We start from the raw sequence: 144,179 nt of genomic DNA, 5'->3' as shown, positions 1-144,179 counted from the left end.
GGGGATGGGGGAAGGGGAGTCAGGGCGCCACAAACGAGACCCTCTACATTCATCTCGTGACGTCACGCACTTTGGTCGCAAGGTTCATTTTACTGCGAATAGTCGCAGAGTGAGCTTTTATGTTAATTTAGCTGTGTTAAAGCAATGAATTTACAAGTACAATTAAAAGCGTGAATATTTGAACCAAATCACATGAATATGGACGTATATTTTGCTATTATGCGTTATATTACAATGACCGTGCGGTGTGCATGCGGTTGTCCTCTTTCATGCTGCAAGTTGGTGATTTATCACCCCCTGCCAAACAGTGGCTCGCAGAGTGTTATGCTTATGTAGAAGAATTTGAACATGCAGTATTTTCTGTTGAATCGCCTGCATAATTAGATATGGTAACACGGTACCTTCTTAAGTTTTTATGTTTATACATTTTGTTTCACGTTTTTATGTATCCTATTACAAAAAAAACACCAAGGAGAAGTTCTTAATTATTATACACCAAAGAAACACGTGATGAATGTTTTTCATGACAAGTCCTAATTCGATTATTATAGTAAGTAATCTTTAAAGTTTCAACTCACCTTTTAAGTATCACGGGATTAACCTTCATCCGAATCTTACATCATTTTCCTAGCATGAACTGTGCTATCAGAACTGTAATACGTAACTTATCTTATGCTATCACCGCTTTCATTTACTGCATAATTTTTATACCTGGGTGGAGGTTGGTGCGACCAACCAACCAACCACCTCAACTATTGATAGTTAAGATGTTATGGCTAATATATTTGACCTGAATATTTTTCATTTCTATTCAGTATTTTCTGTCTTCTTTTTACCTTCCTGATTTAATTTGCTGTTCTGAGTATTGTTTTTTTATGTTCTTTTTTATTTCCAAGGGCTGTTTTTTTTATCTCCAATGGGTCAAGAATACAACGAGGGGGGGGGGGGGGTGATCGAATGAAAATCATTTCATCGCTAATAAGTATAATATTAAGTACACTTTCGCTTCATTTTTGACGCAATGGCCTCGGCAATGGTTGTTCTTCATGAATCGTTGCTGCGAATGTCTTTCAATGAATTTCACCGATATCCAGAATGTAATCGTCCGCTTTAAAACGTTTCCCTCCTTGCCAAATTTTCACTCTGGCGAAGTATACGAGTCAAAAATCGCAAGTTCATTACTGCACAGAGGGTGATCATACACGCCCCATTGAAATTGCTCAAAAAACAGTTGGCTTGCACCAGCGCTTTGACGGGCGTTGTCATGTATCAGAACACTTCCAGAATTCAGCACGTCTCTTATTTTATTTTGAATGGCTCCGCGCAATCGACCAAGCATTTGCAATTATCGTTAATCCCGGCAGAATGAAATCCAAAAGTAACACGTCTTTTTTGTTTCAAAACGGAGTAGCATAATATTTCGATTGTTTCAGGATCGCATGAATTTTCTTGGTTTGCTTGGTGACATTTTTATGCCTCAAAGGCTTTGGATGTAACTTTGTTTCAGGTGTCATATGTTATCCGTCTCAACCTTGGCCACATTGATTTTTAAGTATTTGTCTTTTATCAGTATAAAGGACAAGAAACTTCAATTCCCATTCATCAAATTTCGTTCTTGCCACTCCAAAGTTATCACTAAGGGAGAGAATCAATGGCTGTGATCTTGCTAATGAGGCTTACTACTCGTCTTAAACTGACTACTTGTGTTCGCAGATGACTGAGCTTGTGGTAAGGAGGGCGTGGAGTTGTCCGCTGCGTGCAATATCCTACCGGATTACTCATACGACCCATGCACTAGAACATTGGAACTGCACTCAGCGTCCAAAAGAACGGAAGGGCTGGCGGGCGCAGAGCCACCGATCGCTTTCTCTCTTCCCCAGATCCTGCATCCGAGTCATTGGTCGCCAAAGTGGACCTTTCAGCTATCTCCCCATGTCCATCCGAAAGATAATCTGTGGCCCAAGTCCAGGAGAGCGCGGCTTGCGATGGTATAGGGGGACAGAGATAAGTCGGCGTGTTCCTGGAATGAGCAGGTGATGGCCGTTGGGAAGGCGGACGGATGAGGAGAAATCTTTGTTTTCATCAAATTATAATTTCAGGTAGTCTTCCGTGATACCCATACTATCTGAGGTCTACTTAATCTTAAAATTTAGAGTAACTTCCTTTCACACGTTCGAATTGACATTTCATTGGTCATCATGTGATTCTAATATGACTTGAGGTCCATTGGTCCTCAATGTACATCAAGTCAAATTAGAATCACACGTAAGGTAGCCATCTGGCTCATGACAAAATTAATCCAACATTCACAATATCGCCGAAGTTAATATCTGCCACATGTTTCTGAAAGAAAATTTCTTCTCGACCTAGGCAAAATACGATAACACGTAATACTTGAAATTCCAATTTGAAATAGCATAATACCTACTTTATTGAATCATTCTAAATTTCATCTTTCCATTAGGTACCATTTATTTCTCTACTTTCTACCTTTCTTCAGCAGCATCTTGTCTCTCTTTTGAAATTATTAAATCTATTTTTTGAGAGCATATACAATTCAATCGCTTAATAAATGTTCATTTACTTCCTGAAAAATGCGCATGTGGCCATAAAACAATTGCTTTGGCAATGAGAACTTGTGGGAACTGTTCTCAGCCAATGAATTCAAATATATATTGTAAATTATCTCAATGACCTGAGCCTTGTTGGTTAGGCTATGACAAAATAGATTAGTTTTTTTCAAAAATAAAGAAGTTTTATAATGTAGTAAACTAATTCCGCTTTATGAAAATACAGCACCTCACAAGCAACATCACCATGAAATTGGCTGTACCAACAGTGCAAAGTACAACGAGAGCACATCGCAAGACAACACAGCGGATACTCCTCGTCATCTATTCACCAGCCCTGATGAGGACACGGTGGTCTCTTTGGTGGTTATATCGGCATCCCTAAAGTTTCGGACGAATACCACATCACAAGGCATCACGGAAGAAGATAGTTCCAGATGATTTTTATTTCACTATGTCTGCCATATTGTCACTTATAAATGTATTAAATAATAATAATTTATTGACAAGACTTGACGACGAATAGATACTATAGCAAGGATCTATTGTATTTATCTTTTGTAAGTTATTAAATGAGGATCATGGCTCAATTTTGGGGCAATGCCCAAGTTTGTTGTAAAATACTGTAATGTTATAATTTATGTTATGCCATAATTTGTACCATTAGCATTTTGTAACCACCCATCAAAATCACTTACTTGATTTTAGAAAATGGAATGTACAACGATAAAATAATAATAAATAAAGAAAAAACATCAGCGCCGATGGAGCAGCAGCAGCAGAGAGAATTAAGAGGTAAACACAAAGTTGTCCAATCACGTTAGCATTTATGGTAAGTATTCATTGTAGTGGCGGCTTGTCATATTATGCTATGATTATAATGATATGCTCCAAACGCCCTCCTGAAAATGCTCTGGCATGCAAGATGCAATCTTTGAAAAATCTACTCCTCCACTAGCATTTGTATATAGTCACACAGGGAGCAGTTAGTTATATTTGATGTAAATATTTAACTGTGGTTATCACAGCAACCAGACCCCAGAGGTGTCATAAGACGACCGTTTTCGCAGTAGAATCCTGGGGTTCAGGGATCGGAGAGTAAAGAAGGTATGAGTCTCAGCTGGTATCTTTTTGGTAGGTCTTTTTGTATGAGTCCCAGGAAAACAACTCACTTTTTCGAGGCTTTTAATAGAAGTATGGTCTTCGATCGTATCCAAAGAAAACGAAATAAACTTCAATGAAACGTGCACTCACCTCGGCTGAAAAACCATAGACCATTTAAAATCGGTGTCTTGAAGAAAAACATAAAAACGGTGAATGCTGAGCGTTATAACCCATACAGTTTCAATAATCTTACCGCGTCGCGGCTAATCCAACTCCCGACTCGCGGAGACGAACTCTGCCGCGCGATCGAAAAATCAATGTAATTTCCGGCGTCGCAAACTTATTTCAATGATAACTGCACAAACACCCCAAGAAATCTTCAAAAAATGTTCTCATATAAGTAACTCCGCGTGACTTTGCCGAAAACCCATTTGAAACTCTACCTCAACGTAAAACAGTATCCGCCATTTTGTAAAAACACAGTAAGAATTTATCGACGATATTCTTTAAGATAACGGAAATTTAAACAAAAAATACCATGCCAACAGGTTATGTGGTTTTTTATTCTGCAAGAATCATCCAATAACTTCACCTTCTACTTACTTTGGAAGATTTTCAGAGGAAATTGAAGACGGGCGTTTTTATGCGGGCGAAACGGGTGGGATCTTTCTCAAATGAAGTACATATCCTTAAATTTCAATCAATTCTGAGCATACCTGCGAAGTTTCAAGGTTATAACTCAAAAAAAGTCATTTTTTTAATTTTGTCCGGCTTTTTCCGATTTCCGCGCACCGTGCGTCGCCTCGATATTTTTTTCCGTCTGGCGCGGCCTCGAAACGGCGTCAATAAGCTTGGTGAATAGAGTATTTTCACGTTTTTGGGAATTGGTTTAAAAAATTCAACCTCAATTAGGCTAAATTCCGAGTCTGAGAAAAGTCCTTTTTTTCTCTTTCTAAAGAATCTTTAAGTGAGATATAAAAATATTAAAATTTGTAAAATTAATATTGCGGTGAATCACCAGGTAGCCATATTCTCAGAGCTGTGACGTCATTTTGTTTTATGTGTTTCCAGGCATACCTTGTTCGTTTGCAAGGCCTTCCGACGTCGTGAAAAGACTGGAGCTTTGTTCGCGTCGCTGCCACTTCTGCACTTTCCTGCACCTTTCTGCCACTTTTGCGTCGCGGAAGTTGCAAGTGACGAACGCTGTTCGCAACTCGGGTGCAGGTTCAAAAGGCGCAACTTTTATCTGCACCAGCTGCGGAGGTGGAGCAAAAGGTGCAACTTCAGGAATCATGGAAATAACAGACGAAAACCGGCGGAAAACAAATGGCTATTATAGAAAATTGGAAGCTATTTCACTTTGACGTTACTTTTTCGGAAATAAAACACCTGAAAATACATCTGACTGGGTAAAATACTACTAATAATAATTTTTTAAGTGGTTAAATAGTAAACAAATACGAACTTATAAAATATAGTCAAATGAAATGGATGTTTCTCATTAAACGTAGCAAATGTGCTTATTTATTTGAAAAATACTTTGGTTCTCACAAAATAACCCATCAATAAACATTATTTTAAAATATTTGTTCCCGTCGTCGACTATACTTTTACTTTAATTCCCGAGAGGAACTGATGCCAATCCATTAACAATTCGTATCGTTTGCATATTCTTTTCTCATGAATGAAACAGAATCGTAAGTGGATCCATGTAGTGTTGTCGAAATGACAGCTATACCAATTTTAGACAAGCACAATGAATTATTCTTTGATGAGGATGGAGTGGTATTTTTCGTTATGGTTGGCTATATTGTGATTTATTAAAAATTATTTTTTGCCACAACTGACAATTAAAATTATGACTTTGAATGGCATTATGTCTTTCACATCATCAACCTTTTCAATGAAATGCATTGATACCCCGTTAGTTCGATTAATGAATGTTAATTAATCTTTCTGCGGTATTGAACGAGCTTTTAATTATTTTCTAACATGATTTCTATGAAATAGACGGTCTTTTACGAGGATGAAAATACTATCTCAGATTCTAGATGGGGGCAAAGAGTTACTCTTGGGAATGCAGAGGCAAAACTTATGTTGTGTAACGACCCTGAGGCCATTGAACCAACGAACCACTTGGACCAATTTGTATGGAATTAGTCAGACACAAATATTCTTTCATTCATATGTTCAGTAGGTACGCAGTGTTATGTTGGCAGCCTGCGCGCTGTGAGTAGTGTTATGTTGGCAGCCTGCGCGCTGTGAGTCATGTGGGCAGCCTGCGCGCTGCCGAGTGTTACGTCCGGGCAGAGTGCTGTTCGGGCGGTTGACGAGTTGAGAGAGGTCGCAGTCTTTCGTTACTCATGTCTGTGAGACCCAAAGTGAAATAAAGTCTAAAAGCCAAAGAGTAAGATTGTTCTTCTTGTAGACAGCTTCCTTCGACATAATATCTGGCGACGAGGAAAACTGGCGAACGTGTGCTATCTTTCAACAGTAATATCCATGTTAAGAGAGCGTGATTGTAATTGAGGTTTTTTAGTCATGTCGAAACCTCCTATATTTGAACCCGGAATCGAGGACTTTGATTCCTTCGTGGAAAGACTTGAGTTATTCTTTCTCATAAATGGCACCGAAGACAGACTCAAGAAAGGTCATTTCTGTGTGAATCTGATTCCGGGCGTTTATGCGGAGTTAAAAATTTTATTAGCTCCAGTAGATTTCGCTAAGGCTACATATGATCAGTGTGTGCAGGCTTTGAGTACTAGGTATAAAAAGATAAGTAAGGTTATACCTGAGCGTTACAAGTTCAATTCTCGTAAGCAACAATCAGGGGAATCCTTACAAGACTACGTTTCTGAGATCAAGCGTTTATCAACGAAGTGCAACTATGGCTCGTTCCTGGATCAAGCATTGCGTGACAGGCTGGTGTCGGGTCTACGGAACACGTCTATGGTGAGTCGTCTATTATCAGAGAAGGACACAATGTCATTCGACGAGGCTTGCAGTATTATTTTCGAGATGGAAGCGGTAGAGCAGTCAACATTGGTGATGGCCGGTTCGAGTTCTGACTCTTTTATGGTTTCCTCCAAGTCTGAGGGTTCGCCTTCATTTGAACGTGTTGCCGCGAGGAAGAGTTTTCGTTCTCCCGTGAGGTCGACGTCATACCAGTCGAGGAGGGGGTCATCGCCGAGGCGAGGGTCTCCATTCCGGGGGCGTTCGCCATCACCTAGTCAACGCTCGGAAGGAGGTCAGAAGAAGAGGTGCCGGTATTGCTATTCCAGACATACTCCAGATAAGTGTCCAGCTAATAAGTGGTTGTGTTACAATTGTGAATGTCAAGGTCATACAGCTGAATTCTGTGGCAAGCAACAAGTGAATTTTGTTGTTACTGGAGTCAACGTATCTGTGAATGTGTTAAAGTCTCAGTCTGATTCATTATTTGTGAATATTGTTATTAACGGTAAATCTGTGCGGTTCCTTGTTGATACTGGGAGCTCTATTTCGATTTTGAGTAATGATGTTGCAAATGAATTGCAGTTATTGTCGAAAATTTTGCCCTACTATGGTACTATAAAAGGTGTTGGGAATCACTTATTAGATGTGATTGGAAAGTGTGAGGTTAGTATTTGTTACGGCAAGTTGAGTACAATATTTTCCGCTGTAATTATAAGAAATGTATCATGTCCTGCTATACTGGGTCGCGATTGGCTGTCAGTATTAGCACCAAATTGGGGTATTACGTTATTACCTCATTTGTATAATGAGGGTGAGGTTGGTCTAATAAGTAGACAGGAAACTTGTATGTCCGTTCGGTCTAGCATAGAAGAGTACGTTCAGTCCTTGTCAGTGAAATTTCCTAAAGTATTTTCTAAACAGAGTAATGATAAACCAATTGAAAATATTAAGGTTAATCTAAATTTGAAAGAAAATGTTCCTCCTGTTTTTCATAAAGCATATACGGTTCCTTATGCATTGAGAAATGAAGTAGGCCTTGAGTTAGATAGATTAGAGTCTAAAGGCATAATTACTAAGGTGAAAACGTCTGATTGGGCAAGCCCTTTGGTTCTTGTTCCTAAAGGTAATGGAAAGATAAGATTGTGTGCCGATTTCAAGGCAACTTTGAATAAGTTTTTGAAGGTGGATCAACACCCTATGCCTATACCTGAGGATATTTTTAATCAGTTTACTGGCTGTACGGTGTTTTGTAGGCTAGACTTAACTGAGGCTTACTTGCAATTAGAAGTGCATGAAGCTAGTAAGGATTTTCTAGTTGTTAACACAATACGAGGTTTGTACAGATTTAATCGTTTGTGTTTTGGACTGTCTCCTTCATGTGCAATTTTTCAGTCTGTTATTGACTCCATTTTAGTAGGAATTGATCATGTGGCACCATACTTAGATGATATTTTAATTGGTGGTAAAGATCTGGCTACTTGTAAGGAAGTTTTGAATAAGGTCATGATAAGATTAGAGGAATATAATGTCAAACTGAACGTACAGAAATCTGAATTTTTTGTCAACTCTCTATTGTTTTTGGGTTTTGAGCTGTCAGGTAAGGGTAAAGTTCCTTCTGCCACCAAGATTGAGAAAATTTTGTCAATGCCACCACCTGAGAATTTGACACAGTTAAAAGCCTTTGTTTCTATGTTCAATTGCTACAGAAATTTTGTTCACATGTGTCCTGACATTTTGGAACCATTCCATAAACTTATGAGGAAAGATGAACCATGGGTATGGTCTTCGGAGTGTATGATTGCCTTTTCCAAATGTAAAACAGCTTTATCTGAAGCTTCTATGCTTGTTCTGTATGATCCAAGCAAAGAGTTAATTTTGTCGGTGGATTCCAGCTCCTTTGGGGTTGGTGCCATCCTAAGTCAAATTGAAAATGGTGAGGAGCGGCCTATTGCTTTTGAATCAGCTACCTTAAATCAGTCCCAGAGGAACTATTCTCAGTTAGATAAGGAAGCATTGGCGATAATTTTTGGTGTAAAAAAATTTCATAAGTATTTGTGGGGGAGGAAATTTACAATTTTCAGTGATCACTTGCCACTGAAAACAATTTTTGGGGAACAAAAAAAAATTCCAGTTATGGCTTCTTCTCGATTAATAAGATGGGCTACCACTTTATCGGCTTATAACTACTCTCTGGTACATAAAAAAGGAACTTTGATTCCTCATGCAGATGTATTGTCGCGTTTACCATCTTAAGATAGCATAAATGATAAGGAAGTGTTGTTTACATACTTGTCCACTCCCATGTTAGATTTAGATGAAGTGAGTGAGCACACTCGCAATGATAAGTTGATGAGCAGAGTCTTGGAGTATGTTTTAAAAGGTTTTCCAAATTCTTGTGCAGATGAATTGAAGGTTTATGAACGAAATAAGTGCGCCTTATCTGTAAGTAACAATTGTTTATTTTTTGGTGACCGAATTATTGTGCCTAAGAGTTTAAGACAGAAAGTATTAGAGATAATGCATTTTAATCATGCGGGTGTTGTACGATCCAAATTATTGGCACGTTCATATGTGTGGTGGCCTGGATTAGATAATGATATTTATAACAAAATAGCAACCTGTGACATTTGTCAGTCAACAAGGAATAGAACAAATAACAAGTACCGTCAATCGTGGCCATTGGCTCATTTTCCTTGGGAAAGGGTTTATGTGGATCTATTTGATTTTTGTGGAAATAAATATTTGATAGTGTGTGATGCATATTCGAAATGGATCGAATGCTTTATTTTGAGGTATAGGTATGATTTCAATGCGGTATTGTCCAAGTTGGCTGAAGTTTTTTCAAGATTTTCCTTTCCAAAGACTATTGTATGTGATAATGGACCACCATTCAGTTCTCATTGCATGAAGAATTTTTGCTACAATAAGGGGATTAAACTGATTTTCACTCCTCCATATTCTCCTCGATCAAATGGGCTGGCTGAGCGTAGTGTCCAGACCTTCAAAAATTTGTTATCAAAATTTCATTTACAAAATAGACACAGAAACGAAAATGTTATCACTGAAGAACTGTTACTTGACTGTCTATTTGCTTATAGGTCTACACCGTCCTCGGTGACGGGAAAATCACCGATGTCGATGTTGTTAACATATGAGCCAAATGTTCCTTTGTCGGGTCTCAAAAAAAAAGTTACATTTAAGAGTGGTTTAATAGATGAAAAGATCACAGAACACAGGAAATCATTCAAAATATTTGAGGTAGGCCAAGTAGTATGGGTTAACCCTAATAAAAAGCAAGAATTTGGTGTCAAATTCGAATTGGGAAAGGTTATAGAGAAGGTTAGCAATTTTGTTTATATAGTAAAATTGTCCAATGATGTTGTGGTTAAAGTACATGTAAATCAGCTCAGAGAATTTTATGATAATGCCCAGCTACGCAATTCTCTGGCGGCTAAAGTTCGCAATTTGCAAACTAGTAGTGGTGAGAGTGAGCAATGTGAGGTGAATGATTATAAGGAGACACAAAACGAATTGCGGAGGTCTGGACGAGTCATAAGGAAACCGAATAGGTATTCCGACTCGAACTTTGCTTAAATTTGTATTAGCTTGAATCTGGGATATGCCCATTATTATTGTAGTAATGTCTTTTGTTAAGTATTCGGTGTTAAGTCATTTCTTATCTAGTCAGTCTGTTAAAATATAAACCAATCTTGTCATTTTGCTATTGTTTTATTATTTGTCAACTAAGAGGGGAGAGTAGTGTTATGTTGGCAGCCTGCGCGCTGTGAGTAGTGTTATAATAATAATAATAATAATAATAATAATATCGTTTATTTTCGTAGGCACTGGGGCCCATGAGAAAATATAAGTACATCTTTCTACATTTCACATTGAGATAGATAAATAAAAGAAAAAGTAAATAAATATATATACATATACAGTCAAATGTGAACAGTGCATATCGCCTAGTACATGAAAGAAACAATATAATATTTTCGACAAAAAAAATAATAATAAATAATCGCACTTCGATATAACACACTAATTACAAAATTTAAGGTGACAAACAAAAGAAATATGAACAAGAGATATGAACATAAGAAAGTGAATATAAACAAGAAATATGAACATAAGAAAGTGAATATAAACAAGAAATATGAGCACAAGAAAGTGAATATAAACAAGAAATATGAACATAAGAAAGTGAATATAAACAAGAAATATGAACATAAGAAAGTGAATAAAAACAAAAGAAATTTAACTTGGGGATAAGGAGGCATTCTTCAGAAACCCATATGTGCTGTGTTTGAACCTATTGATATTTGTACTGCTTCTTATTTGGGCTGGGAGAGAGTTCCATATTTGTGAGGCGGTTACTATGAATGATTTGTTCATATGAGGCGTGTGATGTTTTGGAATATGGAGGTCAATGTTATGATTTCGGGTAGGTATATCATGAACCTCAGATTTTCTAATGAATTTCTCATACAAGTATGGCGGGTAACCGGTCGTTAAGATACTAAAGGCTAGAGTTATTATGTGAAGGGTGCGACGCTCTTTATACTTAAGCCAGTTGAGGTGATTGTAATAGTTACTGATATGGTCCCATTTTTTTAAATCGTAAATAAATCTTACAGCTGAATTCATGGCCAATTGGAGTTTATTATTGTTTGCGTCGTCTTGGTTAGTGAATAAGGCTGTGCAATAATCCAAGTGAGGGAAGACTAGTGTTTTAACTAATGAAATTCGTATGTCGGGTGTAAGTATTTCTCTGGCTCTGACAAGTTGATGTAGTGATCCCAAAATTTTACGCCTCGCATAGTTTGTTTGAGGCTTCCAGCTAAGGGTTCGATCGAATATGACTCCAAGGTTTTTTACTGTTTCCTCATAGGGTATATTGTGGCTACCGAGTCTTATTTTAGGTAGATTTTCATGGTCTAATTGGGAAAAGAAATAATTGCTCCCTATAATTATTGCTGTTGTTTTCTTGTCATTGAGAATCAAATGATTAGCCTGCGCCCAACTGTTAATTCTCTCGATGTCCTCATTGATAAGTGCGATTGAATTAATAATATTGGACGGCGATGAATGACGATAAATTTGAAAATCGTCGGCGTAAAGGTGGTAGTCACAATGCATGAGGACATCAGGGAGGTCGTTTATAAAGAGAGAAAAAAGAAGTGGGCTTAGAACTGAGCCTTGTACCATCCCCACGGGATTAGGGATCCAGTTTGACTGTAGGTTACTACTGACCACCACTGCTTGAGTGCGACCGCTGAGGTAAGATCTAAACCAGTCAACAGCACTCTTTGAGAAATTTAGGGTACTCAGCTTGCGGAGGAGCAATTCATGGCAAACGGAGTCGAAAGCCTTGGTGAAATCGAATAATACTAAGATCGTCACCTGGCGTTTGTCCATTGCCTCACGAATGTCCTCGGTAATTTTTAAGAGTGCAGTTTGAGTGCTATGTCGACCACGGAAGCCAGACTGCAAGGGGTTTAGTAAGTTAGCAGTGGATGTATATGAGCTTAATTGCTGAAATACAATCCGCTCAAATATCTTGGCAAAAGCACATAAAATTCCTATCGGTCTGAAGTCATCAGGTGTAGAGGGCTGAGGGCATTTAGCAATTGGGTGTATAAGGGAGTGCTTCCAGGTCGCAGGATAGTGTGCCGTTTGAAGTGAGGCATCTATTATATTTAGGAGCGAGGGCAAAATGACAGGTAGAGCCTTCTTAATGCAAGAAATGGGAATTTTATCATGTCCTTTGGCATTGGAGGTGATTTTTTTGCACGCGCTAAAAACTGAGGACGATGAGACATGTGAGAAGAAGAACTGATTATGATTCGCTGGAGGTGGGATATGAGGTTCGAGGGAGATTTGCGGTTCACTTTTGACAAAGTGATTATTGAGAACATCTGGATGGATATTTAAGATATTGCTATTGGTTTTAGGAGGTAAAATTCCAAGATTACGAATGGATTTCCACATAGATTTAGGATCACCCTTTTTTCCTAGAGTGCGTTTGAAATAATTTTTTTTTGCATTGCGTATCATACTCTTCACTTGGTTACGTATGGTTTTGTATCTAGTGAGAGTAGCCGGAACTTTATATCGCCGGAACATTGCTCGAGTAATATTTCTTTCCTTTATCTTCAGTTTAATTTCTGGTGTGAGCCATGGTGTCGGGGGATGGGTGACACGTACACTTCGGATTGGAGCATGCGAGTCCAGTGTGTTGAGTAGGAGGGAGTTTAACTCGTTAACTTTGTCGTCCACAGAAATCAGTCTACTGATGGAAGACCAGTTAATCTGGCATAGATCGGTGATGAACTTTTCCTCGTCAAAATTTTTGAAGTCTCTGAAGGTTACAATTTTTGGCGTAAATGATGGAATTAACATTTTGTAGGTAACAAAGACTTGGTCGTGGCATGAGAGTGGCGGATCCGGTGTTTGACCAGAGGACGTAATTTTATTAAGGTCATCAACACAGATAATATCTAGGAGAGAGCTGCAGCTCTTCGTATGACAGGTTGGCATAGTTGGCACAATATTCAAACCACACACTTGTAATAGGTTAAGGAAGGCATCTTTATCAGCTGTTTCTTTTAAAAGATTGATGTTGAAGTCACCCATGACAACTCGATTTACATAACTAGGAACAGTATTAACAAGAAAACTTTCGAGTTCGGGCAACCCATTTGTCTTTGGTGGTCTGTATACAACAGTCGCTAATAATTTTGAATATGGACCGCTAATTTCAAGAGAGATATACTCCAGTTGATTATCGATTACATTAGCAGATCGACCCAACTCTTTGACTTTTAATGATGAGTGTAAATATATGCCGACCCCTCCTCCTCGTTTTCCTTCACGATCATTTCGGTATAGTACAAACCCAGGTAAGGAAACCATTACAGAGTCAATTGATTCGTTTAACCACGTTTCACTCACACCGATTACATGAAAAGTGTTTGTACAATAGTAATGTCTGAAATCATCGATGTGAGCAATCAATGACTGGGCGTTGACATGAGAAATTCTCATTTCCTCATGCGAGGTGGATGTTACTGGTAATTGTACTGGTACCCTTATTTGAGTATCTATAAAAAATGATCAAGATCTTCCTCTTTACAAATAACTTTTGCGGGGGATCCCGTCTCTTTCCTTGCCAGAATATTCCCACCCCTAACCCAGGAAAACTTGATTTTTCCAGCTTTCTTCAAATCTCTCGTCAACGCAAACAGCTTTTTGTTGACCATTGTGAGTGACTCATCTACTTATATTGGGCTGGAGGAGTCCATGCCAAGGTCTCGGGTATTGAGATCCCTGCGTGTTCGTCGCTTGTTTATTAACTCATCTCTAATAAGTTGTCTTGTGAAACGAACAACAATAGGAGGGATTCTGGTGAGACCTTCCGGATTGTGAGAGGGGCGCGGTCTGAAAACTTGGTCGATATCTTCAGGTTTCATTTTGACACCTAATACCGATCCTAGCTTTAGGATTGTACCGGTTAAACTGTCACCGGTGTTAACCGGGACGCCACGAATTTCAAGAACGTTTCTTTTACAGTCTTGTTCGTTTTTGTTAATTTTAACTTCAAGGTCACATATTTTCTTTTGAAGACGTCTATTCTCGGCTTCCACTGTTTCTAGTTTATTACACATCACTGATAGTTCCTTCTGAAGCGACTCTAGGCGCTTCGACTGGTCGCTTAAGGAGGCACTGTTAGCACTCACCAGATTAATTAATTCCTCTTGCTTGCCCTGCAGAGCGTTCATGCGATCGAGGACTTCTTGCAGCATCGTGCGCACAAGTTGACTATCGGAAGAGGTGCCCTCAGAAGACTCAGGTCTCGGTGCAGCTACTACAGGATGACCCGGCGTTTTGGCACGACACGCGTCGCAGAACCATTGTCGGCACTTCTCACTAAGTAACTTGAAGTCATCATCGGCTATTGAGAGACAAACCGGATGATAGAAGTCACCACATTTGCCGCAAGTGAGCGATTTTTGGTCTCGCTTAATGGGTTTCACGCAAGCACTACAGTTAGGCATTTCGCAAGAGCTTTCACGAGCAAGAGAGACAGACAGCGATCCGCACTGCTCGAAGGCTGGACTGTAAAAGCTGAAGGCTGTGAAGGCTGGGCTGGGCTGTTATGTTGGCAGCCTGCGCGCAGTGAGTCATGTGGGCAGCCTGCGCGCTGCCGAGTGTTACGTCCGGGCAGAGTGCTGTTCGGGCGGTTGACGAGTTGAGAGAGGTCGCAGTCTTTCGTTACTCATGTCTGTGAGACCCAAAGTGAAATAAAGTCTAAAAGCCAAAGAGTAAGATTGTTCTTCTTGTAGACAGCTTCCTTCGACATAATACGCAGGAAATGCCAAACGCAAAAATATTCGGACAATACCTTCCAAATGACCAAATTGTCTTTGGTCATTACACCTAGGAATTTTACGGACCTCTTCGTGTTCCCAAAAAATACGAACGAGATTAGCAAAATTGTTAGTTCCAATTGCAATAGTCACGAATCCTTTTAAATTCAGCAAAGCAAGATCAATTCCTCGATTACCTTGGTACGAGGGCGGTTTTAACAATGGATCCGTGTGAAAATATATCCGTGTGGATATATTTTCCATTAAATTAAGTGCATCTTCTCCAATCGCTATAGCGATAACAACTTTTCCAAGTTAGTTTGCATTGAATTCAACTAGGCTTGATAAAATGACAGCAACTGCTATTTTAGATGGGCGCGATGAGTTACTCATCGACGAGGATGGAATGATGTCTTTTATTATGGAAGGTACCTAACATATTGGAAATAATCTATCAGTGATTTTTCATTTCAATTACTACCTATGATTAATGAGTTATTAATTTCCACGTGGAACCTTATGCAATATTACACTGTCTTCTATATTATATTGCATTGCTATCACCGTAGGCTAATTTAGAGGAGGGGAATGAGGGTATCCAGTCTTGGTAATCCCTGTAGTAATCATGAATGTGCATTAATTTTTATTTTTTCGCTGTTAAGAGTGTAGGCCTTAATTATTTTCCACTATATACTTCCATTTAATAGATGGTTCCTCTGTGATCAAAATCATGGCTAACTCAATAGATAGTAGCAAGGAGTTTGCCATGTGTAATCTTGGAAATCAGGAGGTTAAACTTGTCCTTCCCCGAAAACCTGATGTCATCAACCAGGTTCAACCACTTACCAACCAGCCAGATCAGTTTGTGTGGGATGAGGCTGCCACAAAACTTTTCTTTGAATAATATTTCATAAATAAAAATAAATCTGGCAAATTTTTTATACAAAGAAAATTATTTGAGGCAATAGTCTCCGACATGAAATCACATGGATATAATGTCACTGCCCTCCAAGTAAACAATAAGTATAAGTCCCTAGAAAGGGCTTATAAAATGCATGTATCCACCAATAAAACAGGAAGAGGGCGAAGGGTCCTTCACTATGAAACGTAAGTAGTTTTTTCCACTCTGATCCTTAGATCCTTCAATTATTATCTATTGCAGCTTAAATAAATAAGGCTATGCAAATTTTTCCCACAGAGAAATCACACAAATGTTTGGAAGGAAACACAACATTAGTCCAAAGGTGTTGTCAGGTCGACATGGCCTAATTGCTAGCACCACAGTGTCTCCACCAAAGTCAGCATATTTGGTTTACATTTCAATGAATGGAAAGGTAAACGTTGAGGGAAATAATAACTGCTGAGCATATTTTTTATGTAGTGCTGTAATTGTGAATTCTGATAATGTGGATCCCAGCCCATCTACTTCAGAAGGGCACAGGGTGCAAGAATTAGTAACACCCAGTGGAACAGGTGCAGGGCGGCCAAAAGATGCACCCATAAAGAAACGAGATGGGAAGATGGCAATGGCTTTGAAAGCCCTCAAAGAGGAGGTAGCCAGGCAGGCTGAGGAGCAAAGGCAGAGAGACATGTTAATGCTCGCAGAAATAAGAAAGAGCAACGAGCTAAAAGAGAAAGCAAATGCACTAAGGGCAGAGAAGAATCAGCTGCTAACTAAGCAAGTCATTTTGCTACAGCAGCTACTCAATAAAGACAGTTAATGTTGGCGGTGAATTCTTCTCGGGTTTCCATCCGGGTGAGCTCCATCTCCATCGCTGCTGAACCTATGTACGTCGGCGGCCATATTGGCTGCCGGTGCATATAGGGAACGGGAGGCGCGCGCGTGAGCTAGTTCCGTCGAAACCGTTGGTGGAGTCGGAGGTGCCAGGAACCAGCAGCAGATCAGCTCACCCGGATGGAAACCCGAGAAGAATTCACCTCCATCATACGCCGGGTAAAAGTGAAATCTTACACAGTTAATGTTGTTTTTCTTTCTTTTATTGTATTTCTCTCTCTGTCATTTCATGATGAATATCACGACAGAGTCGAAACCTAGCTATAGGAGTGATTCCTGGCTTCCTTCGCCGGTATAAGGCTCAACCATGTGGAAGTAATACGTTAATACTCGAAAATTAAAAGGAGACTTCATTGATTTCCACTGATTTATTTCGCCTGTACGACATGTTTCATTATCAAGTACTTGATAATGACCTCTATGGTTCGAAACATGGCGTACAGGCGAACCCTGATAAAAATAAACTCCTCCATTGAGGAGAGGTCTACCCTCCATTGAGGGTAAGGGAAGGATAGGTGTATCCTACGTATAACCTTCAGCAAGGGTACACGAAGGGTATTTTAGAACATTGGTGGGTACGCCTTCTCCTTCCTGGAGTGTACGGGAAGGGTTTGGCCAGCCTCAATGAAGGGTACAGGAAGGGTAGGACTAATATAAAAACTAAAAATCCATTAATCAACATAAAAATTTTAAAAATCGCTAATCAACTAAATTAAACGAATGGGGATGAGTTGCAACTGTGATTTCTAAAGTTATAGGGCAGAAAAAAATTAGCCCTCACGTGGTCTTGAACCCAGGTCTAATATGTTAAAGGATTATGAACTAGTGATTTAACAACCTCGGCTAGTGAGTCGCTTAATAAACCAACACTGTTTCTCGTTCTTCGTCTCGTCGTTTCTTCTTTCTTCGTTTCAGAAAATAAGATCGGCATTCAAATAACGAACATCACTCTCGCGATGTCTCATTGTCAGCCATACAAATAGGTTGCATCCTAAAAATGTGAATGAAAGAACTTCTAAATGAGCTTTTTTCACTCAATTATAGAAACTATTGTGTACAGTGGCGTAGTCAGGAATTTCGTTTGGGGGGGGGGGTCCAAAACTAGGTGGGGAAAGTTTTGAAAAACAGGATAGTAAGTATTGGGTTTCAACTTATTCAAACACTCTTCACAATCGAAAGAACTTCAATAGTCAAAGAAATATTTTTAAATTCATTATTTTACAATATTTTGATTTCTTTTATGAAGGAAAATGATTGTGTTTTTGTATTTCGGGGGGGCGTTGGGTCCGAACCCCCCGGATCCCACCCCTGACTACGCCACTGAATATGTATATTATTGTTTTCCTTAAGGAAATTTTAAAGATTAGTTGTGTAGCCCGTCTATCTTTGCTTTCAAAGACTGCTTACGTTCTTGTACAGACCTCAATACTCTTTAGCAGGTGAAAGTAGCTGAGGAGACACTTTCAGGATAAGTTTTCCTCAGTTATAAATGCTAAGTCCCAAGGAAGGGCACACGAAGGATTTTTCTACCCTTCCCTTACCCTTAATGGTGGGTAGGGCGTGGGTTGTGCAAGGGTCATTACCCACCATGAAGGCTACTACCCTTCATTTACCCACCATGGTGGAGTTTATTTTTATCAGGGAAATAAATCAATGGAAATCAATGAAGTCTCCTTTTAATTTTCGAACGATTCCTACCCCTCCCCACCATCTATGGAGATGTAAAAAATTCTTCTGTTTACAAATATCCCCCTCTCATTGCCAACTGTCTGCAAATTTCGTCTCGAAGAATTTTCCCTCCCTCAGCATCAATTGGATCTCCATAATTATCCACAACTTCATCTGCATCTGGCCGGTTCGGAAGGGCTTCTGCATCCCTACCTGGATGATCCTCTAGCAGAGGTTCATCAAAACCATCCAAATCTTCAACATCTGCAATATTGTGCAAGATGCAACATAGCAGATAAATTAACACGATAATTGGCTTTTCTCTCTAAAGCATGATTGAAAACTATTCGCGAAAGATAATGCCGTATCGAGATAGTGAACATGCAATTTTTGGCGAACAATGTGAAAAACATTTGTTTAAACACCTCCTTGCAAGTAAACTGTGCTTTGATAACAGAAAGAGATAATCGCGGTAGTCAGAGGACAAACGTCGCCATTAGAAAAGAAATAGCAAACGTTGCTGCCACGGAGAAAAATGAAAGACACAAGAGTTACACGAGCAAAGGAATCCATTATTTCCATTTGTACGGACATTCAAAAAATGAACTTAACTAGAATTGGGCACAATGTTGTGGCTAAGAGGACGATGATTTAAGACGATGTGGTCAAATGAAGATAAAAAAGAGCGCTTATATGTCAGTGAAAAAGGGCCAATAACATTCACTAGGATATCAGCGGTCTTTTTAATCATAATCAGATCTGTAGCACTATCAATTTATATCCTCAGCGTAAATTCCTGTGCATTCGGCCTCAAGTGTAATAAAATGCATTGTAGATTCTGTGTATCCTGAAACCTTGGAGGTTTAAATACACACGATCGAATATATATATTCTCAAGTAAAAATTTTTCCCTTGAAACAGAACTGATTCTGGGTTGAAACTCCACTGAATGTGTGAAAACTGCCTAGAAACAACCGTGTAACTGCACTTCACTGCCTTCTCCTCAACAAGAAAAAGGGCACTCAACTGAAACTCTGATGCCATTCTTAAGAGAAAAGTTGGTTGTGTCTATAAAAATAGCATTAGATCAATAAAATAAACAAGAAGAGAAAAAATAACTTGACGACTGATTCACAGCTTCCGGCGAAGGCTAATATTAAATAACTGGAAAACATATTAGGAAAGATTATTAACAAGGCTTATTGGAAATTTACCGTTCATCAAAATATATTGGATTTCAGCACATTCTTTAAAAGTAGTAATATACGAAAATGCACACAGGAACTACCAAAAGACTTGCATCAAACTAACCTCAGGAAAAGAAGCAGAGATTAGTGAACCAGGTGAAGGCTACCCAGATAACATCGAGGCAAATAATACCGGAAGCTGTGATTTCATCTGAAAATGGATTTGGAAGTTGCTTTCTACTGGCGCCCAAAAAATCCCTATTTTTTTACTAAGCAACTTGAGGTGAACACAAAATCTGAAGCTTTGTACTGAAAAAGTAGGGAAACCATAGGAAATAACAATATTGCAATATAAAAATATCATTTTTTAAAAGAACGTTTTATTAAAAGAAAAAATAAAGGCCTATGATCACTATTTCAAATTTTCGAATATATTTGATGAGAAACTAACAATAAGTTTAAGGAGTACATTTCAGATATCATAAACGAACAACGTTGTGCGCATAAAAATATTCCCATTCGCTTTGAGGCAAGGATAATCTCTATAAACCACCTAGTTAAAAATATCTGTTAACCACCAATTATTACTTTTATAATCTTAAATGCGCGCCACTTTTTCCGTAAATTAAGGTTGCTTTAATTGATGCAAAGGCCCTAATTTATACACAGTGGTTTTCATATATAATAAAAATTTATCTCCAGGGCATCAACTTCAAAAGATAAAAATTTCTTTTCAATAAGTGCATTAGAAATGATTTTTAAAATTATTCAATGCTATCCAAAAGTTGATATTTACCTACCGAAGATTGTTTTCGAGCTGAAAAGAATATCCAGGTATAATATTTTTAAGGAATGTGATCAAATTCCCGTTGAATAGCATTAATTAAATTTAACTACAGTTAAAATTTGGATGTTGACCTCTTTATCTGCATTAGGAATAGGCTGCATCATAGTTTCTGACACAGAATATGCACTGCATTGCCGCGTGCTAGATGGCGCCGGAACGTGTGTGATTGCGTAACGTGATTGCGTGCCGGAACGGACGCATCCCTTGCGCGCTCCCCAGGGCCACCTGACTACCTGCTCTTGCTACCTGCGCTTGCTGCTGCTTGCTTGGGTCTTGCTGCTTGTGCAATATAGTGCAGTGACATATATTGTCGTAGCTTATTTGTTTATTAGCGTAGGATATTTAAATTAGTCTTAGTTTTAATATAGGGGTGCAATATTAATTGTTAGTTGGTGTGGGTTTTGTGTGTGGTGTGTGCGAGTGAGTGAATATCCTGATTTTGTTTGATCCCGGTTCCTGCGACGTGTGATTATCGAGTATCTGCTAGTAGTGATAAGTAGAAAACTTACGTATATCTCAAATTTTTCTCTTCCCTTTAGTATTATTTATTGCATAGTTATTTGCACGTTATCTTTATTTGTGTCACTGCGCCTTTACTAATCTGGTGTTACGGTCGTTAAGTAGAATATATATTTGGCTGCTTTAGATTTAATTTTTCTATCGGAATAGTGTCTTAATATTATTCAAGTAATTTTGTGATAGTTGCCCTCTTTCTTTTACATCAGGTGTGTAATCCTAACTCTTAATTCTTATTATAGGCTAACGATATATATACATATTGTTTTAATATATTTTTTCTGTTATAAAGCTCTTCATATATTATTTGTTTTTACCGTTGTTTTGAGGTCTATTTTGACTGTTAGGATTTTTATTGTAATTTTCGTAGCGCAGCACTCTCATTGTGATCTTTAAAACTCTCGTTCCGTTCTCCAGTAGTGGTCATTTTAGCACATATCTCCCCTTGAAACACAGGTAGTTTCTTCCGTCCCTCTTGTTGTTAGTCATTGACTCACCCCTTCACTCCTAGCCCTCTCAAAACAACACCTGCGTCCTTGAAGAGCTAGGCACCCCTCCCCCCTGCTATCAATCCCTTTTGCTAATCCGTTTCTTCCACTTTCGGTTAACTCGAGTGACTATTTAGAGGGTAGGAGGTTGACCTTTTTCTTCTTCAGTTATTTTCCATTGCATTTTCGAGTGCGGTTTTGATATTTTTGCCTTGTTAGCGTTTTTCATGTGTTAGGATATACTTTCACCAAACGCATTGCAACTGATCACACTTTTATCTCAAGGACTCATATACTCTTTTTTGCTTATTTATCCAAAGTCTATTTATACTTATTTATTTAAAGTCTATTTACGCGTATTTATATATTGTTGTTAGTACTTTTATTACTTATTTACCCTTATTTATACATTTTTGTTAGTCTATCACCCTTTTCATAGCTTTGCTCTTTCGTGGGGATCATATTGCGGGGAATTTATATTTTAGCTAGTTAGTTTCGTCTTTGCTCTCTTGTTGATTATTATCGTCAATCTATTTGTCCCACGTTAAGTTATATCTTAATTTCGTTAATTAGTCTTCTTTGGAACTATATAGTTTTCTAGTTTTAAACCCATTAATCGACTTAATCCATATCCAGGTAACTACATTCCCTTATTTACGTTTAAAAAGAGACAAGTTAGTAAGTTTATCGGTTTGTTTTACTCTCTCTCAAATATCTATTAAGCGTAAATATCTATTAAAAAAGAGACAAGCTAGTAAGTTTATCGGTTTGTTTTACTCTCTCAAATATCTATTAAGCGTATCTCCCGTCTGGTAAGCTTTACTGAAATCCAAAGTTGCGATAGTGATAGGATGCCTTCGAATAGGTCACCCGTTGCCGGAGTTGAAAACGCCGGTGAATGCGAGGCTCTCGGAGACCGCATTACCGCGTTGGAGACGATGGTGCGGGAACTTCGGGCCCAGTTTGAAAGGGTGGCTGATACCGCTGAGGGGAATGGTCCGAGGGGTGGTTCTTCGAAAGGTCGCCGTGCCACAGGGGCTGCACGGGTTCGCCCGATTGCAAATAGCGGCTGGTCGATCGAGAGCCTTCCTCGAGGTCCATCTCTCGATGACGGGGTCACGTCACCCCGTAAATCTGAGTTTTGGAGGGTCGTGTCTCGGAGGGACGGTGGTAGTGTCACTCTAAGACGGGGTTTGGGGGATGCTGAGGCAAATCCCGTCCCCGTCTCGAACAGGTACCAGTTGCTGTCGGATGGAAACTCCGAGGTGCCTGACGTGCCTACTCCTACCCCGAAACCGGCACCTAGGAAGGGGCGTCAGAGTGGGAAGGGGGGGATCATAGTGTTAGGGAGTAGCAATGTCCGTCGTGTGATGGTCCCGTTACGGGAGAGGGCAGACCGCGAGGGTGTAAGCGCCCGTGTAACGTCATGGTGCATCCTTGGTGGCGGTGTTCCTCAGGTGACGCAGGCGGTTGGTGCGGCGGTACGGGGCAAGAAGTGCTCCAGACTGCGGGTCGTGGCTCATGTCGGCGTCAATGATGCCACCTTCCGTGGATCTGAGGAAATTCTAGATTCCCTCCGGGATCTGAATTCCGAAGTGAAGCGGGTGGGTGGGACCATTGGAGTCGTCATTGAGCTTTCGATTTGTAGTCTTGTCCCGAGGATCGATCGTGGTTCTCTGGTTTGGAGCCGAGTGGAAGGCATAAACCAGAGGCTGCGTCGTTTCTGCACGGACATCGGAGCCTCCTTCGTGGACCTTAGGCCGGCAATCCGATCGTGTCGGATCCCTCTGAACCGTTCGGGAGTCCATTACACGGCCGAGTCGGCTAGTCGTGTTGCGAGTAGCATATTTGAGCACTGTAGGTCTTTTTTAGAGTAGAGAGTAGGGCAGAGTGTAGATATATTAGTGGGTTGAAAAATAAAGGGGTAAGTTCAAAACTTTTCACAGGCAAAGATTCTTCCAGAAATGAGAATAGAGAAGTAGAGAGAAAAATCAGCGTTTCAGGTATGACATTTAAGCACGAGAAGCGTCAGTCGAGCAACACGTTCAAAGGCAGTCAAGGCTCAAGTCATTTTGATAGTGTGTCAATAAGACATGCATTTCCATTTATCAGCGGTATAAAGCCTGTGAATAGTCTATTCGACAAAAGCAAATCAGAATTATTCCCGAATCGCAATATTACTACTTCCGAAGTTTTAATCGTGGCTGTGGTTAATTGCCGTAGTTTAAGAAATAAGATTCCCGAATTCCACCATTTAATTCATAGTACGAAGTGTAACGTCATTTTTGGAACAGAAAGTTGGCTAACAGATGATGATTCAGACAATGAGATCTTCCCAAAATCGTTCACTGTTTATCGGAAAGATAGAATTAATCGAGTTGGGGGCGGAGTTTTTATAGCTGTAAAGAATTCAATCGTCAGCCAAGCGATAACCGTAACTGAGACCAGCGTTGAATCTGTGTGGTGTTTAATTAAATGTCCAAAATTCAAAACTATGTTATTATGTTCGCATTACAGACCACCTAACTCAGATATAACGTCAATGTTGGATATTCAAAATCAAATAAACAGCGTAGCATCCAAGTATCCTGAAAGAAACTTGATTGTGGGTGGAGATTTCAACGTACCTTCTATAGATTGGGAGACTTATAGCTTCATTCCTGGTGGGAGGGATAAAGTGATCTGCGAGGCTTTATTACACACTTTCACATCTAATTCATTGTTTCAAATAGCATCCGCACCAAACAGAGGAGAAAATATTCTTGATTTATTAGCGACAAATATACCACATCAGGTAATAAACGTTGGCACTGTCGAAGGAATAAATGACCATAGGGTAGTAACTGCAAAGTTTTCTCTAAATACCGCTGTAAACTTTAAAAAAGAGCGTAAAGTTTTCATTTTTAAAAGAGCTAATTTTGATGGGTTTAAGAGTCATATGAAAAATGCTTTCCCCGAGTTTCAAGAATCAGTATTAAAGTTAAATGTAGAGAATACTTGGAAAGCTTTTCTTTCGCTCGTAACTTCGGGAATAAATAGCTACATCCCTAGTAAAATAGTAAAAGAAGGCAGCGAACCGAGATGGTACGACGCGGAAGTGAGAAAATCATTGAGGCGACAGAGAGCGTGTCATGCTAAAATGAAAAAAGTCAGCTCGGATTTATCCGCTAATGAACGCGAGCTAATAATTAAAAAATATAGGATGACTAAAGCCGCCACGAAGGAAGCGTTCAGGAATGCGTTCACGAATTTTAAAAGAAAAACACTAGTAGAGCAGTTACAGGATAACCCAAAAGCATTTTGGTCATATGTTAGGGAAGTTCAAGGTAAACGATCTACCGTATGTTCGCTGAGAAACGACAATGGAGATGTGTTGACAAGCAGTTACGATAAAGCCAATTTATTAAATTCCTACTTTAAGAGCGTGTTCACGGAGCCTTCCGAAAACTCACCCGAGACCGATGACAATCCCTGTATTCATAAGATGCCAGCTATTGACATTAGTACGCTCGGAATAGAAAATATATTGAAATCGCTTAGTCCAAATAAATCACCTGGTCCAGACGAAATCCCTTCTCGCATATTTAAAGAACTAGCCTCAGAACTTGCCCCCTACTTGCAGTTAATATTCAGTAAATCCATCAAGCAACACGAAGTACCTAATGACTGGAAAATCGCTAATGTAACGCCTACATTTAAAAGTGGAGACAAGGAACAGCCATCTAATTACAGGCCGATATCTTTAACGTCCATCTCATGCAAGGTCCTTGAAAAATCGTAGTCAGCTCGGTAATGAAACACCTAGACGCGCAAAACTTATTAATGGGAACTCAACATGGATTCAGGAAAAGCAGATCGTGCGAAACTCAGTTAGCGCTTTTCGCCCACGATATTTTAGTCTCCGGGGTAGACAACATTCCAGTAGACGCGATTTTTCTTGATTTCAAAAAGGCATTTGATAAAGTATCCCACGGAAAATTAATGATAAAACTGAAATCTTATGGTCTAGACGAAGATGTCATTTCCTGGATTAGAGAATTTTTGAGCGACCGCGTCCAAAGAGTAGTATTAGACGGTGCAGTCTCCAATGAGGTTAGAGTCACTTCCTTCTGGCGTTCCTCAGGGTAGTGTCATAGGCCCACTCCTATTCCTTCTTTATATAAACGACATTGGCAAAGTAGTGCAGAGTAAGTTACGATTATTTGCAGACGACGCTGTAGTTTACAGAGAAATCCGTTCCAGCAAAGATATAGATGAACTAACGAATGACCTTGCTGCTATCCAAGCTTGGTGCGATGCTTGGCAGTTAGAATTAAACTTGGAAAAATGCGTCGTAATGAATTTCTGGAAGAAGAATAACTCCCTACAGCGTAACTATATCATTCGGGGTACCCAGTTAAAGGCAGTTGAATCCGTGAAGTATCTAGGGGTTAGACTCAATAATGATCTATCGTGGAATAAACATATTCGAGAAATAACCGGTCAAGCTAATCGTAAAATGGGTTTTGTTAAAAGAATATTGGGAAAGTGCGACGACAAAGTGAGAGAAATTAGCTACTTTTCCCTCGTTAGACCACATTTGGAATACGCTGCTAGTGTTTGGGACCCTCATGAAATAGGCTTAATAACAGAGTTAGAACGCGTGCAAAGAAGAGCTGCCAGGTATGTGAAAGGTCGTTACGATAGTCTTGTTAGTGTAACTGACCTCTTAGATTAACTCGGATGGGAATCTCTGTCGGACCGTAGATTGAAAAATAGACTAAACCTTTTAGATAAATTCAAGAGCAGTGTCTTTTCTGACGAAGTTAACCATATCTTGCGGACGCCAACGTACTACGGAAGATCAGATCATATAAATAAAATAAGAGAGATAGATTGCAGAACAGACAGATTCCGAATGTCATTTTTTCCTCGACCAATAAGAGATTATAACGGCAGCAATAGACCTCGTAAATAGATTGCATGACTTGTACTGTAGCCTACTAACCTATGTAAAACTGAAAGCATGTTTCTGAATTTCTATTCTATATTCTACTTCTAACAGCATATAGTAGTATAGTTTGTTATTATACGGGACGTTTTTTGGACGGTGTGGTGTGCATGTGGGAGTCCAAATGCATGCTGCATGCTGGTGATTGATCACCCCCTGCCAAACACCCTAGAGGTGGCTCGCAGGGTATTATGTAGATGTAGATGTGTGATCCCCCACTCTCGAGGAAAGAGCTTCCCACCCCACAGCAGTCTCTCTCACTACTTCCCCTCCAACGTCTCTTGTGTCCCCTCCTTTCCCCTCTCTCTCCCATCGTCGGACCCCAGCGAGCCAACAGGTTTTTTTTCCTTCATCATCCGAAGCCCTGTGTTGTGTTGCGAGCGGTGTGTTCGAAACGGGGGGAGCACGAGTTTTCAAGTTTTCTGTTCTCATGCAAGGAAAGTGAAAGGAAATCTAAGAGGAAGAAGAATATGAAGACCAATTGAGGAGAAAAGAGGAAGCATATCTTTTGTGGGAAGGTAGAAAAGAAGTACTAGGAATAATCCTTTTTAAGTGTGCTACATTATTAACAGTTTTTATATCTTTAGACACATATTTTCATTCACGTAAAATCTGTAAAAACGTGATGCAGCTAATAAATACACTATCAAATTATTTTCACCATTTTTGTTACTCCAAACGTACAACAAAAGATGCTATTTACACAGTAGAAGCAGAAACTACTTTAAATTAAGTACTTCTCGATAATGTATTGGCTATGACTATAATATATTATTTTTTTGTAACCAAGCACTGAAAATAAGATGAATATAGAGAATATTCTGCACATTATCAGTTCAGTTCTAGGCTACAGCACTGTCTTTTAAGTTCTTGCCGACGCTAACCAAGAATAATTATATTTCACCAAGTAGGCAATATATTGTGTATACCTTCATTTCGTGTCTAAATATTTTCAAAAGTAACCGTTATGTCATCAAAACACGATATCAAAAGTATCACGTTGGTTTATTTGTCTCGCATTTCCGACGTATATGTTTCTCGATAACTTGCAACCGAGGGAGAAAACTTCGATAAGTTATTTTCTTATAAAATATATTCCTTTATTAAAATTACTATTATTAATTATTACGTGAGTCACCGAAAAAAAAAGAATTTGAACTTGAACCAACGTATCACTAAGCAGGGGTTGATGTTTGGTCGATGTAATACAGCGATGACGTCTAGATGACCGAATTTAATCGTTAACTATCTCCTATTTGCGTAAATGTGCTTGTGGTGTGCAAAAAATAGATACACGAGATCCAATTAACCCGCGAACCAGTTTTACAAGTATAAGACAAGAATAACACTTGCGTAGCAGGTGTGACGAGAAAATAACCAATACACAAGGATAAAACTCGAATGTGGGTTATTTATTTCGCTCGAGTGAAGTTATGAAAACTGTTAGCGTTATATCTCTCACCAACAACCTGTTTCACGCGCTGCTTACACTCTTCTGAGCGACTGATTCTCTCAATGAATGGTTCTCACTTCAGGTCGTAATGAACCGAAACTCTGATGATGAATGCAACTTTTCTCGGAAGTGGGCGGCAACTTCCGCGATTTTTCAACTCTACTTTTTGTGAGAATGACTGAACGAGGTAGTTAGTTTTTTTACCCATCCATCGACCGAATTATTAACTAAAATTACGTGTCAGAGTAAACGACCACATTGCGATATAAATATGCGATACTTCATGTAAAATACTAGGGCGCAGGATCAGGTAGACTCATTTCCTTTAACTGTTGTAATTCTTCGGCATAATATTACGTCTAGAAATTTATGGCAACTAAATGCAATTTCATTAAAAATTCTTCAGTTTATAATGATACTAATATCACTGCAGCGCGGTTGTAGTCATAGGGAAAAAACTAAAATTTCTCAAGAACATTACCTTATCAATATTCCGCTACCCCTCAGTACACTGTATAACCCTTCCGGGATGGCACCCTGCACTGAAGTTAGGTCTTTTACTTGGTATGTTTCCCATTTTTTTTAATTTCGAAGGGAATTTTTGTTCTTATACTCCACTATTATTAAACATGAATGAGAATACATATATATCATGACTGTTATTTGCCACGAGAAAAACATTTCGCTAAGCCGGGATTCAAAGCCAGATCCTCCCGATTGCCGGTCAGTTACATTACCAAATAATTTTTTTCCAGGCGAATCTTAGACACAAGGAAAAAGAGAATCTCATATTCAAGTAAAAAGGTTGCTTCGCTGTATAATTGGTAGCATATTTGACCGGCCATCGGGGATATCCGGGTTCGAATCCCAGGTTAGCCAAATGATTTTTTCATGTCGAATATCATACTTGGTGTATTTTACTATGCACTCGGGCACGTGACTGCGTACAAAGTTGCTTGTTGGATGCACTACTTTGTATGAGTGAGAGCACAAAACCTTTTGAATGTGACGCTGGAATATCCTCTATCATAAATAACTCTAACCACTGTACGGAAGATAATATTTAGTTGCCGTTCCAAGCTTAACAACTTTAATTGATAGAATGATTAATGGTTTTCAAACGCTCTACATTAAAACATATACTTACTTCAATTTACAAATAAAATCCGAAGTTTCAAACGAGATTGAGCGGAATTTTTCCATATTGAATGATTGACTTTTACGATACTTTGAATAGCACTTAAAAATTTTGTGATGCAAAGTTGACCAGCTCGCCCGTCCGAGGGGGAGTCGAATAAGGAGAGAACAATGCAAGTAATTGCCTTTCTTCATAGAAGCCGGCCGTACTTACCAGCCTCGTCGAGAGCGTGCGTATTTGGACTATTCCAAGAAACGTCAACCGAATGGCTGAGATGGGACTAATTCCACCTGAGAGCAAAAATCAACCTCCGAATCCTGACCACTCTCAACATCGCCCCTCCGCAGTGAAATTTGATACAGCGTCGGGTGTTTTTTTCGGTCGAGGCGAAGCTCGACCCCTTCTCCTTTTCCTTTTTTCCTTCCATCAGCGACTACTCCCCTCCGCCCAAGGAGGCTTCCCATTCCACTGGCAGTAGCGGCCGACTTCGCAACTAAAATCCGGCGACCGTTAAATTTGGATTTTTGAATTAGGATAGAACCCCCGTAATATCAATTCGTCCAATGGCCACCCGTCTAATAACATGGATATAAGGCACATCTCCTCTTACTATTGACAAGGATATTTGGGTTATAAATTTGGCAATACATTGCATTAATACAAATAACGAATTTAATAACGACAGTATTTTTTGCATATTATAATTCCAATCTTAATGCACATCACTGGAAGCTTCAAGAATATTTTCATTTTATTCGGATGGATTTTACACTGACATGCCAGTTGCAAAATATAGTCAATAATTAAATGCCATTTAATTTTACTGGATTTGTTCCTGTACTTTAATTTTCACAAACATTTAATGTATAATGTTTAATTTATACATTATTTGCAAATAAATTACCATATGTATATCATTTTATACAACTTTTTAGATAATATAGTAAGATGCATACAAAAGATGGTCCAGATGAATGACTGATCCCTGTTACACCCCCTCCCCATGATGAGGGAACAGCTTGGATTTGAGGGGGCACCACTACGCTACCATCTACATGCATAATCATTAAGAATAAAAAAACTACATATAACATTATTAGCAATTAAAACCAATCAAAACTACAACTACTATAAAATCATAAAATCACATTCATCCATTCACACAGCCTTGCCTACCTAAATACTTGACCATTGTGAAAATGAACTGTTAACGATCCGTTCAAGAAGCATTAAACGAAGCGTTCAGAACCTGTTCACTAAGTGTTCATAAACTGTTCGGGAACCATTCACGGACTGTATTTTGGCCCATTGAATCATGACGAACCGCTCCAATAAGCTGCTCAGCAGGCGTTTCCCAGCTGATCATGAGGTGTTCAGCTGTTCATAGAGCGTTCTGTAACTGTGCAGGAAGCGTTGCACAAAGTGTTCAGAACCTGTTCCTGAAGTGTTCATGAGCTATCATTGAGTATATACGCCTGAATCAATCTAATGCTGTTAAACGGAATCGTGGCCACGATATATGAAGACCTGCTTAATCTGAGTTATTTCTAATCGACGGTAAGATGCAATACAAAATCCCTACTCTCCTGCTCCAAAACTAAACTACGGCTGGAAAAAATACATGGCATTAATAAAATATGAACCGACCCTGTACAACAATATCGGCAAAAAAGAGCACGAAATAAAAAACAACTATCTTCGGCCTCGACATCCTCTATCTTCTAATCTTCTGATTTCCATTGTTCTTAGCCGTTGCTTTTCTTCTTTTCTTAAGTCTTCTGAGCTATGATCTCCCTTCAGGTGTCCACATCATGGACGCATTTCCTCTCCATGGGCTTGCCATAGCAAGCAATGTGCTGATGTCCACAAGCTTCACATATAAAAAAATAAATAAAATATACAATCCAACAAAGGGGCTACCGAAAGAGTTACCAGTCGGAAAAATACTGTGTAATGTCACCAACTATCAGTTTAGGGGTCATTCACCAACTATCCAGGTTCTTTAATTCCCATGGCAATTATACCGAGGCTCATGGCACTAGGTGTTAGGCCCTCGCGATCCATCAAGGATGGCAACGCGAGGGAGAAAGGATTTGGCGGAAAGCCAAAGGTCCGTGGTTCGATTCCCGGTCCAGGGGAATTTTTTTCTCATGGCAATTCTGGTATATTTCACCGCCGTTCACGCGGCAGGGTTAGAAATATAACAATTACCGCTTTGCGCAGGTTTGAGGCTCTCAACCGGTTGTGGCTTCTTGGAAGTCCTTTCTCCCTCGCGTTGCCATCCTTGATGGACCACGGGGGCCTAACACCTAGTGCCATGAGCCTCGGTATAATTGCCATGGGAATTAAAGAACCTGGATAGCGTAGTGGTCTGCGCAGTGGCCTGGAAAGCCAAAGGTCCGTGGTTCGAATCCAGGTCCAGGGGAATTATTTCTCATGGCAATTCTTGTATATTTCACCGCCGTTCACGCGGCAGGGTTAGAAATATTACTTAATTCGATAAATTAACATTTTTGTAAATTCCTGATTTTCCAATATTTTGTTTTCTTTTATGAAGGACAATAATGGTGTTTTTTATATTTTGGGGGGTCCGTCCCCCCCCCCCTTGGCTACGCCACTGTTTGGGGGCCCTCGGCCCATGGTGGGACTCTCCTTAGAGAATGATTCAGGAATCCTCTCCAGGATAATTTTAATTTAAAAAAGCCCGTAAATGGCTTTTAACGCTGTTATGGCTCTTTAAAATAAAGAAAAAACTAGACAAAACTTAACCCATTAATGCCCAGACGTATCTTTAGATACGTCACACTTTAAAAATTCCTAAATACTCTGTGGTTTGTTGTCAATGCGATTTCTTTACTTAATACGACAGAATAAAGTCTTCAAATGGTATACAAGTGATTTAGATTATTTAAGCCAATATTTGCAATTGCTATGCTTACTTACACATGGCTGGTCATGAACTACTAAGAAATCGCTACGCTATGGTCATGTGAAAATTAAATTTTCACATAAACCATTGAGTTATCTGAATCCAGTTTTTACCTGTTTTATTTTAAATGTATAAGGAATATTATCTTTCTAAAGAGATTCATTTTTCTTTCAAGCTCATCACAAAACTAACCAGTAAAGTTTTGAGGTATCTAAGTCTGGGCACTTATGGCACTAAAAATTCAAGTTTTGACTTATATGTATGTTTCATTCTATTTATTGATTAGATGAATAGGTAATAATTTTATAAACCTAATTATGTGATAGATCGAAGACAGTTTTATATTCCTGCCATTTCATGAAGTATAATATTGAACAATTAGGTAAATACAGCAAAACAGGAATTTTCTCAGAATTGTTATGCAACCTCATTTGAATTGTGATAAAGTACCTTCATTGGAAGCAGAAAATGAGTCAATATTGGATTTCTGGAAATGCAAATACTTGCAATATCAAGTTGCCTATCCTGGCACAGTAGCGGATACAGAAAAGAATTCAAGGGGAGCACAAAAGATATATTGAGCTATCTTTATTTGTATCGTAATGAAAAATAATCAAGTCACGTGCAAAGTTCAGGAAAGGTTTATTTAAAATGATTATAAACAAGGCAAAGGATTATAACAGGATTAAAAGGATTATTAACATTATAAAAGGATTATAACAATTTAAAATTATTATATATATTATATAATTATCATATATACAAGGCAAAGCCATCTTACGATATGAAAGAGTTACAATTGTAGTTCTGCCCTGTTAGGTAATACGGGCGGCCACGTAAGAGGGGGGTGCGCTCCCCCTTCGCCCCCCATATGTATATGCCACTGTCATGGCATTACTTGTATTCTGTATCGCCGACGGTGGAATGGATTGATTACTTTGTTTCTCGTTCAACTTTCCCCTGGCAATAATATCCAATTTGCAAGCCGGAAATCAGTGTACGAAATAAGCAACTTTGGTGAACATTGATAAAGAAACTTTGTACTACGCTCCATCACCAAAAACTCTGTACTTTGTATTCAAGTTTGAGTGTCCGAAAGATATACTACACATAAGGAGGAATCTGCGCTTTAAAGACTTTTCAACCGTCTCTTCTGTAAATACTTTTTTGTTACCTTTGTTGCACACCTCTTGCTATATAAGTCGAGAAAATAGCATAGGGGCTCCCATTTACCGCTGAGAAGAGAAGACGTACCTTAGTGATGGAGCAGAGGTGAAACAAATCTGAAATAGCTCTAACATCAGCGCTGTCAGCAGAAAAATTTCAAGACAAATTTTATGAACAATTGTTAAAAATGTTAGTACATTCTTCGTACCTACAAATCAAAGTGATTTATGAAGTGTTTGGAATATTGCTTCTCTCAGGTCACCGTCTACTTAGTTGATGGCTTTATCGGAGGTCATCTCCAGACTGCACCATCGAAATACTTTCTCAGTCAATGCGAAGGAACAGGTTTGAAGAAATGTTAAGGTTTCTGCATCTGGCAGATAATTATTATAATGGGAAGAATGATGGCAAGGATAGGCTATATAAAGTTCAACCTTAGTTTGAGGTTTTGAACTAGACTTTCAAAATTGTAAGCGCTGGAGAATACTGTTTGGTGGATGAATCAATCAACCTCTACTATGGTAGATATGGCTGCAAGCAATGTATTAGAGGGAAATGAGTAAGGTTATGGTTAAAATTATGGTGTATTTTCGAATCAAGTCAACCTTTATCATGCTGTAGCCAACCTTCATAGAACAGATATTGGTCAAGGAGATGTACTTTTAGGACTAGTGGATGAGTGAAAATTACCACCAGGTACAAACATATTTGCTGACAACTTATTCATATCAGAATTGATTACTATTAGCATACATAAAAAAATGAAAACTCCTGTTTGTTATGCTGTTTCCGAAATGCCAGTGGCGATCGCGGACTACAATTCTCACATGGGTGGAGTGGACATGTGTGATCAATTCCTGGCAAATTACCGGACAACAATCAGGAATAAAAATGGTGGTTCAAATATTTCAGATGAGACTTGGATGTATCAGTTGTACAGGGATGGTTATGGTATAAAAAACTCGGATACAGTATCACAGTGCTGTAAAATTTCGAAATGCAAATGTAAATTGTTCACATTATAATACTATAATAATACTCAAAATTATATTATTTGATGCATAATAATTCAAATTCAAGTAGGTATTAAAAACTACTGATGAAGGCATGGGTGATGAATTGTATAGCAAAAACGTACATAAATACAATTAAATGATAATTTGCATATTTGACCCCTTAAGTGCCCAGATGTATCTTAGGATACGTGTAGGGTAAGTGCTATGCAAATGTTAGAGATTTTTTAAAATATTTTTTCCCGCATCAGGTATGATGCCTAATCAAAATTTAAGCAAAAAAAGTAAAATTTTTTGAAAAAAATCTTCTGGGCATTAATGGGTGAATAAAAATACCAATTTAATGAAATAAAATACTATGAAAAGTGAGAATTTCACAGCTTATTAAATTTCAAAATGTATTATGGCTATGTTATCTATTTAGTGAAATTGTTCCTTAAAACTGCACTGAAATCAAAATAAAACCTCTAAAATAAGCTTTTCGAATGACTCTTCCAAAATAAGAATCAGGTTATCTTTCATCTTCTGCCACAGTGGCTTAGCTAGAATATGCTTTGGGGGGATGAAGGGAGGTTAGTGGGGGAGTTGTTTTGATTTTCTGTTGATTGAATAGTGAAGCCCCCCCTGGACTGGGGGTGTAGACTGGGGGTGTAGGAAAATTTTAGAAAAATAACATGCCTGAGAATTCATTTCACATCATTTTAGGACTAAAAATTAAACTTAAACCAGATGCAGTCTCAGGTTCCAGACTAGACTTCTAAATAATATTTTGATTCCTCAAAGGCTTTGGGGGGGATACATTCCCCCCTTCCCCCATAGTTATGCCAATGTTCTGACACATTTCCTTTACATACTTTTATATCATCTTCTTACAATTAGTATGTTGTAAAAAAAGCATCTAATGAAAACGTAGCATTTTATAATCGAGAAAAACGTATTTGGCTCAATTAATCTGTGCCTTCCTTATAAAAATACACTTTACGATTGACTCAAGCCTTGTGGGAGCCCCTTTAGCTCGTGGCCCTTGCCTATTGCCAACCTCTGGCAAGCCCCTGGATGACGCATTTAAAAAGTCAATCAACTAATATCGATGATCAAAATATTCCTACACTACATGAAAGGTGCAAATAAGACGTCGCCAGGCTAAATTATGAGTGAAGCTCTTATGCTACGCTACGCTGAAATTTTTGCAGACTTTGATTGTAGTTCAAGTTCCCAGTTGTTTTACAACTGAGAGGTTCTGCACTTTTGATGGTTTCAAATGATTAATTTTATCGGTCTGATCATGGCATAGTGTCGTAAGCTAGATTAAGTGGGGTGGGAATATGGGAAGGGATAACGGCAGTCTTGGGGACTTTGTGTTTAGCGGATGGTGATGGGGTATAGTCCCAAAGGGATGTTAGGAGTTCATTGTTCATAGCAGGGAATGAGGGATTTCTCGATTTGGGGAAGGTGTGATTTCAAAAGGCAAATGAGAGGAGTTAGTTTTAAGACTTTTCTAATGTTTTTGTTTGGCATAATCCAGGGTGCTCTGACAATTCTTCTATCTATGGTATTTTCTGTTTATTGAATAGTGAAGTTCTTTAATAAAAGGGCGCTCTCATACCTCTCTCTCTCTCTCTCCAAATGAAGCCATCAAGGAAAATTATTTAACAATGACCTAAGAAATTATTCCAAAGGTCAAAAATGAATTATCAATATACGCTAATGCACCATGAACTTTAATGGCAGTATGGCATAATCGATCATCTTATGTAATAAATGAACATGAAATCTTCAGTCGTCAAAACTTGACTAGAAGAGCATCAACTGGCCATTCAACTGGGTTACTCAACAAAGTTCACCGCAGCTGAACACGAAGCAACAGGACACGCAATCGATTTTGATAAATCTAGAATCGTCGCGAAGGCGGAATATTTCGAAACCTAGACTCAACCGTGAAGCCATCGAAAGATATAAAGACAAAATAATTTCACAGAGACAACGAATTAATAATCTGAAATACATGGAACCCAGTCATCCACTACATTTATCAAGCTTGCCACTCCAGTCCTTACAAGAACCTCTCACACTTAACCTCTTACATCTAGAAGTTATGTGTAAGTGGTAAGTAACTGCTTGGAAAAGTTGAGACCACCTACAGTATGGTGAGGAACCACTTCAATTAAAGGCAGGTAAGATGTGTTACCCAAAGGCTTAAAATGGAAGACCAATGATTGAAAACGAAGACCAAGTGAAGAGACGAAAAGAATATCTGGAATAGTTGTTCAAACGGAAAGAGCATAAGAATGATAACTATTCAAAAGGAAAATAAAGTTGATAAAGATGACTGGAGAGCCCCAATTTCAAGATCGGAATTTGATGCGGTAGTAGGTCGCTTGTGATTAGTTAAACATCTAGAATTGACGATATTCCAGCAGAGGTAATGGATAATGCAGGGAAAAACACGTTACACTGGCTGCATAAAACCACTAGTGGACAAGCAACAATGAACCTCGCTAGTCCCAATCTGGATGACTGGGGGTGGGTATTCGCTCCGTAATAGCTCGTGACGTCATCAACTTTTCTATCAAAGTGCCGACACCATCGATTTTTTGTCGGTTATAGCTCAAGAAGTGGGCACGTGATGGGGCGTAAACGGATAAATAGTGAGTTAATTCAATAAGATAGACGATAAAAGAAAGTCCAAAAAAATGCCCAATTTGTCTATATTATATATGTGCCAAAAATTAATACTATTCGCTCCAGCTGAGAAATAAGTCAAAGTAGTAAATGTGTACATAAGAGGCGAAGGGATAAAGTATTCAATAGGTGATATACCAATAAGTCAAGAAATTAACTATGTAAAATGACGAGGCATTATCATTACCTAATGCTCTCATGTAATTGTTTTTAACATGCTCGAATTAATTGTGAAGATATAAAACATCTTACTGCATCTGGTTTTTTGGGGTAGCTACCTTACCCTACGAAGAATATATAAATATAATCTGAAATTAACATAGTAACATACCATCATAGGTGGACCTAGAGGAGGGGCACGGGGGCTCGTGCCCCCCAGACCCTTAAAAAATATGCAATATTTTTAATACAGTCCCATAATCATTACCTTCGCTTTGTATTACGAAGTATCCTTGTGCCACCTAGAACAAAATCCTAGATGCAGTCATGCTTGTGACACCCCCCCCAAAAATAAATCCTGGATCCGCCCCTGTTTACCATTATATGTATAAATACTTCAGAAAATTCCTCTGTGAGGTGTAAAACACAAAAATGTCCCAGGGTGGGCACACACAGTAAAATACACACTTAACGATGAAAATAAATAAATTTTCAGGGGCACCTAGTACCACCTTCCTCAGAGGTAGGAATGATTGTCTTGTGCTCTGTGTGCCCACCCTGGAATATTATATGTATAAATATTCTTATATATATCTTATACCTTAAAGACCTCTTCCCTATTCTAAAAAACAATAAGTCGACAGCCAATCTTTTTGCCAAACCCATGCTACTGTCACATTCAGACGACCTGCAAACCTTTCAAATTTATTCCGCTCAACTAGCCCCTTACAGAAGTCACCCACTACTCCCATTAGCACACCTTCGCCCTGTGGTCGTCCTAGATGTAAGACCTGCCCAATTTTTACCCCTCCTTCTATCACCAGTCATGTCGTCTCCTACCTACCACCACCTCCTGTGGCCTCCTGTACTTCAAAAAATTTAGTTTACCTAATTCAATGCAAGCACTGTCCCTCCTTTTATATAGGCAAATCATCAACTCCCCTTAACCTTAGAATCAATAACCACAGAGCATCATGCACTTCCTCAGACTTTGCGTCCTTCCCGGTGGCGAAACATGCGGCCACTCATCAGCGTCAATTCAATGATTGCTACAATTTTTCATTTTTAGCCTCCCTTTCCCCCCACAGACCACCCACTCAAACTTAATTCTATTGAATTAAGTTACATTTGGCTATTCAAAGCATTTCTTCCTCCCGGCTTAAACACCCACCGTTAATCCCTTAATTGCCTCTACCCACTTCTTTTCCCCCACTCTTTGGACCCTACCTCCTCTCTATTTCCCCTTCCCTAAGCTATCCTTTACCCTCTACCTACAGTCTTTTACCTAACTCCGAGGAAGGTGGTAATGCCACCGAAAATTTAGTGAGTGTGAGTTCCTAATCTTTATCTTGTGTGTTCTGATACTGCCCATCCTAGGGTTTTTTATGTTATATGTATAAGATATGTATAAGAATGTTATATTATATGTGGTTATATATATATATCTTATATGTATAAATATTCGAGGCTGATATCCCAAAGACCCTTACCCTCCATCTTACTGTCTAACAGTGTTATATATTTAAAAAAAATCAATGCAAATTAGCTATGCAAATGAGGCTCTAATTTTCATGGTTGAACTGACCTGGCAGATTGCTGCTGAGTTCTCAGTCAGCCACATAGCCAGAAAGGTATGATGAGTTTGGGTGTTATGTGGCTTGCCTGCACTGATACTCTTTTGTCGTCGCTTTGGAGGTATCAGACAATGATACACTCGTTACAAACTTTTCACCTACTTAACGATGAAATTATCTTTCAGCATTATAACAATTCATTGATTACTGAAAGACATAACGAAATGTAACCACATAATTTGAAAATTGGAGTGCTGGAGGGCTTGTGGTCTTCCCTGTAGAATTGCATTGCGGGTAGTCACCTTCAGGGGAAAAATATGGGGGATGTTTACGCCCCCAATACACCCCTATGCTCATAAAAAATTAAAACGTACATTATTAAGAACAATTTATACTGATAAAGCATTACCAGAACCATTACACTTATTCACAAAATCAAATTCATCCATCGTTATCCAATCCATCATTAAAGCTATACCTAACTAAATACCTCAACATGAACGCCTGAAATAATCTAACACCATAATATGGACTCATTGTCACGATGTCCGAAGCCTGCCTAGTCTGAGTTATTTATAATCAACAGCATTATATAGTTAATATATAACCCATATTCTCCTGTTGTGAATTTTAACGGTAGCCGGAAAAATACATGTTCCTAATCTTTTTGTGTAACAATGTCACGTTATCATTACCCACCAAAAATGGAATAACAATGTTAACAAATTGCCTAATTGCATACAATTGAATGAATTAAAATATTGTTATGCACACAATATTTGCCCAATGTAGGTAATTGCACCTTGATGGATGCTTTCTGAATATGTTTACTTTATTTAGGTTTATTGTCAACTGACAAATGTGAAATTCCGTCAATATCTTAACTGCCTTCCATTTTACTGGATTTGCACCAGCACTTTAATTTTCACAAAAATTACATGTAAAATGTTTTATTTTGTGTCATCAATCACAAAGATATTAAGTCTCTAGTTGTCGGCGCAGTAACATTCAGGTGTCTTTTTCATGGACCTCCACAGTTGTCTCCAAAAGCAATCACTGTCGTTGTAATGTAACAAAAAAATTCTCATAATGCAATGAAGCGGTGACCTAAAAAGTTAACTCTCAGCTCAGAAATATCATTTCGAGGAATACTTCCGGGAAACTATTTAAGTGTCTCGAATTTTTAAAATTAAAAAAATGCAAGATTGCGTAATTCCATATTATTTGACATTTATGTGATCGGCGATATTTCAATGTATTTTCATTATTATTTAAAAATTTTAAAGATATGAATGGGCGATATTAAAAATTTTCCCGGAAATCATTACAGTGAGCTGAGTGTGTTATTTATATAACTTTTTTATGACTTACTTGGACTTCCTGGGTAATGCTAAAAATTGATAGCAAAAATATACCATTCAACATATATTTAATGTATGTACTATTTTATGAAATGGAAAACAATAATGAAATTATAAAAATCAATACGATTTAATTATTTAAAAAGATGAAAACAGAAGCTACAAATATGGCATCCATATTAAGGACGGTACACCTATCCAGGAGGATGTATTTTAATAATTTCTTGTAGGATCTAATTTAATAATTAAGTCTTAGCAAAAATATACCATTCGACATTTAATGTATGTACTATTTTATGAATGGAAAAACAATAATGAAATTATAAAAATCAATACGATGAAATTATTTAAAAAGACGAAAACAGAAGTTACAAATATGGAATCCATCCATGAAATATGGAGCCAGAGGTCTAAGTAATCACTTCAGAAAAAAAAGCAGATAAAAAATTAAAAATATAAACTGATTTTTCCGACACCATTGGCTTAATAAATATTTAATAGCAAGGAAAATCACGTCACAGGAAATGAAGTACCCAAAATCAAACAAAAAAGAGTATCAATCATTGTAATATTATTGTTGCGACTTTTTTTTTAAATGTGCCACTTACACTCATTAAATTCACGGAAAAATTCAGAAAGGTAGAAAAAAAAGACCGGAATCTCATTTACCTCAGGTAGGGTCTCCGAGTTTACTAGTGTAACTAAAATAAAAACCAGGAGTAAAAATTTAATTATGAATTTCTCACCAGTAAATGAGACACAAATATGTAATCTTACAATATTGATACTCTCAGCGGATGGATGGCAGGTTAGAAACTCTGACTGGGCACATAATAACAGCATCGAAGAAAAGCATACCAAAAAAGGGATTCAAAAAGCGCAGTACTTCAAATTTTTATTAATTCAAGCTAATTCTACATATACTTACAAAAAACAATATGCACAAGGGTAATAGAACAATTATTGCCAAATTTTAGCATGTAGAGACAGTTGAATCATTCATTTTACAAAAAATCCCCAATACCAACGAAAAAGGAGGAACAAAAATGTAATTTACCAAAAATATGCTTAAATGGGAATATAAGTTAATATTTAATTTTATAGAATATACCATTACACAACACAACATTATCAAGAGCAGTGACAATGAATAAACGCAGTAAATACATTTTAAATTACTTTAATTCCTTAAAAACACAGTAATATTTATACACCATATCATAGTAATGAGAAAATATTTAAAAAAAACAATACAAAAAATTGGTGAATAAAATCAGCTAAGATAATAAAAAATAGAATGAAAAATAAATCAGTAATGCCACCATGAAGCATATTTCAAACAAAAGAATACAAATAACAAAAAATGAAAACATTACAAACAGAACAAAATTATACGAGCCAAAAATTTGATAACACTCTATCACTTCAAACCTCCTAAGTACAAAGAACAAACATGGAATTTGAAACCGCCCTGGGATACCATACTGCTTTAGCCAGAGGAAAGTCCAACGCTATAATTCAAGCAGGAGATAACATAAATGATTCATTAAAAACAACAATTGATTGGTATAGACTTTCCTCTGTTTATCCCCCTCCCCACGTAGAGGGAGCAGTTTGGATTTTGAGGGGGAGGGAGGGTGGGGAGGGATTTTTAGTGAAAGGAAGGGACAGTTAGTGTCAGTATTGCTACTAACACTACCATTAGTACTACTACTACAAGCACACACTCATTCATTAAATCACATTCCATTCACTCATTCATAAACCCACATTCCATTCTCTCATTCAAAAAACCACATTCCATTCACTCATTCATAAACCCACATTCCATTCTCTCATTCAAAAAACCACATTCCATTCACTCATTCATCAAATCGCATTCATCCATTCACAGCCCTGCCTACCTAAATACTACTTTATACGCCTGAATTAATTAAACGCCTAAATACGGAATCGTGGCCACGGTATACGAAGACCTGCCTAATCTGAGTTATTTCTACTCGACGGTAGGATGCAATATAAAATCCCTACTCTCCTGCCGCAAATCCTAACTAAAGCTGGAAAAAATACATACATTAATAAAAAATATACAAACACCCTGTACAATAATTGCAACAAAAAATGCAAAAAACAACCATCTTCAGACTCGGTGTCTTCTTTCATCCTATCTTCATTCTTCCTTTCTTCACGATAAAATCCTCACTCCTCCAGTTGTCAGCGCAGGTGTCCATTTTAAGGACCTGAACAGTTGTCTCCAAAAGCAATCGCTGTCGTTGTCCACAAGCTTCACCTGTGGTAATATAACAAAAAACTCTCATAATCCAACAAAGGGAAGACCTAAAAAGTTAACATTCAGCTCAAAAATATCATTTCGAGGAAGACGTTTAGAAAATATCAACTTTTTAAGTGTCAAAAAAATGTTTAAATTAAAAAAATGCAAGAGTGGGTAGTTCCAAATTATTTGACACTTGTCTCATCGGCGATATTCCAATGTATTTTCATTATTATTTAAACATTTTAAAGGTGGGAATGGGCAATATTAAAAATTTTCCCGGAAATCATTACAGTGAGCTGAGTGTGTTATTTATATAACTTTTTTTACGACTTACTTGGACTTCATGGGTAATACTAAAAATTGATAGCAAAAATATACCATTCAACATATATTTTATGTATGTACTATTTTATGAAATGGAAAACAATAATGAAATTATAAAAATCAATACGATGAAGTTATGTAAAAAGACGAAAACAGAAGTTACAAATATGGAATCCATCCAAGAAATATGGAGCCAGAGGTCTAAGTACATAATCACTTCAGAAACAAAGCAACCGAAAAAAATTAAAAATATATACTGATTTTTCCGACACCATTGGCATAATAAATATTTAATGGGAAGGAAAAAAGCGTCAACGGAAATAATTACCCAAAATTAAACAAAAAAGAGTATCGATCATTGTGACATTATTGTTGCGCCGTTTTTTTAAATATGTCACTTATACTCGCATTATATAATTCACGGAAAAATTCAGAGAGGTAGAAAATATGACCGGAATCTCACGTTTCCCTCAGGTAGGGTCTCCGAGGAAGTTATTGCTTGAGCGCGCATGACGGATGCTAAGTTGACTACCGAATGCTAGGCCAATAGGGTGGTTTCCTATTATTTTTTTATTGCCTTAATCGAAAGATTATTACTCCTGGAGTACGTATTTCACGGTTTTAGATTTTTAAATGATAATATCTATTTTTCGCGATTAAATGAAAAGTGAAAATTTTCAAGCGCGCGAAAACGCGACGCGTTAGTAGGAATGATGGGAAATCTCTCCGTACGTCGTATTTCTGGTTCCCCTACCGCCCGGTAAGGTGACCTTGAGGCGAGGCTTAGCGCTGATACGTCGCAGGCTGCCAGCGGGTAGCCTAGTGCCCTGCCGCCTGGTAGCGCTTGGCTTAAATAAGGATTATTAATACCTTATGAAACGAGGAAAACTTTCCGACCTTAGCCAGTTTTAATAAGTGATTATTAAGACATGTTTCCCTGAGCTCTGCGCCTCATGCATGCTTTGGTAACCTCAGACGACGTATAACTCCTATCTTCTCCTATAGAAACTAGGCCCCTGTGACGTCACGTGGAGTGGCATCGCATGGGCGCCAATCTGGCCCTTTTCAAATGAGGATAAAAATGGACCATTGCCATTCGTCTACACCGGCATTTATAAAACGAAATAATTTGTATATTATGAATACACTAATGGTGGGTAACGAATCGCAATTATTGCCTTTTGTTTTCTTTGATGAAGGAAACTACCCTATTATGGAAACCTCGACCATCACATTACAATGAGAAAATTAAACAGCAAAGTGACAAACTTATGATAGGTTCACGAAAATCCCCATTACTGTCCTTCATTCGAATTATAAAATTTAATGGAAATGAGGTTTCAAATCAAATGTATTCGAAAGCAAACGCATATCATCGTCGTCAACCAATCAATGCCTTGAGATTCAGCGCGGGATCCGCGGGATGTAAGTTTTGTGAGTGTTACAAAAAAAGCGCGAGATCTTAATTTTGGGTGCGGTAATTAAATATTTTCGCGTTGGAAAAGTGAAAATATTAATTTATTTTTCACGCAAACATTACATTTATCATCGAGGTTCGTGAATGTAAAAATTATAGTGCACCTATGTGATCACTAAATAATGGTTCTGAACTGAACTCAAAACTTTGAGGAGGATGAATGAAATCTTACCGTCTGCCTGCGCCAACGAGCTGTATTCGTTCGATCTCTTTGCACGTGTTGTCCTCGAGGCCTCGAGTAGTCAAACTCACACAATACTATCCAACGAACTCTGCAATTGAAAAAAAACGAACACTCGTAAAGAGACAAAGCAAAGTCCTCGAAAATCGTCTTCATGGCCGAATCAATCAATAAATTTTCTTATGGTGCATGGACATTACAGAGTGAATGAGCTCGCCTTTTAATTAGACATAAAAAACGTCAAGGGAAAAATAAACTTGCCCATAATGCAGAGGAAATTAAAATAATATTCAATTAAATAATAATACTTGTTTTAATAAAATAATTCCAATCAAATGGAATTATATCTTTGTTTAATAGGGAAAATTAAGAATTGATTTTGAAGTGGGTAAACTTTCACAGGAAAAAAAATAGTTTAATATTTATGTTTCAGCATGAAAAATCATGATGGAGAATAAAATTTGTAATGATTAAACAGATAATTAGAAACTAATTAAATATAAAAGTTATTCAGACTGCTTCATAATGTGAAAATATTTTGTGGACAATGTTAAGGGAGGTGATATTTTGACTCAAAAACATTAGTAAAGTACGTTGATGCGTGATTGAGTCATCCAGAAAAATGTTGGCACAAAAAAAATATTTGCAATATTTTTTCACAATTCTTTTCAATTCAATTCAAAGTTAATATAGGTCAATGAAATATCACTTCCAGTTACTAAGTACCATGTACAATTTGCAAACTAAGAAGTCAATGACTAAATTCAGGAGGATATAAAGTTTATTTGTTAATTTTGATGGCATTAAGGGCAAATTAGAAGTTCAGTATAAGCATGAGCACAATTGAGTTCCGTTAATGAATGCAAAATTGAACATTCTCAAGAAGCTCGTTAACTTAAAAATTTATATGGGAAAAATGAACCAAATTTGAATGAATATAATGAGATCATACCGCTCCTTATCTGCTGCAACTCATGTAGAGCCGCAAGAAGCCGGCTCGGTAAGGTGCACAATCCCATCTTCTTCCAAGTGTCTTCTTTCTCCTTATCATCATGTCCAGCGATGGCTTGCGGACCTAGGGAAAGAGCGGGTTAGTGCACACACAAATAAATAGCCCTTCCGAGGATTGCATCACTCCAAAGCAGCACACAAGAACGTGACAATGGCATCCATAGGAAATCAGAAATTTCCTACTTAGCCACAGCCACATTCCTCCATGACGCAATAGAATACGTAATGCAAAACCACGGCCCAAAAACTAAAACTAACGCACGGAAAAAACGCCTAGCCTTACGCAAATTTATGTTTTTTGGCCGGAAGGGCCCAAAGCTAAGATGCCGCCTTCTTCTGGTCCCGCGATGACATCCTCTTCTGTCTTCTCTTCTTCCGATGAGTCTTCATTCTTCTCTTCACATCCAGCGATGGTTTGCGGACCTAGGGAGAGAGCGGGTTAGTGCATACACAAATAAATAACCCTTCCGAGGATTGCATCACTCCAAAGCATCACACAGGAATGAGACAATGGCATCGATAGGAAATCATAAATTTCCTACCTAGCCACAGCCACATTCCTGTATGACGCAATGGAATCCGTAATGCAAAACCACGGCACAAAAAAACTAAAACTAACGCACGGAAAAAACGCCTCGCCTTACGCAAATTTATGTTTCTTGGCCAGAAGGGCCCAAAACTATGCCGCAAATATCGCACACGTCTTATTACGATGCTTCTCTTCTTTCTTCTGTGTATACCTGCGCCTTCAATCTCCTCTTCTTCGTGCAGTCTTCACTCTTCCTTCCTTGAAGTCCAGCGACGGCTTGAATCTGTGAAGAGGTAAGATTAGAGCATGCACAAACAAATAAATAAATAACACTAACATGCAAGCCCTAACGCGACGCAACGGAAAAGAACTCGCAACACACGCAAATATAAATAATCACACGCAGAAAAATATCACACGAAATCACACGATAGATTAAAAAAACACACGCAATAGGATTCTTGCCGTTCTTCGAGCTCAATTTGATGTCTTCAATCTTCATGGCTGGAAGGGAAAGAGTTACAGACATGTTACAATTAAGTACAAAAAAACACTCAGTTTAGGCGAGGGATTATCAATGTCCACTCATTCCCGATACACACACATATCTTCACTCTTCATTCTTCGAGGGCCCCCGCCATGTCTTCTTTCTTCGGGGCCTCAGCTACGTCGTCTTTCTTCATTCTTCACTCCTGCAATAAATGGTGTTAGTACAAAGCCCACCCAAATACCTTAAAAATACTACAAACACAAAAATACCCACATGGATTTCCTGCCTAAGAATGCATTCTTTGTCTCCTAGGACCGGTCTCATTCGTAGTAAATAACTTTAAAGTGCACTTTCTAGTACCTTTGTTTCAGCACTGTTTTGAAACCTTTCTAAACTTGCTCCTCCGTGCCGTTACCTTTTGTGTACCATTTTTACCTAGAGCTCGTGCTTTGATAATCGAGGGTGAATTCACTTTCCACCAGGAGTCTCTCATAACTCCAGTTGTGTGGTTCAGGTCGGCCCTAATTTACTATTTCACGTTGAAGATAACCTGATGTAAACCTGATGAAAATATACGTTAATGCACAGCGTCCGAGGAAAACTGCTCTCTTCCCAGCTTTAAAGTCAAGTCGATGAATGGTGTTCTAATTCTTCAATATTCATCCTGAAAATGAAAAGGCAAAAATTTGGATTAAAATTCCAGTCAAATCTCATCGAATAACATAAAAGGATTGAGCATTTGATGTCCCGCGACGCCATCGTCTTCTTCTCTTCTTCATTCTTCCTGCTCCACCCTTCATTCTTCCCCTCACGTCCAGGGATGGCTTGCACCTATGGAGAGAGCAAAAAATTAAATTAAATTCGGGGGTCAGATTATTAAATATGGGTCACTCCACCTTAATTCAACTAGCGTTTGTCCCTGAGAGACTCAGATTTTGATAATTGCATGGGTCTACATCAACCTCAAACTAAATATCCTGAGATATTTTTTTAAATGTGGTTTTAATATGTTATCGAATTTTTTCCAAAAAATCCTTAAATCATATAAATCCCATAATTTAACTATCAAATAGTCTTAGAGCCGTTATTTATTGCTTATTCTAGAGCTTAGTCCTTTCGGAAGACACTCTTAGTAAGAAATGTATAAAGTGCCCTTCCCTTTTATTGTTATATTTAAATGTTTAAAACATTGTTAATCAACTTTTCTCGAATAATCCATCTCAGAATTGGCCCAAGCATTTATTCTTTAGAATGTAGGCTCATTCATTACCTTAGAATTACAAAAATTTTAAATAAATCAACTCCTGAATGATATATTTTTGAAAATATTTAAACGCTTACTTTTTTTCCCGTGCGGCTCTCCGATTATTTCTAATACCAGTCTATGGACGTTTACTCATAGACTGGTAGTCTATATCATAGTAGTATGACCTACAGCGTCAACTATAAACTATCAACCATGAATTCATCAAAACCTGAGACCCTACGGGACAAGCTTTTCGGAATTGAGTTGGAATGACTCAAACTATTATACCCGTTTGTCTTTAAAAACCGTGGAAATGGAAGCTAAAATAAATTCTGTTTATTTAAAAAGGACAACCGAAAAATTCTCGTAAAATTCACATATTTGCTCAATGACTTTTAAACAACAGGCTATTTTATAGGGAGCTTGCTAAAGTGATATTGAATAGGGTAGGTATATTAAAATCTCTCGTAAACAGATTAAATTATTGTACTTAAATGTGGAATTCCTTATATCCACATGATTTTAGCAGTGAAAAATGTGTATAAATATGTAAAATGACTCATAAATATATAACTTTAATTATTATTATGGCAACACTAGATAATTTATAGAAAAAGCAGTATGAAAGAAATACATAGCAAACAAACATTTTCGGACATATTACATCGTATCAACAATTTTTTTATACAGGGAGACAACAGAATTTAAATATATAAATAAAAAATTGGAGTTATTGACCACACGATGTTAGTATATTACAAGTTGAGCAAGATTCTTTAACTATATGGGATTTGTACTAAGTAATTGAAATTCAAAGTTGCTTTGTTCCACCGAGATCACAATTTAACTTTATCTAGTTTATTTTGGTAAAATTAGAACGGAAGCTCGTTTTTTATCAATAATAAGAGTAAATCTATGTATATAAAAGAAAGTCGAAAGTCGTGTTAGTTAGAACACTTATAACTCGAGAACGGCTGCACCGATTTTAGTGACATTAGGCTCTTTGGATTCGTCTCAGCCCCGGATAACATATAGGATATTAAAAAATAGGAAAAGTTCACAAAACAAATTCAACTTTATCTTAGAGATATGTTTTTAGGCTCGTGATGCAATAGCAATAATGAGGTCCCTCGTCGAGAGGAACCTAGAATATGACCAGGACGTATATGCGTGTTTCGTGTACGTGTACGCTGAAGAGATGGTAAGGGAAGCGTGGGATGAGTTAGAAGCTGGAATAAAAGTGGGAGGAATGATGTTCAAATCAGTGAGATTCGCGGAAGATCAGGCGCTGATTAGCCAGTCAGCGAGGGGGCTTCAGGCTCTAGTGGATGCGTTATACGAGCGTTGCGAGGAGTATGGGATGAGGATTAATCACAAGAAAACTAAGGTTATGCGGTTTTGTAAAGCATCACGAGCGAGGAATGTGAGACTCAAGATAAAGGTGGGTGGTGAAAAACTTGAGCAGGTGGAGCAATTCAACTATTTAGGCAGTACGTTAGAGGAAAACGGATACAGTAGTAAGGACATCAGGAAGAGAATTGCATTAGCGAAGGAGGCGTTCATGAACAGGAAGGAGCTTCTAAGAGGATCGTTATGTAAGAGTTTAAAGAAAAGGTTAGTGAAGAGTTTGATCTGGAGTGTAGCTCTCAAAGGTGTGGAAACGTGGACATTGAGGAAAGAAGACGAGAGAAGATTGGAGGCATTCGATATGTGGGTATGGAGAAGAATGGAGAGGGTGAAATGGACGGAGAGGAAAAGGAATGACGAAGTGCTGGATATGGTTGGCGAGGAGAGACAGCTTTTGGATGAGATACGGAGGAGACAGAAGGTATGGATGGAGTTAGTGCTTAGCGGTGAGGGGATGTTGAAAATGGTGTTAGAGGGTAGAATGTTAGGGAAACGAGGGAGGGGAAGGAAAAGAATAGGATTTTTAGATGGATTGAAAGAGAGTAGGCCTTAATGTGAGTTGAAGAAGGCAGTGCTGGAAGGAAAGGGAGGCTCCCAGATCACTTCTTGCGTACTCCATGGAAACCTACCTTAATCGGTGGAATACTATAATAATAATAATGTTTTTAGGAGTTGATTGTTAAGACGGTCAAAAAAAATAATATTTTTTTCGTTTTTACTAATGTATTTACTAATCTTTTTAATAATATTAAAAAAAAGTAAATGTTCAAACATGTTAAAAATATTAAAGTAATATTAAAATAGCATTAAAATAATTGAAATAGAGGTAAGCTCAGCTCGAATTGAGTTGTCAACAAACACAACTACCGTGTGTGTAAACAAATCTCCAGGCAATTGTTGATTATCAGTAATGTCCGTGTACTCTGCGTAAATTCAAATCTTTTAACTTTGTAATAAACGAAGACGAAGTCACCAACTATCTATCTGAATATTTAAAGTCCTTGGACGCACCTGGCTTACCACGGCACGATTTACAGCCAATGGTAGGCTCTGTGTTCATGATCTTTCGAAACCTAAACCAACCAAAAATATCCAACGGAAAGTGTTTGGTTATTTAAAAAGTTGATAATGAAAGTGATTCACGCCACTATACTCAAAGGAAAATTCAAAGATGAGGAAGTTCTCAATCCGAAGATTCCATGATCCCATGATTAACAAATCGCATGGTCTGTCTTTCAGTTTTTGTGATGTTTGTTCTCATGTGTCAGTGAAAACCCATGATTTTCTCATGGTCAATTAAACGTGGTATGTTAACGAGTCGGTAAACCATCCGCTGTATTTCTTCCTTCGCTTCAAGGGCCCAGCTAGGAAATAAGGATAGGCGCAGCTAATACTGGCGGGTCTGAAGGGTATAGAAAACTCGCCAAGGAAAGCGAGACGTGTGGGGGCCCTCCCCAGACATTTTTTAGGATAGAAGGTTCAAAATGGTAGGTCTTGCGGCTGCGTGAACAGTTAAATATTTTGTGACTCATCCGTCCCCATAATATTAATAACCAAATGTTTTATAAAAACATTCTTTTTTGGGGGTTAAAACCCCCCCAAAAGACCCCCTCGATGCGTCCCTGCTTCGCTTTGCTATTTTTATTTAGCTTCATTCGCTTTATCTTGCGCCTGATAACAAAGCTAAAACTGTTGTTTATCAGAAGGCGCTTGACGCAAGACATTAAACCCGAATGTGTAGGGCACACCGTGGTGCGTTTAAGCATGCAGCACGTTTACGCAGTGCATTTTTTCCAAACAGAGATACTATTACTGGCGCGCTTAAAGTCATTTGATACGAATGCTGCTTCATAGGGGCTTTTCTTACACTATTTTGAGCATCAGTCAAGCGTCGGTCTAGCGTTGCGTTAACCTGCCCCGTGAACGAGCCAAGTTTACACTAAGGACTTGGACCTAAAAACATTTTTTTACGGTTAATAACACATATAGCCAACAACTGAATGCGTATCATTTTTATTTCATCAATATTTTCTCATTTAATTTATAATAAATCAAATATGATTAAAACGATACAGCCGCTCTTTAATTATATATGGTGCAACTAAACTATAAGTTCATTGAATGTTTGTCGGTACGAAGATCGCCGGGTCAGCTACTATTTATGTAAAAATGTCTTTATCTCTTCGCATAAATCGTTGAAATTGATACTGGAAACAAAGGAGACAGTCAAGTGAACCTTATTTCTATATTTCACGGGTTATCTTAGTGGTAAAATGAAAACTCAATAACTTAAAACCATGACCCATAACCATGCGTTATTATCGCGACAGAACTAAATGCGTATTTTTAATGTAAAAAGGTTAATTTAACCTTCATTCGTTAGATTTATTTTTAAAAATGTTTAATCATTTTTATTGAAAAATTACGTGATACTTGCAAGGACCCACTGGTCCCCCACGTAAGATGGGGTGACGATCGGCTTGACCCCCTCGCCCCTCCTAAGCGCCACATCTAATTAACCCTTTCGCTACTAACAAAGTAAATATTAGCCCGGAAGGTTTTTGACACGGAAGACGAAAGCAGAGTTTTCGTCACATATTTTCCTACGCAAACGAACGAATGCCGCAAATATCCTTTTCGTTGTCCTTTTATGCCAGTCTAAGCTACGCGAACTCTTATCGGGACCCAACAAAGCGGGGACATAGGCCGTACCCTCGAAATCCGGGATCAGGTACCAGGACACATCGTCCGCGCTTCATCCGCGTCCGACCTCGTCGGCGACGTAAAGGCAAAGGAAGCAGCTTGCATTGAGTGCCAACCCAGTAAGTGATCACCGACACGGCCCCATCAATAAAATGGGACTGGTGGGTGTCTGCATATTATTGAAAACGATAATACTTGTTTACATTAATGAGACCCTTTTTGCTGGTAGAAAGGTGGGGTGGCGCAGAATGATAAGCACTGTAAGTTAGGGTGGGCCGAAAAAAGGTTTTTTTTCCTGATCACATTTGCCCTATGCGGGAAAGTTGCAAAATGATACAAGGATCTCGCACACAAAATTTTTTTCAAATCGGATAATATTAACCACTGCCGCCCGAGCTCTAAAGTTTAAAATTTTGCGAAAAATCAGGCTGATTTCAGAATCAAACTGCTATTAAGACGAATTTTATCAAAGTCACTTTCAACCTTGAGTTGTAAGTGACTTTGGTTCTTCCTTCAGCACGCTGAAGAGGGCTACTTTGTAGCCGAAATACGTATACGTGTGTTTTCCTCGTCCCCCTTGCCGAACTCCCCCGACGACGCTCTTTTGGAGCAAGCCTTTTCTCCCGGAACATTGAAGCCATCCACAGGTGAGTGACTGCTTATCGAGTGAATGTGTTTCCACGGATCACTGGCTGTCTTTAACAGGCCCATCCTGTGAAGATTCCCGGTTTTCTGTGGAGCAAGAATCCTTAGCGGAGGTCCCTACAGCCCCACAAAGGATCTTGTTGTGTATGTTTGAGTGAGTGATTGTGTGAGTGTGTGTGTTGTTTGGGCCTTCCGGTTGAGAGGCTGGTGTTTGGTCCCTGCGGGGAATTTCTCCCCCTTCCCGCACACCAACGCAGCAAAATTTTTCGACTTGCAAGGTGGACGAGCAGGGAGAATTATACGGCCATTTGAGAAATTCCTTTTCTTCTTTAATTACCTTGGGATATAAAAGACCGAGGCTATCCATTCCCAGTCCCATTGCGATATTATGTTCCCAAAAAAAAATAAAAAAATAAGAAAGCGATGAAAAGCATTTGGCAAGTTGAAATTAAATAAAACTTAAGTGTAATTTCAGGAGGCAGAGAAAAACAAAATAGCATCGGATGTGTACGAGAAATCAGATGAAGAGAGTCGCGAGATAATGATAAGTGGCCTAATGGAAGCAGCTGAAGAAGTTCTTGGGAGAAGGAAAATCATCAGAATGGATCACGCAAAAAGTCTTTAATCTCACTGAAGGCACCAATAAAGTAAGTAGAGTGCTTAAGCTGAGGAGTGCTAAACGAGAATAAGGAAAGATATTTGTCATGAATCCAGGGAGACCAGAGAAACTTGGTCGGGAATACAAAAACATCGTGCGCGTGGAAAAGTAGAGGCACGCAAGGGGAACCTCTTCAAACAATGAGCGTAAGATGAATACTGTAAGTGACAAAAACGGTGAACTTATGACCGATGATTAATAAAAGTGAAGAGATGGATTGACTATCTGTATGAGACGTGTATAGGACGATGACTAAGTACGAAATCAATTTAAATGGACATCGAATATTAAATATTAGAGTGTAGCAAAAAAAGAGCATTAAAATATGGAGACAAACATTGGACGAGGTCGACCAGTTTCTCACCAAATTCCTTTACCCTTCTTCTTCCATGAAGAATTTGACGCAGCAGTAGAGTGGATTGGAATTCCATGCTTAGAATTTTGAATGAAGTTAATTAAACAATGTTGAACAATGACATGTGAATGATCCACAATTCATTTTTTTTAAACAAGTCTGAGTGATATTTTATAGGGCTAACCTTTGAAGGATCAATATTTACGAGCAAAGTCAAGTGATCTGAGGTAGTGTTATTTCATATATAATTGTGATAGTTTACAACTAAAAAGGCACCGATTACATCAAAGATAGTACTGAGAGTTTACATGGATGAATATCCACGAGGAGAAATCATCACACGCTTATAATATTTGTAAAATAGAAAAACATACTAGTGAAGATGGGCAGAACAACGACCAATGCCATCTGAGAATCATACATCAAATACTAGGGTGTAGCAAACGACAGGAATATAAGAATAGTATAAAACTAGGGAAATAAACAATGGAAGAGGTCTGCCAGTTTAAATATTTCGGAAGAAGGATAACCCGGTGTAGAAACAAGAGAGATATAATCAATAGAATAGCCAAGGCGAAGAGAAGCTTTCAGAAAAAATATTGCATCAATTTGCTTATTAAAGAAGGAAATTTTATCATGAAGTTCGGAAACCTCCTATCAGAACCTACAATTCGAGTATACTTCTCTATGGCAATGAATCATGGGCAATGACAGTAATGCAAAAACTGATTGGTATTCGGCTATATGAAAATTAAATAGATCGATCGAGTGAGGACTACGGGATTCCTTAGAAGAGTGGGAGAGAATAGAAAGCCTAGTCAATACTTCAAGCAGAATACACACCATCGTAATCGAACATAACTTAAGAAACTGATCTTCATGGCCTGATGAATCCTCGACGGACGACTTAACAGTAGATTTTAAGAGCGGAAAAGTAAGATCCCTGATTTCGTATTTTAAAAACCAGAAATGAAGTAATTAAAGAGCATTTGAGATGTTCCATCGCTCTCACCGTGACATGATTAAATATTAAAATGTAACCTCTCAAAATTCACGTGGACTACGTAAAATTATAGCAACTTTCATTCATCCTAGTTGCCTTCACAGTCACGGAGGTTCATACCAGTTAACAGCTGAGGATTCCTAGCATAAAAAACTATTATAAAATAGTAAATGATGAAATATCGTCCCAAAAATTAACACAGAATAAGTTAATTTTTGCGCAACGCACAAGATTAAGTTCTTATATAGCTAATAATAGAGAAAAGAGAAGCAGAAGATCTGTGTTTGGGAATATTCAAAGACTTATCAACTGAAGTGATTGCTATTGACTCACCAAATTTCTTCTGTCTTCCTCTTCCTTGAAACCCCATTCAACCCCAACCGTTTCACGGCACTGATCCGGTAACCCAATATTATTCGAGGACCTGAAAAAAAAGTTCGCATTAATGGCTGGCAATATTCACGCTACAAAAGTTAACACTATACATGGAGCCTAACTTAAGGATTATGGTGAAATTATGTGTTTAACAAATTATCTTACTAACGACCAAAAGGTGAAATAAGTGGAAAAAAGAAAGGGCCAATTGAGGTGCTGTAAATCAAATTATGATCGCCAATGTTCTATTATTTTTCCTCTACATCAAAATCATATGAACAATAAATGCGGAGCGGTTTCGGAGTGGCAGATGCATGTCTTAACGAATTAAGTAGATTGCAATTTCCGAAGCTTAAATAGCAAGGACTTTTTAAAATGCCTCGTAGAAACTTTAATTATGCGGAATTACTCGCCATTCAGGCACCAATTAGGGAAAATTTTTAAATGATAAATTAGTGTTCCTGACTTGCAACTGAAGAAATCGCGGATAGGGGCTTCATTTTGAAATTACAGGTTCTTTCACAATCAGCAACGAAGCAACTTGGCTTGAATGAAATACACAGTTCCACGTCTACTTTTAATACTTAATTTTTAAAAGTCACAGCGATATAATTCATCAGTTTGACCTTCGTCAAAAAAGGAACTAATCTGGTTGAGTACGAGAAGTAAGCTACCGGATTGCCGTTAGGATCATAATTCCTACAATCACGTCGTTATCTTTGATCTTCTAATAAACACGATATAGGTAAAGATAAAACTACTCACAGGTTACTTACTCATTTCAAAAGTTGGCACTTCATAAAGGAATTTCATTTCAATAATTTACACTTATTACATTCGAAAAAAAATCAATTCAGTCAAGGGGCCAACGCGTTCAATGATCGAATATTAGCTCTGGAAACAAATAAAACACGGAATTTAGTCCATTGCCGACATACTTTTCACAAAATCTGTAAAGCATTCTTAGATCGCAAGAAAGATAGTAGAAACAGGACGGTATTAATCGATGAGGATACTTCCCTATCACTAGCGTTCTTTAAAAAAAAACTACTGTGAACTAATATTAACTTCGAGGCAATTTCACACGTGGTAATAAAAGTTGGAATGTGAAATGCGATTTGCGAAGTATCTTACAATTCAGATAATAAGTTTTAAGTGGATTGTATACAATATGAAAAGGATTCACCAAAGAAGCAGTTAAGGTACTCACCTCTTAACCCCAAGACAGCTTGCCGCGAACTGAAGTCCAGAAACGAAGGGAGGGGATGTTCCGAAACTTCGTCAGTCATGTGACGTGTGCCTGTGACGTCACGATAATTTCGAACCGATTTATTATTTAGGCATCGATAATTCTATTTAAAAACAGCTGGATATCGTAAAGGTCATTTGAAATTTTATCCAATAAAATACATCAATAACTACGGTCATTTTCTGTATTATAAATAATAAAATATATCCCAATGGAAAATCAATAATAGGATTAACCAATGAGATTCGTTCATTTGGTGCCGCTGTTATACAAAAATAGCGCGGAATTTCTTAAGTGGCCAACGGTCAAACCACACGTGATCAATGTTCTAGAATTTTCTAGTCATCTGCGAAGGTCATTGGGTACGTTTGCAAAACACGTCATCGCATTACGAAAAGCAGTACATCAACGGTCCGCATTCAACTGTGGTCCCCAAAGCAGCACCACCCCCTCCCACTACTTACGAAGAAAGCGCACCCCATACCCTCACCAACCGTCCTTTCGGCAAAGTCACACTTCTCATTGTTTTAAATTGTTAATTTTATTTCCTGGACTGTTTCATCCGGTTTTTCCGTCCGTTGAAGTCACCGCCTCATTATGCGGAAACGAGGATGGAGAGCGATTACTACAAGCTGCATATCAACGGAAATACTACGAGGAAATGTAGCGGTATTGACTGAGGTAAGTGAGCACAAGTAATGTTTATGTAATAGTGAACCGAGAAAGTAATTTAACTCATTATTACCCACAAGCATTAACATGTCACTAATTAAGATCATCTTCTTTCACTATGCTACAGATACTAACTTGCCTGCATTTTTGTAGAATTTTTCATTAATAATGGCTTAAGTAGCAATCACACCTTTCTTGGCCTCAAAATGGTGCCGCTAAGCCTAAATAATTATGTCATTATACTTTCATGTGCACGCCGATCAATTTAATAGCTCCTGATTGAAATATAATAATAGCAAAGTAGTGTTTATTTTTTCTGGCCATTCGCAGATTCGTTTCCCTGATAGCAAAGCTCAACTTAAGCCATGTCCGGGTGGAGTAACCTGATGACGTTTTCTTTATACAAAGAAATTGCTAAATGGTTCATTACGAACCAACTGAATACCTAAGTCACCAGCGGAAGTTATTACTTCAACGAGAGCATAAGGACCGACGCATAAAAATGATTTCTTTCCGTGAAGATAGACAGCATTCTTGGTCTTAATCGTCGAATCTTAATCAAGGTAAGTCATGCCGTTATGATATCATCATAAGAATTAATCAGTTTTGAACGACTCAAATTCATTATCTTTGATATGGCAAATTTTATTCTTCATTGAAGGCACAAAAACTGGCTTCTTGAGTAGGTTTAAACATATTTTAAATTAATACAAATTTTGCTTTAATTTTCCCCGAAATAAAACCATTGTGAATTAGAATTATTGCGGATTTTAGGCGCCACTTCTTTGCGCCACCAGGCATGCCTATTAGAAGTTCAGTATTTAGAGAGGTTGAGTGAAGGAGATTTCGCAACAGGTCCTCGAAGCCACAATGATTCGTCACTTACATCCTTTCAAGTTTCAAGAAGAAGCTGTACGGTAAAAATCAATGAATTTCAGCTTCAGCACAAGCCAAGCTCATTGGTATTAGCTTGGTCACCTTTGCTAGAGGGAAATTTCAATTGACAAATTGATACTAAATGAGTTTGTGGATTTATAATGAACGCGTTTCTGCATGAGAATATCTTTGAATGTGTAACTTATCAGTATTGTGTAATTTAATGATAATGGTCGAAGTCAACAAAAGCTAAAGAGATACGTATTGTCAGCCGTAACTTTTAAACACAAGGTAAGTCGACAAAATATACGGTCGATTTCCTTGAATATTCTTTCGCAACTCACGAGTTATGGCAGTACAACAAGAAGGGTATCGTGGTTTACTTCACCTCTCAATCTGTTTCGATTTCTCCGTAAACTATTCAAGTAAATTATTCACTAAATTAATTAATTATTAGTTGATCCGAGGGATCACTTACATTTGCACGTTCATGTGTTAACAGCGCAGTGGGAAGAGGAAAAGAAGCTTATCTACTTCTCCCAACCAAACACGTTTCCCACGTTTACACACTCTTCCTAAGAGGTGATTCAGTTGTTCTTTTCTATCGGACCCTGTTTAAACTGAACAAATACTATTTTTAGAACTTTGTCTACACGACACTGCTTGCACCTTCAGACACTTTACATATATTCAAAACTGTCAGGAATGGCGCATCAGTACAGTATCATTATAGGGTGCAATATTAAAGTATTAGAGCATTGCGAAGTTTTATACGAGCATTACGAATATTCATCCTAGACATCTTAAATCCACTTAGTCGAACCTGTGAAAATATGTGCCCAGGTCACGCGATAGCGAAAGGCAATACTAGGGCAATTATACCTACCTATTGAACCAATCTGAAAATCCTTTTTTATTAATCCTGCTATAATACAAAAACCGATAGCTCCAACATTCCAAGAGTATTTCTCATTCTCAAAGAGACACCACGAATTGGGCCAAGACTTTTCCTTCCCATAAGAAAAAAATGGAAATTAATCAATTTAAAAAATTACTTTCTGCAAAAACTGTTTAGCCTCCACGTTGAATAAAACTGCAAGAGGAGAAGACTCCCTACCTTTTACTTGTTACCGGGTCAATCGGCGACAGAGCTCAGTTTTACAACAGCGACTCTTCAAAACACTTATATTCACCTGCACTTCACAGTGAACACAACACTGACAATGAATTATTTGATGAACCCTAGACACTTTCACCTCACTCTTTAGCCGATGAGTAACACATTTTGGAAACTTCACACAATTCCAAGAGACATGCACACTGCTTCTATCGTGATGAAGAACCAATTATAATTATCCTTGCGTTGAGGCAAAGGCTTTAAGAGATCGTTGACAGCTTCATTATAGGATTGCAGTGTCATTCACTGGATTAATTGAATTGTTCACTCCACCTTTCGTAAACTGTAAAAAGAACAAGAAGCAGCTTTAAGCTGAAGCACTAAAAATTTGGAACTGATGAACGGAATAGTTCTTAATCATTATAATCGAAAGGAATATGTAGTCAAAACCAAGGATGTGGGTACGAAAACTCCAATAATTGTGACCAAATAATTTGCGAAAGAATTTTCCCTTCTTGATCAAAAATTATAAACAATTATGATTAAATTTATAGATTATCATGGATTAAAAGGTTATTTACGAGAATAGGACTCACCCTTACACTTAAGCGACGGAGGATACACCTTCTTACCCTAACCGAACTGCTGTGAGACTAAAACTTCACTAGGTATGTTAGAATGAGGAGGAAAGCCCACGCAAAGTGACGCACAGCTTATTACTACCAGTGCTGAGAGGTAATGGAGGGCGGGGAATCACTTAGGATGTCAGGGGAGGTTGCCGTGCACAGAGAGACCAAAGGTAGAGTCAAAATTGTCGGCCTGATTTCGAGTCCCAGTACATCGCGAAGGCCTTCGGGAGGGGTTTGGTTGGCGCGTTGTAGGGTGGAGAGCTGGTAGTTAAGGGGAGGTATTGAAGGAGAAGAAGAGGGGATGGGGAAAGGGGAGTCAGGGCGCCACAAAAGAGACCCTCTACATTCATCTCGTGACGTCACGTACTTTGGTCGCAAGGTTCGTTTTACTGCGAATACTCGCAGAGTGAGCTCTTATGTTAATTTAGCTGTGTTAAAGCAATGATTTTACAAGTACGAGTTAAAGCGTGAATATTTGAACCAAATCACATGAATATGGACGTATATTTTGCTATTATGCGTTATATTACAATGACCGTGCGGTGTGCATGCGGTTGTCCTCTTTCATGCTGCAAGTTGGTGATTTATCACCCCCTGCCAAACAGTGGCTCGCAGAGTGTTATGCTTATGTAGAAGAATTTGAACATGCAGTATTTTCTGTTGAATCGCCTGCATAATTAGATATGGTAACACGGTACCTTCTTAAGTTTTTATGTTTATACATTTTGTTTCACGTTTTTATGTATCCTATTACCAAACATAAACACCAAGGAGAAGTTCTTAATCATTATAGACCAAAGAAACATGTGATGAATGTTTTTCATGACAAGTCCTAATTCGATTATTATAGTAATCTTTAAATTTTCAACTCACCTTTTAAGTATCACGGGATTAACCTTCATCCGAATCTTACATCATTTTCCTAGCATGAACTGTGCTATCAGAACTGTAATACGTAACTTATCTTATGCTATCACCGCTTTCATTTATTGCATAATTTTTATACCTGGGTGGAGGTTGGTGCGACCAACCAACCAACCACCTCAACTATTGATAGTTAAGATGTTATGGCTAATATATTTGACCTGAATATTTTTCATTTCTATTCAGTATTTTCTGTCTTCTTTTTACCTTCCTGATTTAATTTTCTGTTCTGAGTATTGTTTTTTTATGTTCTTTTTTATTTCCAAGGGCTGTTTTTTTATCTCCAATGGGTCAAGAATACAACGAGGGGGGGGGGGTGATCGAATGAAAATCATTTCATCGCTAATAAGTATAATATTAAGTACACTTTCGCTTCATTTTTGACGCAATGGCCTCGGCAATGGTTGTTCTTCATGAATCGTTGCTGCGAATGTCTTTCAATGAATTTCACCGATATCCAGAATGTAATCGTCCGCTTTAAAACGTTTCCCTCCTTGCCAAATTTTCACTCTGGCGAAGTATACGAGTCAAAAATCGCAAGTTCATTACTGCACAGAGGGTGATCGTACACGCCCCATTGAAATTGCTCAAAAAACAGTTGGCTTGCACCAGCGCTTTGACGGGCGTTGTCATGTATCAGAACACTTCCAGAATTCAGCACGTCTCTTATTTTATTTTGAATGGCTCCGCGCAATCGACCAAGCATTTGCAATTATCGTTAATCCCGGCAGAATGAAATCCAAAAGTAACACGTCTTTTTTGTTCCAAAACAGAGTAGAATAATATTTCGATTGTTTCAGGATCGCATGAATTTTCTTGGTTTGCTTGGTGACTTTTTATGCCTCAAAGGCTTTGGATGTAACTTTGTTTCAGGTGTCATATGTTATCCGTCTCAACCTTGGCCAAAGTTGATTTTTAAGTATTTGTCTTTTATCAGTATAAAGGACAAGAAACTTCAATTCGCATTCATCAAATTTCGTTCTTCCACTCCACAGTTCTCACTAAGGGTGAGAATCAATGGCTGTGATCTTGCTAATGAGGCTTACTACTCGTCTTAAACTGACTACTTGTGTTCGCAGATGACTGAGCTTGTGGTAAGGAGGGCGTGGAGCTGTCCGCTGCGTGCAGTATCCTTCCGGATTACTCATACGACCCATGCACTAGAACATTGGAACTGCACTCAGCGTCCAAAAGAACGGAAGGGCTGGCGGGCGCAGAGCCACCGATCGCTTTCTCTCTTCCCCAGATCCTGCATCCGAGTCATTGGTCGCCAAAGTGGACCAGCTATCTCCCCATGTCCAACCGAAAGAACTTCTGTGGCCCAAGTCCAGGAGAGCGCGGCTTGCGATGGTATTGGGGGACAGAGATAAGTCGGCGTGTTCCTGGAATGAGCGGGTGATGGCCGTTGGGAAGGCGGACGGATGAGGAGAAATCTTTGTTTTCATCAAATTATAATTTCAGGTAGTCTTCCATGATACCCATACTATCTGAGGTCTACTTAATCTTAAAATTTAGAGTAACTTCCTTTCACACGTTTGAATTGACATTTCATTGGTCATCATGTCATTCTAATATGACTTGAGGTCCATTGGTCTTCAATGTACATCAAGTCAAATTAGAATCACACGTAAGGTAGCCATCTGGCTCATGACAAAATTAATCCAACATTCACAATATCGCCGAAGTTAATATCTGCCACATGTTTCTGAAAGAAAATTTCTTCTCGACCTAGGCAAAATACGATAACACGTATCTAATACTTGAAATTCCAATTCGAAATAGCATAAAACCTACTTTATTAAATCATTCTAAATTTCATCTTTCCATTAGGTACCATTTATTTCTCTACTTTCTACCTTTCTTCAGCAGCATCTTGTCTCTCTTCTGAAATTATTAAATCTATTTGTTGAGAGCATATACAATTCAATCGCTTAATAAATGTTCATTTACTTCCTGAAAAATGCGCATGTGGTCATAAAACAATTGCTTTGGCAATGAGAACTTGTGGGAACTGTTCTCAGCCATTGAAATCAAATATATATTGTAAATTATCTCAATTACCTGAGCCTTGTTGGTTAGGCTATGATAAAATAGATTAGTTTTTTTCAAAAATACAGAAGTTTTATAATGTAGTAAACTAATTCCGCTCTATGAAAATACAGCACCTCACAAGCAACATCACCATGAAATTGGCTGTACCAACAGTGCAAAGTACAACGAGAGCACATCGCCAGACAACACAGCGGATACTCTTCGTCAAGTATTCACCAGCCCTGATGAGGATACGGTGGTCTCTTTGGGGGTTATATCGGCATCCCTAAAGTTTCGGACGAATACCACATCACAAGGCATCACGGAAGAAGATAGTTCCAGATGATTTTTATTTCACTATGTCTGCCACATTGTCACTTATAAATGTATTGAATAATAATAATTTATTGACAAGACTTGACGACGAATAGATACTATAGCAAGGATCTATTGTATTTATCTTTTGTAAGTTATTAAATGAGGTTCATGGCTCAATTTTGGGGCAATGCCCAAGTTTGTTGTAAAATACTGTAATGTTATAATTTATGTTATGCCATAATTTGTACCATTAGCATTTTGTAACCACCCATCAAAATCACTTACTTGATTTTAGAAAATGAAATGTATAACAATAAAATAATATTAAATAAATATGAAACATCAGCCACGATGGAGCAGCAGAGAGAATTAAGAGGTAAACACAAAGTTGTCCAATCACGTTAGCATTTATGGTAAGTATTCATTGTAATGGCGGCTTGTCATATTATGCTATGATCATAATGATGTGTTCCAAACGCCCTCCTGAAAATGCTCTGGCATGCAAGATGCAATCTTTGAAAAATCTACTCCTCCACTGGCATTTGTATATAGTCACACAGGGAGCAGTTAGTTATAACTGATGTAAATATTTAACTGTGGTTATCACAGCAACCAGACCCCAGAGGTGTCATAAAACGACCGTTTTCGCAGTAGAATTCTGGGGTTCAGGGATCGGAGAGTAAATAAGGTATGAGTCTCAGCTGGTATCTTTTTGGTAGGTCTTTTTGTATGAGTCCCAGGAAAACAACTCACTTTTTCGAGGCTTAGAAGCATGGTCTTAGATCGTATCCAAAGAAAACGAAATAAACTTCAATGAAACGTGCACTCACCTCGGCTGAAAAACCATAGACCATTTAAAATCGGTGTCTTGAAGAAAAACATAAAAACGGTGAATGCTGAGCGTTATAACCCATACAGTTTCAATAATCTTACCGCGTCGCGGCTAATCCAACTCCCGACTCGCGGAGACGAACTCTGCCGCGCGATCGAAAAATCAATGTAATTTCCGGCGTCGCAAACTTATTTCAATGATAACTGCACAAACACCCCAAGAAATCTTCAAAAAATGTTCTCATATAAGTAACTCCGCGTGACTTTGCCGAAAACCCATTTGAAACTCTACCTCAACGTAAAACAGTATCCGCCATTTTGTAACAACACGGTAAGAATTTATCGATGATATTCTTTAAGATAACGGAAAATTAAAGAAAAAATACCATGCCAACAGGTTATGTGGTTTTTTATTCTGCAAGAATCCACCTATAACTTCACCTTCTACTTACTTTGGAAGATTTTCAGAGAAAATTGAAGTCGGGCGTTTTTATGCGGGCGAAACGGGTGGGATCTTTGTCAAATGAAGTACATATCCTTAAATTTCAATCACTTCTGAGCATACCTGCGAAGTTTCAAGTTTATAACTCAAAAAAAGTCATTTATTAATTTTTTCCGATTTCCGCGCACCGTGCGTCGCCTCGATATTTTTTTCCGTCTGGCGCGGCCTCGAAACGGCGTCAATAAGCTTCGTGAATAGAGTATTTTCACGTTTTTGGGAATTGGTTTTAAAAAAATTTAACCTCAATTAGGCTAAATTCCGAGTCTGAGAAAAGAGAGGTACTCTTTAAGTGAGATATAAAAATATTAAAATTTGCAAAATTAATATTGCGGTGAATCACGAGGTGGCCATATTCTCAGAGCTGTGACGTCATTTTTTTTTATGTTTCCAGGCATACCTTGTTCGTTTGCAAGGCCGTCCAACGTCGTGAAGTTGAGTTTTTGGCCGGCAGAGGCGCTCTTTTGAGAACATGAATAGGGAGCTTGCATAGGGCACTTGTATTTCAGATATAATCGCTACTCAGGCTAGTAATTTAATTTTCATATTTACTACTATTGAAATTTCATGTTAACTTTGAAATAAATATCCAAATGTAAGCGCGGTTACATTTAGATTATTATAAGCTGCGAGACGACGAGGGTCGCCTCGAACGGACGTTCCTGCTGTCATCGGGAGAGTCGCTTGAGAAATGATCTCTCTCGGTGGCCCCAGGGGCGTGGGGCTGGGCAGGGCTAGGAGAGGCAGTTGGGGTTGTGCAGCAAAACAGAGCTATCGCTGGCTTTGGACTGAATAAAGGAAGTTGCTTGTGTGGGAATTTGAACTTGTTCCCTGCTTTGTTTTCCCCGAACCCCTTTACCGTCGGCGAAGACGACTTACATTTGGTGTCCGAAGTGGGGGATCTTTGCTAAATATTAGGGGAAGCAACTGTATATCAAGTCAAAAATAACGGTGGAGAACAATCAAGAATGACGGGTCGGATCAGCTTATCGGGCCGCGAGATGAACCTCCAGCAGGCGGTGGATGAGCTATCCGCGCAACTGCGGATTCTCAAGGAAGAGAACGAAGGTTTTCGGGCCCGTGCTGATAACACGAAGGTGGAAGGACCAATAACGGGGAAGTCATTCTCAATGGTATCCTCCATTGAGTATTTCTCTGGCGCCGCGGGGGAGAACGTGGAGACGTTCTTCTCTCAAGTGGAGCAGGTGGCGAAACTTGGTGGTTGGAGCGACGACGACAAGCTAAGTGTGGTCACCCTACGCACCCGCGGAGGGGCACTAGAGCACCTGCGGGCGAAGGAGAGAGCAGGGGCTGTTAAAACATACGATGACGCTCGGAAGTCTCTGTTAGAAAAGTACCGAGGGGTGAAAAACCGACGGTTCTACAGAAAGATGCTTGCTGGCGTCCGCATGGCACCCAGGGAGCGGATCGAGGAATTTGCGGACCGCATTCGTGAATTGAACAGCCACACGTGGAAGGAGAAGGAAGATGCCGCAGCGGCCGCGATACGCCAGTCCGAAGCGGATGAAAGAGCTTTGGACGCGTTTTTAAACGGCCTGCCGTGCAGAGTGGGGGAACATACGCGTCTCGCGATGCCGGAAACCTTCGACGAAGCCGTTAATGTGGCCGTGCGTATACGCGAGGCAGAGAGGAGTGCTCATCCGGAGACGGAAGAGAGAAATGTTTTCACGATGCGTGAGGGAGTCTGTCATGCTTGTGGGCAACCCGGCCACTTTGCGAGAGAGTGTGCAAACAGGGGTGGAATGCGGTGCTTCAACTGCGGTGGACAAGGACATTGGGCGAGGAATTGCCGAGTGGGGGGCGAATGCGCGTCGGGGGGCGCGTTGAGCCGTCTTTAAACGTTTCCGGGGCCGATCAGGCCGCCCGCCAAGGCCCCCGGTAAAGACTTTGATTCCATGTGTGCACCGTGAAGGGGGAATGGAGGTCTTAGCGGTGATTGTCACGTGTGAATATAAGAGGCGGCGTATGTTAGTGGACACTGGGGCCCAGGTGAGTCTAGTGACTAAGGAGTGCTGTGGGGGGCAAGTTCTACGTAGGTCTCGTTTTAGGATAAAGGGTCTGACGAGTTGATGTATTTGGAATTACGGAGAGGTAGTGCTTCCGGTACGGTTCGGAAGCGATGTGCATAATCTTCGGGCCCAAGTAGTGGACACCTTGGGCGGGTATGAAGGCCTTATTGGTATTGACTTCCTTCGTGAAACGGGGGCCGTTATTGACGTGAAAAAGGGGGAACTCTCAATTGGGGGGTCAATAATTCCCTTGACCGAGAGAGGAAGAGCGAGATCCGGGGAATTCGCACCGCGGTCAGAGGAGGCATTTGGAGAGGGGCCGCGTTGTGCGGTGACGTCCGTGAGAGGATTTACGACGGGGGGCGTGGCTTCCACCGCCAGAGGGGGCGGGCCCGGAATTATGTCATGGGAACGACCGAGGGACGCGTCGACGGCCGGCCCGGAAGGGAAGCCAGAGGTCGGCGAGAGAAATTTCGACAGCCCTGGGGCGGGAAAACCAAGGAGGAGAGTAAGGCGGCAGCGCGGAAGGAAGCGGCGGAGGGCGGGCGGAATGGCTATCCTGCCGACGGACTCTTCGGTGGGACAGGCGGAGGGGTCGGAGGGGCTGAAGGGGCCTGATTTCGTGGGTCATGAGGGACCTTGGAGCCGCCGGCCACGTGTGGATGTGCCGGTTCGACTCCCAGCGGCGGAAGTAATCCCAGCCCGTTCATCGAAGCTCGTATCCCTCCCCTTACCCGGGCGGGAGTGGACGGAGGGAGAAGAGTGCGTGCTGGAGCCGGCTCTCGAGATGGAGGAGTGTTTAGTTGCCCGGTGTTTGTGTCGAGTGGACGGGGAGGGAAGCGCGAAGGTGCGCGTGAGTAATTATGCGGAGTGTTATGGGAGTTTATCTAGGCAAGGGCACAGTGGTGGCGACAGTGAGCGATGTAGATTTTGTTTCAAATGAAAGATTCTGCGGGGATGATATTGAGGGTGCATGCGATAGGAACGTGCGCTCTGTGGAGAGTACGAGTCTGAGCGAGCTTTCGGATAGTGACATTGAAGGGAAATTGACGCACCTGCATGGGGGGGGAAAAAGCTGTTATGCATCCCCTAATAGGAAGGTACAGGCATTTGTTTTCATTAACGGGAACACCCCCTGCGACCCACTTGGTAGAGCATCATATTCCTACAGGTGACGCCCGTCTTATTTATCGGAGACCCTATCGCACTCCGCATCATTTAAAGCCTTTAGTGGAGGATTTTGTGAAGGAACAGTTGGAAGGGGGAATAATATCGCCTAGTCACAGCCCTTGGGCCTCACCCGTTGTGATCGTGCCAAAGAAATCTGAGGACGGAAAGCCTAAGTACCGGTTCTGCATAGACTACCGTGCTTTAAATGCAATTACTAAACCGGATGTTACCCACTTCCAAACATTACGGAAACCTTGGACTATTTGGGGGGGTGTAGGTATTTCTCGACCCTCGATCTAACGGCGGGTTATCACCAAATTCCCATGGCCCCTGAGTCACGCGAGAAGACTGCCTTTATTGTAAATAGCGGATTATACGAATACCAACGTATGCCAATGGGACTGAGAAACGCGCCAAGTGTATTCCAACGAATGATGGACGGAGTCTTCAGGGGAATGACCCCCACAGAGTGCTTGGTGTATCTCGATGACGTTATTGTATTTGGCGGGTCGATTGAAGAGCATGCAGCGCGGTTGGGCCGAGTGTTTGAGAGGCTCGAGTCGGCCAGGTTGTCCTTGAAATTGACAAATTTTCACTTTGCCCTTTCTCAAGTAAGCTATCTAGCCCACATTATCAGCGGAAAGGGAATTCAACCGGATCCAAGTAAGATTTCGGCGGTAATGGACTTCCCCACTCCCAAGACGGTAAAGGAGACAATCGTTTTAAGGAATGACTAATTATTACCGTCGATTTATTAAAGATTATGCCATCCTCGCTCGCCCGCTTACAATGTTACTGAAAAAGGGAACTGCATTCGTTTGGGCTCCGGAGTGCGACGAAGCAGTGGAAGGGTTAAAACGGGCGTTGACGAGCAGCCCAGTGTTGGTATATCCAGATTTCTCCTTGCCTTTCATCATATCGACGGATGCAAGTAATTTCGCGATAGGTGCCGTCCTATCACAGGTGGTCAATAATGAGGAGCACCCGGTCGCATTCGCATCGAGGCAATTAAAGAAACCGGAAGTGAATTATACGACGACGGAGAAGGAACTTTTGGCCATTACGTGGGCGGTGGGACACTTCCGGTGTTACATCTACGGTCGGAAATTTACCATTTTGACAGACCACGCCGCGCTCACTTGGCTTTTTGGATTAAAGGACCCCAGTAGCAGGTTAACCCTTTCACTGCTGTTCAGTCTCCGGAAACCTCCTCACATGCGGCGAAAATGTTAAAATGCGTTTCCTGGGCCCATGGAGCAGGTACTTCCAGGATGGGTGTGGTACACCCTCCGAAGGGTCGCTAATCCCCGACCCTATCCTCGACGAACTCACCCTCGCAGGACCGTCTCATCGGCCCTACCAGCGGGGGCCAGAGGCGGATACAGATGGGGGGCGCAGGGGGCGCGCGCCCCCCCCCCTTGCGGGTCCGCCTGTATTGCCGAACATTGCAAAACCACAATTGTAACTTTTTTATATCATAAGATGGCATTGTCTTTTACATGTTTATAATCACTTTAAATAAATTTTCATATGCTTTGCCTGTGGCTTGATCATCTTTTATTACGATAAAAGTAAAGACAACTCAAGATATGTTGCGCCCCCCCCTTGAGTTTTTTCTGTATCCGCCACTGGCGGGGGCCCTACCTCCGGAAAAGTGACCGCTGTGACTGCAATTTGAAAATCAATCAATAAATCCAATCATCACAATATGATTGTTTTCATCGCACTCCTGCCAATCAAGCAATCAAGTACGTCTTTGAACCGTGTCTCTGCGATAAAAAATAACGATTTTGTTAACTTTGCAACAAAACGTGGCTGCGGAACACCGGAAAACGGCCATTATATCAAAGTTAGCTAAATCATTATTTTTCATCGCAGAAACACATTTCAAAGACGTACTTGATTGCTTGATTGGCAGGAGTGCGATAAAGACAATCATATTCTGATGATCGGATTATTGATTGATTTTCAAATTGCAGTCAGAGCGGTCACTTTTCGGGAATGAGGCCCCCCGCTGGTAGGGTCGAGGAGACGGTCCTGCTTGGGTGAGCTGGTCGAGGATTCCGCGTCCCGGATTAGCAACCTTTCTGAGTGCTTCGGCGAAAGTGCTGACCGCATGGCAGGGACGAAGAAAAAGTACGTCCACCGCAGTCTGCCGTGCGGACGTACTAGGTACGTCCACAGCAGTGAAAGGGTTAATGAGATGGACTTTGAAATTGAGCGAGTACGATTACGAAGTAATTCATAAACCTGGTAATACCCATGCAAATGCGGATGCCTTAAGCAGGAAGATTCGCCAAGTATCCGTGGAAGAGGTTCTAAATTTTTGGAAGGAGCAGGAAAAAGATCCCGAGTGTATTGAATGGAAAGGAAGTGAGGGATTCGTGGTCGATGGGGGTATAATAGGGAAGGAAACTGCAACGGGAAAAAGAGTAGTAGTGCCTCGCAGCTGCCGGGAGAAAGTGCTCCATCAGTGCCACGACCATATACTGTCAGGACATTTAGGTGTACATGCAACAGGAAGTAGGGTTAAAAGGGACTTTTGGTGGCCATCCTATTCGCGAGATGTCAAGAAGCATGTAAAGGGCTGCATTGCCTATAGTCAGAGGAGCCCTTATGGTAGGTGCAAGGCCCCATTGCAAGCACTACCGGCAGCGAATAGGCCTTTCGAGTTTATTGCAATAGACATTGTGGGTCCCCTTCCGAAGACAGAGGAGGGTTATAGGTATATCTTGTCGATACTTGATCATTTCTCGAGGTATTTAGTGATGGTATCATTAACAGATCAGAAATCTGAATCCGTTTCAGTGGCACTAGTGAAGCAGTGGATACTGAGGTTCGGAGTGCCGGAAACACTTCTTACTGATCAGGGAACTAATTTCATGTCAGAACTTTTTCGACAGGTCTGTAAGTTGTTACGAATAAATCAGTTGAGGACGTCACCCTTCCACCCAGAATGCAACGGGCGAGTGGAGAGAGTTCATAGAACTATTGCGCAGATCCTAAACAACGATTGGGGGAGCCATATTGACTTTGCTGTCACGGCCTACAACTGTAGTTATCATCGTAGCACAGGTTTCACCCCTCATGCATTGGTATTTGGACGTCAAATGGTATCGCCTTTCCAATGCATCGGAGTTGGCGTATTAGAGAAAGAGCACCCCGGGGTGTCTGGGTTAAGGGACAGATTAAAGGAAATGTGGGAAAGGTGTGCGAATAATGATCGCATAGCAGAAAGGAAACGGAGAGAGGCCGTGAAGGGGAAGGGTAAGCGTTGGCATTACAAGTAAGGAGATTACGTGTTTTTAAGTGATCCCTGTATGAAGGTAGGGCAAGTGAAGAAATTTCATAAACCGTGGAATGCTGGATGCTGGGGATGCGTGAATTAGCCTTGAGAATCTCATTTTTCGCAGTTATTTAAGTGGCCGAATAAGTTTTGTAAGTTCTCAATAGGTAAATAGTACTGTATCATGGTAATCAGAATTCATGATATAGTATTATTTACCTATTGAGAACTTACAATTCATAATGATTCATAACATTCTCGCTACGGTTGGTAGCTATCGATTGTGTTGCGTTCGATACATTTTTCGATCGTGCGAGTTACGATATATCTAATTTTCGACCCAATCGATTGAGATTAGCCTGAGTGCTGTGTTCCTGCGCGCTTCGTATCCTATCGTACGTGCTTCATAGCGGACATTCACATGCTTCGTACGCGCTTCGTCGACAGGCCGCGAATGGAAATTATCCATTGACGAAAAGCGACGGAGCGGCATAGTATCCCCGTAGTCAATGGGTACTATGTACATACGAATTAGATACGGAGGGTTCTGTGCCGTCTGGGGCCCCATCCCCCCTCCTAGTTTAGGAACAGCTGATCGCAGGCCAGGCAGGCCGAGGAAGGAGCGGGCAACGCCGCCCTCCCCGCCGCCAGAATACGCCGCTGTTACTTCTGAGGCCGAATGGGAGTGCGAGGGAGTGGGCGTGGCCGCCCCGGCCGTCGGGTCCGACGACGGGTGGGACACAGCTGAGGGGGAATTATCGTGCATCACGGAGCCTCCCTACATCCCTCCCCCCCAAGTGCATCCATTGCCGGCCGAACATTCTCCCTACTACCTCAGATCGTCGGAGCCGAGTGTTGACCCTCCTCCCTCCCCCCTTCCTGAGTCGGCGGGAGACCCCCCAGTGTTCCCTCCGCCCCCACAGCCTTCGCCGTGGGGGCGGGCGGAGGGGGGGGTCACAAAATAATTTTCTATTTTTTCACTGAACAAGTTTCTTGGGATCTCCAACGCTTTTTCCCTGCAGCTTCCGCGGCTCATGACTAGATTGACATAAAGTTGTATTCCACGTGATTCACCGGGAGATTTAGGGTGAAAGTTCACTAACAGCAATTGCGACTGAACAAAAAATCCCTCCCTAATTAACATTGCCCTTGAAATTCTCCTGCCGATTATAAAGAAAAAACATCTCTCTCAGTCGTCACTGAGGTCGAGTTGATAGATTGAGCCGGCTGTGATTACTTATGACCCCTTATGTGAAGTGATAAGGTAAAAATGTACTTTCATTTTCCTCATCAATGATTTAATTTGGCACCTGCCTATTGGTGGTGCATCTCAACTCGTTTTGGAAGAGCTAGCAAAAGTTGTAAAGTAGTCATCGTAGAGCGAATAAAACATCTTTGATGAGCTGAGAATGAATTTCTTAATGAGAAAAAAATATACATGCAAGTCTGATTCATCATTAACTTAGGACACGTAATTATGAACGAGTAAAGGCTACAGTAGATACATGAAAGTGTGACGGAGGGGCAAAAACTAAAATTGATATAAAGAACATACCAAGTTGAAAACATTTTATTTTTTTAAAGGATGTATTTTTCCAGCTTTAAAAACTGCAACTATGCAATATTAATAAAGTAATTTTTCCAAATATTGAAATCGTCTGTATTTACTTACATTTGCCATCAGCTTCCAAAGTAACGTGGCGATATGTATATTTGGTCCAACGTCAAAGAATTGAAATTCCCGGGTTAACTGCGTTTTTTTATCTTTTCGACAAAATTTATGCTTCTGCCATCTATGTGAACATTTTTTAAGTTGCAGCCGCAAGAGTGCTTTTCGGGTGTTCGGGTGAAGTGAAACTAATTTCCATCTATTGGTCAATTTAGAAACCAATGTATACGCGACCCGGCCACCTGGCCCGCGCGGATTTGACATACAATTTTCAAACATTTTACCAATGCTTTTCCGCTCTTTGAATTAAAATTTGTAATTATCGCACATCTTGCCCACACTAAATTTGTTAACGTTGGATGACCGAAAGTGAAATTTACCCCAAGTCAACTTTTGATTTACCGTTTTATAATATGTAATATATAAATTATGAATTCAAATGCATGAAAATTTTTGTTTCCTTTTTCCCTAAAAATTTCCAAAGCGATGAATCTAGGACAAATGGAAAAAAAATGTAGAAGAACTCATTAAATACGGCATAGGGATGTGCGTCGTCATTAAAATCCATTTTCCACTTGACCCACCTGGGCGATGATTTAAGTGAAGGGGATGGACAAAGAGTGTCATTCATTGCCTTTCCCAGAAATTGTTTATTAAGCTCTTTATAGCATGCCAACTTGATCTCTTAACAATACTTCAATACCCAAAGCATATTTCTTATACGTGCAATGGTTCCGAAAAATATCTAATCCTTATAATCTACAGTGTTAAATGGTGAAGTCGATCGATCTATTATCCCAGCAATATCCTCAGTAAGATATTTTAAGCCAATACTGACTATGTGCCGTGCTTTAAATGACGATTACCAAGAATCAATTTTCAAAAATCTTGAATAATCAACAGCAGCTTCCGAGCCTAAGGGCCCCGCGTTGCGTAGCTCAGATTGAAAAACCGGGTCCCAAACTTTGTTCCAAGATTTCTTCTTAGTATTCTTAATGAAGCTCTAATTTACACTGTGATGAAAATTTCCTGAGTTATATATTTTGTAAAGGAATGATAATGTCTACTTCATGTCAAATTTCTATTGAAAAATGGGTACAGCAACTTTCGTTGCAAAACCTGACAGATGTGAGCCAAAATTTTCCGCATTATGAGTAAAATAGTGAATCAAAAGAAGTGTGCACGATACTCAAGATAACTGTAACAGCAGACTCAGAAGTGGTAGCTCTGAGGCCCTAAGTACTCCAAAGGGCGACTACCTCTGCTAGGTGCATTATAATGACAGTGGAGTAATTTTAACTGATTTGAGACCGCATTTTTGGCTGGCAATCTATTATTTCCTTCTTCTCTGTCGCGTATATCCGGGGAAAAAGTTTGGGGAGGGCTGGTCTCCTCCATGACATAACGTCACTCAGTGATTCAACCCGAAGATTGGTTTGGTTGGGTGAGGTAAAGATCACCCTGAACCAGGCTAGTGAAGCTCACACATTCAGGTGAGGGTCAGCTCCTTTCCTTGGGCTTTCGAGAATTTTTATTTTGGGTGTGCAATGGCTCAGGATTTGAACCTGATACTCTATGATCAACAGTCAAGTGCTCTATCCACTAGGCTACCACACTCCATGAATTGAGGTAAATATGGAAAAAAATTTATATTCAAATTTTAACACATTGCATACCAGGGTATTTAAATTCCTAGGAACGCCGATTCTGGGTGGAGGTGTTGAGAGTGGAAATATGCCTTTGGTTTAAACATGGTTAAAAAGCTAATTTTTAGAATATAACTTTACCCAATCAAACGTTAAGATGCATCAATTCATTATGAACAGCGAACAACAACTGAAAAGGTACTAACAAATACGTATTGTACACTTTAAAATTGTTTAGGTTGACGCGCCTAAAATGACGAGAATCTTCGTCATCCATCTGGAATGTTTGGGAAAAAAAATGACGAGAATTCTCGCCATCTGTACGCAACGTGTTAATAGGTGGTTCACATCACAGAATGTTGCAGAAGTACCCTTGTGCATGAATCATCAAACATATTCCAAAATAGTTCTTAATATTTTCTATTTTTTATGAGGTAAGTAAGTACCAATTACAAAATAACTTTGATGATTTGTGTGCAAAATCACTGCCACGACATTCTGCGATGCAACCATCCATATTTAATGCCATGAAATTACCCATACAGAATCGTTGGTGACCTCGAAATGAAGTCAAACACTCAAAAACAATTCTGCTAAGGGATGAGTAACAAACAAAACATATTTAAATATTCACACAGCCGCAAACCCCCCTATTTTGAACCATTTATCTTTAAAAATGACTGGGGGAGGGCTCCACACCTCTCGCTTATCTTAGCTAGTTTTCTATACCCTACAGACCCGAACTAATAGCTGTGCCTAATACCCCCCTATCCTTAATTCCTAGCTGCGCCCTTGAAGCGAAGGAAGAAATACAGTGGATGGTTAACCGACTCGTAAACATGCAACGTTTAATTGACAATGAGAAAATCATGGGTTTTCATTAGCACATGAGCACAAACATCACAAAAACTGAAAGACTGACAATGCGATTTGTTAATCGTTATTACTGATGCAACATGATTTGAAAATTGAATACGTTTAAGCTCAAAAGGGCATATAAGTTTGGAGCATGGAATCTTCGGAATGAGAACTTCCTCATCTTTGAATTTTTCTTTGAGTAAAGTCTGCGTAAATCACATTCACTATCTTTTTAAATCACCAAACGCGTTCCGTTGGATAGTTTTGGTTGGTTTAGGTTTCAAAAGATCATGAACACAGAGCCTACATTTATCTGTGAATCGTGCCTCGGTAAGCCAGGCACGTCAAAGGACTTAAAATATTCAGGTAGATAGTTGGTGATATCGTCTTCGTTTGTTACACAGTTAAAAGATTTGAATTCATTCTAGGCCGTCAAAATTGCTCGCTCAATCAACCATTTTTGATTTTTGTGGTGATCAATCATATTGTGGAACACTTTGTTGATGAGCTCACCTTCCGATGAAACTGATTTGCAAATAGTCCGAGGAAGTGAAATCTAACTGCTCGATTACTCCAAAGGAACACGGACATTACCGTTTGTCAACAATTGCTTGGAGATTTGTTTACAAACACAGTAGTGAAGAGTCAACTCGAGCTGGGCTTCCAATTAGCTAGAATTAAATTTAAAAAATACTATTTCAATATTTTGAATATATTTTGTAACTAAAATATTATACTGTTTCGAAGTTCTGTTATTAAATTGGTAAAAACAAATCATATTATTTAATTTGTAGTTTTGACTGACTTATCAATTGTAGGTGCATTACTAACTCCTAAAAACATATCACTAAGAGAGAGTTGAATTTTTTTTGTGAAATTATCCTTTTTTTTAATGTCCTATATCGGGGCTGAGATGAATCCAAAGAACCTAATTTCATTAAAATCATAGCCTTTCTCGAGTTATAAGTGTTCTAACTAACATGATTTTCGACTTTCTTTTATATATATAGATTATGTGAGTTTCAGTGCTAGTGCATATCACGGCAATATTATACATACATATCACTGGGTTTTCTCTGAGAGAAAGCAGCATAACATACAAGGAGCTGGAGGATAGGCTATAAGACACAGTGAGGAACATAATGGATGGAAAAGTCACCCTACCAAAAGGTAAGTACTTGGGACACATAAAGAAGAATATAGGAACATCAGGGGAACAGAGGGCTCCAGTACATACAGGATTGAAGAATTGCGCACCCTGCATGAAAGGCTGTGTAGCAGAGCAAGGAAGTTATAGACTGAGAACAGACTCTTTCAATTGACTCATACACACCAACCAAAACAAAAATTACAGATTTAGTACAAATATTAACATGATTTATTACCGTGTGCAGCATGTACACACTTATAGATCACAGAAGAAACAAATTTTACAACAATAACTTGCATCACAAAACAATGAAATACTGAAAAATGATCCCAAATATGCCATTTGGTGTTGTTTCTCATTCTTCCAGAAAGTGATGCTGGCTGGCTGGCGAGGTGTCACCCGACTGACCTTTGATTTGCTCACCAATGGCATGCGCAACTGTCTCATTCCCAACAGAGAACGCGTAGTTGAGGAGCGATGTCTTCACCGCCAGCACAATATGATGTAAGCATCATGATTAAGGAAAGTGCAATAAAAATTGTGATGAGTGGTTTCCAAATCATGCACTGTCCAAAGTTGAAAATTACAGCTAACTTCTTAGGGAGGACAATTTTCAACATCCCATCACCAAGAGCCTAACAGACAATCTGATTTTTCAATATTTGGCATTGATTCCGTTACTTGGAATAGCAATCGGCTCTGATAAGTGGTTCCTTAGGATAGAATGAACCATGCCATAATGAAAAGTACCTTTCCACTTAACTCTCGCATTTACCAAGGCCCAAATTTTCCCTTAGCACTGCATTCATGGGCTCAAAGCCACATTGCATATTGTAGAGCACACTGCACATGCTATATTGAGAGATGGCCATATTGTCTGAAAGTAGCCGCATTAATCTTCCTTGCATTGCAAGGTCTGGGTAATCCCGAGGAGAAATTGGCAGGTGCTATCTACTTAACTAAAACAATACTAACATTGCACAAAAATTGCAGCTAAATATAAGAAAATACACCTTTAAATCAAAGTGTGGTTAAAAATGACCCAAATCCAAAATCTAAAAAAAAAACCTTAACTCTAAACAAGGTAGAAAAAAATTAAGGTAGAAAAAGGTAGAAAAATATTAAGGCCCATAATTAATATAAATAACGGAGGCATTTCTTACTCCAATGATAATTACTTAGAAAAATACAAGGGAAACTTGAAAATGGTAGTTTACAAGTGACTGACACTATAAGTGTTAAAGAAGTTCACAAAACTGCCTCCGACACCGAATGAAGACGAACAAAGGTACATGGCAGAATCACTAAAACAAATAGGTGCTTATTGTAATCCACTTTGAAGAGATTGAAAAGTTTGTAAGTTAATTTATCTTGAATTATCTTTCTAAAAAAATAGATTGCTTAAAATATTTGCTGGATGGACAGAAACAGAAAAAGACACACATGAGAGAATTGATGGGAATGCATATGTGATGTGCAGGCAAATATGGGAATAGTTCACACTCAGCAGTGACAAAGGATATTTGGAAGAACGACACCAAACTCGCTGCATGCCTCAACTAGAAGAAAGGCACGGATGATGAGGCCCATGGACAGGAGCATCTCGGTGACACGGTCAAAGTGACCGAGGGACACATGCACCAAAACTGCGTCAGCCTACGACATGAGAAAATACATGGGATTGAAGAGAATAGTACATAACTAGGCACAGAACACTGCAATGATGAAAAATCAATGTGCAGGCACCAGTGACTTTGCAGCACACAGTCATTGCAGTGTTATGTGGTTCCTTCGCATTCATTTCTTCAACCTCAGCTACTTGCACAAAAATAATTATTGCAACATCCACATCACAAACCCAATAATGGCTGTGTGGCAAAAGAAATATTTCTAGTTTATATCATCACAGTTTTTAAATGGAAAACTATGATTTTCTTCACTTATTACGTAGAGTAGGGATTATTCTCATTAAAATTCAATGTTCATATAAGTAAATTAGTTGAACAACTAACTTTCTAGTTTCTTTAGTATCTCTGATTCATAATGTAAGAATAATGCTTGTCCACCTCTTAATGTAAATTTATATTCTACACATGCCTTAAGTGATTATATTGAGAACACTTTGTCATGACTGAGGATACTTTGACAATAGATGGCATCAATAAACTGCACTCATTACAGATGGAAAATGTAAATAACGCTGAACATGAGTAGCCCAGACCATCAAATTTTCACGCCGTGAATACACTGCAATGTTACTTTTGATGTGTTGAAGGAAGTGAAAGAGAGTGACCTACTTTATAGACTTGAGAAATACGTGGAAACCCTAGCTTGAACAATCATATTTAAAAAATATAATACAATAGATTTTTTCCATACAGAGGTACTGTAACCTAGATTTGTGCATCCGGTATCACCAGAGCCTTTTGTGATTGTAAAGCAAGTGACAATCAAAACATACAGTAGAAGATCAATAACTAAGAAATCTACGCAATGGAAGGTTTTCCATGTTTTTCCAAACTTTTATTTTTTAAAGTAGCATCACTGAAAATCACTAACAAGGGGAAACCACGAAACTTGCTCCACCTTTTTCAATGCCGTATTTTTTATGGCCTTAGGAATGGTGAACACATCCCTGAACTAGTAGTGGTTCCGTTGAATGGGCCTTCGTTTGGCTGTAATTAATTAATTTTCATGCTGTACCTCTCACAAGCCGCATATACTTTCATGATATCGCGCCACTCAACAGGCGGGTTAGGTGGGGTAGTGGTTAGCGTCAATGGCTACCAACCAGGGGACCAGGGTTCGGGGCTTCTTGATGGCTGTATAATTTGTTATCATCATTGTTATCATACGGCGTCAGCTTTTTCATTAATTTGAATTGCCACAAGCATAGACATGAGACAATTTTTTTATCATCATAATGGCGTTTAGGTATTTAAGCAGTGTCATATCCAACGCGGAGAAGTGAAGGCTCCACTTTCTAATCTCCTCAAAAACATACCGAAAGATTAGCGGGGGGATAAAACAGTGGCTTTTTTTCCGAAGAAATGACATTTGTTGGTGGGCATCTTGTTATTATATTGGAAGGGCTACGGAAGATTTTGGGAAGCAGCGAGCACATGACACATTTGGTGTAATTCTTGCTTTTAACCCTCTAGCGGGCACGACTGTTATTTCTACACAACCGGGCGAATGGCGTACTTTGTCCATGTTATGTGCATATATGATTACACTCGATTTTTTTTAAAATTAATCTTTCTTTCTAGAAATTAGTAAAATCCTGTACATTCATAGGTGATACAGATATAAAGGTACACAGGTGGTACACGGCCAGTCGCGTGGCGTAATTTATTCGCCACGTGTGACGGGTTCCTCTTGCTGATCTAAAAAAATTAACTACAATACCTCGAACTTTGAAAACTCGCAATATAGACAGTCAAAGTACATTGTAGGAATAAACAAGACCATTCTAGCCCAGAATGTATGTACGATGTTGAAATCCTTGGTTTTCGAAGATTGACGTATTTTATATGCCAGCACGACCGGTCCAGGGTCATCAACTTTTATTTCATCCTATTTATTAATGGAAATTATATTTCGGAATGGTTCTTTTAGCACATAGGTACTTTGTAAATAAACTCCCTTTAGAGTAAAGTGAATTCGAGAAATATGGCATTTTATAATCGTTTTGTGTTCTTATTAATTATGTCTGTATGCATGTTGTTGATCGCCGCGAGCCTTTAATGGCATGTGCTCTCGCAAGAGTGGTTTTCATTTTTAATGTGGAAGTTGATCAGTATAAGCAATGAAAAAATTAACATTTTGGCGCACACCAACCCTTGATAGTGTAGTCGTCGTATCTCCGTGTTTGAAATGACACTGCTTAAATACCTGAACGCCATTATGATGATAAAAAAATTGTCTCATGTCGTTGCTTGTCGCAATTAAAATAAACAAAAAAGTTGACGCCGTATGATCACAATGAAGACAACAAAATATACAGCCATCACGAAGCCCCGAACCCTGGTCCCCTGGGTGGTGGCCTTAAATGCTACCACCACCCCACCAGACCTGCCTGCTGTGTGGTGCGATATCATGGAACTATAGGTGGCTTGTGAAAAGTACCGCATGAAAATTAATTAATTACAGCCAAACTAAGGCCCATTCAATGGAACCACTACTAGTTCAGGGATGTGTTCACCATTCCGAAGACCATAAAAAATACGGCATTGAAAAAGGCGGAGCAAGTTTCGTGGTCTCCCCTAGTAAGTGGTTGAATTGCATCTCAGAGTCTGGCTGTAGTCACAATAATCCCATGAGAGCTAGTCAACTAATTTACAGTTTTCTTCCATGAAAAACTTCATTACCTAACTTGGGATGCTTAGATGTGGTGATTTTGCGGATGACCCCTTCCTTCACCCTTGTACTGCCACCGGGCTGATACATCGGCCCTCACTGGTGGAGCGAAAACTGCCAGGGGCCAATTTATAAGCCCAAATTAAATTATTTCACTTTTTTTCGTGATTGTGGCCTTTTCAACGGCTGTAATTTATGTAAACCCCCATAATCCATCTATGGTTATAAGATGCAATTATATCTTAAGAATTGGAAAAAAATCTAGACGTATTAAATAAAATTAAGTAGCTGAAAATTTTTTTAAATCCGAAATGTTGCTAATTCCAGAAAATAGCCTTGGCAGTCTTCGTACATCCCACCTGAAATGGACTGGCAGTAGAAGGGTTAAGCGAAAAAGCCTGCAGCCTGAAGGATCTCCCTCTGTATGAGTCATGCAGAGTAGTCGAAGATTTTTTATGAAGTTAATGCCAAGTAATTTTTCCAAAATACTTGTGTTCTCCACACTAACAAGATCAGCTGTGGCTAATAATATTATGTATGAGATAAAATTCACAATCGATTACTATTTATGGAAACATTTTCAAATTGAGATTGCCTCTGATCGAAGAATTTGATAATTACTGATTAGTTTACGCTAGTAGTTGTGAAAGTGACATGGAATTTGTGACAAGTGCATGTTGAAAGATATACAGTGGAACTTGTTTAATACGTTTCTGAAGGGACCACAAAAAATGAACGTACTAACCAGGAAAACGTGCTAACGAAGAAAGGAAAAAATAGCAGTCGGGGTAATTGCAATCTGTGGAAAAGTCGTCATAATTACAATTACTATCGGTAGTTCTTGTAGGATCGCCTTCCTGAACTCTTTTAACCTTTAAAATAAAGAAAATGGGCGCTATATTGAAAAACAATACCATGTGAATAAAAATCACAATGTTTCATAGATTTCCCGAAGACAATTACATTTACATGAAAACGGCGTCTTTCTCCCGTGATTTATCCTATATGTATTTATAGAAAGAGGACAAGTAAAGCTAAGTCATTTCTATTTTGTCACAGCATACTCGGAGAATATAACAACAACCCTGAGTATGTCAACGGGTTGTATTTAAACATCATAAAAATTGGACAAAATTATCTTAACCTTAAATTACGGCTACAGCCGTACACATTCACTTCTGGAATATAGCCATATCGATTGTTATATCGATCGATATATCGAATAATAACACACAAGTTTAATAGATTACGACGTAATTACAAGAAGATTTTATATTATACATTTGAAATTTGGTTAATGTCGTCTGCTTTCGTGCCGAGATCAAGTATTTTTAAGCTAAGCTTCGCATGGAGATCCAGAGCATCGTCTGCTCCCGCAGCAGTAGTCAAATATGCACCTACTCCGTAGCATTGACGTCGTGCAGTACTGCTTTAGATAAAGTGGGAATTGGATAAGACTCATTTCTTCATCATGATAACTCGTGCAATAGCAACAATTGCCCACTCGTGAAATTTGTGCGCAGTGGGCACTCCAGAGGCAACAGAAGGTGAGGAGCTCGGGGTGGGTAAAATTGGGGCTTCTCATTGGCTGCAGTTTTGCATAGTCAGACATTCCTGATAAATGGCCATATTTTATTATTCATCACGTCATAAGAATTAAGAAATGCATTTGAATAAATCACGATCGAAGAAAGATATGTGGAATGAATGCAAGAATGTTAATGGCTAGTAATAATAAATTAAATCATGAATTCGGAGCTTTGAGACCCTTAAGAAGATACTGGAGAACGAATTGCGGGTTGCGTCACGGCTAGCAATTGAGCGTACTAACCAGGAAAGCACAATTTTTTCAAATGTACCAACCAAATACTTTTGCCTGTATTTTGTTCCGATAGTACCGGGACCGAGAGAAATCGTCGTACTAAGGAGGAACGTACTAACCAAGTTCCACTGTATATTGGAGCGAAATATTGATGTTAAAGACAGATTTTAAAAATTTTGGGCCATTTTCCTTCCATTTACCGGTGTTCTTCTCAAGATTACTGCCTGGACTTATCTACCCTCCTGATTTACGGAAAAAGAAATGATTTGAATATATTTTAATCATGTCTTTAATCATAAATTTTATGAATTTGATTAGGTTTTTATCATCACCTATAAATTTATTCCTCTTTTTGGTGACCTAGTACTTATTAAAAGTCATCAGTAAGATGCAATAAAATATTTTAGCTCTCGGCAATGATTTTGTTTCTCTTTCATAAAAGTTGAATACCTCCCTCAACTTATATTTTCCATCAATTTACTCTTTTTTCCTTCAAGCCTGCGAAAGTGTAAAAGAGATGTTTCACTGTACAGGGGACATGAGTAATAAGATGTAGTAAGTACCTCAACATTCATGGAAAGCTAATGAATTTTGATATTTTTATCAGCTAAATAGACAGTTGGTTCTAAGGAAATTGCGAGCGTTCCTGCAGATCATATAAAAATGGATGGGTGGCGAGGCATCCAAGAGAAATGGGGCAGAGGCTAAGCTGGGAGGGCGTGACGCAGCAAACACCAGCACTTGTTGCACCTTGTGTCCAGAGGCCCACAAGTGGTCCGCCCACTTGCACAACACATCTCGTGCGTCAGGAACAGGTGTCAGGACGGCTCTCGCCAGCCACACGGCGTCCGCCCAGAGACCACAGGAGATGAGGTAGCGGCAAGCGTCCGTTCCCTTGCCAATCAGACACAGCAGCTGCACGCCTGCAAAGACGAGGGCAAAAATTTCTATGCATTCGGAAAAGAGGCACTCCATCTCTTTATCGGCACACTTTGATCAGAGCGAATGCAACCAATCAAAGGGCATTGCGCTGGATGCAAAACAATGAATTCATACCAGAATTTCATTCAGAGAGCGGACAAGTTACTTGGATATCCAAAGGATACTTGAGTGACTCATAATGGACTGAATATAACCTCCAGTGCCAAAACACTGGTTCTAAATAAGTGAAGATACACAACCACAAAAAATTAGTATGATCATACGATAGAAAAATATCTGCCTCTTTAGATTCCAGACAGGGTTCCCACTCTAACTAAATTATAAAATTCACGGTTTTTTCCAGGTTTTCACGGTCTAAATTGCGTCAAATTCACGGTCTGTTGATAAGCCATTTTAGGAAGAAATATTGGTCACATAACAATCACTGGCCGCATGCTAACTAAAAATATAGCAAACGCGATAAATGCCGGGAATACAAACGCAGCAATGAAAATGCTATCTCTTATGACGTCGCCTATCGTTAGCAAAATTCAGGGCTGGCTAAAGGTTGTGAGCGGGAAAATGGAGGTTGACAGGGAAGTGAGGTGGTGTCTGATTTCTCGCCAGGGTTAATGATCACTTTGGTTAAAAGTCGTCCAATCACAGCCTTAAGGTCTGTTTGTCGTCATGTGTTGTGCTTCGAATATAAGTGTGCAGATAAATGCATGGACAGTATCTGCGAGTGACTGACCTATTTTTCTTTTGATCCGTCAATCGTAGATCTAAAATCAAGTTTGAGAGGTTTTTAATGTTTCACGACGAATTTCACGGCTATTTCCAGGTTTTCTCATGGTAGACCGAATTCACGGTTTTAAGGTTTTCACGGCTGAGTGGGCCCTGCCAGAAGAAGTTCACTAAATGGTAAACATTGACTGTTACTAATTTTTAATTTACCCAGTAAGGACCCCAATAGCAACAGTAATCACCACTAAATGTTCCAATTGCTTATTGATCACAATGAATTGTTGGGGCCAATTCCATGCACGTCATCAAGGAACATTAATTTAGTTAATGAAAAAAAGAGAGGGAAAGACTGATTGATTAACACACCAATAGAAAAATAACACAAATTTCCTATCTAAGCTCCTCCTTTGCTTTACCAAAAATTCAAATGTCTCAGGCAATGCCAGGTTTTTCCGGTTTTCCCAGATGATTGCCACCTAGACTGATGAAATGATCATTCAACAATGGGCTTGCAATAGATGGCCATTAATCCCTCTCTATCACTACAAGGAATATGGTATGAAGTTTTATCACAAAGAATGCAAAGTTTTGTGGAATTGTAGAACTTCTGTTGTGTTATGTAAGTTGAATGTTTCCGAGTAGACTTGAGAATTTGGAATTTTGGATAGGACGCAAGAAGAAAATAGACACAGCAATGAGGATGAGAATATGTCAGGCAAAGGAAGCATTTACAAGCAGGAAAATGATGACAAAAGGATTTTTTGGTGAAAGTATAAAGGAAGAAGAGTCGGGATGAAGCATGAACATGTTTGAAGCAGGCAGTAGGGAGGGAGAGAGAGGATGTGTAGGAAATAAGGGCGATTGGAAGCAGACAACTGAATAACTGAATGCACACCCACCTTCCCAAACATTTCCATTGGCGATGAGATTCGTGGCTACCAGCTTAATAGTGCTCTGAGCAGTCCCTGTTGACTGAATCGTTGCCACCAAGCAAGCCCTGTAAGCAGATGAATTGGAAAGGATGAGATGACACCATGGAGAGGAGAGAATACATACCAATATTCATATTTAAAATAACACTCCAAGAAATTGTATCTGAAGATCTCAAGATTCCTATTTCTTCCCATTTTGAAAGTTGCAGAAAAATAAGTTATGTACTTGGGAAAATTTTATGCTTGGGTTTCATTATCTTGAAGGATTGTGGGATGATAAAATGTTTAATTCTAATTGAAGTTCTGCCTGGTGGGGTCATTCTGAGTTGTATTCCCAATTGCTTGACATTCACATTGTGAGAGCATGAGAGAGCGACGCACTCACTTGATGGCATCCGAGTAGTAGCGCGGGTGGTCGAGATCCGTTTCGAGCAGCAGCTGCACGGCTCGGTCCCCCTCACCCAGCAGGATCAGCCGCTCCACCACTTTGCGCGTCTGTTCGTACCCTCCCCTCACGCCACACTGCCTCTTGCCCTCGTGCAATGCCACACGCTCCAGCTGCATGCGCTGCAACAACACATTTGTGACACTCAAGTTTCATGCTGTAGTTTGCTGATTTTCAGTGCTTGGCCAGTGGCGTTCGAATCGCATCAAATGTGGATTTGATGAGATTCGAACAAGAACACAATAGGGTGGTTTCCTATTATTTTTTTATTCCCTAAATCGAAAGATTATTACTCCTGGAGTACGTATTTCACGCTTTTAGATTTTTAAATGACGATATCTATTTTTCGCGATTAAATGAAAAGTGAAAATTTTCAAGCGCGCGAAAACGCGACGCGTAAGTATGAATGTCGGGAAGTCTCTCCGCGTGATGTATTTCTGGTTCCCCCTCCCGCCCTGCGAGGTGACCTTGAGGCGAGGCTTAGCGCTGATACGACGCAGGCTGCTAGCAGCTAGCCTAGTACCCTGCTGGCTGGTAGCGCTTGGCTTAAATAAGGATTATTAATAACTAATCAAGCGAGGAAAACTTTCCGACCTTAGCCAGTTTTAATAAGTGATTGTTAAGACATGTTTCCCTGAGCTCTGCGCCTCATGCATGCAATGGTAACCTCAGACGACGTATAACTCCTATCTTCTCGTATAGAAACTAGGTCCCTGTGACGTCACGTGGAGTGGCATCGCATGGGCGCCAATCTGGCCCTTTTCAAATGAGGATAAAAATGGACCATTGCCATTCGTCTAACCCGGTATTTCTAAAACAAAATAATTTGTATATTATGAATACACTAATGGTGGGTAACGAATCGCAATCAATGCCTTTTGTTTTCTTTGATGAAGGAAACCACCCTATTGGCTCTCAATAATATCTCAACCTAGCTGCAGTTGAAAAGTGAGTGAATCATGTTAATGCTACCAAATGTTCTTTCTGTAAATAAAATTTTGGAGTGCAATTTGAAATAACTTACTCTGTTAAAGAAATAATACAATTTTGAAGTCACTAATGTTTACAAAAGATAAACAAAGATATCAAACAGTCTATTTACTAAATTATTCAATTTATTAATTATAAAATAAGTACACAGTATCTTTTCAATGCGCTGTTCTACAATATTTCTCCTGAAAACATTGACTTCACTATTGCTTATGGGTTCCTGGGGTTTCTGGGCCTCAAGATTTCAAATTGTATGGTGACTTCTCACTGGTGTTTTGTAAAATTTTTCTCTTACCATCTACGCAATAGACACAAATACTAACACCAGTGGGCAACAGTGGAACTAGAAGTGATATAGCTCAGTTGAGTGAGACGTACATGGTAGAAAACTGAACACATTGCCATTTTGACTAGCTGACTTTTGAGTTTTCTCATATTTTTTAATAGTTCTGTGATCATTGACTTAGATTAATGAATTAGTATGATGCAGGTATGGTGGAGCACAGATTATGAGGGGCAGGATAATCATGACCATGTCATCATTGAAAAAACACTCAAAGCAACATTGCATTAACTTCTATGCGCCAAGTAAGGGAGCATCCTTAGCTGGCATTGCGTTAATGGACAAGTTCGTCAGTGTTGACAGTGAAGGTGACTGATAATCCATCTCAAGTGCACCCACTTCAAGCTCCCCACTTGGGAAAGTTGTCTCTTCAAGGAACCCAGGAATTTCAGGACTAATATAAAACAGCAGACTCATAAGGAAGTTTCTATTACTCTGAAAACATTAATCTAGGAATCCAAGAGATAAAAAAAACAAGCGGGACAAACAATGCATGTGTGTGGGCAATCAGCCATTAAGTGTTGTCATGGATGTAGGTTTCCATGCTCTCATTTCCTACTTGGAGATTTTCAATGATTTTCAGATGTGAATATGTATTAAAGATTTGATTCAAATTCCTGAAAGATTTTATTTAGGAGAAAATTGTGAATATTATCACTCTCTTAAAAATATTCAAAGATGCTAATGCCACTCACTTGGAAATTTTTTTCTATTACACTTCAATTCTAATTGAGAGAATCATTATGGAGTAGTAATAGGAATAATACTTAAAAAAATTCTGATTCCCAAAAATGCCTGCAACATAAACCATTTTTCAATGGATGGTACAGGCACCAAGATATTGCACCATATCTATGGGCCACAGTTTAAAGAAAAATATTTGATGATCAAATGCCACATTTTGATCATCGACATATCACTCAAAGTCCATCCCACCCATTACAAGAAGCTCAGCAGTAAATCATCAGAGGTAACACTGAAGGTATTGTTTTCTTCTTTCTTTCACTGAAATGATGATTTCTGAGCCGCGCTCAGTCCCACGATGCCCTACAAGGCTGAATGCTCCATCCAATGGCATCACAATTGTTGCTAGGATCACTCATTGATCTCTCAGAGAGAAACTCAAGAGAGAGGCATAAAAAGGGAGGACTGACCTGATAAGTTTGAGGATCGCAGAGCGAGTCAAAGCAGGAGTCAAGAGGCTCGATGGGCCACGATTGGCCATTCGCCTGCGATGCCGCTCGCAAGTAATAGAGGGCCACCGTCCAAAACGCAGCATCTCCAGTCTCTCCAAAGATGTGGGAGGCAACAAGGCTCCTCTCGGCCGTGCCAAACGTGCCGGCCAGAAGAGTGCGGCGAACACCCTCACTCAGCATGCTCAGCTGCTCTGCCACGGCTGCAACAATAGGGATGCACATTACGCAACTTGGCAGGATGACAGATGATTGTTCTCAGTAGAACACATGCTATGAGTTTGCGGAGGAGACTTCAACAGACTTTAAAGCAATTATATAACTTTTACTGTACTTGCCTCTCCAATAAATCACTTCCAATCCACACAGAATGTGAAAAAGTGAGAGATTTCTGCCAAAAGAAAGTCATTAGGGAAGAATGTGGAATAAGAGAGAGTAAGAAAATTGATGATTTTCACCCTGGACTTCTGCCAAAGACTATAAACCCAAATTTGGCAATGATAAAATCAAACACAAAGAATTGGACAATGGAAACATTTATGTATGATTCTAGATACCGTGTAAGCGTGTGTAAGAGGCGCACCCCTATTTTGAGGAAGGAAGCTATAAAGAAAAAAAATTTTACGGCATTTTTTTTATCCTATCGTGCGTTGTTGCAGACGCATGCCTGGAATTTCGACAGTTATCGAAATTTCCTCTTTCAGTACTATTTGAAAGAGGAAATTTTGATAACTGCGGCGGTAATAGCGGCAGAGGAAGTAGAAAGAGTTCCGATCCTCTCTTCGCATACGCCATCGCTCTAAGTTGCTTGTCCTACTCATGAACAATTTTGTTTAAAAGCTCTCGCAGGAGTATTGCAATAGAATTGCAGCCGTAGAAAATTTTAAGGCTAAACACGACAGGCACATAGCATGAACCTTCCCAAGAGATTGGACAGCAATCTCTGCACCTTAGGATAATAATCACGTCGTAAATTTAAGGCCCCTTGCACACACACCGATTTTGGACGGCCGGTAAAATATCGGCCGTCCACATTCCAATAGTGAACAATGGGAGAGCATTGGAGCTTGCACACATACCGAACACGAGCCGGCACCGGCTAAATGCCGGTTAGCTGCCGGCCAATGTCTCTGTGGATCGCCGGCGCCGGCTCAAAAACATATCAACTTATCGTTTGACCGGTAAAAATCCGGCGTGTGTGCAAGGGGCCTAACGGAACTACACTCGGCCCTCCATCAGCCAATGCCTCGGCCGTTTTTTTCCTTTCTGGGACTCCGCAGGAAAATAGGAAATTATCAAGTTACAGGGGACCAATGGAAACGTGTTTCATCCCTACCCCATCTCACCAACTGACCTTTTTCGGTCTACCAGGTTCAATTCTCAGAGTTTCTGGAGGTCAAATGCTAGGTGAGTCACCTTCTGAGCTCGAAGATATCTCGATATCTTTCAGCTATTGTATGACACGCACGAGGTTCTAAAAAGAATTAGACCTAACGCGACGTATATCTGACAGCATTTAAGTTTTTTGAGCTCTAATCGATTGACACAAAGATTTATAGCTAAAACAAGGCTACTAATATTCAACATAGTCCTAACAGCACAATTTCGGAAGAAACAAGCGTAGCATAAGCGCATTCAAACAAGACGAGACGGACTGGAAACTTCAGGCAACGCAAACTGCATATATCACATTGCTTTGCCTTCGCCTCTTCGCTTTAAAGGCAACGACGTCACATGCAGGATCGGACGTGTTCTTCCCGTGCTCCTTCGCTCATTGCCTCGTAGCTTGAAATACGGAGGGGAGGGAGTGCGCTCCTTCCCCTCGACCTCTCCTTCAGCACTAGTCCAACAATGAACACACTCGTTCGAATTTTTTAAACCGCAGGTTTTGACACCAATATAATTTTCAGTTGCAAAAATCCTCATATTAGCGTCTGAAGATGATTTTTGAAAAATCAGGTGCTCAACGTAATGGAAATTGCTCGGCAAGACAGATGTTGACTATTAACCAGATATGTCCTTCAAAACAACGCGTTTCTATACATTTGATAAGCGATTACACTATGCAGTATAAATGCCGCGGGATGCCGACTCGTGGCAGTAAATTTAGCGCGCACACCGGAGCGAGTCACCCCGCGCGATCTTTTCCATGTTCACCTCTGGGGTACCGACATGATGGCCCGATGCTTACAAGAAATTCAAACAGGAGCATTTTAAAAATACGTCACTAAGGGAGAAACTCCCCTGCCTGCCGCTTGATTTTGACCCAGGGTTTCAGATGACTGACTCTCGCTGAAAACCAAGGCCACTCAGTTCCCCACGGACTTGCGACCGGGTAGGGGAGGGGGGGAAGATAAGAAGTTTGTGTAAGAGGTGCACCCCCATTTTCGGCTGCAATGTCTGGGAAAAAAGGTGCGCCTCTTACACGCGCTTATACGGTATTATGAATAATAAGCAGCAAAGGTTTCCACGGTAATTTTCATTATAAGACCAGTACTCTGGGTACTCCAGTTGCATTTGTCTGTTACGAGTGACATTCGTAATAGACCAATGTGGAAAAGGAAACAAAAAAAAAAATGATAAGAAAAAATTAAGAAATCCAGACTGGAAATGAAAGTGCAAAATAGAAAAGAATGAAGTTTATAATGCATGTTACAGAAATAGATAAAATGCAAAGAGTAATGCATAATTAGAAACAACAATAATCCACCCTGCATCCCAATCACAATCTCGAAGAGAAAACAAATGAGCCCAGGGGCTAGCCAGCATGCGGTCACGACAAAGAGGCTCCGCCTATCCACCACTTCCACACTGGGCCCAAAGTGTAAACGGTGACTGATTTCCACAGAATGATGGATTTTGTTTCAGGGTAGGCTAATATTTTCCATTAATGTGAGCATTTTTATGGAATAGAGAGGAAAGTCAACGGGTTTTCAAGTAAGAGAATAAAATTGAGGAAGAAGTCAAGGGTATTAGAGTTTTTTGAGCGTCTGGCACCAAAGCCACAGCGGAATAAGTTTGCGTACCATGCAAATTATCTTCAGAGAATCCATCTTGCGTGCTGAATTCAAACGAATACTTGTCCCTCCAGCACTGATTTGACAGGACTAGCAACAGGTTCTGGGCAACTGGTGTCGGTAGTAAGGCAGGACAGAACACTGGATCTGAAAGATAACACCATTTTGCTTGATCAAAGGTATCAAATGAGAGACGAAGAAATTATGCTACAGGGTAAGCCAAGAAATCAGTTGCTGCACACGTCTTCTTCCTTCAGAGGAATGGACGCTCATGAGCCACCCAATGGTAAAGCCATCTGGCAGTCAATAAAAGAACTATTAACTGTCCCTGGCAACTCCAACTGAGGAGTTCTTTCATTGTATTTTATTACAAAAAAAATATGGCATTCACAGCCTTCTAACATGTTGCTTGATAATAATTGAGCATGTGCAAAAAACTTGAGACTGATAGCAGAAAGAATCAAAATGAACTAAAATGAGTGTTTTAACATCACAAAAGAGTAGGTCAAAAGTAATGCAGCAATGATATGCATACACTACCTCCACAGCAGTTCATTCTTTTCTTATGGGATTATAAGTTAATATTTATGGTACAAGAAAGGACTAAATATAAACTTATCACAAAAATTTAATCATGGATGAATCTCACATAATGAACAGGGTATTTTTTTTAAATATATCACTCATATAAGTAATACTCATGGCTGCACATGGATGAGAACAAAAATCTGTTAACTAGGATGACCATTCACAGTAGTTCAGGTGGGAAGTTACCAGGCATGTTAGCACTAAGGAAAAGTGAACAGCCAAGGAAGTCATAAGATTAGTCCCATTACACAAAAAAAATACCCGAGAATCAGGTAGCCTCAGCCAAGCTGCGAATGAATGATTGCCTTCGCTGTAAATGCCTTGGTGCAAGTTCAGTCCATGCACATAGCCAGGGGTGGGAGCTTTGGGGGCTTCAACCTCCCAGAAATTTTTTCCCCTGAGTTAACCCCTCGCGATACATTTTCTGAAGAGACCACTAGTCCAAGAACATCCATCCTCTGATACTTCATAGTTACTTTATACAGTGGAACCTCGTTAAAGCGAGTACGGGCTATAGCGACACTTTCGCTATTACGAGAGATAGCCGATGCACCGTCAATTGACCCTATAATAAGAGTGTTAAAAAATTCGTTTTTACGAGACCCTTTCGGCGTTGGCTCTCGCCATAGCGAGGGTTTCACCACCAGAAGACGACTCCTTAACCTCTGTAACTGCTAGCGATCTGTTAGAAATGAAGTTAATGGAGTGCTCAGTCTCAAATTTATGTGGTAAACTGTCGTTCGATAAATATAATGATTGACGAAACAATGCTTTGCATGATTTTTATTCAGTGCGGCGCTTATAAATTGTTTGAATAGTTAGTCGTTATTTGAGTAAGGAAATTTAGTGATGCAAAAAAACATCGCCTTTCGTCTGGATTTATGCTTACGTTTATCGGATAGATGTTTATCTGTCGCCGCACCACTCCTGTTCCTGTATATCTGTTCGCAACAGGTTTATTGGCTATTATTTGCTTCACCTCCGGTAAAGCGACAATTCGCTATAGCGAGTGTTTATTAGTGCACCGTGGGGTGTCGTTATATCGAGGTTGCACTGTATAATGTTTGACAACAGTGGCGCTGACTCCATGGGGCCTGAGGGGGCCCGAGCCCCCTCAAAAATTCGTTATGGGTATGAGGAAAAAATGTGCCAGGCTTGTCGATTTTCCCCGGAGTGTCCAGATATCGAGGTTTGAGTTATCAGGGTTGTAATGTTGATCATACGACTCTTCTAAAATGCTTAAAAAAGCTTGTAAAATTTCCCGGGGCAAGATCCTCAGTTTGGGCACCCCCAATGCTTTTTGTAAGTCATCATCCCTGTCTGACAATAATGCAAGATGAATTTGACTATCACCAATAAGCAAAGAAAAAATTATTCGACAAAATGAAATGCATGGTTTTCCTAAGCATGCAAATTGACAGCAATATGCGATCTTCATACCTGCCCAGCACCCCCATGAGGCAAATTTGAATTCACCAGCACACCTTTGAAAAGAGGCATTCACGCATTTTGATGATGCCACACGCAACGCACCTTGGAATGAGTAGTCGGTGATGGGGGAGGATGTGAGGAGCAGGCTTGAGTCGACGACACGCAAGCAGCCATCTTGCGTGGCAAGCACCGCCTTGTCCGAGGCACCCCACTCCACGTCCACAACACGCACCATGTCCCGGGGGCAGCGCAGCGAGGCTGTCCTCTCTCCTTGAGGCTTTGTTGAAGCGAGAGAAGAAGGTTGAACAAAACCACTCAATCAAACAGAATGGAAGACTCACTCCACATATGGTTGCGGGAGAAAGGATATACATATTGTCAATCAAGATCTCCAAACAATACTTTTATACAACTTCATTTTCTTTAAGCTTTAGATTTTATTAAATGATTACATACTAGTGAAAGAAAAAAAGTATTTGTAACTTAAATCCTGTCTTTAAAACAATACTTGACTCCCTCTCAACCAGTTGTATCCTAACTTTTACCATGACACAGTTTTCGTTTTATACTTTTGCTATCTTCTCAAATTTTGTTGGTGCATGGAATACAGACTAGTCAACATTTTCCCTTAATTTTCAAAATCATCCATTTTTGGCATGGTAGGATTCATTAGGACACCTGGTGATCTATATAACTCACCTTCTTCAGGTCATAGAGATCGACACCATCCGAGAAGAGCACCAAAAGTTTGAGATTCCCTTTGCCGGGTGCAAAACGGAGCCGCCTCACGCACCCTCGACCCGTTGAGATGTTTCGTGATGAGCGCCCCTTCAAGTCCCACACGTTGAGCGTGCCGTCAGCGTCACCCTGTACCACTGTGTCCGACTTGAATGCAATGCAAGTCACCATGCCAACGCCATGCTGTAACAGCAAAGAGATAAGATCACTTTGTACATAATGGCATATCAATGCTGCTCCACTGGCCATATTTTGACTTTTCCGGTGAGGCACCCTTAATTCAAAACTTGGACACCCTAAAAATTTAAAGATTATAGAGGAAATTTTACACAAGTAATAAGACATGTAAAAATGACTAGAGGTTACACGAAATTTGTATTAGGACCAAATTTACAAAGTTTGGAATTTAAATTTTAGATGATAATAATTTTTATCAATAAATAATAATATTTGTTACAAAATATTGATATATTATTACCAGATACTATGGTGTGCATGGGAGGTTTTAACCGGGGATAGGTAGATTTTGTTTTTTTTCAAAATTTTAATATCAGGCTCAAATTTCACCACGAATATCAGAATTGATTATAAAATGATTTAATGTCTCATTGTACATCATTAGTTTTGACTACAGTGCAACCTCGATATAACGACACCCCACAGTGCACTAATAAACACTCGCTATAGCGAATTGTCGCTTTACCGGAGGTGGAGCAAATAATAGCCAATATACCTGTTGCGAACAGATATACAGGAACAGGAGTTGTGCGGCGACAGATAAACATCTATCTGATAAACGTAAGCATGAATCCAGGCGAAAGGCGATGTTTTTTTGCATCACTAAATTTCCTTACTCAAATAACGACTAACTTTTAAAACAATTTATAAGCGCCGCACTGAATAAAAATCATGCGAAGCATAGTTTCGTCAATCATTATATTTATCGAACGACAGTTTACCACATAAATTTGAGACTGAGCACTCCATTAACTTCATTTCTAGCAGATCGCTAGCAATTACAGAGGTTAAGGAGTCTTGATGAAAGTCTTCCGGCGGTGAAACCCTCGCTATGTCGAGAGCCAACACCGAAAGGGTCTCGTAAAAACGAATTTTTTAACACGCTTATTATAGGGTCAATTGAAAGTGCATCGGCTATCTCTCGTAATAGCGGAGGTGTCGCTATAGCCCGTACTCGCTTTAACGAGGTTCCACTGTAATTGGTTGACGATGGATATAGTGCACCAATTTCCACCATAATATGTAAATTCATAATAAAAATAATTTAAATTTTGGAATGAAAAGTGGAAAATGAACACACTGGTGCACTTGCTGCTATCAACTGATGAGTTATTTTACGAGTGGTACCTTAAATATTTAGGGTAAAAAAAATGCTGATATCGTGAAATAATAGGGTGGTTTCCTATTATTTTTTTATTGCCTTAATCGAAAGATTATTACTCCTGGAGTACGTATTTCACGCTTTTAGATTTTTGAATGACAATATCTATTTTTCGCGATTAAATGAAAAGTGAAAATTTTCAAGCGCGCGAAAACGCGACGCGTAAGTATGAATGTCGGGAAGTCTCTCCGCGTGATGTATTTCTGGTTCCCCCTCCCGCCCGGTGAGGTGACCTTGAGGCGAGGCTTAGCGCTGATACGTCGCAGGCTGCCAGCGGGTAGCTGAGTACCTTGCTGAATGGTAGCGCTTGGCTTAAAAAAGGTTTATTTATACCTTATCAAACGAAGAAAACTTTCCGACCTTAGCCAGTTTTAGTAGGTGATTATTAAGACATGTTTCCCTGAGCTCTGTGCCTCATGCATGCATTGGTAACCTCAGACGATGTATAATTCCTATCCTCTCGTGTAGAAACTAGGTCCCTGTGACGTCACGTGGAGTGGAATCGCATGGGCGCCAATCTGGCCTTTTTCAAATGAGGATAAAATTTGACCCTTGCCATTCGTCTAAACCGGTATTTCAAAAACAAAATAATTTGTGTATTATGAATACACTAATGGTGGGTAACGAATCGCAATCAATGCCTTTCATTTTCTTTGATGAAGGAAACTACCCTATTGTTACTGAGTGCCGCAATTTGGAATACATACTCATGCATTTAATACATTCTTTATATTATTGTTCACTTCATGGTAGTACAGAACAAAACACAGCCACAGTATGTACATATGAATGTACTCATTCAACAGCAGTTAAGAGTTTATGGCAGAAGATTGATAAGTAACATGAGATAAAAATTGCAGCAGCTAAACTCTCTGCTTCAGTGACACTCTCGGAGGGGAACAATTGAAGTAGACAACAGTTGACAGATGATAAGACACACAAAAGTTGCAAAATGTATGAGAGATATTGTAGACATTTGAACCGAATTGGATATAAAGGTGTGAGGGGTTAGAGTATCATTGTGAACGATAAAATGAGTCAACACCACCAAACTGTATCCCCTGGATGAAACATTATCCTCAAGAACTTCCTCATTGACTTCAAATATGCAGAGCAATTTTGATATTAATCGTAGATCTTCTGGTGGAAATTTCAATATGTACTATGTTTCCAAAGATTCATCACAGAGGCCAAATATATTTCTACCCATCGTCAATCTCATTTAAATATTTCAACTCATGCTCTAATAGACCATATGAACCACGTATTTTATTACATTACTGATGAATACAATTTACAGCTAAACCTACATTTCACCAGCAAGTTATTACATATATTTCCATAAAAAAATAGTTACAACATTGACAACTGCTGAGAAGTGATGAAAGAGATGAGACATACCTCCGCTGGGATTTTTATGCCATCGCGCACCACACTGCCCTCGACTGAAAAGTGGTACAAGTGACTGTCAGCATCGCTGAAGACAAAGTGCTCCCTCGCCACCAGCAGATGGTGCTGCTGTGCAGTCACTGGCGGCTGCTGCAGAGCATTGCCTCCGTCAAGCGTCGAGGCGTCAGCCGCTGAGGGGAAGGGGGACGGTGCCACACCAGTGGGCGTGGGTATCGGCACGGGAGTGGTCGAACACAAAAGGTCTTGGTCTCCCTTGTCCTCACCGTGCGCAGCGACCCTCTTCTTCTTGAGTGACTTGAGGTTGTGAATTGGAGACCACTCCTGCACAAGGGAAACAAACATAAAAATAGTATTTCTCTACTCACTCCTGTGACGTGAAAATCAAAATCTACACTCTATGTATCCTGGAAGCCATGTCATTTTGTATATACATATTTTCTGTTTATGCATTTGTACAACATAGATGGTTACACAATGTGTTATGGCATTAATTATTGCAATTCATACTTTAAGACCTTCACTTTTACCTGCTGATATACATATCTTGTTTACCAGGCCTTAAGAGAAGTAAGATTCATTCAAATTTCATTTTCCAGAATTTCTCTAAATCCTAACTGACCAATGCAATGACTGCTGAACTCAGTAGAAATAATTTGGAAGCAATGAGTACACAATCCAATAGTGCTCAATTCGATGTCTTGGAGATAAATTTTTGCTTAGTATTGAGCAAGCCTTACACACATACATAAATACTAAAAATAATGCACTTACACCACAAAAGTGAAAAATATTTACTTTTTGCAAAATTATACAAATGCAATTCCACCATCTCAGAAATAATTGACAATTTTAGGAAATGAAAAGTAGATTGAATGAGTTATGTTGTCACTCATATGATGACTAAGGTTCCTCCAATGATGATAAGTAAATATGTAGATAATATGTTTAGATGTGGCATTTAACATAATTTCTTCGCTTATTGTGTCAAAAAAGACCCGCTAGGCATAAAGATAACTTAGTTGGTGATGCTGAAGTTGTCTTGTGTGTCAGCTAATGTACTTTTCATGTGGAGAGAACATTTTTTCCTGTGAGAGGACACGATTCAGAAGAGCCACCCTTCAATGCTATTGGTCAGCACACCAAAATTCTCACTCCTAAAGGCCGTTTTACATGGGGCACATACTTGCACAATGTGACATGTGTATGAAGGTGCAGTCAAAATTGCGTGTTGTAAAGTGGTGAATTGCTAGAACACATGCAAGAATGCATGGACATGAGATGGCAAAATAGCCACTGTTCTAATTTTGTTGATGCATTCATGCAATTCCACGCCATTTTAGAAATTAATGCAGTTCTAACCTGCGCAATTCCGTGCCCTGTGCAAAACAACCTTAAACGCAGTATGTAGAAAAAATGCGCCAGAAATTTTCATGGGATACTACGAGGGAAATTACCCATAAGACCTGAAAATATCTTCAATAAAGACAGCTTTCTTGTTCATCGGATCGGTTGAAAAATATTTCCCCTTGAGTTACAAATATTTTTACAGAAGTCATTTACTTGTCACTTCATGGAGGAAAAATCTTCAAGATATGCAATATAGGCTTTGAAGGCTCCAGTTCACCAGCCACAAAACATGAAGTAGGGAAATAAGTTTATAAATATCACCCATTTCTCAAACATACCAGTGCAGTGACAAGTGGAAATTTCCTGGGCATGGTGCGCAGAATGCAGAGTGAGCGCAAATCCCACAGCTCAAAGGGACCATCACGCAATATGAGCACGAAGTACTGCCTGGAAGAGAGAGAGGGCAACGATTCAGCCACAGTTCATTTCCATTCTGATCCAACGCAACAGACCTCCATTACAATCCTCTTGAGAGTTATTTTCATTGGTCAATCAGCATGGGCTCATGAAAACGTGGAAGGGGATTAGCAGCAAACAAAAGAAGAACAACAACAAGTGGCAGGCACTTACTTGAGGGGTGATATGCGCAGCATGTCAATAGGAGGCTCCTCCCCCCGCTCCCCCCTCACTGCCAACGACGTGCCCGACAGCATCTCCGTCAGCAACAGCTCGTTCCTCCCAACCACTCCCCCTCCTCCTGCTCCTGCCCCGCCCCCCACCGACCCCCCAACACCGCTCACAACAGCGGCCCCCACCCCAAGGGATGGTGCGGCAGCCCCTCCAAGGTGAGCATATGACAGGAATGTCGTCAGCGAAGTCCACTCGATGCCCCTGCCAACGACACAATTACCCTCCCATTGACATCACTCCAGAAAATTCTCACACTCACACTTACCCCAAAACAATGAAAAAATACTATCAATTGAGAAGTGTGAAAAGCTTCCCCAAAGCAGGTTTCATTGCCAACTCCATTGTAAACAGGAAAGATGCAAAATTGAATTACAAGGGTAAGCTACATAAAAATATCACATAGGCATGAGGTGGATAATTTTTTTGTGACAAGGCTAAACAGCTGGATCATCATTGCATTGGGAAAGATCCGTTCAAATTGGAGTTCCTTCAAGACCCATTGAGACTATGAAAAGGGTAACTAAAAGAAGGAATCAAGTTAAGGACCTGTTTCCAAAAATGTCCTCTCTATTCTATGAATGCTGATTCGTGCCGACACTTGAAGAGTTGCGCATTTCAGGAAACTGAAATACAATCATACATGATCTGCATCTTCCATAACTTTGCATAGAACAATTAACTGCCCTCATTTATTAAAATAAACAAAATGAGGATGGCGTAAATAGATGGAGGTGGTCTAAGCTGAAGATATGTAGTAACATTGCAAAACATATTCCGCTTCCACCACCCAGGTTGGCTTGCGATTGTGAGTGGTTGCAGATGTATTCACTGACATGAGACCATTTAGCTGCCATTCACAAACAGGAGGAGAGAAGCAAAGGCCGCGCCCAGCAGATACATAGTAGGACGCCTCACCTCACAGGATACGAGTGCAGTGAATACTCCTTCTCGAGGGCACCCGTTGCCATGTTCACCACCTGCACTGAGCCTGCTGCATTGCCCACGGCGATGACAGGGTTGTACTGTTGCCAGTTGCGGGTCGTGAGTGGAGGGCACATGCGCATTGTGGTGATAGACGAAGAGAGGGGCGAGAGCAAAGCGCTCACGATGAGACGCACGGCCCCCGTACTGCTCCCCACCTGAAAAAGCATTTCATTCACGTGCAACAGACACGAGCCAATTTCCAACAAGAACTTCCTAATTTTTAGATCTTTCCTTTATACGATACGTTCATTTTTTTTCATGCATCTTATTATGTCATAAACTTGTCACATGTGCTACCTACTATGTAAACCTCAAATCTTTGGACAAACAACAAAAATGAAGGAATTTCCCCCGACTCACTCAAACAACTGCTAAGATGCATTGGAGTGATATGTTGTACCCTCAGGAGAGAGATAAAGAGTGCATGGGAGAGTCCATTGGGGGCTTTGAGGGGTCACCACTTACGCTCGTCCACGGAGACACCAGCTCACTCAAGGTGTCCATGTATTCAGGATTCATCGGTGGCTTCTGACGGTCTGTTTGACGGCCACCCTGCCGCTTCATCTCGAGAAACACAACCTTGCCAGTGGTGAGGAAGAGTGCTGTCAAGACAAAGAAAGAAATCCGCTGAAGTCCAGCACATCATTCCATTGTAGCCTCCCTCCGACACTGTCAATACATGAATGGCATGACAGCAGCCAGCACGGTGCTCACCTACTCTCCGTTCACACATGGGGTTCACCGACATCCCAAGGACCTTTGTACCCTTTGTTTGACGCATTGGCTCACTTTGGCAGCGCTGCTCGTATGCAACCTCCAACAATGTTTCCACCGAGGACGTGGTAGCTCCCCCAGCACCAAACGAAGATGCATTATCTGCGGATAGAGAGGGTGGCATTTGCATTGTTGTCATTTGAAGGCCAACATGATGTGCACCAACAATAGCAAAGGGCTTCATATAAAAATAATTATATTAGACACCAACTGCTAGAGAGTAATGACTATGGATGACACAATTCATTCGCAGGGATAGAGAGAACGAGAGAGGCATTAATAAAAAGAAGAGGGAGTACGAATATATGATACGCAACACATCCTCATAGATGAAATAGCACAACCCTGATTTCTTCATTGAAACAACGCGTACCAAATGGGCTTTCCACGGGAGATGCAGCATGCCGCCTTCGAAATTTCACGCTGACGCTGCCAGATTCGTGCAAACAGAACAAAGCATCTCGTTGGCTGGCAGAGATCACCTGCGGTAACAAGAGGGATGGGTTCTTCAGTATGAATGCACGCAATGTATGAGTGTGGTGCGCATGTACAGCAATGACCACTCACCTGTGCGAGAGGGGAGGCTGTCTTCTCAAGAGGAATGATGCCGACCGTCTGGTTTATGTGCAGATCGAGGATTAGGGCTTCATGGGGATAGACGAGGATCAGGTGATGTCGGAGGGAATTGTGGTAGACCAACTGGAGGCAATCGCTAGCCGTCATCAAATCATCGGGTCTGCAACCAATTCACATGCATGAGTAATTCACACGCTCAAGTGTTAATACCGATTTCAACCCAGGGAATCCACCAGCACAACTCTTCAATGCAGGAGGCTAAGTTTTATGGGAGTAACAAATAGCAAGAACAGGGTAATAGGAATTCTATTTAGGGAGGCCAGCCAGAAAGAAATAAAGAACCAAAGTAAGAGAAGTACACAACAAAAGCTCAGAAAAGGAGAATCTCAGGGGTTGGTGCTATGCCTTTTCCTCCTCTTAATATTAGGAAATTTACCATGCACCTTTTCCAGCAAATAGATTTTTTGAAACTTGTGCACATAAAAAGTCACACAGGATATCTACAGTTATATAAGCAGAAAGTTTTCTGACGAGTGGAATTTTAAGATGTGCAAACAAGATATGGGTTATCTTCAGCCATGAATAGAGTCTGAGAGAAGATATGGGTAGGCCAAAGAATAGGAAAAACACAAGAACTGAGTAAAGTAAAAAATTGAGCCCACAACACACGATTCATCAAGAGAAAATTAAGGTCACTCAAAGAGTAAGGCGTAACTTCATGCAGTGGAGGTCTCATTCGAAAATATTTTCTGCATTTTCTTTAAGTATTATGAATATAGGTGTCCAGAACTATGAATGCAGAGTTTCTTAGCAACAAATGAGAAATTTTAGTTGATAACTTAACATTCTTACAAAAAAAGCTCCTTCCTTGAAAGAAACACCATTGCATACAGCTCATGACTTATTCCAAACATAGAAAATAGGGATACCTAGTAAAAATAGAAGTAAAAATTCACAACTACAAATAGCTGAATGATACCTACATAAAAATTTACAGCTTCTGAAAATCTGAAAATGAAAAGGGCCTGCAGAGAGGTCTTCTGTAACCATCCTAACCCTTGGCTAATAGCCTTTGCTGTGAGTCCAATCGACCCTTCACTGTAAGAGGGCATCTAAGAGAACAGACCATGTAATGCAACTAGCAATGCATTGCAAATAATCGCCCACACATTTTCGTACCAGGCAAATTCATACTATTATTTGATCCCATGGTCACATTATTGAAGCATTGAACGCTAGGCGTGCAGGGGACAGACGAGTGCTTGGTCACCTGGGCTTCGTCTCCCCCACCACGAGGTCCCGCATCAGCCTCCTGAGGCGGTCTCGCGTACCCTGCTTCTCCTCGGCACACGTCGTCAGGTTGGGATTGTTGTTGGCCAACTGCTGTTGTTGCTGCTGAACAGCCCTTGGACTCGAAATGTAGAACTTCCTACCGTTGCTCGAAGGAACTCGCAGTGGAGTGAAGTCATCCACAAACAAGATGCAATCTTGGCAGAGAACTGTGGAATTGGGGAGAAGGAAGGAACGGAATGGAGAAAGAACAATGGGGAGGACTTCCCCTCCCTCTGAGAGGAAAGACGCGACGATCATACAGTTGGCATTTTGTAAATACCAAGGACCCACTTAGAAATTTCAGATCCCACTAGAACAGGCCTCATCAGGAATTAAACACGGTCGTATTAAATTCCTCATCAGATCTCAATGAACTAAGTCCGATTTAATAAGAACATGTCTGATTATAAATTAGGATCATAATTTTAAAAACTTTTTAGACCTCTTCAACCCTAATATTACGTAAAATCTGATCAGGTCTGGCATAAAATATAATCTTATAATGAAAAAAATGAATTGATTATTTCCTACTATACAGGAACATTTTTATTTACCATGTAATATGAACCTACATTTATTTTACTGGCATGCCATATACAATTCCTATTTTTTTATGCACCTGATCTTACATGGCAAACAAAGCATTATTATTATTACCCAGTTTGATCAGACAACTTGATGCTGATTTAAATCAGCTCATTTCCTGATCCAAATCATTCACTCACAAGCAATCCGGCTGGCGTCAAAAGGATCAAAGCTAAAAGAGACAAGGTTCTCAGTGTACGTCTTCTTCCAGAGGCGGCACCTGGCGTTCACGTCCCACACGACGAGACAGTATGGGGAGTGGAGGGAGGCGAGGGTGGAGAACGACGACCCCTCGCTCCCTTGCCCACTCCACCTCGTCAGCCACTCCATGTCTGCAACAGAAAACAAGCACACCCATGCAGAGCCTAAGTACTCACATACAAAGCTACGCAAATTCAGGATCATTCACTAAAACTAGAGCGACCACAACTAGAGACAGGTGGATGCCAGTTGAAGATGAATCAATTCAACCAATCAACCACACATGTGCAGAATCCCATAAAAGGGATGAGACTGAGGCACCACAACCATAGTTGGGCAAAGTGTACAGGGATTGGTTGGGAGCCCATTGTGGGCCCCTTGAGGATACAACCATGAGGGCCTGGGCCAGATTTTGAAGATTTATTTGCCCAGTCAACTCAGGAGGGGGGGGGGGGGTGAGAGAGGAAGGAAAAAGGAAAAAAGGCACTTCTGCCGTGATGAGAGTGCGACAATGACTCCAGGGTAGGGATAGGGATGGTAGGTAGTGGGATGACAGAATCTCGACGCCATCACAAAGGTGACATAAGCTACCACTCCACTGTACCACTTTGGTAATATTTAAAAGCAACTTGAAAATCTTAAGTCATAGTATATCATTACAAAGTTGAAAACTGAATGAAAGCTTACAGGCTAGTCTATAGAAAAAGTTGAGCAATAACTTAGTTGTAGGGTGAACTCAATGAGAGATTCCAGAAACTATTGGCCAAACTTAAATAGGCACATAGAAAAAATTAGAGGGCAACCTGGCTAAATTAATGAAAAAATTTGGGAGGGGTTCGGTTGATTTTGAATAAGCATGAAACTTTTCGAACCTTCAGTATCCTAGTCATTTGTTTTGCGAGCTTTTCTTCTAAGTTATGTAAACTCAAACCTTGAAACATAGACTAAGACTTGGGATGGAAAATCTTGTGATGAAAGATTAAATGGCTACAATAGGGAACTTGCATATAATTCAGATATAATCAATAGCCCCAAAATTATATAAAAATATATGTTTGCATACCTCGGTGAAAGTTTTTTATTATTTTATGAGGTGGTTTGCGATATTTAATGCATCAAAGTTCACGAGAATTTTCAAATTCAAGTGAGAAGCGAAAACGCCCGATGATTGGCTGGTAGAAAAGTGACGTCATAGTTCAGTACGAGGAGGCACGGCGGCACGGCCATAGTAGATGTTGCATACTTGAATACATGCGACGGCGTGGTTATGATTCATTTATTGAAGTGCAGACGTATCGGAGTTGTCCAATGTGACTTCAGGGCTATTATTTGATCTATTTCTCCTCCATTGAAAGCGATAAATTGCGTAAAGATGAAGGAATATGGTTATTCTTAGGCTGATCCTATCAAGCTTCCTGTTATTGATTCCATCATGATAACGGGGTATTTTAATTGACTTCAACGGCGCCAAAAGTCGATGCCGAGAAATGGAAAGGTAGCTGATGTGAATCTGAAATGTTTTATAGTTCATAACAAAGTGAGACTTGCGTATAATATTGGCGAAAGCGTATACTCATGTGAAATGTGTATTCTTTTGGCAGTCCGGTAGAGAGTATTATGGTGAACTTATTTTTCAGCTCGAAGCAGAAAGCAATGATGCTTTCAACTTAAAAATACCTTGCCTGGAGGGCGACAGGAAGCTCTGAGGAAGGCAGACGATTAATGTTTCAATTTAGTAGCGATAATATAGACGAACTTCCAACACAATCTACCATCTTGTGACTCAAAAACCCCGAAGCCACTTCCTATTCTGCAGAAAGAATCGGTCAATCGCACTTCGATCAATGTAATAAACACAACGTCTTCAGGTGTTAAGAAGTTACTTTTGTAATGAAATCCTTCCTAAAGTAGCATTAAAATGTGAATGTTTTCCAAACAGATTCTTTAATACATTTTGGGAGCTTTTCTCTCGATATATCTGAAACCTACTCTAAAGGCGAGCTCATCGTCATTGCGATCGGTTGTCACTTAAAAATTCCGTATCGGAAATCCTAGAGGGATGACCTTCGACGATAACCATGATCACCTGCACACTCACTATCACTGGAACCCGTGGTGAAAATATCATCCCAATCCAATTTCTATTTGGTTTTAACTGGGGAAATAAGATCAACATAGAACTGCACATTCTTTGGGAAACTTTGGGTTTGACTTTCCCTCAAACACACCATTTCCCCTGTGGTGCACATCAGTCCTATCTTTTTACGATGGCCTGACAACCTTTAATTGGATCCTTGGTTTATCCTGACAACCAACTAAATGGAAATTGCTGATCCACACGTCTTCCTCTATCTCCAGAGTTTCCATAAATCAAGGGCCGCGGAGCATTCCTCTTGTGAGTCAACTTTTTCTGAAAAACAAGCAACGGCGTAGAATAAAATCAAAGAATGCTGCGATTCATTTTTTGTGACCACCTCTGGATTCCATTCTTTTTCCATCTACAACTTCCTTTATCTTTCGGGGTAAACTATGGGACAAGATAATGTTTAAATATTTTCATTAATTTATAACAAAATATAAGTTCTAAAAATACCCAAAAGCCATTTTATTAATCCGCACTGATGAGTGTAAATTAATGTGGAAGATGAATGCTGTAGACGTAGTAGTTTTCCTTAGGTTGAGTTGCAAAGTTCATGAAGTTGACAAAACGGCTAATTTTTCGGTGCGCGGAGTCATTCATTGCACTGGCCGTGTCTACATTTTTCCATTTTTTTGTGATAAAATAAATCAGAATTTAGGATAAAATTTCCTTTAAAGTGACGTATAGTTCATTATTATAGCATGCAGTGAAGCCAGGATATAAATTTGCAAAGTACAGCGGCACATCATTTTGACGCCGACAGTATAAGAAAACGCTGTCTTCTTGGCTGGCACTCGAATGCATGAGGATCAACGTTGCTCTATATTTTCATATTTCCTCCCTTAATTTTAAACATCATGGAATTTCCTATGTCCTTCCGTAACTGAAACTGAACAACAGCCATAAATAATTTGAGTCCATCGTAACCATCGAGAAACACCTATCTCGATTTTTGTTGAGAAGTTGAGTTTTTATTCTACGGCGGCCGAATTATCGAAAAATCTAGTTTCAAATCATTCAGTCAATGAAATATGGAAATATTATTTATATTAAAGTTATCTTCGCTCACATAGCACACGGGTTTATCATTCCGTTTATTATACTCTTATTTTTCCGTAACGCTCATCCCGACAGACGGCATGCATCGAGGCTTTTTTTCTAATTTCCTCCGTGGGAATGGAGGCGAAAATTTTTTCTGGGGTGTTATTGCACAGAGGAACAATGCACCTTTTGTAATTTTTCCTTATTTCAGCCATGTTCTCCTTTAAACGCAACGCGGCTCTTCCAAACCTGCAGTACTGGGCTTGGATCTTGGACTCCTACTGAACTATGACGTCACAGCATAAGATTAGTGGGGGCGGTATTTTTTAGCCCGCGAAACTCGGGTGACTTTTGGGAGTCATTTTCTATTGTATAAACTGAAATTTTAGCGGAAAAAAGTATCTTGCGGTACTAAGTATTTACTGTAGTATTTCAGCATACTGTTTATAAAAAGTATGCAATTTCCCTATTATAGAATGGAGCATTAAGCTCCTTAAAATATATCAGAGCAGCTAAGGAACTACTAAACTCAATTTTAAAACAGGATGTGGAGTAGTTTGCCGATAGTTCTTCAAAGGGGAATAATGGTTGGCATCCAATATGCATTTCTACCTCTACCTATTTTTTCTCCTACAAGGCTGAAAGGAATCAAATTTCTTTAGTCTGTGAATAAAAGGAGTTACATAAAAGGGATTTCGTGCTGTGGGTTGCACGCATTTTTCACCTGGCAGATATGTGATTATCACAATAAAAAGCCACCCCACTATCTTTCTGTGGCCAGTGTTCAATTAATAAGTATGGGACAAAATTCCTAAATATGTACGCATTTATAATGTTAATTTATGTGGGGATAAATTCACACACAAGTTAAATACAGTAAACAATCATGATTGAATTTTAAACTAACCATCTTAGCACTGACCAAGCCATGGAGGATTAAGCTGATTCAAATGCATGAAAGCGAAGACTATCTGACATTAAATGAATTCCCTGTAGGATTCTTTAGGGAAGGCCCCCTAAAAAAATACTCCAGTACTTTTTCCAATCTTCCATGCCAGTTTTCCTTTTTTCCACAATATGGCCAACAATGAACCCTTTCGACTTCGACATAACATCTCTCCTCTCATGAAACGAAGTATTACAAATACCAGGGCCGGTTCTAGATATTTTTCTAGTTTAAGTAAACAATATTCAAGCCGCCCCCTCAAAAATAACCAAAGAGGGCTGATCTGTGATTATCATAATAAAACGCCATCCCACTAACTTTCTGTGGCCAGTATTTAATTAATGGATATGGGGAAAAAATTCTAAATATCTATGCAGTTATAATGTTAATGTATGTGGTTTTACAATTAGTATGGAACATTGGACTGAGTTCTTGGGTGCCAGCTTTTGCTTGGTGCCCTCCGTGGCCGCGTACTTCATTTACCGCTTAAACGGGCCCTGACTAATACAGATATTATGGAGAGAAGCTTTTAGAATCCATACCTAGAACAGGCTTGTTTCCCTCCTGAAGGACTGCTTTTGGGGTTCCTTGAACAACATCCCAGACGATTATGTGTCCTGTGGCATCAGAGGAGGCCAATCCCACTGGGGCTGCTTCATGCAAAGGCCTCGCTATCAAATTACCATCCCTCTCCCATTTTACCTGGGAACAGATTCACAACCAAACATAGGATCGGTAAGTACAACATTGAAACAAACATCATTTTGAAGCGAAAGAAATCGATGCGATTAATGATAATTTCGCCATCAAAACTGCAGCATGCTCTGGGAATGAAACAAAAGCTCGAGCTTCGCATCTATTAATTACGGTCTACAAAATATGAAAATGTTCCAGTATGTTTACTCAAATTTTCACTTACATAACTATATAATAAGTGGACGGACGTTAACCATGCAACTTTCAAGGCACCACATACCTTATTGACCATTGATTTATGCTTATCCAAACACTGAATAGGTTGAACGTTTTTTGTATCCACAATGACAACAGAATAGTTCGATCCATACGCCAAAAGTCCATGACATCCCCTGCAGCGAAGAATCGGGCAGTCAGTTTATCTGTTTCACTACATTTATTCTAAATGATGCATATAATCATCCAACATACCAATCGATGGCGCCTTGGTTTTGGAGATTAGCGGGACCAGTAATGGTTCGGGCAGCGACTCGAGGTATTTGGACGACAGTTGGTTTATGCTGCTCTCCTGTGGCAGCCATGTAACCCTCTTCCACAGATGATGACCTCTCCACAGGCAAGGCCTCATCGCGCGATCCTCTCTTGCCTCTGGCATCATCAGTTTCAACCATTGTTCCAATATGCTCTATTTATCAAGGAAAAGTCACATTACAAAGACATTCACGTCGAGGACAGAAATCTCAAATTTAAAAATTAAACAGCGACAATTCTTCAGCAGAGACTCAAGGAATTCGTTTGATTAGGCTAATTAACACCTACAGGGGGGGGCACTGAGTGTTAGCATTGAACTCAACCTGACAGTTACTGAATATATCCCGCGAATCACATAGGTAAAGTAAAAACATGAACTGATGAAATGCAGCTGATGAAAGAAACATGCAACTCAGAAAACTTAATGAAGGAACTAAAGACAAATTTCACTTCAATTTCCACACATATGACATACCACAGATTCCTAGTTAGTGAACACCATTTCCTTCAGCTGAAACCCTTTCGTTGACGTCCAATGCTCACAATTATCATCCGCTATCACTCTCTTCCCCTCTTCATCCTACGTACTTCAAAACAAAACACGACCCAAAGATACGATCTCGAAAAAAAGACCGATCAGAAGGAAAACAAAACAGATAAAATTTATGTTCTTGTTTATAAAGAATGCGATATCAATGTCGTAAAAACGATATATTTGAATTATGAAAGGAATCATACTCTTTTGATGTGCTTTGAATTCAATAGTATCCGAATTTAAGGCATAAATAAGATTTGTTGTTCAATGTCAGAGGTATTAGTGACACGGTTCATCTAACTGGATCATGACCGACACGTACTGTGGTTTAAAAATTGAGCAACGATCACCGCCGAAAGCGCGAATATAGGGGCGTTCCGAAATTTACTGGCGGTACTACCATTACTACTGCCGCAAAATGAAACGATAAACTGAGCTAGTGCGACATTAAATCGTCACAAGCAGCTGAAAAAAGGAACTAGTGCATACTTGGGTTTGAGATGAGCGGTCAGCCACTGTTGTTACCGAGTATTTTCGGTCGTAAAAATCCGCGGTGAACAGGTATCCTGAAAGAAATTTGCTTCATTCTACCTCTGTTTTACCATTGTAAGGCGTAAAGGGTATAAATATAACGTTCATTTAAGGTTTAAATGGAAAGCGACTCGCCTTAAAGCACTCTAATCTGCAGGCATCTATTCTTCGAAGCTAAGCCTACGGTCATTCTCCCTCAGTTTGATTTTAGACCCCGTCCTTTTCCCTGTTCAATTTATGTTCCTCCCATTACTTTACAGTAGATTGCGAAGCGGGTGATCACGCTGGGAAGGATTACATGCATAAAGAATTCAATAGGAAAATACGTATTTTTCTAGCTTGGTCAAAACAGATACCATAACACTTTTTAATGATTTAACTAGATATTGTAACAATTTTAACGCATACTTCCTTATCCAAATCATTACACTTCCCGTCACCAGATTGACATTTCAAACACAAAAATGCATTATTCGAATCTCAGAAACTGTAGAAAAGAAAAAACGGTATTTTCAGGGGCGGTCTAGGGTGATTGGGGGCCTCGGCTGGAGCTCATTAGGGCCCCCCCCCCCCCCCCCCCCCGCAGCACCCCCCCGCCGGAAAATTTTAGGAATTTGCATGCTCGGAAATGGATTTTGACGCTATTTTGGATCTTATCAACAAGATAAAATAAAAAATAAGATTCTGCAAGAAAAAATACAATGATAAGTGAGATCTTCACCGCTTATAAAATTTAATTATGTATATATATATTATGGATCTATTATCTATTTAGTGAATTTGTTCCTTGAAAATGCCCTGAAATATAATAAACCTCTAAAATAACCTTTTCAAATAACCCATTCAAAAAACAAAAGTAAAAATGTAAAATATTACGAAGCACATTTTGGGGCCTGATAAAGGCTTTTGGTTGTTATGAATTAACTATTTCTAATTGATTTTTGCATGGATTATAGATATAGTCACAAGTACGAAGCTTTTATCCATACTCGTTGGTTATTGTTTTAAAGTGTAGATAAAAACTTGAGCAAGAAATTAGATACAAATTTTGTAGAAAAATTTAAGCCTGAATTAACTAACATATCTCTAACTATTTTTAAAGGATAATGTTTAACAATTTGTATCGTCCATGTAAATCAGCTGACCAATAAAAAATGTCGGGTAGAAAAGAAAATAATCGGTAAAATATTAGGAAATATTTTTATTAATTTTGATTTTGATCTTTACATTTGAGGAGCTGTAGTTATAAAGTATTTCAATCAGTAACTATCAAATATTAATGGACCAAATCAATAATTCAATTATTTTTTTGTGCTTTCCTTCAAGGTGATTGTGTGTTCAGGGACTCATAATAATAATCATAATATAAAAAACCTAATTAATACTATCAACTTCTACACACTTAAGGTAACAAATACTAAATAAGCAATTAAGGCCAACTCTAAATTATAGAAGTTAATTAAATATTATTGATATTTGACGCGAAGCCGAACTTGAATTCAACAGTCCATCTGAAAACTCCCCTCAAGTGGCAGATGAGCTGGGGTTAGAAATATCAACACTGAATACATGCATACGTCAAAGAAACAGAAGCAACGCGCCCGATGAAAATCCAAAAGAATATTTCGGGAGATCAATTTGCTACCCTTTTTTGATTATTTTATTTCAGAGATGTAGATTTAAGAGAGACAACAGAGATTTCCGTGGGGTCCTCCCTCTTTAATGCCTCATTCCCTCCACCCTACCAAGATTCGCGATTCGTAAAAAACCGCTACGGGCGTACAGAAAGCGTTACACTTGTTAAACGAATTTGGCTGGGAGCCGCTAGAAACTCGGAGGCTGCGCGCTAGGCCTAGATTGCTTGAGCAATTGTGAATGAATATCTTTAAGAGCGACAAAGAGATCATCCTATTAGAGCCCCACTAAATTTCTACGAAAAAATGATAAAATAAGAAATATATTTCGGCCAACGGATGGGTCCTGACATCCCGCGGCAACGACTATTGAGGCAGCTTGCGGGGTAGTATGTAGATGTATATGACCATCATAAAACTTTTACTAACAGAACGACCTACTACATGTGCACAGTAGTGTCTTTCATTACCAAATAATAGTGTAGTTTCCTTCTTTAAAGAAAACGAAAGGCATTGATTGCGATTCGTTACCCACCATTAGTGTATTCATAATATACAAAATATTTGGTTTTAGAAATCCGAGTTTAGACGAATGGCAAGGGTCAATTTTAACCTCATTTGAAAAAGGCCAGATTGGCGCCCATGCGATGCCACTCCACGTGACGTCACAGGGACCTAGTTTCTATACGAGTAGATAGGAGTTTTATATCGTCTGATATTACCAAATGCATGCGCATGAGGCAGAGGTCGGGGAAACATCTCTTAATAATCACCTATTAAAATTGCCTAAGGTCGGAAAGTTTCCTTCGTCTGATAGGGTATAAATAATTCTTATTCAAGCCAAGCGCTACCTGCCAGCTGGGTACTCTGCTATGCTAGCAGCCTCCATCGTAGCGGCGCTCATATCCTCGCACCAAGGTGGCCTCACACGGCGGCGGCCGTAACCAGAATGACGTCATACGGGACTTTCCCAGCAGTCATGCTTAGCCGTCGCGTTTTCACGCGCTTGAAAATTTTCACTTTTCATTTAATCGCGAAAAATAGATATCGTCATTTAAAAATCTAAAAGCGTGAAATACGTACTCCAGGAGTAATAATCTTTCGATTTAGGCAATAAAAAAATAATAGGAAACCACCCTATTGGCTTCCTGATTAAAAGATAAATGAAAACCCACTAATTTTTTCTACCACAATGAAGGAGATAAAATGTTGGAGACGCCAGGTATCGATCCTGGTACCTCTCGCATGCTAAGCGAGCGCTCTACCATATGAGCTACGTCCCCGTAGTAAATGAAGTTGATTACTTTAGAGAATCATTCTTTATTCTACTACTGATCCTGTTCGGCCAAGCACTCAAGTTTTTTTTAGATACTATTAACATAAAGGAAGATTTTCCTTTCATTTCTTTTCTGCGCACCGATTTCGTAAAGACGTTTCATATGAACACTTTAAAGAGGGATACCTATAGGGAATATTAATCAGGTGTCAACAGTAAGTTGTTGGCGCATTGTCCTCATATTCTCTGCAAGCAGTCCCAACGTAGGTACAGTAATTTTCAAATTTTTAGGACAAAGTTTTTTGGCGCCATTTCTGCTCCTCGAGGAACGTGAGTTTCCCTTACTACTTCGTAAAGTATTAAAATGAAAATACGAACTTCCCAACGTATCTGAATCTGTATATAAACTCTCATTGTGTAGCAAATCGATACAGGAACCACTATTCCTGTTCGGCCAAGTTTTCTGAGATATTTTTAACATAAAAGAGGTTTTTCTTCTCAGAAAATTTCCTTTTTATATGAATATGGCTGGTTGGTTTTCTTGTGATTATTCCCCTTGTCATATTCCCGCCAACGCTTGGCTAACGCATCCTAGTCGCTAATTGCCTAAATGCGAGTTTTTTACTCTCCTTTTTTTATAAATAATTTTTAGACAAATTTTGCTTCTTTAACAGGAATCGAGTACTCAAAAGAGACTATCTTTTCTATCGCAAAGCAAATTACCTTAATCCTATCCACGGCGGATGCATATGGGTTTTGTGACAGCATTGATGGTTCCTCAATGCTCGTTTGCTAAGAGGTAAAGCTTGTGCCGAATATTATTAATTATATTTCAACCCACCTCGGATGCAATGAGTTGACGTTTTATTTGCATTTTTGCGAGTTAAAATGCTAATTATTGCATCCCTGCACTTATTGCTGCTATTTTATCCTTGCAACAAATTTATAAAGGATATTTCGTGTGATAAATTGAGATGTATTTGAAAAATATTCTAGTTAATATGGTTGGGGTAATGAGTAGATATCAGCTGATAATAAAAACAAATAAAACCAAGGTATTATCATTAAGCAGAATAGAATAAGTCAAGACTAACATAAAAATAAGGAAACATAAACTGGAAGAGGGATGAATTAAGTTATTTGGGAAGCAGGATAGCTAGTAATGGGAGAAGTATGAAAGAAATTATCAGTATAATAGCCCGAGTAAAGAGAGAATTCCACCAGAGGAAAGATCTACTAACAGCAGGAAATTTAATCACAGAAGTAAGGAAAAAGTTTATCAGAAACCACATTTGGGGTATTCTTCTCTACGGAAGTTAAGCATGGACAATGATGGCAGCCGAGAAATCATAGAGGAGATATTTTCGAAAAGTAGTGCTACATAAGAATGATGAATATAAAATGGATCGACCGAGTAAGTAATGAGGAAGTGCTGAAAAGAGTAGGAGAGAAGTGGAGCCTCATGAAAACTTTGATAAAAAGACGGAACAACCTTATAGGCCACATCTTGAGACATGATGGCCTGATGAAGACAATCGTCGAGGGACAAGTGGATGGCAAGAACGGAAAAGGAAGACCTTGAACAAAATATGTGAAACAGGTAAAGAAAGATGTGAAAGAAGAAATGCATAGGTGCGGAAAGAAAGATTAGCCGATGGAATAATTGAGTGGAGAGCAGCGTCAAACCAATCTTAGGATTGTTGAGCACAGTGGCGCTGCGAGGGGGGGGGGGGGGTTTGGGGGATAAAACACCCCTCAGAGCTCACAGAAATTTTTAAGTTAAATCTATTTTACTTAATTGTATTAATAGTACTTATGGAATATTGTTAGGATTAATAAAATATCCCTCAGAAGGTCGTAAAAATCACCATTTTGAACCATTTATTTATTTTTATTTTTTTTCCGGCGGAAGGCCTCCGCACCTCCCGCTTGCCCTGGCGGGTATGCAATACCCCAAGCACCCCAGTATAAGTTGAGCCTGTAACCCCCCCTAGCCTTAATTCCTAGCTGCGCCCGTGGTTGAGCAGTGATGGTTATGATGATGATGATTGTATGGTGTATGACACGGTGTTGTAGAAGTTATTATTATTACTGAAATAATATATTGCAATATTCCACTTAATTTATTTTGAGGTCCTCTTCCGGGACCCTAGAAAAATGCCCTTTCCGGTACATCCTTCTGTATTCCCTCTCTCTGGCACCCAAATCCCATTCTTCCTCCTACTCCCACTCCTTCAGCAGTAGGGCATATTTAAGGAAGAACTTGACCGCACATGATACGCATTAAAATGTTGTTTGAACAACGTAGCGCGAAGAGCGGAAATATTTCAATATGCCTATTCAACTAATATTGTAAAAGATATTGTAAAAGATACGAAAAATGAATCAATGCAACTTTTATCGACTTTTTTCTTTATTAGTGATTTTTCGTATGAATGCTCAAATCCATAAAATTCCAAATCTCATGGAACAGTAAATATTATCTGAATACCATTTTTAACTCTGCGTTTATCGTTTTAAGGTGCCATCTATTTCTCGGTATAGTTTCTGCTCAAAAGTAACATACATGATTGGTAAATGAGCCACCGGATTAATAGGCGGACAAACATTTCATTTTATTTTATTGAAAATATCCACATACAGCAATAATTCCGATTTACAGTGGCCCAATAACAAGTAATTTGTATTTTTGGTCAGTTTTGTACTTAAAAGTGTCCTCCATTAAGCACTTCATCAGGGATAAGGCAATCCTCGATAAGTCTTCACACCCGCAGGGCTATGAACCCACCTGTACCCACGGGGACGAAAGCCAACACTCCATCCGAAGCACCACCCAATCCCAAACGGTTGAATTTAATCGAAGCACATAATTTTATTTTCAGAATTGGGAAGTTATAAAAAGCGTTCATCAATTTTTAAGCCAAATGTGGTTAATTTTTTTCCGTTGTAGTAAATTATGTAAAAAAAACATGATAGTTGACTTTTATTTCTTCTCCGAGGATTGTGAAAGGAATGATTCATTCTCGGGCAACCGACCCTAAAGCAAGCAGCAGTTTGCTTTGCGCAGAAGAAATGAAAAACCGTTATATATAGACTCCCTCGAGTCTGATTGATCACAACAGTGACTTATTTACATTGATTAGGGTCGCAAGTCCTTTTCACACGTAGACGTCGCCATAGTGATCCTCGGGAATCAAATTATGTTTTAATTTTCTAGATGCATAGGCGCTGGCGGTCTCCTACGGAATAGGCCGCGGTGCATTGTTGAATGGTGATAGCGCTAAACGGGATTGATGCTGGTGATTATATTATAATATTTTATGTTATCTTATTAATTTAATCAACCCGAAAACACTCTTACGTGTTAACATCGGGGGCTACAACAAATAAAAATGTGCTACCGCAAATATCCTTGCCTTGGTTAGGGAGAAGCTACCCAAGCGGGACTCGAACCCCGCAACCATCGTTTTCTACCCTGCCGCCACAGATGGCGGCAAATATATGTAGTTTATTATGGCCGAATATTTACACACGTTTTTCTTTCGAACCCGGGTTTATGGGGAAGAAATCCACGACACCTTTTTTTACACTTTGTCTGTAATTTCGGAAAATAACTACGTCATTTGATTCCTGAATATCACTTTGGCGATCACTACAGCAATTATCAATGTGGAAATTATGTAGTTAAAAGAAAAATCTATATAAATGAGTGCAACCCACAGATTGAATATATTCTTTGCCCATCAATTCTTACATGTAGCTTCTTATCATCCCTTGCATATTTTTTTAACGCTGAAATTTTCTTTTTGCATTGAGTTAGGTAGAATTTTCTCTCATTTTATGGTTGGCGAATGAAGCATTAAATTCAATTCAACATTGCGAGTTTTTGCACTTATTACCGTGGTGGCTGTTTCATTTCTTACACCGACAATCAGGCAACGCTTGTCGTCCCTTCCGGCTCCTTTCTTCACGGAACCCTTTTGTTTACATGTGGCGTGGGCGTTTCCCTTTCTTACCTTGCAACCTTGCCCCATACCCCGAACCCTCTAAACGTCATCGGACAACTTTCGGCGGCCGGATTGTAGATCGAGTCCACGTCGGGGAAAACATTTCTCACTGTAAGGGCACACACGGCCCCTCCCACGTTGTCCATAAATTGTGTTCTATAGAGAGCACTGCTTTTCTGCTTTTTATGAGTACTTACACTGAAGGCGGAGGACTGGTATTATTTCCCTCGGATGGCTGAGTTTTTTAAATTTCAAATTTAAAAAATTCAATCATCATTTAATTTTGAAACCTCAGGAAACCGTTTGATTTGAGTGAGGCATAATCTATAATTTCTTAAGAAATTTAAAAAATTTACATTCATCAAGACACCTGATAAATAACCAGTCGTTCAAGAAACTAAAAAGGGGAGGGGTCAAGCATGCAGCCAGGGGGGGGGGTTTGGGAGCTTCAAAACTCCCAAAATTTATCACCCCCGTTCCATCGACATTTTTTCTCTAACGGCGACATGTCAGCTGAGACCAATAGCCGAGCCATATGAGCCTCCATTTTTCGAAGAGTTGATTTGAAGGGGGTAGACCGAAGACTGTAACAGCCAAACATTTCGTTGAGGAGGGGCTCCTCGACCGCTGCCGCTTTTGTCAACATGTGCTGCACTTTATCCCAACGGCAACATTTCTTCTGTTAATCAACCATTAGCTAGCACATACACCGAGAAAAATAGAGTTATTTAACCCGAGATTATTCACCATCGTGTTAATTATCAAAGGCCAACGTTCTTCAACAGTGGTTTCTTCTCGACTGACATTTGGACAGTTATACAGAGGAAAATCAGAATAAACAAATGAAGGTGACAAAACAGAAGTATGAGAAATTGCTGTTCACTCAACACTCTGCCTCAAGTTCTCAATATAAGAAAGACAATATTTATTTATTAACAAAGAATATTATATGAGATTCAAAAGTTTTCTAAGGAATATAAATACAGGAGTGGTTAGACCTTTAGACAAAATATCAGCCTTTTGATATTTGCTAGAAATATATTTTACATCAATGGCATTCTTCAGAAACAAATCCCTTACAAAATGATACCTGATGTCAACACATTTTACCTTTTTCTTTTCACACTTTTGGATGGAATGGATGCATGCCTGATTGTCTTCGTAGATAGGGACTGGATATTGAGGATGAACAAAAAGGTCCCTCAGTATTGAATCAACCCACAAAAATTCACTGCATGCTTCACTTAGAGCTATAAGTTCAGATTCATGAGTTGACCTAGCAACAATAGATTGCTTCTTGGTATTCCATGAAACAAGACAGTCAAAAACTTGAAATATATACCCAGAGGTTGATTTTCTATCCTCACCATCAGCAAAGCTTGCGTCAGCATAGCCACATAACACATCAACATTACCTTTTGGATAAAATAATCTTAAATTAATAGTGCTCTTAACATATCTAAGCACACGCATCAAACCCTTCCAGTGATTTATCGTGGCACAGCTTTGATAACGACTAAATAAGTTAACAAAAACACTTAAATCTGGTCTAGTGGTAAGCGTAATAAGTAATTAAGGAGCAAATGAAATAATCGGCCAGTATCAACGTGTGACCATAACAAGCAGGCTCTTAGCCCATTGGGGGTTTAGCCACTTCCCCGATTTATGTGGCTGATTTAATGTTTGGTTTCCCAGAGGGCGCGAATTCACGAAAGATATCTGTACAGGCAAACCGTATACCACCCAAGCACCCCTGACGCATATTGGTATTAAATGGTATTTGGAGGAGGCAACGGACAGCAAGGGTCGTTTGCGCCATACGGGAAGGATAGGTAAGGAAGGGTGGAGAGAAACCCGGCGTCGGTATTAGCATGCTCTTAACGAAAGGCGTCAAGGGGACCAGGGGCGGATCCAGGATTTCTTTCTGGGGGGGGGGGGGCACAAGTAAGGCCGTATCCTGGATTTTGCTCTAGGGGGGGGGGGGGTACCAGGATGCCTCGTCATACAAAAAGAACGCAATGATAATGGGACCGTATTAAAAATCTTGCATATTTTTAAGGGTCTGGGGGGGGGGCACGTGCCCCCGTCCCCCCCCCCCCTCTAGATCCGCCTATGAAGGGGACCACGGCTTAACATCCCAACCGACGGACGGATTGTTGCGCTTGAAATGCCCTCCACACAGGGATCGGGTAGTCTCTGAAAATTCTCTGCCATCGCCGGGATTTGAACCACTCTAGCCACCACATCAACCCGATCCCCCGGAAGCATATTTATGTCTGGTTCCCTCAGAGAGGTACCTGCTCATTAGTATCCTAGGGAAAAATCGTTTACGCGCCAATGTTTAAAAGTATAGGGCTAATGTTTTTCTTTCCCCCATTAATTCCTTGCGCTAAAATCCTAAAATTGATGTTATGCTAACAAATAAATTTGCAAACACCCTTATGTACACTACATTGCATACAATCATTAGCCGTAAACAACATATACATATATCCCTAACAATAATAAACCCATATTATCACAAAAACAGCATTTTCCCATCACTACAAATTTCATACTTTCTTTACTCTCTTTCACAGCACACCAATCACTCATTCACATTAAATCAAAAATTTAAATTCACACTAAACAACATACTCTGTCTTCACTAAATGATATGCTCTCATTCACACTAAATAACATACTGATCATTCTAATTAAAAAACCCTCATTCACATTAAACAACATAATCTGATTGACACAAATTACACCCTATTTTCATAAGTATGAAATACCTATTATCATTCATATTAAATAAATACCATTATTCACTCTTATTTGCACTATTGAACATGATCACATCATTCACACTAAATTGCATACTCAAATAATATACCCTAGTATTTAATATTTTTTTCTACAGCAGTAGGTTAACTAAGTAAATATATAAATGCTAAGTTGTGAAGTTTTTCTTTATTAAAAATGTCAAGGAAGACTCGTAAATTGAAATGGAAACTATATCGGTTTTAGCAGGTAAATATTATAAAAAGCAATTTTAAGTTTTTACTTCTCACAGTAAAATAAAAACTGAATAGACAGCAAGAGTTTAATACATTCAATGAAATAATACATAAATTTCAAAAATGAAAGACAATGTTTTTTCAAGGCGCAAAAAACAAAAACAGGTATTTATAATAATTTCTCGCAGTAGCAAATTAACTCAGAAGTTATTAAGGATTACATATGGGTGTATCTTACGATATTATAGGAATTAAAGCCAAAGGTCCAAACTTCAATAGAAAAATGAAAATTCCATTTGCAGACGGTAAAAATTGGTTATTTGAATATCAATAGAAATATGAAAATTCCATTTTCAGACAGTAATAATTGGTTATTTGATTTTTATTCATGATGATTAGGCAAACTCTTAAATTTAAAGAAATAAAATAAATTGGTTTTGGTAGGGGAAGATAAAAAAAATCATTTGAAATTATTCATTAATCATATTAGTACATATATTAAGTGGATGAGTTGGTCAGTTAATCATGGTTGAATTATTAAATTTAGTTGAAAATAGCACACTTAAATAGAAAAGGAAAATTCAATATTTTATAACTTATAAATAATATAAATAAGCGTTTTAAATTTTAATTTCTCACAATAGCACATGGAATAAGATGTTTATCATCTGTGGGATTGCTGTATCAGACAATTTATCAGGAAATATCAAGGCGCGCGTTGTAATAAAAATATAATTTATTGCTGATAAAATTGACAAATTAATCATTACAGATTGTTTTTACAACAAGAATTACAAATCTGTGAATAACAATAGAAATCACTTGAGATTGAAACTGAGGCAATTAGAACTCTGACCCATGGAAATAATTTCATATACACTACGATAAACACACTTACAGTACCAACTGCATTAGCCAGCGGAAAGTCATGCGTGCAAACTAATTCACCAGTTTTACACTTTTAAATATTTTAAGCGTTCCATTCGCTCAATGTAGTCCGCTAATACTGTGAATAACATAAGCAAGAAAGATGCATAATAAAATGCATGTTTTCACAAACGTTTCAGTGTTCTTCTTTAGGTCCGAAGAAGCATAGCCATAGGGCGGTCAGCAGAAAAGATCTCACACGTTTCGACACCTTTGGGAGTCTGCTAAACGCGACAATAGGGTAGTTTTCTTCATCAAAGAAAACGAAAGGCATTGATTGCGATTCCTTACCCACCATTAGTGTATTCATAATACTTATACAAATTATTTGGTTTTAGAAATACCGGTTTAGACGAATGGCAGTGGTCAATTTTATCCTCATTTGAAAAAGGCCAGATTGGCGCCCATGCGATGCCACTCTACGTGACGTCACAGGGACCGAGTTTCTATACGAGTAGATGGGAGTTTTACATCATCTGAGATTACCAATGCACGCATGAGGCACAGAGCTCAGGGAAACATCTCTTATTAATCACCTATTAAAACTACCTATGGTCGTAAAGTTTCCTTCGTTTGATAAGGTATTAATAATCCTTATTTAAGCCAAGCGCCACCTGCTAGCAGGGTACTCTGCTACCTGCTAGGATCCTGCGTCGTAGGATGCTAGCGCTCAAAGCCTCGCCCCAAGGTCACCTCACTTGCGGCAGAGGGAACCAGAATGACGTCACACGGAGTTTTCCCAGCATTTATACTTAGCCGTCGCGTTTTCGCGGGCTTGAAAATTTTCACTTTTCATTTAATCGCGAAAAATAGATATCGTCATTTAAAAATCTAATAGCGTGAAATACGTACTCCAGGAATAATAATCTTTCGATTTAGGCAACAAAAAAAATAATAGGAAGCCACCCTATAGGGCAAGGTGATCAGAAGAGCGCAAGAGGAAGGCCTCGAATGAGACCCATGGAGTAGCTGACGAAGAACGTAAAACTAAAGAATTACTTGTTATAAGATGAGATGAACAAGGAATTGGGTGGAGAGCTACATCAAACCAATCGTCTGTTAGATACCTTATGATAATGTTGAGAAGACCTTCGTAGTAGCTAAAGACATATTGGCCTAGAATTATTTTCCACTTAACTCGGAGAAACTACTTTTGAATGGCATGGTCAACATGCATAAACTAAATCTACCCATTAGGCTCATTATTCCCGGCATACGAGTTCAGTTGCACCAAGTCACGCATTGCCTGTCATCCTTTTACTGAATTATATCCGTCAAATGCAATGCCGTTCTAGTTATATGTGACCACCGTCTCAGTCTTCGTCCTTCACCGACCACCTCCCTCCACTATATCCGGGCCTCCCCGTCACTTTCAATACTCTGACTAACGTATACAAAAGCTTCTTTTATGGGAAAAAAACGTTTAGCACGAAAAATGTTACCCAGAAAACTAACCACAAGCGATGAGTGACGTTGGCTATGTGAATTTGGCACCGATTTTTAAATATCTTGGGACACCGTTGAAAAATATAAAATACCACCGCGTATAGGATTAATTTTTTATATTCCGCAAAAGCTATTGTATCACTTCTTGTTTGGGATTGTTCTGGTAGTATTGCATCTTGAGATCCACTCGCATTACTAGACCACTTACATTACCAATTTTATTTCGAACTACTCTAGCGTTTTGTTTTTTTTGGAAGACGGAAACAATTCACTATTTCAGATAAATCAACATGATTGGTGCCCGATCCGCCACGCCACCATGCTAGTGAAGAGGCAATTGAAGTGAGATAAATGGAGTACGCCAAGTCGATCTGTTGCTGTTGGCTCCTAATACTGTCTGAGTTCGATTTTCAGGATATGAGTGGAAGAAATTTAAAACAGAACAGGAAAAGCTGAGGTTTCTCAATTTTTGCAGAAGGGAATGGTTAAAACGGTGAAATTCTTTGCGGATACTGAAGAGGACCATAATGGTTGCCATCCTACGATCCATTGCACAACGGATATCATCAGTAACTTTAAGCAATGCGTATTGCACACTGAACAAGGGCGGTCGGGGGTTATTGGGGGTTCATGATTGGGCCCTCCATAGCAGGGGATTCGGGGGTCCTCCGACGAAAAATTTTAGGAAATTGAATGTCCGGAAACGGATTTTCACGCCATTCTGGCTCTTAAAAACAAGATAAAAGTTAGTAAAAAATAGCAATTTCATAAGTAAAAATGATATGAAAAGTGAGAATTTCACAGCTAATAAAGTTTAATAATGCATTTGTAGTTCAATTATCTACTTATGAAACTTCTTCCTTGACACTGCACAGAAATCTAAAAAATACCTCTAAAATGACCTTTTCGAAAACCCCTTTTAAAAAAGCATCAAATTCTCTTTTATCATCTGACACCTTTATTTTTTATGTTATTTTTTTCAACCGAGTATTTTGTAAAGGTAGCAAATAATGACGACGTAGAATTTTTATGATCGCAAAAACACTTTCGTTCAATTAATCCAAATCATTTTTAACACACCCGTATGCGCTTATACGCTTATAACATACGCTCCACGATAAATGCGAGCGTTGTGGAGTCCCCCTAAGCTCGGGGCCCTCGGCGAATGCCGACAAGCCGACCTTGCCAGACCACTCCTGTAATTGAAGCTTCCACGACAACTACATTTGTGCCGCCTTGGCAGAAAGGTAATCAGTCACTTGGCGATGACCAATTTTCTCAAAGGCTCAAGGTAAGGCAGACAGAATCGACATTGGCCGGAAATTATCAGGGGAGGAGGGCTTTCGGACTTTGATGACGGGTCCACGAGTGCTATTTCCATAGTTAAGGAAAAAATGATTTGGATAAAGAGTAATTGAATATTTCAAGCAGTTGTGATGACAATTTTTCGGGGCATTTACGTATGAAGAAACCCGGATGACTGGGTTAGGAAACGGACCAATGGCGTAACAAAGGGGGAGGTCCGGGGGGTCGAGACCCCCTTCCCCGAAATATAAAAACACAATCACTTTCTTTCATAAAAGAAAACAAAATATTTAAAAATCATGAATTTACAAAAGATTTCTTTAACAAATGAAGTTTTTTATTATGAAAAGTGCTAAAATTAGTTTAAAACCCTGTAATTCGTACCATTTTTTTAATATTTTAGAATCCCCCCCCCCCTGGTTTTGGACATCCCCCCAGAACGAAATTCCTGGATAATCCACTGGAACGGGACACATATTTTTAATGGCATTTCAACAGCAAAATATTGAAAAAAGAAATCCTAATTATTGAAAGGCACAAGAATACTATCAAAAGAGGTAGAGAGAAGGCGTTCATTTGGATTATGGGAAGCAGAAATGAAATGCTGTTTAAGATTATAACTGACGACATCTGGCTTAACAGCGTGAAACCTTTCCATTATGGAAAATTAAAGAAAAAACGTTCCGTTCCCTAATATATTCGATAAAACACGACCCGGATTTCATAACATAGTTAACCTGACGATGCCACTAAGATATGAAAACCAGGCCGTGTTCTCTCATATATATTAGCGAATCTAACAAAGTGAATCCTCTCATTTTCCATGTACTCATAAAGTATTTCAACAGAGATATGTAACGGAAAGCCATTGACACGAGGCCGAATGAGACCGAAGGGTCCACAGTTCGTGCAAGGTTTGAGTTGCATCAACTATGCTTAGTAAAATTTGTGAGTAATAGAGGCGGCCCCAAAACCCGTGTCTGAACTAAGTTTCGGCGTTCCCAGAATAAATAAAATGCCATAGGTTCCATTTTCCGAAAGAAAGTCCGGTGGAGTCGATTTCTATCTGATATTACCTTCATAATAACGGAGCTGAACTATGGGGATTTACGACGATTTCTAGTACAAGCCCAAGGATGAGCAACCATAATTATATTACTTTTAATATCATAATTTACAAAATGTAGTTTGGCTTCAATGTAAATTGGGTTAAACACTTTACTCCAATCACAAGAGGAAAGTTCCTCGTGGAACATAACAACATTTAAGTTTTCCACGTTCCGAAATGAGAAAGAAGGTAACGGCAAATGCGGCAATTTAAAGCGATATGTTTGGTATGGCAATCAAATCGCGGGCAGAAGAAAATGAGGTTTGGGAATAGGAAAGTATTTTCTTAGGGGCGTCAACAAAAACGTCAATAGTGGTAGAATTCGAAATGTGGTTCTATCGAGGAATGATTTAGAGAAAGTGGCTTCGCTCGAGTGAGAAATTAGGAAGTGGTAGGAAGAGTGGGGGAAAAAAGAAATATTTTAAAAATCACACGAAGAAGATGGAACAACGAAATCTGTCTTATGACGGCATGACGTCTACATCATGCAGCGCTTTTACGCCAATAACATACTAGAGAATAATATCATCTGTAATACTGAGGCCAAAAGAAGGACGTCGTTAGCCAAGAAAAACTTTCAATTAAAGGAAAGTCTCTTCGTAAAGCTAAGGTTTAATGGTACCGTACTGGGTTCCCGAAAGAAGGAGGGTTGCAAGGAATGTGTGGATAGGCACAAAATTAATTGCGAAATTACCGCGAGAAGCCCAATAGGAAAAAGAACTAACGCAAAAAATCAAAATAAGAAAGCAACAGTAGTCGGTTACTTACTAATACAATAACTTCACACAAAATATAACAAAAGGAAAAATCCTTGGAATAAGACATATGATGACCGTAAACTTCTTACGAATAATTATTGGCGATGGAAATGAGATGCGCCTTAAACAACGGCATGAAATATGTAAAAAGAAAAGGTTAAACATGGAGTTATATTGTAAATTATGGCTACAACAACGAGGAACAACATATCCATGGTAAAATATAAACTGCTAATGGTAATTTATAATACTTAAATATAAACTCCAATGCTCAATTACCGCGTCATGATAGTAAGGCAGTTAGGGCTAAGTTATATTCTAAACTCAAATTTCACGTAGCCAATCTCAACGCGTATTTCAATAACCAGTGCTAAAAGTGACTCCTAAATACGTCAATCTGAAATGCAAATCACTCTCTGGGCAGTAGACTTTTACATTAAAGTGTTGAAGTTACCATTTGTAGTTTATATTTCATCATGGATATATCTCGTTTCCACCAAGCCAAGCCTGCAACGATTTCATACGAGGTACAACAACTCCATAGAAGAAATTCTGCAGCATCAGCAGAAATATCTGTGGAATATATATTATTCTTCCATTTCTGTATGAACAGTATAGGTTGCCTATGTTTCACTAGAAAGCACGTCCTTCTTGGCCCTGGAGTAAGCGTGTACCCCCCTCCTACTCCCATTCCATTCCCCATTGAGAGTTCAGACGATAGAATACCACTGGGATATAATGCGCCACTGTTCAAAGGGTACCGGCCGAAGAGCATTCGACTGCAACAACGACGGAAACTTTTGAAACAAGAAGGACCTAAACACACCCGTCTTTCGAACCGCCAAAGCTTTTCAAAAGACTAAATAACCAGGTCAATAACAGTAATGGTCAGCTTCTCTCTTCCTCAAAATTCAGGAAGTAAAGCTGTGAGCAAGCAAGTTACAATTATTTAGTCGTATTTTTCTACCAAAATCTACATAATATTAATGTTAATTTTCTATTTGTGGAGGCAATACTTATTAAAACTCTATTTTATCTTCTAACTGCGGGGGCTGTGCTTATTAAAAACCTCTAAATCTGGAAGTATGCGACACTAGACACGTTAATCGAAAAGACAAGTTGACGCACTATTTCTAGATTTTAAGAAAGTTTTCGACAATGTACCTCACAACAAACTTTTACACAAATTAAAGTCATGAGGATTAAACGAAACAGTTGTAAACTGGATACGCGACTTTCTCAGAGATCGTAAACAAAAAGTAGTTCTTGACGGAATTAGCTCTGATGTAGTAAAAGTTACGTCAGGTGTTCCACAAGGAAGCGTAATCGGCCCCCTGTTGTTCATTATATACATTAGTGATCTCTCTCCCGCATTAGCAGTAAAATACGTTTATTTCCAGACGACGCTGTCATCTATCGCGAAATTAGTGATCACTCTGACTATGAAATTCTATCATCTGACTTAAAAAACGTTCATTTGTGGAGCCATGAGTGGGGACTCGAACTTAATCTGAGCAAATGCATGGCGGTACATTTCTTGCGGAATTCGTCCAACTCTAACCATGTTTATGATGTGGATGGTATTAACATAAAGGCAACAGACAAGGTGAAGTACCTGGGAGTTACGATAACCTCGAACCTCACGTGGGGAACACACATAAAGAATATTTGCGGCATAGCCCTGAAGAAATTAGGATTCGTCAAGCGTATTGCGGGAAGATTTTCGGATGAGAAAGTAAAAGAAAGGTGCTATTTCGCTCTCGTCCAACCGCACCTTGAATATGCAGCGAGCGTATGGGATCCGGTGCAGAAAAACTGAATACGCGAACTGAATAAAATACAAAGGAAGGCTGCGCGTTTCGTCAATAACTGCTACGGGCGTACAGACAGCGTTACCCAGATGTTAAGCGAATTAGGCTGGGAGCCGTTGGAGACTCGGAGGCTGCGCGCTAGGCTTAGATTGTTTGAACAATTGAGAATGGATATCTTTAAGAGCGACACAGAGAACATAATATTAGAGCCACACTATATTTCCAGGTCCGATAGAAGCGATAAATTAAGAGAGATGTTTTGCCGAACGGATAGATATGGGAATTCGTTTTTCCCCCGAACTATAAAGGACATTAATAAACGCTAGTCCCAACCTCGTTAGAGCACTTCATTTTTTTTCTAGCTGTAAACGGCTGGTGTCCTAACACCCCCTGCCACACGCCTTTTAGGCGGCTTGCGGGGTATCATGTAGATGTAGATTAGAATTCCAATTTGAATATCTTTGGAAAACAAAAAAGTGACAATAGGCACTATAAACAGCCAACGGCCAGTTATTTTTCTGTTACACACAAATACCTATAGCAAGGATCTCTTAAATATACAGAATTCTCAACCGACTTGGTATCTAAATGCATTCGGAAGAATTTAATCATTAAGTTAGGAGCCATTGCCAAAAGTTTAACCATAGATACTGTAGATACTAACGCAAGGCGACATATCAGAAGCATTTGGCGTATGAAGGTAGAATTGGGACATAAACGTCTTAATGTCCCAAAGGAACCAATTTACTGATTCACCAAGTGCCAACATACTCAGAAGTTCATTCGTCAAGCGTATTCAGAAGACGTTGGTATTCATAACGAATACACTAGTATAGTTAAATATTAGAAGCCACTTTTGAAAAAAGATAAATATACAAAGGAAAACCTGTCGCCTATATCTTAATAATTGCACCAAAAAACCTAAACGCACAAATTTCTAAGAATATTTTCCGCAATTTACCCTGGAATTTGAAATTTTTAAGAACTCCATTCAAGGCGGAACTAGCCAAATAAAAAAAATTGTTTGTCCCTAGACTTCAGTGAATAACCTCGTGAAAAAAACTTCTGTTTCAAGTGCAGACTAAGGATTAGCAATGGCAAAAATTTGGCATGTAACATGATAAAATATTGTGTAATATTGAAAATTGAAATTAGCTTACCATTGATTCCTCAAGATCAATCTCCAATATGCAAGAATTCCATGAAATATCACTCGTATAACTGACACACCACAACTTTCACATGAACTCGATACACTGAAAATAATCAGAGAAAGACACACGTTAGGATAATGCTGCACGAATAATATCATAATAATAATATAATCATATATATATCATAATAGCACGAATAATTATCATGCACGAACCAAGAGTAAGAAATGCAAATTAATTTTAATACTCAAATATTATCGCAACACCATCCGGCTATTGCAATGTACGTTTTAGATAAGAATCAAAATTGTTGAATAATGATAGTTAATACACTAATTTATTCGATAATCCTTCCTTTATGATTGCAAAGGCCATATAAGTTAACGGTCGGGAAGAGATTATTAAAGAAAAAAAAACCAAAAGGTCTTGGTTGGATGAATTCCGAGGAAATTCCCGAATATTTTCGATGATTTTAAGCAATTACAAGCACTTGCCGACTCCAACAAAGGAGAGGCGTCTATTTCAACTCTCAAAACGAAATATTAAGCGATATACCTTGAATGAACTACGAATAATACCATGCCACTGACATCCTCAGGGTTAGGCAATCTTCGGTGATATGGCATAACCTTACAAATATTCAACTATCTAGGTGACAAAGTCCGGAAAATTCTTTTATAATTTTCTTGCGGCAAGAGCTAAGACGTGAACACTCAATTGCAATCGCCTCTAGCTAACGTTGAGAGACAAGTTATTATATTTTAGCTGTTCTCAAGACCCTTGAGAAATCACTCAAGAAGCACGTACGAATGACCTTCAAGCTCTTCGTCGACGACACACAAATGCTCAAAGCAGATAAAATTAAACGTTGTACACCTTAGTGAATAAATTATCACACTATGGCCAGTGGATCGCTGCAATGAACAATTATCCATATTCTGATACGCGAGATAAGCAGACAACATTATTGAAACTAGATTACTGGGCATAGCACTACAATGACGAACAATTTAGACATATCCCGTATCACAATAGCAATCGGACCGTGAAAGTTAATAAGTGATAACAATAAGGCACGGATTGGAAATATATCCCCACTATCCTCGCGTCTTTGGCAGGAACAATGAAAGCACAAAAATAACTGGCGAAGATATCACTATTACACTTCCTACAAATCTTAGGATTCTTTGCTAAGGGTAATACATGTTATTAAGCGAAATGAAGCGAAATAAAGCAATGATTTCACGTATAATTAACGATATTTCACAGCGAATTCATTGATATCTTAAACACTAAAATAAAAAGTAATGGCGTAAATATGAAATAGGGAACCGGCAACTTAAACATGGCTTGCTTACTTACCTCTTAACTCGAAGACGTCTATCACCAAACTGAGACGGGTCGAGGCTCCCGAAGAATTCGAAGATAGAACTGGTACGTGATTGGATGGTACCTATGACGTCACGAAAATGGTGCCGATTTGTTTTCGTAAATATACTTAGAAAAGACTTTGAGTTTTAAATAAATATATAGGATATCATTGAAATTAAATTTCAAATGTATTCGATTATATAAATTCATTTAAAATAATTTAGTTTTCCAAAGAACTCGTATCCTTCCCTTGTGTTGCGTAATAACTTCGATAGTTTCAGTGCTTGGCCGCTTTTGACTCTCCAACGGTTTCAGTGCTCTATTCAACCAGACGTCGCTAAATTCCATTATTTCCCCCCCCCCCCCACTTCCAAACTTTGGCGGAATTTCTTGTCTTGTTAATCGTCAGAAGACTATGACTCACTCTCCAGTTTCATTTCAAAAACTTCTTCGCACTGTTAGTGTTTCAATGACTACACCAATGGACCACTGTCCCTAACTTCGTCAACATCGGCGTACGCACAGGGCACGCTTGAGAAATTTGAAAGGAGTGAAAAAATGTGTCCATGTGAGGTTAGATTAGGAGATAACCTGTTGCAAACAGCGGCTTGAACGGAATAAATTCACATGATTGACCGTGATTTAGTGAGTGAGTAATTTATTATTGTTTTGTGGGCATTTATTGATATCATAATATGCATTCCATTTCTTAGTGCGGCGGTTGTCGGGAAATTGCAATCATAATACAAAAAATAAGGTCGATTTAAAAATCGAACTTACTTTTTATGATTCAATTGCATTAGCTAGCTATCCACACAACAGCTCCTCAAGGAGTGATATTATTGACATTAATAGTGATAAACTGATATTATTTCAAACTCTGGTATTCTCCGATGGATTATCATTGGAAAAACCGCCTTATTTCTTTCTTCATCTCTCTCTCTATCTCCCTTATTTTTTCTACCTACCTTTCAAATTTATCAAACCATAAGTATCATATTATAATTATCTGGTAAACCAGCTTCCAAAAACCTTTATCATGTCGTTCTCTTTTGTGTAATTTTGCAGTGACGCTGAACTAAGCGTTTTTCTGAGTATTAATCCTAGTGTTCGTCGGGGCTGCTGTCGCAGATATAAGCAAGAAGTGATAAGAAATTTGGTTCTAGAAGAACATATGATACGAGCTCCCAGATGGAGCAGAAATTCACTGAAATAATCCTGAATACGTGAGCGAAAAAATTAATTGTCATTTACATTCAATTGAAATTGGAGTCTATACATATGCAATCCATTGAAGTAACAAGCGACCATCAGACCGATCTTATTCCTTTCGTGACCATCAATTCTCGGTACATTCATAAGGAACCGTTTGGGCACCCATATCCATACTCCTTCCTCACACCTACTATGACCGACGGCCTCAAATTTCAATAAATAGCCTTGTCTTCCACTGAAAACCCCCAACCCCTTTTCTCCAGCTGATTGCATTCCTTCAAAGTACAGTAGATCGTCGCTATATAATCACTAGTGTTTAGGGACCAAGTCCACATTATCAAAAAGTTTGGATATATTTACCTTAAACGTGAAAAAACATTAAAATTGGTAAAAAATTGAATTCACAATGGTTATGTCGCTTATTATTTAAAGTCAGTAATAAAACCATTTTTAATGAAATTTTTAAGCATTATTTCAATGAAGCATTCCTAAACATGTATGTAATTTTTAGTCACTTCATGTTATGTTCCGCTAGATAAGAATCCTCAGTATCAACGGTCCAGTGTTTTGACATCCGGCTTAATAATGATCTACTGTACTTCACATCCCACAAATATTCTCTAAATTGGAATAAAATGTTATATTCAAAATTGCAAAGTGAGAAAGCTCAAGCTTATGTATTTCAGGCTTTCTAGATTGTGACATAAACAATAAGTTTGCGTGAGGGATATAAATCAATTGTAAAAATTTTAATTTCGATTTTATGGCTTCCAACTGCTCTTTAAACGGACTCCTATAAAGCGAGTACAGGGTAGGAATCAAACGACAATAATTCATATAAATGTTTAAGTTTTCTTGGATATTACACTATTACTTACACCACTGCTTTTTGACAAACCACGATCCGGGTTTCGATGAATTATCATATTTTTCAGGCTTAAATTATGACTTCATATAAATTTATCACAGAGTGTTTGAATCAAACATAACCTTATATTTATGTACATAAGTGAACTTGCTTTTCGTCAAATGTGAATCCGCATTTCCGACGTTCGAATTACTAACGTGCTGTACTGCAATGCTAAACTTTCTTTTTCACAAAAAATTATCATTTGACTACTTATCTATTAACACAATCAATGACTTATTCTTTAAATCACAGAACAAACCACGAATCGATCCTGAAATTCAATTTAAAGGACTTAAGATTATTAAGATTATTTTTATTAGGTAGACACAACCATCGTACCTGCTATCCGATAAATTCAAGAGGAATTTTGGCTTGTATAAACTTATGACTAAGATAAGGCTAAGTTATGGAATTTTAAGTTGCTGTGACCCAAAAATTTCTTTGAGAATTTCATTCCATTGCTAGTTCAATGCGAGAAGGAGAATACGCCGAAATTATAAGCAAAATATTTCGAGTGGGTCTATTTTTACCGGCAGGAAACTTTGGTGATAATATATCTAGGAAAAGTCTCTTTGAATTAGTGGAGGTTTTATAAAACATTTGTAGGTGTGGATGCATGCGGAAATGACCGCTTTTCCTATGTATTTAATAAAAAATGGCAGCACACATGATCAACGAAATAAGGATTGGAAGAATGATGGTTTGATCTCCCAGTGTAATCAATAAATCCTGCATATTTATTTTCTCCCAATCAACTGTATAAAAAAAAATAATTACGAGTAGTTTTAAAAGGTAAAAATTATAGTTACTTGGTTGTTTCCTTGGAACTGGAACCATTTGAGTATTTCCAGGACAATGAATCCAAATCCCAAGATCCTAGTATTATTATTCCTCTTCTGTAACTCTCATGTAACACAAAAAACTGCACAATGTAACGCAATCACTACAAGATGCTTCAACACGCACACCGTCCAACATACTTAGCAATAAATCATGCACTGAACCAATGATTTCCAAATTCAGACATTTTCTCACTCCACACAAACCAATGCACTTCACAATGCCTAACGAACGATTTGCGTGTTTTAGATGCACACATTACTTGCTTCTAGATATTGGAAATTTGAAATAATTACTTCACAAGACGGTAAAGGCACTCCCCTCAGAAATGAATTCCAACACTCTCATCACATGTCTAAACAGCAACTGAACTATTTTCTGAGTGGCTTCGCACCGATCCCAAATTTTTTCCATCCTCAACTCGGAACTGCGTCATGCTGAAGGCCCAAAGGCACGACCTCTTTCTACGGACAGTACAAGACGGCAGTTCACAATCTTTTTAGTCCCTATAAGCAAGAAAGCAAATACTGCCGGTGGAGCAGGAGTGAGGCGTCGTGTTAACCGCACGAGTAAATGGTTGCGGTTATTCATGATAAATTTGTACGGAATTCAGGGTGATTCTTCCCTTCGAGAGAGCATTTCCGATAGTAAGAGGAAGCGAGGGATAAAATTCCAGCCCTCACCGCGGCATACGATAGAGGACACTCAAAATTGAATGCATACAGTGAGACGGGAAATCATAAACCCACAAAGTTGAATAACGAGCGCCGTATTTCGCCATTAGCTGAAGCACAGTCACCCATGAGACGTAAAGTAAGTCATGAGTGCACCACATGTGATTTCCACTTAAAATAAACAAAGGACAGGAATTTAACCGCACGCGCAAATGCTAGCGATTACTCATGAAGCTTTACACGTTGCGCGATGCCTCTCCATAACTAACTTCTTCTTGACCTAGGGTGGGCACTCAAAAACTGTTGGTTAGATGGTAAAAAAAAAACTAAACAAAATTTGAAAATATGGACCTTACGGGGTAGAATGGGCTCTAATTTTCTATGGGACGTGGCCCTTATTTCTCAAGAGAGGAGAGGAGGCGCTATAGAAATGTTTCCTCTAGCACCTACACGTCTGCTGAGATGACCACTAGCCCAGAGGCAACCATTCACTGACCCTCCATTTTTCGACATATAGATACATTTCTTAATGTCGGCCAATTGCCGATGATGAATTTAACTTTAGGTATTGTTCAAGCGATTCATACAGCCGATTTAATACTTTTTTGTTTCTCAAAGGGCGCGAATTGCCGACAAAATTACAGTGCATAAAACGCGCATACCAAACCGGTATCCCAAAGCATATTTGTGGATAAATTAATCCGCGTTGTATTTTGATTTGAATTTAGAGCAGATTATGTTTCAATATAGTATTTTATATAATTGCGCAATAGTCTATGGTTTTATTTTTTACACAGTATAAACAATAGTGTTCATTATGAATCTGAAAAGGAGTGGTCAAGAAGAGCCTCTATTTTACTATTAACACATTCCTCCCAACATTATCAGTGCCAAACCATATTTTGTGATATAATTAACGAATTACTCTTTCTACTTCCCTTTGTATATTTCTATCGATGAGAATTTTTGTTTAGATTGCGAGTTGCAGATCATCGAATCACATGTAAATATGTATAGAATCTGTATTTTTTTCATCATTGGTAATCTAATGATGAATCACGTAAAAGATACACCTTGTTAGAAAGGCCTTATAACAGAGGTTCATATCAGGGGCAGATCCGAGATTTTTTCCTGGGGGGGGACAAGGGTCTGACGGGATCTTCTCACATTTGAGATTAAAAACAAAATATAAATATTACGGTCGAGAATATTCTCTTAATTTTGATTTGAAAGTTATTAATATTAAATTAAAAAATTGAGGCTCCGCAATACTCAAAAGAAAACGAACGTAATGATAATTATATTAAAAAGCTTGTCTATTTTTTTTAAGCATCTGGAGGGGGAAGATGTTCCCCCTTGCCCCCCTCCGAAATCCGCCTATGTTTCATATTATCACATCGTTTAAAAGCAGATGACGCATTAGAAGCGAATATCTCTCGAATACAGGGACCTGTCTTTAGCTATAGCTATACGTTACTGAGCGGATAATTCCTTCAAATACTTGAGGACATGCTTTTTTCTCAGAATTTGACTCGATCTTCTGTAAATTAAAACATAATGCCTCGTTATGCACCAAGATTTGAACTTTTAAACTGCCCTGCTATCATGGAACGAAGGTTTTCGCAGCGAGAGGCATCGTTGCTAACGGCTTTCGGGAGCAACTGCGTGTTGCGCTTTGTCGTGCGTCCACTACTCCCGTGGATGGGGGAGGTTGGACGAGTATATTAATTGAAAGACAATTCCGAATTTTCATTCATCGCCCTATTAATGCGCCCTGTAACGGACGCGAAAGCTTGCACGACAAAGCGCAGCACGCAACTGCTCAAGAAAGCCGTTAGCAACGATGCTCTGCTATCATCCTAAAATCCAATTTGACATTATGTCACCTACGGTACTCGATATTTCGTAGAGATATGTGAATGTCTAAAATATCAACACAATAAGCCATCCTTCTCAGGATTGAGGATGTCAAAAGATCTAATCTGCGTGTGATATCTTTAGAAAACCGGTTTTAATTTAAAGTTTTTCCTCCATGACTCCACAGTCCACATCCTTAGTTGCTGTAGCGCCGGTTCGCAGGAGAAGGATATTCAAAATAACGTTCGCTCAAACACAACTCTCTATTCTCTCTCTTTTACAACGGGCCCCAAAAGCCCTTCTCCCGTTGAGGGCTTCACGCCCCCACCTCCTGGGTTTCCCCCAAGAGTCCATGTCCTGAGTAGCAGACAGCGCTCTGCTACACTGCCCCCTCCTTTCAAAGGCGTCGCGCCCTCGCGACGGTCGGCATAGCTGGAACCTTCGCTGTCCTCGGATCTCGGAAAGTTGGCGCCTTTATCTCCTTACCTCTGAAACGAAAAGAAAAGAGACCACTCCCCCGGAATTACTCCTTCCTCAGAGCCCGGCTTGAAACCTTTGAGGTTCTCTTGTAACCCGTCTGGGATATCGCATGGTCGGCTCAATAACCGCTTCAGCTGGTGGCTCCTCTCTCGCTGCCGGAGTCGCTTGGCCCTCATGTGTTGGTGGAATGGAGAAAAACTTCCATCCACCTCCTCCGCGGACGACAGGTTTTTCCCTCGCTGTCTCGGTCTCTCTTGGCCCAGCTTTTGTTTCTTCCACTCCGTCCGTATTCTGACATTCCTTTTCCGTGTCTCCTCCCGGTCTTTCCTCCCACCTTTTGAGTCGGTTGAAGTGTACCACTAAGCGGCGGCGAGGATTATCCACCTTCTTCACCCGGTACGTGACCTCGGACAATTTCCGTATGATTTGGAAGGGGCCCGTCCAGGGGCGATGGAATTTACGACACTTCCCTCTTGCCGTAGCGGGATCGTGGAGCCATACCCTTTCCCCTTCTTCAAAGGGTGCACCGTGACACCGGCGGTCGTATTGTTCTTTTTGCCGGAGGTGGGCTGACCCAAGCCTCTGCCGTGTGAGAGCATGGGCTTTCTCGAGGCTCTCTCGCAACCGTCTCACAAATTCGCCTTCTTTGGGATGCGCCACCCCCCTCTGCACATCAGGGATCCCCCACTCTAACTCAATGGGGAGGCGCACTTCTCTCCCAAACATAAGAAAATAAGGTGTAAATCCTGTGCTGCCGTGTTTGGCCGACCGATAGACTAGCATGACGGAATCCAAATGCTCATCCCATTCGGATTCCATATCCGTCCACTGGCTCAACATAGCTAATAATGTTCTATTGAACCGCTCGACTTGGCCGTCCGACTGCGGGTGGTAGGGTGATGTTCTTGTTTTTACCGCCCCAATCACTTTACACATCTCTTGGAAGAGGCGGGATTCGAATTGGCGTCCTTGATCAGTGTGGATTTCCCGTGGCACTCCCCACCTGCACACGAAGCCCTTAACATGATGCGCCACTGTTTCCGCCTCTTGGTTATGCATGGCATACGCTTCGGTCCACTTGGTGAACTCGTCAGCGACCACCAATATATATTTATTTCCTGTCTTTGTTTGAGGAAGTGGTCCTAAAATGTCCATGGAAATTCTTTCCATCGGTCCTCCCGTCGGGCAATGACCCAGTGGTGCTCGTTGCGGGTGAGGCGGGGATTTCCGACGCGAACAATCTTCACACGTGCGGCACCAAATTTCCACGTCTTTTGTGTATCCGGGCTAATAGTAGCGCTCTCTCACTTTACCTAGAGTTTTCTCATACCCTAAATGGCCTCCGACGGGCGAATCGTGCAAAGCCCGAAGAATTTCGTCCCTAGCCTCAGCAGGCACTATTATCTGGAGACGGAAGGCGTCTCTTCCTTCTTCTTCCCACCTTCGAAAGAGAGCCCCATCCTTAAACACTAGCCTATCCCATTGTGTCCACAAAGCCTTCGCCTTCGGGCAGTCACCCCTCCTCTCTCCCTCGGACGGCCGAATTCCTGCTTCGAGTGCTTCTATTACCCTTCTCAGCACGGGGTCTTTGCTTTGCCTGTCCCTCACGCTTTCACTGGGGGCCTCTAAGACGGCGTCGATTTCCGCTGAAATCAGCTCCCCCTCTCCCCGAGCGCACTGTTTACAAATAGACCGGGATAAACCGTCGGCATTTCCATGTTTGTTTCCCGGCCGATGCACCACTAAAAAGTCATACTCCGACAATTGCTCAAGCCAGCGAGCAACTTGTCCTTCCGGTTCTCGAAACGATCTCAACCACTGTAGGGAATTATGATCGGTGCGCACCACAAACCGTTTGTCTAATAAATATTGGCGAAAATGGCGGGTAGAATTTACTACCGCCAAAAGTTCACGCCTCGTCACACAATATTGTTTTTCGGCGCGAGAGAGCGTCCGACTATAATAGGCCACAACCCTTTCCTCGCCTTCCTGTCTCTGGCTGAGTACGGCCCCGATACCCATCCCACTAGCGTCACAGTCGAGCGTAAATTCGCAGCCCATCCGCGGGAAGGCCAAAATCGGTGAACACGTTAGCTTTCGCTTAAGAGTCTGAAAGGCGTCTTCACATTCTGCACTCCATTTAAATAAGGCATGCTTTTCGGTCAACCTGTGAAGGGGGCAGGCTATCTGTGAAAAGTCTCTAATGAACCGCCTGTAGTAAGACACAGTTCCTAGGAACGCCCTAAGCTCCTCAGGGGATGCTGGAGATCGCCATTGTGTGATCGCGGCAATTTTATCAGGATCCGTCGCAACACCATTTTTGGAGACTATATGGCCTAAAAATTTCACAGATGGTTTCATGATTTGGCACTTCTCAGGCTTAATTTTCAGTCCCGCCTTCCTTAGGCGTATCAACACATCTGTTAGCCTTTCTACGTGCTCCCTAAAATCCCTTCCGAAAATTATGACGTCATCCAAGTACACCAAACAAGACCTCCACTGTGCACCCGCGAGCACTAGGTCCATTAGTCTTTGGAATGTACTGGGTCCGTTGCACAATCCGAAGGGCAGCACTTTAAACTGATATAGACCGTCACCAGTGGTAAAGGCTGTCTTTTCTCGATCAACTTCCGCGACCTCGCACTGCCAGTATCCTGACGCCATATCTATTGTGGAGAAAGCTGTTGCGCCGGCGAGCGAATCGAGAATGTCGTCCATGCGGGGGAGGGGATAAGCATCTTTGTGTGTCACGGAATTCAGACGCCTATAATCAACGCAAAATCGCGTCGATCCGTCTTTCTTTTTCACAAGAACGATCGGTGAACTCCAAGGAGATGATGATTCTTCGATTATATCGTCCCTCATCATTTCCTCTACGATTCGTCGCACTTCTCCGCGTCTGTGGATTGGCAATCGCCTGGGAGGTTGCCGAATCGGGGACACATCACTAGTCTCTATTGTGTGCTTAAGAATGTTTGTACGCCCTAAGTCGTAGGGTCCTCGAGAGCACACATCTGAAAACTCATTCAACACTGTTTTGAGTTCCTCTATTTCCGCTTCACTAATATCGGCACAGTTTAAGTCAAAGAGGGAAGATGCTGTGGGAAGATGCGCGTTCTCCAGACTAAAAACGGGCTTTTGACATGTTTCCACTTGTTCTCCACAACACTCGTGCAATACTCCCACTTTCGTGTCTTTGTATAGAGTCACTGTCTCTCCCAAGGGATTCAGGAAAAGCATATTCACGGTATCCTTCACGTTATGCAAAATCCGCGCACCGAAAACGCCATAACGCTCTAAAAGTTTTGGGTTTGGCTCGATTATCCCCACTTTTTCTTTGAACCCCGGGTCCGAGCTCACCCAACACTCCACTACCACTTCGTGGTGAGGAGGAAGAACAACGTTCTCCTTCAACATCACTGCGCAGCCCCACTCGCACTTTCCCTCACTTGTAAGAAAAGGCACCGCTTTTCCGCGGAGAAGAATGCAATTCCGGGAAAAAGCCACGTCACACTGATGTGCTCGCAGAAAATCGGCACCCAGGAGGCATCCCTTCGATAGGCGCGGGGCGATGAGCACATCATGAGAGAACTCTTCCCCTCCGATCTGAAGTATCACTTCACCCTTCCCAAGCACCCGTAATGGCTCCCCATTCGCCGTTATTAGTGTCACATTGTCTGTTATGATTTTCCCCGAATTTTCGGTGCGGCTCCATATTTCTTCCGATATCAATGACACTGCCGCTCCCGTGTCTAAGTGTAGCAGAGCGCTGTCTGCTACTCAGGACATGGACTCTAAGGGGGAAACCCAGGAGGTGGGGGCGTGAAGCCCTCAACGGGAGAAGGGCTTTTGGGGCCCGTTGTAAAAGAGAGAGAATAGAGAGTTGTGTTTTGAACCTCGAAGTGAGCGAACGTTATTTTGAATATCCTTCTCCTGCGAACCGGCGCTACATTGGCGCAGTCTCACTATGTAAATATGCAGATGTAATTTTGAGTAAATCTTCCCATTTCAGGTTCAAAAGTTTTGCGAGGAAATGCAATGAAAATTCCCTTTGGTTAAATCCTTGTTTATGTAGCTCATAAATCTACACCTTGCCTCAGGATCGTTCCCCGTCAAAACGGCAATGAAAAACTTTGCTAAAAATTACACATAAGATAGCGACGTAAGAATTTTTTTGTTGGTATGTATTTGTAAGAACAGGGATGGCGACTTACAAAAAATATTGGGGGCCCCAAACCGGGGATCCTGCCGTGTGAAATTTTATGAGTAGTGAGTTTTAAGTTTTTTAAGCATTTTAGAAGAGTCATACGATCAAAATTCGAACCCTGATAACTCGAATTTCGATATCTGGACACTCCGGGGAAAATCGACAAGCCTGAAACATTTTTCCTCACACCCATAACGAATTTTTGAGGGGGCTCGGGCCCCCTCAGGCCCCATGGAGTCGGCGCCAATGAACTGAGAATCCTTAAGTTTTTAGGAATATCTGTTTTTACCCTCTTAATTCTTCAGTAGCTATCGAGAGGATTGCTAACTAATGAAGTTTTCATCAGAAAATGCCAACATTCGATATTTATGTTTTATTTTGATGGCAATTTTCCGATGCAATATGCTGATAAATTCACATATTCCAATTCTCGATGGCAATAAGTCGATATTAATAACATATACTCCCTCAAGTAATCCCAATCAATCCTTTGAATTTCGTCTCAGCAAGCCGCTTTTCTCGCCGGGTTAACTTCCAACTCAACTCCTCTGTGCATAAACACATTTTTTCACTTATTTTAAATTACTCTGCGTTCAAGAAATAGTCACGGTGCTGCATTCGTGTGTCCATCGGGTAATAAACGTGGTTGATTAACTAATGGACGGTGGTCCTAGCATAGGTAACGAAAGAATTGTGGCTATTGTTTGAAATGACACAAGGAAAGACACACGGTCAGCTGACGGCTAATGTGACCGTGGAGTTGAGATCATCTTAGGGAGGGGAGGAAATACCGTGGTAGCACGAAAATTGGGGAGGATAGAATGGGGCATTGAAACCGTCGGAAATTCTAATGCGCCAAGACATCGAAATAGGAAAATGGAAAATAGCTCTCGGAAAAATAAATAATCTAAGATAAATTTATATGAAATATTATATTTAAAAATTAACTTATATACATTTCTGTTAATTAATTTCATACTAAATTTGCATTTTTTGCTTTTACTAGAAATTATCGGAGTTACTTATTGTTACGTCACAGCCGTTCGTAAAGTCATGTGAGTATATTATCTCGAGCGCTTACTTAGTAGATCCTCACTTGTTTGGTGTAAACCAGCGTCGAATACAGAGGTAAGTAAGCATGCCATGTAAAACTCGTCCTTTTGCCGTTTCACATGCTATTACTGTTCCATCAGTGTGTCAGATATCAGTAAATTTACTGTGATTAATGGCGTTTATGATTCGCGAGTTCAATGCTTTATTTAGCTTCTCTTACTTCGCCTGAGATCATATTTTGATCTTTGCAAAGAACCTCAAGGTTTGAAGGAAGTGTATTCGTGATATCTTCGCTAGTGATTTGTATGCTTTCGTTGTTCTTGCTAAATATACAACAATAACGGGAATATTTTTCTAATCCGTCCCTTATTGTTTGTGCTTATTCATGCTTACGGGTAGTGACGGATTCTGATTACTTCGACCTAACCGTGAGTAAATTTGTGAATCGATGAGGAAGTGCTTTCCCCAAGATCTTTCGTACGCACAGCTGGGGTGATTTATTTAGGACTATGAGAACATCTCAAGTTTATAATTATTTTTCTCCCGTCTTTGGGTAATTGCGACGAATTAATAATATGTTTTTTCGCCTTCGTAACTATTTCTGCGAGAAAATTCGAAAAGAATTTTCGGGGCCTATTCACCAAGATTATTGACGTTTTAGTTAAGATACCTTACCTTGATGTTATCGGTCACATGCTTTTAGGCGAAGAACATCATTTCTTAATACATGTTTCGTTTTGAGATTTTTTTAAACACCTTGAAAGTAACACAATGTGTTAAAACCATGGTCGGTTGTTGAGTGCTGAATTAGAAAGTGTGGAAATTACCATTTGTGTTATTCATCATGGATATAGCGAACTTCCGCAAAATCAAGCCTAAAACGACTTTATACGTTCGTTTTGAGAGTTAAAATAGAAGACTCTCCTATATTTAATCGGCAAGTGGTTATAATAGGGTAGTTTCCTTCATCAAAGAAAACGACATGCATTGATTGGGATTCGTTACCCACCATTAGTGTATTCATAATATTCAAATAATTTGGTTTTAGAAATGCCGGTTTAGACGAATGGCAATGGTCAATTTTTAACCGCATTTGAAAAAGTCCAGATTGGCGCCCATGCGATGCCACTCCACGTGACGCCACAGGGACCTAGTTTCTATACGAGTAGATAGGAGTTTTACATCGTCTGAGATTACCAATGCATGCATGAGGCACAGAGCTCAGGGAAACATGTCTCAATAATCACTTATTAAAACTGGCTAAGGTGGGAAAGTTTCCTTCGTTTGATAAAGTATTAATAATCCTTATTTAAGCCAAGCGCTACCAGCTAGCAGGGTACTCTGCTAGTTGCTAGCATGCTGCGTCGTATCAGCGCTGAGAGCCTCGCCCCAAGGTCCCCAGTTGCGGCAGCGAGAACCAGAACGACGTCACACGGAGTTTTCCCGGCATTCATACTTAGCCGTCGCGTTTTCGACCGCTTGAAAATTTTCACTTTTCCTTTAATCGCGAAAAATAGATATCGTCATTTAAAAATCTAAAAGCGTGAAATACATACTCCAGGAGTAATAATCTTTCGATTTAGGCAATAAAAAAATAATAGGAAACCACCCTATTGCTCAAACTCAACCGAATTAGTCGAGAATTTCCTCTGATTTCAACCAAGACCTTTCAGTTTTCCTCTTCAATTTGAGATGTCTCTAAGGTGTCTCATGAGACATTTGAGATGCATTTGAAACATCTCAGGAACGTCTCTGAGAGGTCTTAGTTCTTGGTCTCATAATATAGTTATTGCGGGTCTGTCCGCGCTACTTTCCTCGATTACTACTACGATAAATGTGTAATGAATAATGACTTGATGAAAAAACAAATCCATATTAAATATCCAGATTTTGATAATCGCGACTCCAGAATTTCTCCGAACATAAGGTGTTGACGGCGTTTAAATATGTGAAGAATTATTTTCTGAGCGTATCACGATTACTACTCCTCTAATATGTTCGAAATATTTTTTAGACTTTGGTGAGACGTCTTCGAGACTTTCATTGTAATGCGGGGAACAGGGCCGGATTCCAGGCCGGGCAACCCGAGCGAGCTATGGGGGGCGACCAAATTCCCAAACAGAAAAAAATATTAAAAAATCTTTTTAATCCTGTGCCGGGGAGCGCTATTGCGCACCTCCTATCTCTCGCGAAAAGTGCCAGGAGCGCTATCGAGCTCCTCTCGCAATGTCACTCTTAGATGCTGATAATTAACTAATCATACAATTGTCAACATTCATTTTATTTTAACATTAACTATTTTCTTCATATACACCAACGGATGAAATTTGTCATGAAAAAAATTATGACTGAACCGGGATTCGAACCCGGATCTCCCGATTGCCGGTCAGGCGTGTTAACCTGTTCCACCACCAAGCCCCTTTGACTTAACTTTGCACCCGTGAGCGTGACTGCGCACAAAGTCACTTGTTCCTGCAGTGCTTTATTTTCTTTAAATTATAAAGATTAACTCATATTACCAAAAATTCGTCAAATAATATAATAAAAAGGTGAAACCACATATAATAAAGATTTCCTAAAGTTTTTGAACATATACCTGTACTTGTTTTTGAGACCGAATTTTTTTCCCTGACCTACTGCAAAATAATAAAAAATGCCTCGGCACTTTTAGCGTCATAATGAGAAAATCGTTTGGCATTCAAAGGGTTAACGAAAAACGTACATTATAATGCACGAGGAAAAGGTGATGGTATATATCCCTTTGCAAAAACTCAAAACTCACTATTTTGAAGTACTTTCTTTGTAAATTCCGTGGGACATTTTCCGGACACCCCATTTAATTGCGGGGTAATCCATACCAGACCCCCCGCTAGGGGAGCGACACTACAGCAGTTTTTCCGGACAAGTATTTTGCCATGAGCCGGCCCTGGCGGGAAGTGGAGAGGTATCCATCATCGGCTTCTGTTTGTTTATGTTCAGTTCTTATGCTCTGTGCACTATCCGTAAAAGCTCTTAAATTTGTAAATCATGACCAAGGAATTTCACTTAATGATGTTCTCTCCGAATTTCGTTCCTCTTATTTGGCAAAAAAGAGTGACTCACAGACACACCAGATTTATCTACTTCTCTCGTTTGTAAATTCCCCCTCCCCCTTCTCCTCGGGCAACCCAACTCAACCTCAACTCTACCCTCTTGTTTGTCACAAATTTGTTACATTTTCATGATGGAGGGAGAGTTTTCCGTAATAGTGAGCTTTAACTGTCTCTTTACCTTCACAAAACCTTTCCCTTCCTTATTAAATACAATGATAATAAAATATGTGACCAGCAAATGTTTGAAGGCATTGCTATTAGAAAGATTGCATTATTTACGAGGTAAAAGTATATGGAATTTCTTAGAGCATTGTCCAGGGAAAGCAATTGGCATGTATTGAGATTGGATAAAACTGCATTAGGCTGCAAATAGGAGAAACTCCTTGTCCACTTTGGATGAAAACTAAAAATGGTCACAAAATGAATACATATTACGTCACAGAGATTTTTATCAGACTTAGAACGACCAACAAGAAATAATCAATAACTCTCTCGTAAAATTGATGTATTATGTAAAGAAAACTGCAACTATAAAAAATGTTAGATATTCATGAGATTCAGCGTTTTCCAATCAATGTCAATGTAATATTTGATTGTTAAAGGTTTTTTATCTGTTTTATGTGAATAAAAAGCACAATTCCATAATATTGCTATGAATAAGTATTTAATGTGCCTCCTCCGTGAATGTTGGCAGAAGTTGAATTATAATTTTCCAGTTGCAATAGTTGCACTAGTTGCACTTCATAATGTAGACGTACATATTTGGATTTTCATCTCAGAGGATTAAAACTTGGGAGAATATACGAATTATGGCTAAGGATCCTTGCAACATGCCCCAAATTTTATGGTATTCACCACGGTAAAAAGTATCCATTATTCCTCGACAAAACGTATGCAATCCACACGTATTTTTAATTATTTCAGGTATTGCCTTGTTAGTATATTCTCAGTTCAATTTCAATCAAATCATGGCTTCAGCAAAATGTATCTCCATTAATCTATCAGTGAAGGTGAGTGGTACATATTGTTGGAAATTATTGGAAGAGAATCAGAATTTCTTGTTCTTCTTGAACAATTGGTTTGGATACCGCATAGTAAATATACTTTTGCTTTGAAAACTATTCTTTCAACCTTTATTACTCGTGATTATATATTTATTTTTAAAATACATATTTATTTACAGTATAATGATGTTACTTTGTGAAATGAACAGCA

General features: G+C 39.6%; 2 protein-coding genes, 1 long non-coding RNA gene and 1 other non-coding gene across 4 annotated transcripts; 2 read left to right on the top strand and 2 right to left on the bottom strand.

The window, feature by feature from the left end:
* The first annotated feature begins 56,899 nt into the window (after nucleotides 1–56,899).
* Nucleotides 56,900–62,724, top strand: LOC124154963. Its single transcript, XR_006864064.1, has 3 exons — nucleotides 56,900–57,128; nucleotides 61,358–61,572; nucleotides 62,274–62,724. It is a non-coding gene; the product is annotated as an uncharacterized LOC124154963 (long non-coding RNA).
* A 2,034-nt stretch (nucleotides 62,725–64,758) lies between these two features.
* Nucleotides 64,759–65,649, top strand: LOC124154919. Its single transcript, XM_046528692.1, has one exon. It carries the CDS (start codon nucleotides 64,759–64,761, stop codon nucleotides 65,647–65,649), a length of 891 nt encoding a protein of 296 aa, XP_046384648.1.
* A 10,155-nt stretch (nucleotides 65,650–75,804) lies between these two features.
* On the bottom strand, nucleotides 75,805–108,391 carry LOC124155485 (WD repeat-containing protein 11-like). The gene is made up of 24 exons (XM_046529327.1): nucleotides 108,250–108,391; nucleotides 107,715–107,928; nucleotides 107,524–107,635; nucleotides 107,090–107,249; nucleotides 102,360–102,551; nucleotides 101,573–101,801; nucleotides 100,294–100,462; nucleotides 100,100–100,208; nucleotides 99,667–99,828; nucleotides 99,418–99,554; nucleotides 98,884–99,107; nucleotides 98,107–98,169; nucleotides 97,909–98,016; nucleotides 97,617–97,725; nucleotides 95,923–96,252; nucleotides 93,084–93,305; nucleotides 92,487–92,661; nucleotides 90,375–90,512; nucleotides 87,310–87,551; nucleotides 84,763–84,944; nucleotides 84,345–84,442; nucleotides 82,531–82,703; nucleotides 77,123–77,255; nucleotides 75,805–76,103 (listed from the first exon to the last, which is right to left on the bottom strand). The coding sequence occupies exons 2-24, from the start codon at nucleotides 107,912–107,914 to the stop codon at nucleotides 75,955–75,957; spliced, it is 3,816 nt and encodes a 1,271-aa protein (XP_046385283.1). The 5' UTR covers nucleotides 107,915–107,928; nucleotides 108,250–108,391; the 3' UTR covers nucleotides 75,805–75,954.
* Nucleotides 108,392–111,684: 3,293 nt separating this feature from the next.
* Nucleotides 111,685–111,757, bottom strand: Trnaa-agc. The gene has a single exon. It is a non-coding gene; the product is annotated as a tRNA-Ala (tRNA).
* Nucleotides 111,758–144,179: the final 32,422 nt, after the last annotated feature.

Source organism: Ischnura elegans, chromosome 3 (assembly GCF_921293095.1).
Source record: "Ischnura elegans chromosome 3, ioIscEleg1.1, whole genome shotgun sequence".
Taxonomy (NCBI): domain Eukaryota; kingdom Metazoa; phylum Arthropoda; class Insecta; order Odonata; family Coenagrionidae; genus Ischnura; species Ischnura elegans.
The sequence above is the reverse complement of the archived record's forward strand: the minus strand, read 5'-3'. Positions and strand labels throughout refer to the sequence as shown.

What these genes read in the sequence shown, in the direction of transcription:
- LOC124154919 (XM_046528692.1), top strand. Translation starts at nt 64,759, where the DNA reads ATGACGGGTCGGATCAGCTTATCGGGCCGCGAGATGAACCTCCAGCAG.
- LOC124155485 (XM_046529327.1), bottom strand. Translation starts at nt 107,914, where the DNA reads ATGGTTGAAACTGATGATGCCAGAGGCAAGAGAGGATCGCGCGATGAG. An exon ending in ATAAATCAATGGTCAATAAG is followed by an intron (nt 107,250 to 107,523) that starts GTATGTGGTGCC and finishes ATCTGTTCCCAG; the next exon opens with GTAAAATGGGAGAGGGATGG. An exon ending in CACCTTGGAGGGGCTGCCGC is followed by an intron (nt 98,017 to 98,106) that starts ACCATCCCTTGG and finishes GGGAGTGGTTGG; the next exon opens with GAGGAACGAGCTGTTGCTGA.